At 39.7% G+C, this 128314-nt stretch overlaps 1 protein-coding gene across 1 annotated transcript; it reads right to left on the bottom strand.

Annotated features, from left to right (window-relative positions):
- Nucleotides 1-49134: 49134 nt before the first annotated feature.
- On the bottom strand, nt 49135-120003 carry NNT (nicotinamide nucleotide transhydrogenase). Its single transcript, XM_087715470.1, has 22 exons — nt 119878-120003; nt 115936-116139; nt 104507-104736; nt 100756-100973; nt 99106-99193; nt 97161-97249; nt 93497-93684; nt 92077-92210; nt 89205-89396; nt 88012-88165; nt 86218-86379; nt 80241-80351; nt 79361-79506; nt 76521-76716; nt 75943-76176; nt 73988-74148; nt 71440-71619; nt 66902-67061; nt 64034-64115; nt 53869-53987; nt 52502-52617; nt 49135-51260 (listed from the first exon to the last, which is right to left on the bottom strand). The coding sequence occupies exons 2-22, from the start codon at nt 116081-116083 to the stop codon at nt 51111-51113; spliced, it is 3258 nt and encodes a 1085-aa protein (XP_087571596.1). The 5' UTR covers nt 116084-116139; nt 119878-120003; the 3' UTR covers nt 49135-51110.
- Between the last annotated feature and the right edge of the window lie 8311 nt (nt 120004-128314).

The following is a 128314-nucleotide window of genomic DNA, read 5'->3' as shown; positions in this document are numbered from 1 at the left end:
AAGAACTATGATCAATTTGGCCCACTCAAAACATCAGGCTACCATCACGGCCAGAAGGGAAAAGGGGGGATAGGGAAATGCAGAAATAATTTCTTTAGCAAGTTTCATTGACAACTGATTTGTGCATAGAGAAACAAGCAGCTTAAAGCAAGTCTAGGATAATTTACTGTGGCCGACTCATCCCAGCCAACTCACCACTTGCTGCTGGACAATTCAACACAGGATAACTCAAGAGATGGATAAGAGAGTTGCAGGGGGCCTTGATTTGTTTTTGGTTTGAACCTTCTCAGATGAGAGGTCCTTGAGGCTGGAGCTGCAATTCTTGGGTTATCCTGTGTTGAATTGTTCCATGTTGAGTTGGTTGCAGCAAGTTGGCCAGGGCGAGTCAGTGAGATGGCAGGGGCAAGTCAGATGTTAAGAGTTGTCCATTCCAGTTAAGGCTGCAACATGGACATGCCCATAGGTGCTAGGAATTCATTTAGCAGGAGGAAAGTAACTGTACTAGGAGAGGGAGAGAGGAGACAAAATGGAGCTAAGAAGCTGAATATCTGAATAAAACAAAAATATGCATATTTGGGGAAAGAAGATACAGTAAATGGTAAGATAGTTTGGGAAGAGGATTTATACAGGAACAGGAGTTCATTTGCCAAAAGGCAAAATAGCAGCATGAGATCTAATATTTTGAGTGTTAGACTACTGACAAAACTCAGATTCAAATATAATGCTAGCTATGAAATTCACTTGAACTTACCTACTTATAGATATACAGCATTTTAGGACAGAATAGGAGGAGGAGAATCTTTTATGCTACCATGAACACTTTGAAAGAAAAATAGGATAGAAATGTGATAAATAACTTGCTCATTCTGAGGTAGGTTTCTTAATCACAATGGCGGTGTAGAAAAACTGGTGTACTCTAAATGCTTTGATCAAAAAATCCTGCAGACCATGCTCTTAATCATGTTGGCTAATTGAAATGGAATTGAAGAGAACTGAAATGCAAAGTATCTAGAAGTAGAAGTTTACCTGTCCCTGCCTGAAGTTAAATTGTTTTTATCTTATTTCCTAAGAGACAGTTAAGGACTAATTCAACAGGCCAAATGCTAGGCCAACAGAAAGCAAGACCATAGGGGATCACGGAAATGTCTCAAGAATGTGCTATTGGTTAAAAATGAAAGGTAATAGTGGATTGGAACTTCAGAAAAAGCTCATTGCTCAGGAAACTAGACAGAGCAGGACTGTCAAACACCCGGCCCATGGGCGGGATGCATCATGCACCAGCTATGCCTATGCCCGTTTTAGCAAAGGGGCGGGGGAAGTCCTGATACATCATGTGATGCCGCTGTGACAACGTGAGTTTGACACCCCTGAAACAGAGAATAATCTGAGGCATTTTACCTGAAACAAGGAGGGTGCAATACAAAGGGAGAAATAGGAACTGAAGATTAGTGGAGATAAAGAAGAAGAAAATGAAGATACAGTGAGATTTCAGACAAGGCATAAATATGGCAGCCAACAGAGACCAACTGGGAGGGAATTCATAACCAAAGAAAGCTAGACTCTCTATGCTAGAGAACTACCAAAATACCAATCCAAACAGAAGAATAGTGGATTTTTATATTTCAAATATAAAAACCGTACGTTTGATTTATCTAGCTAGAGTTTGGCTGCAGGCCTCCAATTTCATATAATAATAATAGCCGTGTGTATGCCAAAATATTTATTAAATATACTTAATGTGCACTTTTTCTGGCAGTTTTCATGGCTATGTGAGATTATATTGATTTTGGCCTTCTTTACTCAGTTATTCTCCTAACTGGACCTCTGAATATATGCAGATTCATTTTCTCTCTAAGGGATTAAAATATGTTTGTAGCATGGAGTACATTAAAGTGAACTAATCTTGGATATATCTGACAAACCATGAGGAGCAGATTGTATTTATCTCAAAGAAAAATCAGGTCAGGATGATGAATATTCTCAGTGTTCACTTTTTCAGGATTGCTTCCCTGACTTATAATGTTGGATCACGTATGCAATTTGCATAATATTCATGACTATTATTGTAATCTATGATGTCATCATTTGTTTGTTTAATTAATTGTTTAAGCACTGAAAAGAAATTCAGCACACCTGCATGTATCGGCCTTCAAAACACAGCATTCCCTGTGAGCAAACCAGTGGTGGGTTCCTACCAGTTCGGACCAGTTCGGCTGAACCAGTAATGGTTCCAGTAATGCTAGAACCAGCAGCAAACCAGGCCTGCCATGCCCCCGAATTGGTTCTCCTGGCAGTGCCATAGGCGCCGCCATCCTGGTTTTTGGTTCTGAGCATGCGCAGAACAATTTTAATCACACTGTGCATGCACACGAACCATGTGCAGCAGGCACCAGAGCGAACCAGCAGTAGTGCCTGCCGGAACCCACCCCTGGAGCAAACCAATCTCTGGGACACCTCTTGAGGTACTCAAAGAGTGCAAAGACGTCTTCTAAATCATGTCCCTGTGTTTCTTGAAACTGGAATGGTAATCTATGGTAGAAAAGGGCCCTGAATTTTTTTTTTAACATTTGGGAAGATCAAGAATACATCACCTTGCTATATCCGATCCCACGGGAGGAGAAGGTGGGGGAGAATGGGAGGCAGAAATGTAGTAGTCTTAGGGGCCCGTTTGGCCAATTCAGACTAACTTCACTGTGATCCAAAACAGAACTGGGCAAAATAACAAGCGGAGGTTGGTGGAGAGGGCTGGGGGGAGGGGGTGGCCAGGCACTACTTTCCTCCCAGACAGCAAAAGAATTTGGAGAGGGTAAGATGAAAGAGGCACTGTGCATTTTTCCTTGGGCATTGCAGCTGGTGGGAGAAGTGCTTAATGAATGCTCTGGCAGAATGCCCACGTTGGCCCGAACCAGCCTAAGCTGAGAAATGCAGCTTTGGGGGAAACGCATGTTTTCGTTTCAGCTCTCTCAGCACCGGTAAGGGATCTTTGCTTATTTCAAGCCCTGCATTCACACATAAGGAACCACTGACTTCCTCCTCCCCGCCACCCTTTTTATTACACTGGGCTGACATACCATTGAGGATTAGGCAGAAATACAAGAGGAATCTCAATCTTACTCTCAATTACTATGGTGAGATAATTCCTTTGGGTTTGTATCATATTCCATTTAATGCCCTCCATTTTCTGAAATTTCTTTTTTTTCCCCACCTCCCACCTCAACATTCCCTTCCAGGACAGAAGACCTCTCAACTGATGTGCCAACAAGGTAGCTGACACGGTATCAGGTATACATTGTAGATCAGTGACTGGGATTAACTAATGAACTTGTTAATTAAAGCTCAGTTTTCAACTTTCTTGGAAGATTAACCAAACCAGACCTTGAGAAAATTGGGGAGGTGGGGGAAATTATTTTCAATTTGTTGTACTTTATTTGATAAATAAAAGGCTTAATTGTTTCAGAGGAAACAATGGCAACAGAAGGAAAGGAAAAGAAAGGAAAGGAAAGGAAAGGAAAGGAAAGGAAAGGAAAGGAAAGGAAAGGAAAGGAAAGGAAATATTCTAAGTGTTGTGTAAATGGCAACAAATTGTCCAACCGCATGGGGAGACTGAGTTTTTGTCTGCAACTATTCAGTTATATGCAGTGGTAAAATTCTTCTCTTTTTTTGCTACCGTTTCTGTGGGCGTGGCTTGGTGGGCGTGGCAGGAGAAGGATACTGCAAAATCTCCATTCCCACCCCACTCTGGGACCAGCCAGAGGTAGTATTTGCTAGTTCTCTGAAGTATTCAAAATTTCTGCTACCAGTTCTCCAGAACCTGTCAGAAGCTGCTGAATTTCATCTCTGGTGATATGGCTACGGTGGTTCCAACAGCCGCAGAAAAGAGAAACAAGTCTTTTTTAAGAGGATGGGACAGCAGTAACAGTCCACTGCTAATTTCCATGCAGTCTTTCTTCCCTCCCTCTCAGCCCCCTAAATGTTTTCTGTCCCAGCTGAGGATCTCATTCAGAATCCCTGTAGAATATCACTAAGAAAACAAAACCAATAAGAAGAGATCTGCAAGAAATAAGCCTTAGTATTTTTAATTGAGATACTTATTATCCTTAAACACTTATGGAGGCGAACATGTTTAACAAAAATACTGTTCAGAGAAGAGGGGAAAAATCCTTTTTTCCTCTATAGTTCTCTTTCCATCTGATGCAAGAGAATGTGCTTTTAGTAATCCGTTTCCCTCTCCTGTTTCCCTCTCAGATGCTGCATCACAACCCAACTAACTAAGAAAGAGTTGGAAGCTACTAAGTTTTTGACAGACAAAATTATGCTTTTTGCAAGCTTTCGTCCAAGACATATTTCTGATTATTAGTTACAATGTCAGGCAAATTGAAAACTCCAGCAGTTTGTTGGAATTTGCTGGAGTTCTGCTTTTTGTTTTTTTTTCCTCCTAGAATGCCTCTTAGTCCTAGCATTATTTTATTTATGAGAGAAGAGGAAATATGGGTCACCCCAGAGGGCCTTTTGAGACTCTGTGAGGCTCAGTTGTATGCCCCACGATGCTTCATGGGGGCCTCAGGCCAGAATCGGACCATTTGCTTTCCCCTTGGTATTCCAGGCATTACAGCTGTTATTATAGCAGGCATGAACTCCAGATAACACACTTTGAAACTTTCCCCTGTGGCTAAGCTAAAAGAACAGACGATCCGATCCAATAGCACTTATATCCTATTGTTCCTTTTATGGGTTTAATAATGGGAGCTCCCAAATGCTTCCCCTTCAGTTCCACCAAATATGAATGAAGACATTTGAGCTAGCTGGTGGCCTCATACTGATGAGTCTTGGTGATTTAATTATTTGGGGGCCCCAGGAAATCTCTGCTTCCGATGGTTGTTCTGTACCGGACTATAAAACTGCATTAGGCTGCCCCCCACACACACACACACACAAACGCCTGCAAATTTAGTGTCGGCAAGAAATAATAGATGAACAGCTATGAAAGTGAGTTTCTCCCACTATAAATGATGTACACCCACTCCCAGACTTCTTTAGATTTCTGTCTTTGCCAACCGTCTCATCTCTAACAATAGAGACCACCTGTATGGATGAGAATTTTGGGTAATCTTCTTCTCAGCTTTTTTATGGATACATCAAACTATACTGTCAATTAATGCCAGCTGAGACTGTTGGCCCAAGGCCACCATGCACTCACTTCGCATACATGATAACCACTTTAGAACACACACAAAAATGAGGCTCTGTTTCTGCTAAGAGGCTGCCATGAGGGGATTGATGAACTGATTCTGATTACATCTTTAGCTATTGCTGCTCTTTCTGTTGATGAGGTGGATCCGTTCTAAAGCCCCTTTCGTTGGAAGATGCTCGGTATCAGGGTTTTTCAACCCTGGCAATTTTAAGCTGTCCAATTTTAAGCTGTTGAAACTGGACTTCAAATCCCAAAAGTCCCAGAAGTCCCCAGCCACTAGGGGGAATTCTGGGAGTTGAAGTCCACGCAGCTTAAAGTTGCCAAGGTTGACAAATACTGCCTTAGAGTGAGGTCCTCAATATAATTTTTCCACCTTGTTCTCTCCCAATACTTGGGGCCAGAATGCTAGCAAGCTGTCACACACTCAATTAAAGCAGCAGTGAAATATACCATGAAGTCTTTTATTACTTTCTTCTCTTGCAAAAGAACATTGACTAATCATTCTCAAGGTATCTAAAATGCATCTGTTTTCTCCAGGTGATGCAGTAAACACAGTACCCATTCCTGGCCAAATAATGACACCAAATAATAAATTTGCACTGCAATGTCCTTTTATATCTACACTTACAGACATGTATGTATGGGGTGAAGTTTGCATTGTGATATTACAATACCAGGGGTGGGATTCAGCTGGTTCGGACCGGTTTGGGTGAACCAGATGCTAATTTTGCATCTTGTTAGCTGAACGGGTAGTTGCAAGGACTGTCTGGCCCCACCCACCTCACCCAGCCCCTCCCAGGAGTCTACACACAGCCTGCTTTAGATGCCAGGTAAGTGCAGGGCAGTGGTGAGTTCCAGATCCCATTGCAACTGGTACGGTGCAACGGGGCTCAGCACCCACTACATGAATGTGCGTAGCACACAGTATGCACATGCGTCCTTACTTCTTGCAGAGCCTCCGTGAGCATCCGTGATGCTCCAGCTGCTCGGCGGAGCATCGTGCACATGCGCAGAAGCGCCGATGAGCTCAAATACAGGTAAGGAGCAGGTGGGCCCTCTGGAGCACCATACCAGAATGGTACCCGGGCTCCAGGCAGGCACAGGTATGACTGTATAAGGGCGTACCGCCTAAAACCCACCACTGGTGCAGGTGCGGAGGCTCTGGGAGGGCCTCCCGGAAGTTCCAGAAGTCCAGAAACAGGCCCATTTCCACCTCTGGCTGGCCTCTGGAGCCTGGAGAATGCCATTTTTACCTCCCAAAGGCTCAAGGTAAGCCTCCGGAACCTGTGGAGGGTTGAAACGACCCCCACCATGAAGCAGGAGCCAGGTAGGCCACTCCCACCCAGCAATCAGACAGAGAACCGGTTGCTAAAAAATGTTAATCCCACCCCTGTAATTTTGTCACTTGCCTACCCTCCCTACACATGCCTATGATATCAAAGATGACTTTGTAATTGCAAGGTAGCAGCATCTAATCCTGCTGGTTTTCATTTGTTTTTGATGTTTCATATCTCTCCATTACTCTGAAGGAACCCTGACTAATTGGACTATCCATACTTTCTGATATGAAGATGACCTATCAGGCAACTATCCGTCTCATGTCTTTGCTTGAGATTTTACTGCACATGGAAAGGTAGAAAACAGGTGACAAATAGACAGGTAGGAATTATAATAGTTGAAATCTTGCAAGGCCTCAAAATCTCTAAATATATAATAAATTTGCAAGATTTGCAAGATTTGGACTATTTTTTTATAGTGTGTTGGCATCAATCAAATGAAAGAGTCACCATTCCTTATAGAGAGATCATTGCCTTTAATCTAACAATCGTTTCTTTCCCAGAGTGCTTATAATTTATCCTAATTGCTTCGTTACATCTGCCTTTCCCTGCATTTTGGGTTGATTTCCAGCAATTGCTGGTTCTTTTTATTAAAAGATGATGTCATCGAGGGGGGGGTTAACTTCATTTAGCCCAATTGCTTGATTTATCACCCTAGCTGTGCCCTCAGAAGGCACAGACATTCACAGACATGATTAAATTATTTCAAAATAAATTGGCTTTTCATATGGTCTGGAGAAACAGCCATCAGTAGCTGGGCGTGCATGCATTCATGTATGGTGTGTGTGTGTGTGTGTGTGTGTGTGTGTGTGTGTGTGTGTGTGTGTGTGTGTGTAGAGAGATTGATATTTCACTATTCTCATTAAAATAGTCACTAAGCACATTTATTTATCACATTTTGGAACCAACCATCTATCTCACAGAGGAACTCTGGGCAGTGTTCAATAAAATATTAAAACATAAAAACAATTGATAAAAGTAAAAATATAAAGAGAAAACATTATTAAAAACAATGTTCAAAATTAATCAAAAGGTGTAGGGAGACTTTTTAGGGCACTAACGAGTCCCTCAAGTAGTTAGTGAATTGATCACATGCTGATCAATTGATACATTTGTATAAATAGAGAAATACAGATAGAGTCATTCATAGATATGACACAGATAAGTTATAAAGCTCAGTTTAAGAATGCTCACAGTCAAGTATCCTTGCAAAGATCCAGTTTCGTGGGAATTGATACTGTGCTAACTATTAGTCCAGTTAGCTGACAACTCTCTGTGGAGATGACACTCCTTAGAAGCATTGATACTTGGATAGATTCAGCTGCTTTGAAATATTCTCTCTTGTCCCACAAAATCTGGCTACCTTAAATCTTTACAGCACACCTGGAGCAGGTCTACATGCACAACATTATGTGATGGATGGTTTCCCTCAACTGAAATTTCACAGCATTCCCCATTAAACTCTTCGAAGTGGCAACCAGAATTCTCTGACTACTCAATATATTGTGATTTTTTAAAATCCTATTGTATAAGCAGCAAAAAAGAACTTTTAAGAAAAGAATTTTTAAAAGAACTTTTTAAAATTATTCATGTGATTCAACCAGTCAATCAATAGGCAACAGTAGGCAATCAATAGGCAAAATGTTTTATAAGAATACACTATAGGAAAGTCATTTCAATTACATTTCCAATTATAGGTATAAACCAAAAGCAGTCTACTCATTGTCTTTGCACTCTTTTTCATCCCCATTTTTTTAAAAAAAAAGGGATGATGGAAGCTGGGTTCCAATTTTCTCCGAAAAAAAGTTGAAGAACAGATCAGATATCAGATAGAAATGGCCAGACCCACAGGAAAATGGGAGAAACAATTGAAGTCCCAAATTTGAAAATATATCACTCTCAGTTATCCAGGTAATGGTTGTCCCAAAGGTGCTTTCTCCAGAGACAACTAGACATCCTTGTTTTTCTTTGAAAACATTTTGCTTCTCATCCAAAAAAATTCTCATCCAAGAAGCGGAGCTGAAGAGGCTTCTTGGATGAGAAGCAAAACATCTTCAAAGAAAAAAACAGGAAGTCCAGTTGCCTCTTGAAAAAGCACCTTTGGGACTCTTTCCAGAGCAATGCAACAAAAGTTATCCTTGTGTTTCCTCAGTTGTGAGGGGAAAACAGGCACCGGCATCCATACATGTCCTCTAGCAATGGGTACTGGACTTTCCTTGTGCCAGCGCAGAGGTTATATGAATTTAGCCTCTAAGTCCGTGATGGCGAACCTGTGGCATCTGTGTCAGAGGTGACACACAGAACCCTCTCTGTGGGCAGATGTGCCATCGCCAGCTGCTTTTCTGGTTTCTGGTGCTCACACACACACCAGCCAGCTGGTTTCTGGGGGGCACCAAAGCGCTGGAAAATGACCTGAAATCCACCTGAAAAACGGTCAAAACAAGCCATTTTGGGGCTGCTTTTCAAGCCATTTTTCAGGCTGAAAAATGGCCTGAAAATGCCCCCCAAACCAGCCAAAAACATGCATGTGCGTGCCAGACAGCTGGTCTTTGGGTTTCCGGCATTCCGGCATACACACACACACATGTGCATGCACATATATTCCGGTTTGGGAACTCAGTGCTGAAAAGGTTCACCATCACTGCTTTAAGTCCAAGAATTTACACTGGCATCAGCTGGAGAACCTTGGTTTGTATAGAAGTTGGGGATGGTTGACTTAGGTATGCTACAGATTGAAATAAGGCCTTTCTACGTGTACTTGCTGTTTTATTGAGTTATGGTCACTTACCATAAAAAAATGTTTACATTCAGTGTATAAGATGCAGCCAAATTTTGACACTCTTTTAGTGGGGGGGGAAGGTGCGTCTTATACTTCAAAAATATGGTACTGCAGTTTCATTCTTTGAAACTTTTCAAAAATTCCCTTCAAAGAGGGCTTGAAGACAAGAATCAGAAAAACCACTAAGAATAGATAATAGAGAACAAATATAACAATGATAATTACAATAAAACCAATAAATGAGAATATTTGTAACTCCGGTTTGAAATTAGGTGTCCTTACTATTCTCTGAGCTTGTTTGTTTTCTTGCAGACATTTCATTACCCAAATTGGTGCTGATTGTCGCATAGCTGATAATCAGAGCTACTGGTTCGGCCGAACTGGTAGCATTTTTTTACTGGTACTTACAGGACTTACACGATTTACAGGACTTACAGGACTTACACGATGAAATATTTTGCAGACATCTTAACTTCTTCAAACTTCTGCTTTTTATTAACTTGGGAATTCTCTCACTTGTTTATTGTTGATTAATACATTAATGTTGCTTTAGCGCAACATTAGTTGGGGGCACCAGTCATGCTTCTCATTCAGTGTGTTCTCTGCCTGATATAGACTCTTGACAGACATTAAAATATAAAAATAAATAGATAATTAAGAGAATCTAAACTGTTAAAGATGCTAGTGATTAATGTTTTTTTTTTTTAAAAAACTTGGAGCACAGAAGCTATGCTAAATTCCCATGCATGCTGGAGTAAATAATCTGTCATAATGTGTATATCACACGACAACACAAATTACAAAAAAAATAGAGAGAGGAGAAGAAAATATACAACCCCCTGCCTTGAATACCATAGAGTATTTAGAAGCAAAAATGGGCAAGGATGTTTATGGAGTTTATTTGTCCTGCCAGTACATTGGAACTGTGGAGAATTGTGAGACATTTCTAGACAAAGAGTTAAAAGGGAGAAATCTACTATTTTTTTCCTACTCTTAAGCTGTGCTATTATGCCTTGTAGACTTTATCTAAAGCTACTAATATTGCACACTGTAATTAATGAAAAGTGAAAAGGGAGGAATATTATGGGTTTAAGCAATTCTACATCAACTAATCGTAATAGCTGTGTTACTAAGCTCCCTGAGTTTGCTAATCCTCTTCAGTCATGCAGATTGCTGGTCATTACCACTTCTTGTTGCCGCAAATTTCACAGGTTCAGTGTATTGCTTTCGTTTCTCTTGAATCTTTTGATATTTAGCTGTATTTCCATTTTGAAACATAGAGAATGTGCCTCTTACGCAATTCCTATGTCTTGCAAATAATATTATTTACTAGTTGATAACTAGAAAATAGGCCCATTTCTGGACTTCCGGAACTTCCAGTAGGCCCATTTTTTGTGCTCCCCAAGCTCTGAAGGCTTTTTCTGAGCCTCCAAGAGGGCAAAAATGGCTGCCCCCAGGCTCTGGAGGCCCTATGGATGCCAGAAACAGGTACATTTCAAGACGTTTGGAACATTTTTCACCCTCCCGGAGCCTCTGCACTGTCCCTGTACTTACCTGGCATGATGATCAGGCCACGTGAAGACTCCTGGGACAGGGAGGGGAGGAGTGGGTGGGGCCAGCCAGTACTTGCAACAACCAGTTCGGTGAACTGGATGCAAAATTAGTATCTCGTTCATCCAAACCAGTCCGAACCAGCTGAATCCCACTCCTGATTCTACGTCCTTTTGAAAATCATCTGACCTATTGACCATTGTTGCATCGCGCATCTTCTCCTGCTAACCATTAATTTTACATTTCTTTCACCCAAATCCTATAAGAAAGTGTGAAAAATCTGTCCTGATAAAACTCCTGCAAAATAAATATCGAGCCCATTGTGTTTATGTGGCAGACGAGACTCAGAGCGGGGAAAAGATAGAAAGTCTGGGCAAGGTCCTTCCCTTTTGTCCAAAGGCAGCAAATGTTAAGGAAAATAATTAAGTGATTTGCTAGGTAAAAGAGAAATGGAACTTTGCCCATTTTTGCAATATGGCATCTCACAACCGTGAAAAACACATTGTTTTATAGATACAGTATAAAAGGCTCTATGTATTTCTGAAGTGTTGAAAAAGAATAACAGCATTTGGAGATTGCAAGTGAGAATAGACTCACTTAATAACATGTGATAAGATAGTCCACAAATAAGTAGGCTGAAGAGGTGTCAACTTTTCATTGCCTGATAATGTCCGTGAAATAGCAAAAGAAACCAGCCTGTTCCAACCACTTCCTTTTTCCCATACATACAAAAATAAGTATTCTGCCCATGCACGCACGCGCACGCACACGCACACACACACACACACACACATACACACACAGAGAGAGAGCTATAAGCCTGTATGATCATTTCCTTTGTTTCATATAGTCAAAACTTTCTATCTCATTTCTACAATTGTTTCTTTCATTTCCACCAATGATAAGTGTTTAGTGTTTCTACTTTGTTTGGAAACATAACCTGGTTTAGGGTTTTTATGGATCTCAATTTCCATGACTTTATATTAGGAATGAAAAAGCAACAATGAAAAAAAAACTAACATAGAAAAGGATTTTGGACTTGTAACCTGTCTGTACAATTATTATGGTACACAAATCAGCAACACCATTTAATTCTGCCAGAATATAAGTAGTCAAACATAATTAGTACTCCTAAGACTGCAGAGTGTAGAGATAGCCAGCTTTTAATTATATTCTGAGGATCTGAAATTCTGCAAGATCTGCAAACCATCCTTGAATAAAAATGGAGACAAACTGGAGCAGGTTCATTATGTTGATAGCAAGGATGATCAGCAATAAAAACAAAGAAAGGTGGACATTACTGAATAGATGAGCAAGAGGGGACAGTATGTCATTCTCCAAATCCTTGAAAGATCCTCACACATAAGACAGTAAAGTCATTTACCTGCTATCTGCTACCCTAGAAGTAAATCTTAAGAGCTGAATTTAACAAAGGACAGATTTTTTAAATTTCTAAGAAAGCTTAGAAGTCTCTAGCTTCAGAAGATGTAAACAGATCCTGTACCTTGAATAGATGAGCAGATTTGGAAAACGTTTCTTAAAGAGAGAAAGTTTGAAAGCTATGACCTTATTCCCTTAGGAGAAACAACAAGGTACTGTAAAGGAAAGCAAATATTGTCAGTTCACAATTCATTCACAGAAGAAATGCATTTGTAGTTTATAATTCTGTCTCTTTTTGTAGACTAGACTTTTCCAGGACTGGATAAGTCTCCTTAACATACAACCATTATTTATTTGTTGGTTTATGTACGTATGCATATACGTAAGTATGTGCATACGTATGTATGTATGTATTTATTTATTTATTTATTTAAACATGCTGACCACCTGACTCACAACAACTCTTGGTGGCTCACAACAATCAGACAAAGAAATTATAATAAGATCAATAAAAGATGGCAAGAACAACAACCCAGGTGGAATGAAGGGAAGGTTGGATTTACTTCATCCCAAATATATGCTTGATGAGTAATTTAATACTGTTCTTCCCTTCAGCATTCAGCATTGGAGCTGAATCACTTCTTACCATGCTCCAAAGCAAAGAATTAACTCAGCTTTTAGTGATGCTTCTCATTTCCATCAGTAAATCATTCGTGGCAGACATATTTTAGAGACCCAGTTCTTCCCTATTGTTATGTTGCCCCTTGGGGAAGAAATGTATTAACTTAATCTCACACAATATTTATACTGCTGTCCCAGATTGCTTCCTTAGCTGTTTTTTTTAACACATTGACAGCTGCATTGTATAACTTTGCCATTTTGTGTACACATTTCAACATTATCCTTTTCAAATATTTCACACTCACAAGAGTTTCTTATGATACTCCCTTCCCTATAAGTGTTCAGCTCAGAAGGGAAACAATCCTAAAAAGTGCTGAGGGTTCAGATTTCTTATTTTTAGCTATTAATTAAAATACCCCTCAATGGAGACAATAGAATATGGAAACAAAACTGTATTTTTATAGTACACTGCCCAGAGCCACTTTCTGAGGAAGATGGGAGGTTTAGAGAAAGAAAGAGAGAGAGAGAAAGAGAGGGAGAGAGAGAGAGAGAGAGAGAGAGAGAGAGAGAGAGAGAGAGAGAGAGAGAAAGAAAGAAAGAAAGAAAGAAAGAAAGAAAGAAAGAAAGAAAGAAAGAAAGAAGGAGGGAGGTGAGGAAGAGGGAGGGAGGAAAAAAGGAAGGGAGGGAGGAAGGAAGTTACCATGTTTCCCTGAAAATAAGACAGGGTCTTATTTTCTTTTGACACACACACAAACACCCGAGATAAGCACTTGGACTTATTTTTTGGGAGGTCTTATTATTTTTGAGGTGCAGGAAGCGGCAAGCATGGTCACCTCATAGTTGCGGCTGTGCTGCAATATTTTCAGGGAGGGCTTATTTTCAGGGGAGGGATTATTTTAGTGCATGAGCTCAAAAGCCTGATTGGGCTTATTATCCAGGGAGGTCTTATTATCCAGGGAAGGAAGGAAGGAGGGAAGGCAGGAAGGAAGGAAGGGGAACGGAAGAGGAAAGTGAAAAAGAAGGGAAGGAAGAAAAGAAAAGAAAAAAGAAAAGAAAGGAAAGGAAAAGAAAAGATATTTTTTCTGCCCTAGTGTCACTTCCAAATAGGAGACAAGTTATCACTATTAGTGATAATTTATTGATCATGGTTTCTGTCAAAAAATATCTAAATGCTAGGTTTTGGGGCACTTAAAAATTTAACCATTACAAAATAAGCATGTACAGCGTGATACAGTAAACATATGGCTCTCAAAACTTTGGATTTCTCCTGTTTATGAATCTATTTTTCCAGTCCGTCCATTTGTTTTTGTCTACTATGAAAGAAAATCCAAGAATAAGGGGGGCGAATCCACTTTGCATATGGATTGGGTTATGTTCGTGTGGGTCTATTGTGTTGTCTCAAGCATCTTTTTTCTCGTTCACCTATTTAGGTCTTTATATGGATGACCTGGTCCCAGTGATGCGGAAGTACTGCATTCTTTCTGAGTCCGAGACTGTATTAAAATGCATTCAGTCATCTGGATGTTTTGGCTAGAGATGGGTGACTGTAATGACTTGTGGTGTAATCAAAGCATATGGGACTCAGTAGAATAAACAAATAGGCTAGTTCCTGAATTAAGATCCTTACTTTTTCATGCCAAGCAAGGAAAAAGATAGAGGAGGAAGAAGTGGTGACACAACTGCACACCGTGGAATTGTTCATACAAATAGTCCTCAAGTTACAGCCACAATTGGGACCAGAATTTCTGTTGCTAAGCAAGGTGGTTATTATCAGGGATGGGATTCTACTGATTCAGGCAAACTGGTAGCTCCAACAATCAGCTGGGAGTGAACCGGTTCTCTCTGAATTTGAACTGGGCTCACCTGCCCACTCATTTGCCCCTGCACTATACTCACCTATATTCCATTTTCTGAAGGCCAGCTGATAGATGTGGCAGAATGGATTACCACGCCTCAGCTGTTTTCCTCACCTCCAGTAATGCGGAAAATGAGTTATCTGTAAACTGTGCACGCATGCTCAGCGAACCGGTTGTTAAACCGGTAGGATCCCACCCCTGGTTATTATGAATGGTGCTGGATTTTGCCACTCTTTTTTAAGTGAATCACTGCAGTTGTTGAGTGAATCCTGGGATCATTAAGCAAAACTGGCTTCCCTCATTGACTTTGCTTGTTCGAAGTCAGCTGGGAAGTTCTCAAGTTCTCACATGATCCCAGAAGTTCTCACATGATCCCAGGATGCTGCAACTATTGTTAATGCAGGCCAAGTGCCCAAATTTAGAACACGTGACCATGAGATTGCTGCAATGATAGTAAGTATATACTAAAATAACCTAAGAACATAGAAGCCATGTTGATCAAATGAAAATCCAATTACTCTATTTTGAGGTTAGCAAAGATTAGAAGATTACAAAATGAGAAGGAGCTGATAGCATTTTCCTGTTACCTTTCTCCCCAGCATCTGTCAATCAAATTACAGATGACAGGTTAACAGAGTTGGAAGGGACCTTGTAGGTCATCTAGTCCAATTCCCCACCCAAGCAGACTCTACACCATTTTTGACTGATGGCACATATGCTGCCTCTGAATCTTAGTAAAAACACATAGATCTTCCCAGCTTTACAGTTATAAAATAAGTGAGCTTGTCAATCAGAAGGTCGGCAGTTCAGCGGTTCAAATCCCTAGTGCCACATAACAGAGTTAGCTCCTCTTACTTGTCCCAACTTCTGCCAACCTAGCAGTTCTAAAATATGTTAAAATGCAAATAGAAAAATAGGGACCACCTTTGGTGGGAAGGTAACATCGTTCCATGCACCTTTGGCATTTAGTCATGCTGGCCACATGACCATGGAGACGTCTTCGGACAGCGCTGGCTCTTTGGCTTTGAAACAGAGATGAGCACCGCCCCCTAGAGTTGGGAACAACTAACACATATGTGCGAGGGGAAGCTTTAGCTTACCTTTTTACATCCTTGCCATACACCTGGGCACATCAGATGGTGCACACAATGATTAATGAACTTAACTAATTCAAATACCATACCAATAGTTGAACTGGTCAGTACTGGGTGGAATTTGACGCTCTGATTTGCAGAAATAAATTCCTATTATTTGAAGAAAGGTTGGGTTTCATTTCAGGACAAGATACTGAGCCAAATTTTAGCACTTTGTGGCAGCAGTCTCATGCTATAGGCATCTGGCACAAACCACAACACTGAAGAAAATAATGAAATGTGCATCATGACTTCGCAATGCAAAATCCCTTCCTTTCGTACTTCAATCCTGATATTAATTACATACATCATGTGGTTTGTGTCACAACATGGCAATGTTATGTTTCAGCACTTGCCTTCCCACCCCCCTTCCTTTCCACACATGGCTATGCCTATGCTTCATTGATTTCAGTGAGATTCTAGCCCTGCTTTGGGAATTACATTTTGTCTTGTGCTCTATCACCCGTCAATTTCAAAAGCCTCTTCTTATCATTCTCCCACAGGAAAAGTTCACGTTTGGTTCAAATTCTAATGCCTCCCTTTGCATGCCATTCCCAGGTTGTGCTGGTGGTCTCTTTGTATGCCACTTGGCCTGTTTCTGCTGCTCTGTCTGCTAGGCATAGCTAATTCTATACAACTGATGAATGAGGAAAATATTTATGGAATTTGCAATGTACAGTGAATGCAGTTGTCTCTCAACCCTGAAAAATAATCTTTTAAAACAGCAGGTTAAACAAAAACAGCAGAGCCTAGACCTGACCATTTTTCTGCCAATTGTAGTCTATTTATGTCAGAAACTGTCACACTGGGATTCAGATCAACATATCATCTCCATCCAAATATAAAATCACATCTAAATACTTCACTGAATTTCACAAGATGGAGGTAACGTGAGAACCAACTAGCTAAAGTCTTTAATCTGGTAAGATCTTATTAGGTTTCATAAATTGCTGCTATCAAAGTCAATAATTGAGAATTGCATGTTTTGGCAATTCTGAAAAAGATTCCCACTGCTGACCTGCCATATATTAGGAACGTACAATAATCCAGTTTTAGTGATTGCATGAATGCAATGGAATTAACAACTCCCTAGCCTGGTCTCTTTAAATGTTTTGCAGCTACAATGCTCAAAGTGCCTGAGTGGGGGGGGGGAGAAATTTTTAGAAGTACACAGTTTTCCAGGTTATGTTCCAATAGCTAAGGGGTTGCAACAAAGAAGAGGGAGGTCAATCTATTCTCTAAAGCATAAACGCAGGATAAGAAGCAATGGATGGAAATTACACAATGAAGGAGAGAACCAATCTAGAACTAAGGAGAAATTTCCTTTCAGTCATAACAATTAATAGTGGAATAACTTGCCTCCATAAGTTGAAGGTTTTTAAGAAGATATTGGACAGCCATTTATCCGAATTAGCATAGGGTTTCCTGCTTGAGCAGGGGGTTGGACTAGAAGACCGCCAAGGTTGTTTTAAACTCTATTATTCTGTTAAATGCCACAGCCACAAAATTCAACGGGTGATGCAAAATGAAAGCATCTTCTATTGCCATTTCTAGTGCCACTCAGTCTTGATCGGCCTGACATGGAGCTCACATTAGAACATATTAATTGTTCACCCTTTCCTTAAGACTAGGGAGGCCAATAAATGAGGTGGTACCAATATTATAGAACTCCCTGTGTCCCCCTCCCCCGACTGTTCAAAAGAGCCTGTGGGGAGGAGGATCTAACATCACGATGACACGACGTGCGATCTTGGAGCTCCAAGATAGCAGTCAATATTTTTGCTGCTGGACGGTCCTTTTGGACCTAAACCATCCCGAAGAGACAGTGATAGGGAAGAGTACGTCCTGCTGATCTCAGGGACCCTGCAAAGTCCCTGATTGATCCAGGAGAATCTCTTTCTGCCGGCGACAGAAGTGCAGCCATTGAAGCTGCTGAATTTGGGACAGCTCCGGAATGGGAGGAAAACAGAAAGAGAAAGTGTGTCCATCTGGCGAGGCGAGGAAATTGTATTATTATAAGAGACTACTCAAAAAAATTAAAGCTAAATTAAATTTGAAAACAGAAGAGAACAAGCGGCGAAATTTAGCTACATTAGACAGTGTGTTATCCTTTTTTAAAAATTTTCTTTTATGGATGGAACTTTTGCAAATGTTTCCTATTCTTTAAATTGAATGGATTAGTTTTTCTTCTACTATTTTTTATATTCTTTTTTTTATACCTATGGATTAAAATCTTTTTCCTTATTTTTATAATGCTGGATTGGATGGGGGGGTTGCTCCATTTAAGAGTTTTGTTTTCTTTAAACCTGGAATATAAAGAAGATATAAAAGGAATACAAAGAGGGCTGTAATAACAGAGGGAAAGGAGGCTGGAGGCTTGGAAGACTTGGAAATATTGTTTTTTTTCTCTCTCTTTGATCATTTGACTTTTCATTTCAAGGTTCTTCAGCTTGTTTACAGAGAGTGATAGTGAGAAGAGCATGGTTGTTTATACAGGTGCTCTTCAGGAGCTTTATTGGCAGCTGGAATGGAGTGAAAACAAAGCCTTGTCTTGAAAGATTATAAATGAACTTGCTTTAAATTTAATAAAAAGTTTTGAATGCCAGAGTGGCAGTGTTTACAAGTTGGAAGAATGGCGCAACATGAAAAAAATCCTTAACATTGCAAAAGATTATGTTTGAAATTCAAAAATTATAAGAAGTAACAGAAAATTGAGAAGAGATTGGATAACAGATCGTAGAACAGTAAAATTTGATGGAAAATTGAGGATGTTCATCAAATGAAAAAAGTGGAGGTCAGAGTTCTAAAAACTGAAGGAAAAAATAAACAAAGAGACAAGAAAATTGTTGATACTGACAGTGAACTGAGTGTGGTTGGAAATGGAAAGAGTGGAATATGGAAAGGGGAGATAGATGGACTGGAGTTCTACCCCAGATTTCAAAGTATAGAAGAAGAAAAGAGAAAAGAATTGATGGAACTAAGGAGAGAAATCTTGTCAGAAGCACTAGTTATAACCAAAGATAATCTGATCAAAGAAGCATATGGATTTCGAGCTTATACAAGATATGCAATAAGCAATAAGTTGCGAAGAGAAGTCCATACAAAACTTACTAAGGAAATAACCAGAATACTAATGCCACAAATGGCAAGAAACATAAGACCATGCTATTACTGGAAAGACACAGGTTGATATGATGAAAGCTTATAATAAAAAAATTAAGTCAAATTTAGTTAAATTTAGACCATTATGTATAAAATGAAGTGATAATGGATATAGTTAAATAATTGATTGATAATGATAATAATGCATATATATGTATTGGTTTGATAAGAGGAAATCTGATATAAATTACAAATGGTGACTACAAAAGGAGGTTTAGAAACTGTTATTAAATACAACCAATTTTTATTTAGAACACATTATAAAGATGTAATTTTGCTGGATGATATTGGGAAGAGCTAATGGAATGCCATTATGTGGTTTTGCTTTAAATCTGGAATATTTTATATAAAAGGACGTAAAAACAATTATAGTCAAATGAAGGTTGAGGTATGATGATAGTAATCTATATATATATTTGATTTAAAAAAATATGATTTGATATGAATTGTAGGTGATGACTGTGGAAGGGATGCACGGATAACCAATCAGCACACTTTCTACAACTTATAATGGAAGATGGTTTTGTGTTTTTTTGTGTGTATTTTGTCTGTTTGTGTTTATTCAAAAATTTTAAAAAAATTTTTATAAAAAAGAGCCTGTGATTTATAGATGTTTCCATTTGTTTTTATTGCTTTAGATGGCTTCTTTTAGAATTTTATATGTAGTTTAAATTATTTATGGTAGTGTGAATGTTATTGAGATTGTAATACACTTAGGGTCTCTTAAGGTGTGTGTGTGTGTGTGTGTGTGTGTGTGTGTGTGTGTGTGTGTGTGTTCCAGCATAACTCTGGAATTCCTAGAGCAATTTCAACCAAACTTGGTATTCAAATGGCTTACTCTCTGGAAAAAATACTGTGGGGGTAGGACACCCCTAATACCCCTTGGGGGGGGTGCTCTGTTAAGATACAGCCTGTTGTGCATTAAAATGGCTTCTACTATACAGCGCAGTGGAGTTACCATGGCAATGGCTTCACAGTACTCCACAAGGGGGCTCCCTCTGGTAAGGGGGAAAATCCAACATTAGAAATTACGTTTGGTCTGGACATTTTCCCCCTATAAATAGATACCCGGGCAACTCCAGGGTTATCTGCCAGTAAGATAAATACATTTGAGAGATGCAGTTGAAATATGAAATGATCTGTTGCAAGTCTTGTTCAGTATGTTCTGCTGCCGCATCTTGCCTATCCTTGCCAGAAAAGGAGTAGCAACAATAGGCTCTAATTAACTGCAAATGATAAGGAGGAAAATCCAACAATAGAAATTACATTTGGTCTAGACATTTTCCCCCTATAAATAAATACCCAGGCAACGCCAGGTTATCAGCCAATATAGATAGATAGATAGATAGATAGATAGATAGATAGATAGATAGATAGATAGATAGATAGATAGATAGAGATAGATAGATAGATAGATAGATAGATAGATATAGATATAGATATAGATATAGATATAGATATAGATATAGATATAGATATAGATATAGATATAGATATAGATATAGATATAGATATAGATATAGATATAGATATAGATATAGATATAGATATAGACATATAGACATATAGACATATAGACATATAGACATATAGACATATAGACATATAGACATATAGACATATAGATATATAGATATATAGATATATATACTAATGTGATCACAGAGGATATGTGTTAAATAGAAATTGAAGACCTCAGGGAAGGGAGTCAACCAGAAAATGAGAAGAAAAAGTTTATAATCATCCAGTTCAAGGATATGATTGCACAATAGTGACTACCATCTTTATTTTATTTTATTTTTTTACTCTTTTTGTATATGCCCCTAGTCCCCTTAGAAAGAAGCATGAGTAGTGATCTTTTAGGAACAATTGTCCAGTTGAAGTAGATACAGAGGTGTATTCCTACCAGATCGGACCGGTTCAGCCGAGTAAGTAGCAACTCAGCCTGCCACACCCCCAAACTGGTTCTATCCTCAGCGGCACCATCTTGATTTTGGGTTCTGCACATGCGTAGAACAATCTTCATTGCAAAAATGTAATTTTCCTCCCATTTTTGACATTGTGCACATGCACATACCTTTTTAGGTGCAAATGCGCACGCATGGAGCATTTTGGGTGAAAATGTACGCCAAACCTGTAGTAATGCTGGCAGCAACCCGCCCCTGAGTAGGGACCCTTGAAAATATGAAATTTGAAATGACCAGAAGGATCAATGCTATTCCTAAAAGACACTAAAACTGGTCAAGTAAAATATAACCCCAGTAATTATTTGAACTTTGGGATTCTCCGCAGACTTCATGGACTTCAGCAGATAAACAAGCGGAGAAATAATTAATATTGGCATAGGATGGAATGAGGAGAAAATTCAGCAATGTTCAAAAGAACTTTCTGCTTCAAGAGCTCTCAAAGTCATTTAATAGCCCTGAAGAGAAGACCCCAGAAGAGATTTATGGAGTGAAAAAAGAACCTGCAGATGGAGGGAGAAAAATGTTTAATACTTTGTGTTATAATGGAAACAAGTTTCTCCCTTGCAGCTGCTTTTTCTCCTCCTTCCCTCTCCCACCCTTACAGTTATTCAGACAGCGTTAAAATGGATTTTGAGGAATGACTTTAAATCCCTTTTTGGCTGTAAATGTTACAGGTAACCTCAGACCTGTAAAAATGGAGAATCTACTGTGGCTTGATCAGATCTGGGTTTCCTCATGCAGAATACTACTTTCTGTTGTTTTTACTGCTTTTTTCTTTTTTTTAAAGTCACAGCACATCCTTTTAGCCATCAAAAAGCTGTGAAAGTCTGGATTCGAATTCATCATTTTGCTATGAGACTTGAAAGGAATTTCAAAAACAATGTTTACTGGAAGTTAGCAGCTACTTGAAATTGAACTTTTCCTGTGTGTATACATTACCATGCTCTGATCCCACAGGAATTATACACAGATATCCAGCTTGACTGATGGAAAACATGATCAGGCACAGTTGGCAAACATCATCCAACTAGAATGACTTCAGTGCCAAAAAGTGTGAGGTTCTTTCCAAATAAATTAGATGTTCTGCAGATGACATTCACTGGTGCTCATTCTGGACTCTCTGTGGAAGAACTCCACCCATCAGTTCCAAGTAGATCATTTCATCCTATACTGAGTAGCCGCAGTAGTGAAATCTAATTTTTTTGCCCACCAATTCTGTGGGCGTGCCTTAGTGGGGAGGGGTCATGTGACCAGGTGGGCATGGCCAACTTTTTTTCACTTTCTAAATCATTTTTTTTCCTGCTGGTTTGGGCAAATAGGAAGGAAAAATGCTTTATAAGTGGCGGGGGAAGCTTTTGGCTATCGTGTCGCTCATAGCTGAGCCATGCGATCCTTGGAAGCTTTTTTTTACTACCGGTTTGCAAAACCAGGGACAATCGTCCCTACCAGTTCAGCTGAACCTGGACGAACCGGGAGGATTTCACCCCTGAGTAGCCGGTATAGATTGGAGTGGAAAATATTGTCATTTACAGATTAGATCTTGAGATCATCCATCAAAGATCTCAATCTCAAACTCTGAAAACTTTTCTGTTTTGGTGTTTGTAAAAATTCTTGCAATTTTCAGCATTGCTTTGGATTGTAGTCCCCAACCTTTTTAGCCAGTGGGCACATTTAGGATTGTCACTGTCAGGAAATTTCTCCTTAGTTCTAAGGTGCTTCTCTCCTTGATTAGTTTCCATCGATTGCTTCTTGTCCTGCCCTCAGGTGCTTTGGAGAAGAGGTTCACTTTGTGTTGGAACACTCTTATCATGTCTCCCCTACTCCTTCTTTTCATTAAACTAGACATACCTAGTTCCTGCAACCGTTCTTCATATGTTTTAGTGTCCAATCCCCTAATCATCTTTGTTGCTCTTCTCTGCACTCTTTCTAGAGTCTCCACATCTTTTTTACATTGTGGCAACCATTGAGAGCATGGTTATGGGTACTCTCACAAAATGACTTCTACAGTGGGTATGGCCAAAAGAATGGTGTGTTGGCCTAGTGGTGAAGTTGCTCACCTCCCACTCAGAAGGTTGAGAGCTCAACCCTTGATAGTGGCAGATGCTTAGGGCATCCGGTTAGTAAATGCTCAGCTTCATCCAGCTATCTCCGACTTTACCTTTAATTAAGAAACTACAGGATTGTAAAAGAAAAAAGTGAGTGTGGCCAAATTTTCCCTTATAATAGAAGCAGGCAAAACTGGACTTCCTATCCCCACCCCCTCTTAGTTTCTCATAATGCCTCTAGAAACTGTGAATGCCTTCTAGAAACCTAGAAGCATGGCTTGAAATGTACACCCTATGGTTGATGCTGATGTTGTAGCACACTATCTGCATTTTTAATTTTAAAAAAGTTTTTTATGGTTTGTTTGATTGTTGTTGTTGTTGTTCCTGTCATATTGGGTAAAGGAAAGGCACACTCAGGCTTAGGCAACCACAGCTCTTCATTGTAACAGAACAACTATGTACAATCCAGTGAAGGTTCAGTCTGACAGCTGCCCTTTTATAGAGAGCTGTCAGACCCTTCGACCAATGAGATTGAATCTCTGTTCCTGCCAGAACAGAGGACCTTGGTGGAAACCATTATAACAGTTGCTAATATCTAACAGTTTCTTTTTAGCAAATAGCTTGGCAGATACCAAAAGAAATATGCCAATGGACACAGTGGCGCCCTCAATCCCATACAGGAGATTTAGGTCTAAGAAGGCAGATGTGTTAGCATGATAATAATTTGTTCAATTTAAGACATCATTGAGGCATCCATGTAGAATAGAAAATGGATAATTTTATGGAAGGATTTTGTACTCAGGAAAATTATTAAGGAAGCATAATTTAAAATAAAACATGAGGTGAGGAAGCAAAAATATTGCTTAAGCCTGCTTAAACTCCATGCCCAAATTTCCAGAAACTCTGAGACCTAAAAAAAATGCCAAGAGTGAAACATTGCCAAATATTTGTGCATAAGAATTTGGAATCAAAGTATTGCAATGGTCAGAATCCAAAAAAGAAAAGAACAATGCTTATAGAAACACCAGTAAATAATAAAAATTTCTCTTAATGCAGCGTTGCTTTATTACTTGTAGCATCTAAGTTCACAAATCATATAAAGTCAGATTTATGGTTTCAAATTCTGGGCTAAACCAAAATTAAATAAAATATACAGTATTCTGACTTAATATGGGATGTGGATCTGCTCAATTTCTTGTCTATCCAAATCTCTTGGAGCAAATCATTCTGTCTCTTGGCCCCTGCTTGATAACATCTTTCTACATGGTGACTACTATCATCTAGATTTTCATATCCCCATATGTATATTTCTCCCAAGACAGTAGATAGACCCTTACAATGAGGCAGTCTTTCGACTTCATTTTTTAAAATCAACAATTTTTTAAAAGATGTTTTTTAAAAAGCCAACTTTTACACTCTCATTTAATCTAAAGCAATGTTTAGTCAATAGCAACATTTCTCAGCCTTGGCAGCTTTAGAATGTGTGGACTTCAACTCCCAGAATTCCCCAATCACTATGTTGGCTGGGGAATTCTGGGAATTAAAGTCCACACATTTTAAAGCCGCCACGGCTGCGAATTGTTGCTATAGATTAAGCAAGAGTATAAAGACCATTTATTTCAAGGGTGGCTTTTTTTTGTTGTTAAAATCATAAAAAGAAGCTTGGATTTTTAAAAATCATGTAGAAGGATCTACTTATCTATAGCACATTAAATACTGGACATTCAGACCATTCACTGTTTCTCAGACATATCCCACTTAGCAAATGTCAACAGAAATATAGCAAATATATCAACTTATGTTATTGTTTTGCATTATTGTTTTGCATCAAGAGTGCAAATGGGTATTTGTAAGAAATCTCCCACTCATAGTGATCAGCTTGGAAATCTTCCTTGAGGGATGAAATGAGACTTGGACACAACTGTAGGAAATGATGAAGCTGAGCAGGAGGGAAGGATCAAATGCATCATAAGTCACGAGTCCCTGCGCATCTGCAAGAGGTCTAAATCCAACCCAGTTTGAATGCCTCTCTTATCTCCCACTCATTTCCCTTGCCTGTTAGTTGGTCAGATTCTGGTGGAGCGCTTACGCTTGCAATAAATCTTTACACTCATTTAACCTACCTGAATCTCCTAATTTCCCTGGCGCTGACAGTACTATAGCAATTTAAATTACATATGATCCAGCCAGAAATATCCTATATATATCTCACAAGGTAGACATGAAAATCCAAGGCAAAAGCATTATGCTACATCCAGATTTATGCATCAATTCCTTAAACAGGAAGTAGAAAGAAAATTGCTGGGAACAGAAATCCATACAATATTAATTTGATGTAGATGCTTATATTTCAATAGACGCTCTAGAAAAGGGGAAAAATGAACATTCATTTTCATATCTACTTTTGAAGAACTCACGACATTTACCTACATTTTTATTTTATTCATACTATTTTATTTATTCATTAATATTTTATCATGCCATGTTTTATTTATACATATGAATCAGAAGTGGTATTCAGCAGGTTCTGACCAATTCTGGAAAACTGGTAGTGGAAATTTTGAGTAGTTCAGAGAACCAGAGAATACCACCTCTGACGGGCTCCGCCCACATCTATTCTCTGCCTTCCGAGTCCCAACTAATCGGGAGGGAATGGAGATTTTGCAATAACCTTCACCTGGAATGGGGAGAGAATGGGGATTTTACAGTATCCTTCCCCTGCCATGCCCACCAAGCTATGCCATGCCCACCAAGCCACGCCCACAGAACCAGTAGTAAAAACTTTTGAATCCCACCACTGATATGAATGGAGATCATACCATAATGAGACTGAAGATTTCTTCAGGGTTCCAGTTCATCGGAAATGGTCTCATACACCCCTGTAATCTCCTTGCCTCAGAAAATTGTGCAGTTAGCATGAGTCTGTGTCTTCCTTTATTTATTTTTATTTATTTATTTATTTAGAAAATTTAATATTGCCACCTACTCACACATGGCAACTCAAGGCAGATTACAAAGACATAAAAACAATATAAAAGAAATTAAAAGAAAAATAATAAAATAATAACCCTTCACTTCAGTGACAACATACATTCATACTAGCCATTTAATGGGCTCCATTCCACTCTGGTTTCCCCAGGCCACTAGCAGAACCATGTCTTCAGGGCCTTCCAAAAGAGAGTTACACTGGAGGCCACTCTAATCTCTGGGGGGATGATGTTCCAGAGAGAGAGAGCCACCATGAAGAAGGCTCTTCTTCTGGGTCCCACCAGATCAGAGATGGGTTCCTACCAGTTCAGCCCAGTTTGGCTGAACTGGTAGTAACTTGGCGGCCTGGGTCACTGGAACCGGCAGCGACCCAGGCCTGCCACACACCCTTAAAACAAGCCATCTTGTTTTTGGCTTCTGCACCAGAGGTGGGTTCCTACCAGTTCACACCTATTCGGTAGAACCAGTTCATCAAATCTACCGAACCGGTTAGAAGAGGTTCGACCAGTGGACCTGGAAAGCAGGCCACACCTACAGAAGAGGTTCCAAAAAAATTTGAAACCCACCACTGTTCTGCACATGTGCAGAAGCATTTTTTTTTAGTACTGTGCATGCGTGTGCATGTGAAGCAAGCAAGTGCGGCATGTCCCTGAGCGAACTGGCAGTAGCAGCAGCCGGAACCCACTCCTGCACCAAATGTATCTCCTTAGGGGATGGGACCTGCATCATTCTTTGCCTCCCCACTTTAGTGGGTCAGGTAGATGTGACCGGAAAGAGACAGTCCCTCAAAGAAGAAAAAGAACTGGATTGTATATTTTATAAGTTGGACTGAACAGCAAAGTAAATCCTGAACAATGCTAGTATTTTGAATTTATAGAACCTGCAGTTTCTTCATTAGAGGACCATTGTGAGCATTGATTACACATAAACACTGATAATATTACAGTTTCACAAATTGAAATTGGGTGTGGTCTTTTTTTATACTTTCTGGCGATGTTTTACAACTTCTCATTTCTCTCTATAGTATACAAAACCTAGTGGTCAAAGAGAAAAGATTTTCAGGCCCTTATTGTCTAAGCTGCAGGTATTCACAACTATTTGTATTTCTATTTTCCCACACTCCTTCTGGTGCCTAGGGAGTCATTTGCAGAGCCTAATAATAGTATACATTATTACAGTGCCCTTAATGATTCCCTCTGGCACCAGAAGAGCCTGGGAAAATGTAAACAGAAACTAAATTATACTAATACAAGTGCTCCATTTTGGCCTAACAAATTAGGGGCATATTAATTATGGAAGGGGATATACAGTTCTTAACAGGAGGACAATATATTGAAATTCAGACTGATTGGGTGGGGGCAAGGAAACTCAGTAGAATAAATCAGAGTACATGCTCACATTTATGGAAATTTTCACTTCAGGATCCCCAAAATGAAGAAAGAAAAGAAAACCAATGGATTTGTCTGAGAGGTAGATAAAATTAAATTTTCCTGCCCTTTCTTGTTTCTCCATGGTATCATCAAGTATCTTAAGCTGCTTTACAGGGCTGCTATTTTTACTCTAGCCTTGGAGAGGAGTTATTGTTCTTACCGTAGTGTTAGTCCTGCATGGTTGCAGAATTTCTTGTTTTTCCACTGCACTTACCTAGTTCTTACAGAAATGCTCTCAGTACATGTCATAAGGGAGTTTGTTTAGCCACCAGCTTGTTGCAGATCTGACAAAGAGTAGAGGGTCTAATTAGAGACTTCCTTACCTTAAAAAGGCTAGATCCACTCCTTAGCAATCACTTTAATCAATTTGTTTATTATTTTATTTTATTAAACTTAGATGCTGCCTCGCTCACTATCAAGCATCTCTGGGCAGATTCATTCATTCATTTATATATTCCTTCATTCATCATATTTATGAGCCACAGAGCCACAGTGGTTAGAGTGCAGTACTGTAGGCTACTTCTCCTGACTGCCAGCTAACTGCAATTTGGCAATTCAAATCTCACCAGGCTCAAGGTTGGCTCAGCCTTCCATCCATCCAAGGTGGGTAAAATGAGGACCCAGATTGTTGGGGGCAATATACTGATTATGTATATAAACTGCTTAGAGAGGGCTGTAAAGCACTATGAAGCGGTATATAAGTCTAAGTGCTACTGCTATTATACAGCCACCCATTTCACAAAATGTGTCTCTGAGGGGCGTATTATACAATAAAAAAGCAAGCCATAAAATGAACATTAGAAACATTCTACAATTTAAAAAAGCAATATTATTAAAAGACTAAGAGAGAACATATCCAGTTCTGCAAGCAATATAGCCACCTCATCAATTCACTATTTTCTTGAGTTCCCCAAGCCTGCTGTCACAATCATATTTTGACAGATTTCTGGAAGTAGACGAAAGAAAGGATCAGTTTTACCACAAGGGAAATTATGTTCCACAGGATAGGTGGCCTGGCTCCCCACACACACTCTTGTTTCAAAGTAAAGTCCATTTAATTCACTGCTAAATTAATACATCCATTTTTATTACCAGATTGGGCAATCCACTACTTGAGATCATATTGTCAGCCTTCAAATTGCATCCAAAAGTAAATCAGAGTCTAAGGCAAAATATTGCTCAAAGTTCCAATTTATTAACAGAGCCATGTTGGCACATCTGGGAAAACCCCAATCTGAAAGCTTCCCGGTTTTCTCCACCTAATTGAAAGTTCAAGATCTTGCCCCCACAACCACAAGTCCATCACATGGCCTAATCACCCACTGCCAAGGTGGCAGTTCCACCCATCCAATTCCGGTCAGGTGCAGTGGCGCAGAGACAAAGAATGACCTTGGCTTTCTAAGAAGAATTTTGTTATGGCTACATACAGTAGTATGGAATTCCTTACAAACCCCACTCCCATTTTCCCACAATAGAAAATGCATAGCAGAATGATAGAAAGTGTGGCAGGTCAAAGACCAAAAGAAAAGATGGCTGCAGGCCCGACACATATACAATCGCAACCTCACATTTGCAGCTCCCAAAGTCTGCTGATTGAACAACTGAAATTTGGTTGTAAATGCCAAGGGGATTCGAGGGTTTTGTGAACAGTTTGCTAAAACAGGTGCATTAGTCTTCTGAAAGGCTTAATTCACTGTTGTGCCTTTAGGGGCAGAGTTGCTTTCCGTACATTGAAGCTCCCTGATAATTCTGGTATTATTTCTTGAAAGATGACACTAACCCTGAAGGAGCAGGGCTACAATTTGGGGTGTCTTCCTGGATTTACGACTGCTGCTTTATGAGCAGGTGGAAGCCTCGAGGCCCAGCTGATATACCAGCTGCAACCCTTCCTCAGTTGGGAGATCTTGTAACAGTGATTCATCCTGAGTCTCTGATTCAATCTCTCTCTTCTCACCAACACCAGTTGGACCCAACCATACAGAAAAGAGAACCATACCTCTGAGCATGCCACTCCTAACCCCCCCCCCCCGCCCAGAAAGACACTAGTCAATGATATTGAAAACTGCTCAAAGGCAGCCAAAGTGGGCAGATGGTGGCAGGCAATGATCAAGCAGCATCACATTGCATTAATATAGGCATACTAAAAGCCAGCATATACCCGGACATCCTCTTTTCTTATATTTAAAATAACAAAGCTATTGTTTTATATAGAACCAGGCTGCAGTCACCATCAATGGGATATATTTGGAGGCTAGAAGCATTTTAAAAAAATAAAGATGCTGCTTAAAGGCTTTCCTGTATGCCAACTTCTTTTAATGGTTATAAAAATCCAGCTGGGTTGGGAAATCTGGTGGTTTCCCACCAGGGGTGGTTGCTCCTGGCATTACTGCCAGTTCAGTGCACGCAGAACTGAAAATCAAGATGGCGGCCCCGTGGGAGAACCGGTTCAAGGGCGTGGCAGGCCTGGGTTGCTTCCGGTTCCAGCGGCCCAGGCCACCAAACCACTACCGGTTTGGCTGAACCAGTCCAAACTGGTAGGAACCCACCTCTGGTTCCCACAGAGGTAATGCTTGCATTAACATTTCTTACTTCCATGCTATTGATCCAGGATCTGAAATACACCAAGTTTTTATCTAACTTAGGTTACAAACTTTGGATTTAAATCTACATTTTTGAGTTCGAGATTAGCCAATGCAACAGTTTGTTCCAATCTGGCATCTCCATATGGGCAGCTTTCTAAAGTCGGGTATTGCCATGCCAATATATTTAAAGAAAGCTAGACTGGGAAAGGATATTTTATGGCAATAATAATATATTTGATACTTTTAGCAGATACTTCTGTTTTTTACCATTTGGAGTTTCTGCTCTCCATCTACCTGACATTTCATATTGGCATGCACTCAATTTAATACTCAACTGAAATATACAGTAAGACAAGAGTTTGCTTTGTAGTAGATACCTATGTCTCAATTCAAAACAGCCAACTTAAATCCAGTTGGAATGAGTCTATAGCAGAAATGGGGTGGAGGGAGATGGGGAAGACTTGCACCACAGAGTCAGGTAGCATGAGAATGCAATTAAGATAATGTACAGGTTAAATCAGTAGGTTATCACCTATACAGATTTTGGTATGACTTAAGGCAATGTTTCTCAGCCTGGTTTATATTTTGTAACCTGGTTATAAATGCAATAGGGAGAGGAAGCTGTTTCTCAGAATGATGCTCTCCTAATGTGTTGGTCTTTTGTTCCCATAACTCTCAGGCAACATAGCCTTTGAATTAGGGAGTAGGAAGTCTAATATATATTCATTGTGAATACCTGTTCCAACCCTTTAGAAATCGGGTGCCTTTTTAGGGAAGTTAATAACTAAATTAATTCTGCAGCATTGATAAGATTGGTTCTACCAACAATTATGGTAAAACACCCACACACACACTTTTGGTGGCTTGGGATTTATCTTAAACACATTAAACTCATTTTAAGACTTACATTGTAATTTTCATGAGTTTACCCTTAACAGCAAACTATTTCTCTATTGTTGTTTATTTTTTTGCAAACTTCTCTTTCAAATTAACAAATTAACAGAGTTGGAAGTGACCTTATAGATCCGTGATGGCCAACCTATGGCACACTTGCCAGAGGTGGCATGCAGAGTCCTCTCTTTGGGCACGCATGCTGTTGCCAGTTGCTTTTCTGGTTTCTGGTGGAGCACTGAAAATGTCCTGAATGCCCCCAAAACAGCCAAAAACAGCCAAAAAATGGGCTGAAAACAGCCAGAAAAATGGCCAAAAAACTAGTTGTTTTCTGAGCCGTTTTCTGGCTGTTTGTTGGCCATTTTGGAACTGTTTTTCATGCCAAAAACAACCTGGAAATGGCCCGGAAACCACCCCCAAGATGGCCAAAAAAACAGGTATCCATGTGGTGGCCTTTGGGTTTCTGGAGCTCCGGCGCACGTACATGCACGTATGTTCCAGTTTGGGCACTTGGTGCTGAAAAGGTTCACCATCACTGTTATAGGTCATTTAGTCCAACCCCCTGCTCAAGCAGGAGACCCTACACCATTTCTGACAAATGGCTGTCCAATGTCTTCTTGAAAGTCTCAAGAGATGAAGCTCCTGCAACTTCTTTTTTTTTTCCCAAGTTGAAGGCAACTTTTCCTTCAAAAGTTTTATTTCTTTTAAAACACAAATATTTCAATATTCCTCAGCTCCTGCAACTTCTGAAGGCAACTTCTGTTCCATTGATTGCTTGTTCTCACTGACAAAAAAATTCCTCATTTCCAAGTTGAATCTCTCCTTGGTCAGTTTCCATCCATTATTCCTTGTCTGGCCTTCAGGTGCTCTAGAAATAGCTTCATGACAGATCCTCAAGTATTGGAACACTGCTATCATGTCTCCCCGGTCCTTCTCTTCACTAGACTAGCTATGCCCAGTTCCTGTAACCGTTCTTCGTATGTTTTAGTCTCCAGTCCCCTAATCATCTTGGTTGCTCTCCTCTACACTTTTTCTAGAGTCTCCACATCTTTTTTATAGTGTGGTGACCAAAACTGGATGCAGTACTCTAGGTATGGTCTTACTAGGGCTTTATAGAGTGGTATTAGTACTTCACTTGATCTTGATTGTATCCCTCTTTTAATGCAATTTAGGATTGCATTGCATTGGCTTTTTTGGCTGCTGCACACTGCTGGTTTACGTTTAGCTGGTTGTCCACTAAGACTCCAAGATATCTCTCACAGTCACTGCTATTAAGCCTGATCTCACCCAGTTTGTATTTGTACTTTTGGTTTTTCTTACCTAAGGGTAGGACTTTACTTTTCTCTACATTGAATTTCATTTTGTGCCCAGTGATCAAGTTTGTCAATTCCGGGATTAGTCACGATGGTTGTATGAACTGGGAGGAAGGGAGAAGTGGTCATTTGCTCATGGTGAAAAAATAATACATTATTAATTCTACCAGTAAAATTGCTTTTAATTTTACAAATGCTAAATCCAATGAATTCCAGATGTTATCACACTGTCACTGACAGTTCTGTTTTTCTTCTCCTGACCTGCAGTATTATATTCTGACTACACTGTGTGCTTCCAACAGCAATATTATTTTTCTGTCCATAATATAATTATATTAGGTTGAACTGTTTAATGCATTATTTATTTGCAGTACCGGGACCTAAGGTTCCCTGTGATGTCCGAAGTATCTGTTCTACATTATCACATTGTTTCTGAATATTAGAGCTCAAGTTTACCAATTCCAGGAGCAGTTGTTGGGAAATTACAGATTACAGATTATATAGAGTTGGAAGGGACATTGTAGGTCATCTAGTCCAACCCTCACCCAAGCAGGAGACCCTACACCATTTCTGACAGATGGCAGTCCAGTCTCTTCTTGAAAGCCTCCACCGATGCAGGTCCCACAGCTTCTGAAGGCAAATTCTATTCCATTGGTTGATTGTTCTCACTGTCAGAAAAGTTCTTATTTCTGAAATTCTTCATTTCAAGCCAAAGATAGAAGTTTGTCTTAAGAATTGAATATTACACTAACATTTTTAGAACTTATTTTTCGCTGTGAATTTTTCAACTTCCCCTCCCCAAAATTTACAACAACAAATAATAAAATGCCCCCAATGACTTGTTAACCTTTATTTAGGCACGTATGACAAATATAGGTGGTTGATTTTTGCCGTAACAGAATCCTGGTTGAATTTATATAGTTTACTTCGATACACAGTAACTTTCCAAAATTTCAAGTAGGTCTTTTTTCTACCTTTAGCTAGCAATTCCAGGGATTAAACCTCAGGCATAATCAAACTATGGCCCTGTATATTTGTTCTATACATTTATAGCAAATGACATTTTATTCTATGTTTACATTTTAAGAATATGAACATATAAAATTTCTGCAAAATTCAGCTAACTCTAAAATTCATTTAAGATGCATTAATTTCAGCAAGGTACAAATTATATCTCTTCAACTGAAATTAAAAATATTACATTTAGAGTAGATTGTGCTATATAAAATGTCAAACTCCTTGACGTTAAAAAGCATCTTATGTTGTACAGATTTGATCATCATAAAATATATACAATTACATTATGGTGACTCATGGATACTTTGCTAATTAAAACTGATCAAATTTACCAAGATGGGATTTAACAGATTTACAGCCACTGTACTATAAGAGTTAAAGTAGGAGGTTTGGACTAGATAACCAGGATCTGTATCCCTAAATGATCATGGATCTCATTGGCTGACTCAGCTTTCAGCCCAATCTTTTTTGTCAAGGAAACATTAGGGGTGATATTCATGTATGCTCCAATCTCTGCAGAATACAAGTTATAAACGCAATTGTGATGGAATGTGCCCCTGGTGGAGTAGAGGGACTTTGGCAATATATAACTTTCCCAGAGAGGAACTACACACTCTCAAAATGGATGGGGGAGGAAGGAAAAGGTTCAGGATAATTATACCCTAGAACCTCTCAGGATATATCTAATAAGAGTATAGAATTATAGGTTTAATTTGGCAAGATTCTGTCTGTCAGCTGTAAGCAAATAAACATGACTGGATTTCATTGTGTGGTCTCTGGGCAATCAATCAGAATTAATTAATTAATTAATTAATTAATTTCCTGATCAGCTTTCCCCTGTTTTCTGGTACTCTCTATGAATGTTTGAACACTGTAATAGCAGATCCGGAAGGCACCAGGTTGGGTAAGGTTTCTATAACAAAGCAAAATGCAGCTCTAAACCTAAGACGCGGGATAACCTGTCCCATATTTTCAAAGACAGAGACACTGCCACCACTCATGTATTGTGCAGCAATGAACATACTTCATCCTCAACACACAAAACTCCAGGCCTGAAGGTTGCACCTTTAAAGCAGGAACAATCTTTCTCCGGTAATAATTAAAAGATTGTATTACTTAACACCTCTCCAAATCATAAAATCTTACTGTATTTGGGGGGGGGGATCCTAACCATATGCCCAGCAACATGGTATCTGGATCATTTTATTTATTTATTTTTATTTATTTATTAGATTTATATACCGCTTCATAGAGCTTTCAGCCCTCTCTAAGCGGTTTACAATTTTTTTAGCAAATTGATTCAGCAAATTGCCCCCACAGTCTGGATCTTCATTTCACCCACCTCGGAAGGATGGAAGGCTGAGTCGACCTTGAGCCGGTGAGATTTGAACCCCTGAACTGCAGATAACAGTCAGCTGAAGTGGCCTGCAGTACTGCACCCTAACCACTGCGCCACCTCGGCTCCTAACTTCCAAGCCTAGAACACACATACTACCAAGCTAAGAATCCACACCTCATATCCAATTTCTAATTCAGCATATTTATTAAAAGATTGCTACAGCAGTGTCAGAAAGAGAGATATTGGACTTGGATATATTGGATATAATTACTCAAACTGATTGCAAATCTTAAAGTCTGAGGATACTTAAATATCAATTTCCTGGGGTTACTCAATCAAGTCTGACCTTTACTTCCTTGCCAGCCATTCTCAGAACTGGGCTGTATGTCTGAATAACATTAGACACTCAGAATATATATATATATATTGTGTCACAATATCTATATAATATTAGTTATATATAGTTATATATATATAAATCTTAACTATTTTCATCTATTGAGCTGTTACATGGGGTTTCCAGCATAAATTTGGTAGTTGAAGCAAAGTTACCTACTAGGTGTTTTTGTGTGTGTGTGTGTGTGTGTGTGTGTGTGTGTGTCTGTCTGTCTGTCTGTGTGTTTGTTTGTTTGTTTGTTTGTTTCAGGTGGTGGGAGTAGCTTTCAAGGAGATTGACTTGGCTGAACTGACTGATGGTTTCAAGATACTACTTAAGAGATCCTGTTTAGCATCAGGCTGAATCACATGAAGATCAGCCTGTGATGTGCACTCATATATAGCAATAGCACTCAAGCCTGGGACTTTGTGTAGAACAGTGTTTCTCAACCTAAATCCACACATCTTACATTTGCCAAGGAAGGTTGAGAAACACGAACAGTTTGGCAAGTGGGGGAAAGGAAGCCAGGATCCATCACAGCTGTTCTTCATTGCAGTTTAAGAAAATGATGAGAGAGAGAGAGAGAGAGAGAGAGAGAGAGAGAGAGAGAGAGAGAGAGAGAGAGAGAGAGAGAGAGAGAGAGAGAGAGAGAGAGAGAGAGAGAGAGAGAGAGAGAGAGAGAGAGAGAGAGAGAGAGAGAGAGAGAGAGAGAGAGAGAGAGAGAGAGAGAGAGAGAGAGAGAGAGAGAGAGAGAGAGAGAGAGAGAGAGAGAGAGAGAGAGAGAGATGGGATTCTGAAATCCATGGCAGCAGAAGTATATAAGCTCCTAGACCACATATGGTCCCCATAAGTTTTGGATGCAGACCCCTAGAAACCTCAAAACGTTGCTATCAATTTGTTAAGTTAATGGGACAGAAGAGTAAAAGTATTAAATGCTTGACTGGAGATAAACATATACTATATAATATATACATACACTATAATTTTAATTCAATTTAAATGGAAATGAAATCAAATTAAATTTTGTCCTGATCCCACCCACTACTTTTTGGAGCGCAGCCCCCTGTCTGGAAGAAGTTGTACAAACCCAAACTACAGTTCTTTAGACTCATTACTAAGTCAATTGAAGTCTATGCTCCAGTTGCTGTTAAGCAATCCTCTTTTTTTATTTTTTTATTCCTATTTTGGAAAGGGTTTTTTTTTTTTGCTTTAGTTTTTCTGATGTTGTTGTTGTTCTGGAACCACCTGTGTATTATTGTCACATTTTGGGCTTTCGACAGAAATTGGAACATTGAGGCAGAAACTTGATAGGAAAGCTCAGAATTTGCTTACAAGAAGGGGGTGGGGTGGGCAGGAAAGATACAAATGTTTCCGAGCTTTTTCATGGGGTGGGAGGGTCATTTAAACTTTGCATATTTGTACTGTGAAAAAGCCCTTTGTTTCTTTAGCTGGAAGAACTATGGTGCAAGACATCCCCTTGGCAGATCAACAGCTCGAACATGCTGGGAAAATGTGTAAACAATGTTTTTTCATCTGTAAAATTAGAAGTAAAACAAGCAGGCTTCTCTAAAGGTTAGGACACTCTCACCCACTTTCTCCAGCACGCATATCCACCTCTTCCCCGGAAATCCACACTTGACACTTTCAACCTCAGCTGCCCCTGCTTTCATTGTGTAACTGATGGAGTGTGTTGAATGTCAGCGGCAAGAAGGCGGATTGGACAAAAATAGCTGCCTGTTCAGGCCCCCCAACTCTGCTTCAGAGGGCAACATCGCAGCTCGTCTCCTTCGCTTTCTCGAGAAATGGCTTAATCAGCATAGAATTATTATTTTGTTAATGTCACATCAAATGAAAATGTTCTAAGCAACCATTTTCTGAGTTGGAAAAAAAATTCTCAATTTGGTGGAATGTTGCTTTTTGTTACCTTCTGCATCTGAAGTCTGCACTACTAATAAGACACAGTGGTGAGCAATGGCACCATTCCATTGCTTGCCTAGAATCACACACAGTTGCAAAGTAGGAAACCTGGGGATTAATCGTCCCTTCTTGTTCCCCATCACTCACATTCAAATGGTTGTGCTAAAGTTACAGACTGAGCAATATCAAGCATTGAATCCCCAAGTGTCCTGGCACAACACCGCAAGACTGAAGCCAAGCAATTGTGTTTGAAAGTTAGTGGTTTAAATTACCTATAATGATGCCACAAAACCTTTTGATAAGTGAACTATGGAAATTGAAGTGATGGTTCAAACCCATCAGACTGCCTTATAGTATTTCCAGGAAAGCCTATGACAAAGTTTAAGGACTATTCAGGTAAGTATATGACCAGAGGTGGGTTTCACAGAAGTCTACAACTGGTTTGCCCCATGTGTGCACCTTCAGCACATGTGTGTGGCCTTCCACAACTGCATTTTGTTCACACGCATGGCTTGCACACATGCACACAGCTTTTAAAACGTGGCTAAATAGGCCACACCTGGAATACTGCATTCAGTTTTGGTCACCACGACGTATAAACGATGTGGAGACTCTAGAAAGAATGCAGAGAAGAGCAACAAAGATGATTAGGGGACTGGAGACTAAAACATATGAAGAACGGTTTCAAATTCATCTGGCTGCCTATCTCACAAGCGTGACTCTGAGCAGCGTACTATAAAACCAATAATAAAAACATTATTCAAAATATATTAATAACAATTAGACATAAACGAGATCAAGAGAGAATGACCAGAGTCTCACACATGATACAATCAACATATGATCTTCCTCATATATTGGGAGAAATCAAATAAAATTATTTTCAAAGATACTTGCATCTGCCCTGCAATTTGGTTACTTAGATTTACAGCTGATCAATGGAGCTAATGTTTATTTTAATATTTCTAATGATGCGCTTTACAAAAATCATTTAATCTCATTGATGCATGCAATTATTATAAAAATTAAGAATAGGGTTAGCTCCTTATGCATTAATGCTGAATGTTAATGTTGATAGATAGGACCATGGAGCTATAGTTGACGGTTAATGAAACTTTCTCCAGTTTCTGATTTTTATTTCGTAGCATAAATTTACTTTTTCCCCTAAATGTGTCAGCTTGCACTTCTTTTCTTAAAAGCCATCCAATATGCCTATTTTGCATCCATTATTTCCATACCCTTTTTTAAATCAATGGATTTTGCTCTTCTAATATATATGTATGTTTTCCCATAAAATGCACTTTAGTTTATTACATTATATGCATTTTACATGTCTTTGGGGATACATTGAAATGTGTAAAACTATTAATCTGAACTAAAATTATTTTTCATATTAACATTAAATTATCTGCTGAATAAATGGTTACCTTTTCCTAACTAGGTTTATTCTCACATCTGATCTATTCTTCTCTACTAAAATGAAGATTCAGTCTAGCTTCTGAGGCTGTTCTCATGGGATCAAATTACATAAGAGGCCAAGCTGTGCTTTTCTTTTTCCTTAAAATCTATCTTGTGGTGTTCCAGTTTAATTGCACTAGCAGTGGAAGACATGCGAGTATGTGTATGTCTACATATTTGTCTGGTAGAGTTTTTTTTTCCCATACCATTTTTCAGAACTAAAAGCTCCTCAAATTAGCATTTGTTCTGATAGCAAATATGAATTCATGCATCTGCAAACTATATGAATTATACTGTGTGTTCAAAGTATATCATTTACCCAGACCATAGGATTCATCATCACTTTTTACAGAGGCATAGTTGTAAGATACCATCAATGAAAACCACAATCGTATAGTGATTAAGGTAGAGGATTTGAAGTGAAGAGACACACACTCATCCCATTAAGTATCCCATCATCCATGGAAATTTGTGGTGGCTTTGACCCAATTCACTTTTTTCAACATAGTCATTGTTGCAGTAAATTTGGAGGGAGATGAACTTAGCAAGCCCTCACTTGGCTCCAACACTTAGATTGGGAAAACCCAGTGTTTTGGTTTTTGCACGAAGCTCATTTTGAAACCTCTGGAAAAATGAACATCCATTAATGCAAAAAAATGAATAAAAGTTTAATCTTAATCAGAATAAAGCTGAAAGGGATCTTGGAGGCCTTCTAGTCCAACCCACTACTCAAGCAGGAGACCATATACCATTTCAGACAGATGGCTGTCCAGTCTTTTCTTAAAAACCTCCAGTGATGAATCACCTACAACTTGTGAAGGCAAGCTATTCCACTGGATAATTGTTCTCATGGTTAGGAAGTTTCTCCTTAATTCCAAGTTGCTTCTCTCTTTGATTAATTTCCACCCATTGTTTCTTGTCTTGCCTTCTGGTGCTTTGGAAAATAAGTTGACCCCCATCCCTCTTCTTTGTGATAGCCCCCTCAAATACTGGAATACAGCTATCAGGTCACCCTTTTTTTCTCTAGACTTGCCATACCTAATGCCTGCAACTGTTAATATGTTTTTGTCTCCAGGCCTTTAATCATCTTAGTTGCTCTTCTTTACATTTTTTTCCCAAACTCTTAACATTTCAACATGTAATGTGGTGGCCAAAACTGGATGCAGTTTTTCAGATGTGGTCTTACTAAGGATTTATAAAGTGGTACTAATACTTCACGTGATTTTGATTGTATGCCTCTGTTTAGACAACCAAGAATTGTATTTGCTTCTTTGGCTGTTTTAACTCTAAGAATTGCAAAGCTTTTGGTGTTTTGCTAAATTCTTTGCAAGCATATTTATCTTAGCCCGTTTAGATTCTCAGATACATTTGTGCTCCAACACTGTGATTCATTGGTTCATTCCTGTGATTCATTGGTTCATTCATTCATTCATTCCTTCCTTTCAATCTCTTGAAAGTTATTATTGAACATCTTTCAATCCCAAACCAGCTTCCCACTTCACTGCCATTTCTAATTAAATATAAAATTGGGGAGGAAGGTAAATAAGGTAAACTTCAATAAAAACTTCATTTATAACATCCAGCCATTTCACTCAGAATCCAACTTTTAGCAAACATTTCCCCATTTACGTCAGTGCTGGCATATGTCAAACAGAATTCCTTGTTTTTCTTTTTCCTTCATTATATTCACTGTACCCCTGTTTTGAGCCGTTCTCTTTTATTCACATTTAAGATGTTATTAAAAATACCTTTTGGGGTTCTTGCATATCCTGGATAGTGTTTTATTTGCCCTCTTTGACTGTTCTATATTGCTGTAACTTTGTTTTGTTTACCGCACACCTTAATTTGGAAGAAAGTGGCAGGATATCTAATACAGCTGTGCAGCATTCTAGTTTCAAAGGGGAAAAGGTTATTCAGAATGCTTGAGGGCATTCGCATAACACCTGTTGGCAATTCCTTAAGGCAGCTGCATCTTATCCTGGGACTGGGTAGCTGTCCTCCACACCTGTTTGGTTCATGGCAGGTGCTCCATACCTTGCAGACCATCCCTGAAGCATTGCACAGTTCTAGTGTTAGACAAGGTTACCTTTTAACCTTGTTTTTGGATGACGCTAAGCTGGCAGGAATAGCCAACACCCTAGATCAGTGGGTCTCAACCTTCCTAATGCCGCGACCCTTTAATACAGTTCCTCATGTTGTGGTGACCCCCCAACCATAAAATTATTTTATATTTCCATATTTTTTTGAAAATATGTGTTTTCCGATGGTCTTAGGCAACCCCTCTGAAAGGGTCGTTCGACCCCCCCAAAGGGGTCGCGGCCCACAGGTTGAGGATCGCTGCCCTAGATGATAGGCTCAAGATCCACATGGATCTTGAACGCTGGGCCCTATCTAAGGTAACAAAATGAAATTCAATGTAGAGAAAAGTAGTCTTACACTTAGGCAAGAAAAATCAAAAGCACACATTTGGGTGAAATCAGATTTAATAGCAGTAACCGTGAAAGGGATCTTGGAGTCTTAGTGGACAACCAATTAAATATGAGCCAACAATGTGTGGCAGCAGCGAAAAAAGCCAATGGAATCCTAAATTGAATTAGCAGAGGAATACAATCAAGTTCAAGTGAAGAACTAATACTACTCTATAAAGCCTTAGTAAGACCAAACCTAGAATACTGCATCCAGTTTTGGTCGCCACACTATAAAAAAGATGTTCAGACTCTAGAAAGAGTGCAGAGAAGAGCAACCAAGATGATGTGGGGACTGGAGGCTAAAACATATGATGTCCAGTTGCAGGAACTGGGTATGGCTAGTCTAGTAAAAAGGAGGAGTAGGGGAGACATGGTAGCAGTGTCCCAATATTTGAGGGTCTGCCATGGATAGGAAGGGGGGGGGGGGTCAAGCTATTTTCCAAAGCACCTGAAGGCCAGACAAGGAATAATGGATAGAAAATGACCAAGGAGAGATTCAACCTGGAAATAAGGATAAATTTTCTGAGAGTGAGAGCAATCGACCAATGGAACAGCTTGCCTATGGAAGTTGTGGGAGCTTCTTCACTTGAAGCTTTCAAGAAGAGACTGGACTCCCCTCTGTCTGATATTGTGTAGGGTCTCCTGTTTAGGTGGGAGGTTGGATTGGATGACCTACAAGGTCCCTTCCAACTCTGTTAATCTGTTAACCATGCATCTACCATACGATGAGAGGGGCTAGTTTTTCAGCCTGCTCATTGCAGAGCCTGACACTGATTAGGGCTGAGAGGAAGTAATTGGCCCAAGATCACCCCAAACAAAAATAGATCATCTTTACATCTGTAGAGATTCTCAGTCATTCAAGTCATGGATGTCCCAAAGGTGCTTTTTCAGGAGGCAATTGGACTTTTTTTTTCTTTTGAAGATGTTTCTTCAGCTTCTTGTTTTTTTCTTTTGAATATATTAAAGCTAATCTTTATTTTAAGGACAGCCTTGTCTTTCAGGTGCTATAGTATTGCTTTAATACATGTGGTCTACTCTTAACAGTCTATTTTCAGGATCCCTCCCTTCATCTAACCTAAACACCTTGTTATTTATTCCTTCTCCTTCCCCAGGCAGTTTTCCTTGGAGACAGACTCAAGAATGGTGGCCTATAGAATTGAAGACAAACATTCCAGACAACCCTTAAGGAAGTTAAAGTATATCCAGGACCCAAAATAATTGTAGGTAGATAAAACTAACATGGAATAATGAAGGGGAAAAGAGACAAGTTAATAGAAATGGCAAGCTAAATGTTTTAAAGAGTTTCTCTTCCTTGTTCTTCATCATATACATGCCTGGATTTTAGACCTGTGATTATTAGCATGAAAATAGCCCATTCTCTAAATTTGCAACAGTATTTTTGGTATAAACATATATTTTTTTTGCAATTTAGCTAATTGTGGGTATACGGGTGGTAAAATAACCTAAATGGCTGATTAACCTCATTACCCAGCTGTTGTGGTACATTCTACCTTCTCATTTAACAAGGATCACATGTTTGTGGACTGAAGCTCAAAGTAACAGAATTATTTGTTTCTCTTAAGAGACTTCAGACCAGCTGGATTATACAAGTCACTGCTAAAGAAGCAGATTGTTGGTCACTAGTCTACAATTGCTGGAACAGCAGCCAGTGAAAAAACAAGCAGTAAGAAGGGATCGGCACATTTAAACAAGGGGTACCCTGACACTCACATCATTCAAATTCTACAATGCAGAAGTTTTCCTGGCAGCAGAAACAACACAAAGGATGTAATTAACTCTGCATTTGGCAGAACCTGTAGGACTGAAAGAGTTTAGACTTCTATTGATATGAGAGTTTCCACTTAGAAAGCCAATTTGTACCTTGGCATTTGAGCTGGTTTGACCAATTCAATAACCCAAACCTAAGGAACCATAGTATATAATGCAGTGTGTTGTATAAATTCAACCATTGATTTGTAAATAATGGTTTGTTTATTTCGGACAAACTGGGTAACTGGGTAAATTATTAAATAAACCCTAGTTTGGTGTAAAAGCTTGACAAGAGCCGAGGTGGTGCAGTGGTTAGGGTGCAGTACTGCAGGCCACTTCAGCTGACTGTTATCTGCAGTTCAGCGGTTCAAATCTCACCGGCTCAAGGTTGACTCAGCCTTCCATCCTTCCGAGGTGGGTGAAATGAGGACCCAGATTGTGGGGGCGATATGCTGACTCTGTAAACTGCTTAGAGAGGGCTGAAAGCCCTATGAAGCGGTATATAAGTCTAACTGCTATTGCTATTGCTATTGCTATTTTGTATTAAGATGCTTTTCTGAAAATACCATAAGGCAGTAGTGAAGTAAGCAGAATGAGAGTATATGCTAGAGTAGGAATACATATCTTGCTATGCTTCAGATTATGTGCTACCAAGTTGATGTCATACCTGACCATATAGACCTTCTCCATGATGACTTAGTAGATTAGAACCTCGTGTTTATATTTGTTTAGCCTCTGGATGGACACACAGAGGCCATTTCTAATTATCCACAATGCCCTAAATTCATAATACCTTTTTGAGGATTTGTGGGAATTTGTGAATGATGGCAGATCGGTGATATAGAAAAAGGCACACAGAAAGCACTTCATTAATGTTCCTCAAATCAAAAATCAACCAAGTCTTAGAATGGAAATTTTGCCATTTTAAAAAATGGGCTTGGTTGAGTTTGCACTAAATGGCCATGTTTCCATAATTCTTGTTTACTCCTGAGTCCCCATGACAAAAGGTCCTATTATCTCAGGTTAATCAACTCATTTTAGTGCCTGAGGCAGAAAAATCTTATTTATGCATCTTGTGGACTAAAGTATTAGTAATAAAATTTTCTCCCTTTCATCCAGAATCTGTTACCCATGGAAGCCTTTTTAACTCTTTCCAAAGATGGCAGTGATCCCAAGACATGTATCCACTTGATGTCTTCCAGATGTTCTGAATTTATCATGCTGACCATGCACTTCATTCCAGATAACATTTAGAGAATATATCTGAACGTAATGGACAAATATTGGATAAAAGGAACCTACACTGATTGCAAGTTCCAGAACTCCTCTTTCACAGGCAGCTTATTGCTTAAATTGCTAAACACGTAAATACATTTTAGGAATATAGCATGCTAATATTAGGAAACTGTCAAAAGGAAGGAAGTGAGAAATCTGGAAAATGCTGAAGGATGCTGAAATAACAATTTCCACTGTTAAGGATAATCCAACTGGAATTTGCTTCAAATGCTCAACAATGTAAACAAGGCACTATATAAACCATTATCTTTATGTTGAGGCTGGGCAGAATTTTGTATTCTCCCAAAATTACATAGAATTTTGTATTCTATGTAAGGTAAATAAAGTTTAACTTGTCATTAAGGTTCTCCACTCACTAAAGGGTTTGAGGACTTTTCCCCAATAGTGGAGAGGTCAATCTACATATATCTTCTATAACTGTCAAGGACTGGGCCAAGTCATTGTGAAGCCTGAAATAAAGGTTGGTGGGTTTTTTGTTTTTTGTTTTGCATCTGATGTTTAAAAGCCAATTGAACTCAGTTGATAAATTTTAGTTTTTAATTTAGTAAAGGAGTGAACAGTATTTGAAGGAAGCAATATAAATGAAAAAATGGCACATAAAGTATTCAAATGCGAGAGGTAATTATTTCCATAATAAAGACATTTGTTTTGGTATACAGTACTGATCGTTTGAGGGCTACAGAATGTTCAAAAAGCTCTTAGTTTTGTTTTATTTTATTTTAATTTTTATTTTAAACACCTAAACACATCAAAACAAACACATGACTTAAAACAACATAGGAACAAGAAGTTCCATCATATATCATACAGCAGTTCCGTATCGGTTTCTTTACAGTTAGTGTTTTCCCTTCTATATATTTCTATCTTGCATTCAGGTCCCCTTATTCATTATCCATTTTTATGTACTCTTCTATATTTATTTATACTTAGCTATTTATATCAAAATATTGTTTACCTATATTATGCTTTATATTCTTACTATCATTTATTCTCTTACATACAATTATAGGTATACATTCACATAGTTATTCTTTTTCTTTGCCATTCTTATACTTTTGTTATTCCATTTAAAAGATTATAATATACAGTTTGGGTTGCTTTGTTTACCATCCCTAGCGCCTGTTGTAACACCACCTTATTTTCCCTTTCTTTTCTCCCTCCCTTTCTTCTCTACTTCCTTCCTTCCTCCTCTTCTTCCCCTTCCTTCCTCCCTTACCTCTCCCCTACTCCTACTCTCTCTTCCCCTTCCTGCCCTCTCTCCTTCTCTTTCTCTCCCTTCCACCCTCCTCTCCTTCTCTTTCTTTCCCTTCCACCCACCTCTCCTTACCTCTTTCTTCTTCCCTTGCCTCTCCTCCACTCTTACTCTTCCCTTCCTACTATCTCTCCTTCTCCTTCTCTCCCTTCCACCCTCCTCTCCTTTCCCTTCCTTCTTCCCTCCCTTCTCTACTTCCTTCCTCCTCTCCTTCTCCTTCCTTCTTCCCTTACCTCTCCCCTGCTCTTCTTCTTCCCCTTCCTACCCTCTTCCTCTCCCTTCCACCCTCCTCTCTCCTTCCCTCTTTCTTCCTTCCTTCCTTCCTCTTCCTCTCCTCCTCTTTCCCTTTCTTTTTCTGTTGTTATAGGTATCTCTTTCAAATCTCAGTTTATGTTTTCTTGTGGATGGTATTTCCACAAACCCAGTTATAGTTTCATATCATTTCCTTTTTTCTCTTTCGTTCTACAGTCTATATGCCAGCCGTCGTCCTGGTTTGTTGGCTTGTTCAAAGTAATTCTGTCTGCCTACTTTAATTTTCTGTGCTAATTCCTTTTGAGTTATTAAATTGATCTGCCCACTCATTTGGTTCTATTTCAATTTCGTCTACTTGTTTACATAGCCCAGATGGAATCCAAGCCCTGTCGATTCTTACTTCCTGTATACAGGCTATATCTACTTTCAATTTCTTAAGTTTATTAAACATCTGGGCTCTTTTTTTGGTGTGTTCAGTCCATTCAATTTTATTGAAATAATTGTTATTTCTTGGTCCATCTTTAGCTGGGGTTGTTTTTTGTTTTTTTTTACTTCTAGTTTGTATCTGACTTTTCCCTCTCATGCCTTCATTCTCTGCTCTCTCTCTTTCTTGTCTCTGTTCTTCTCTCCTGTTTCTTTCCTTGTCTCCTAATGTTTCTTCCTCTCGACCCCTACTTTCTAGTTCCTCTTTACTTCTTTGTTCTCCTTCCCCTTTACAGTATTCTTCATAGAATTTCTGTGCTGCTTCTATATTCTCTATCTTATATCTTTTTTCTTGCCAAGATACCAAAACCCCTTCTGATACCAACCATCTGTACATTGTTCTGTTTTTATTTAATTGATTTGTAAAAAATTGGTACTGCCTACGTTGTTGCCGAATTCTCCGTGGAATCTGTTTTTCCTATAATGTAATCGTCTTTTCTCTGGTTTTTTTGTACACTTCATCTCTTGTTGTTGTTGTTTTTAGCAAATCTTACATGCACTTCTCTCAGGAGTCTATGTCTTCTGGCATAGTTAGTATGCACCCGGTAAGTTTCATCAACATCTCCTCTCAACTCTTGTTCTTTTCTTTGGAGAATTTCGGTGAAGATTTCAATCATTTTTCCTTTCAGGTCTTCCTCCTTCTCTTCCGGTATGTTTTGGAATCTTAGGTAGAGTGCAGCTCTTTCATTTTCAAGTTGGGTTATTGATATTTCTAATTCTTTATTAAGTTGTTTATATTCCAATTCCATCTTTTATCATCTTCTGATCTGCTTGTTCTATTTTTTCTTCCACACACTGGATTTTCTGTTCATTGATTGCTAAGGCATTTTGTAACCTTTCAATTTTGTCATCTACATTTTTGATAGTTCCTTTCAATTCTCCCATTTCATTTTTCATTTCTTCATGATTCCTCCTTGTCTCTTCATGATTAGTAGTTGTCACTTCTTGGCTTTTCGCCAATGTCTCTTGTATCATCTGGAGCATCAATTGCATACTCTGCATCGTTGGAGCTGGCCCCATTGTTCCTGCCATCTTTTCACCTTTCTCCAACCCCAACGCACTCTCAATTGATCTTTGATTTGAGGAGTGGGGTGTTCCTAAAATCACATTGGGTGTAGTTTTTTTCACTAATTTTACTGCAGTTGCCATTTTTATCCCCCTATTTATCCTTGCCCACAATTGCATATAAATTTTACTTTACTTCTACTTTATCAGTACTATCAATGATATAAATAATTGTATATTTAACTATTTAACTATTAACCTTCCTTAATATCACGTTTCAATACCTAAACATTCCTATGTAGTATTCAATTCTATTTTTGGTCCTTAATTCATAGATTTATAAACCACACTATTATCTTATACCAATAGATGTCTCTGAATTTTATCATTTATACAGGTATTCAATTCTAGTAATTAGTTTCTCTCTGTATGTATGTATGTATGTATGTATGTATGTATGTATGTATGTATGTGTATGCGTGTGTGTATGTGTGTGTGTGTTGTATTTCTGCTGATAAATAAAGGGAGACTAGTATAGATCTATTTCAAGCTATTTAGCTCTCATCAGCTAGCCATACCCTTACTGGGATTAGAACCTGTGCTGTATTGCATCTTAGGCAGATGTGTTAACCACTAAGCCACAAGGTTCTTATCCTTATCAGCTGAGCCAGGGAAATAGGTATGTATTTAGAGTCACAACCCCTGGTGTGCCCAAATATGGGAGGAAGTTAACTGCTTCCATTCTCTGTCTATCGGCTCGTCAGAAGAGACCATCCAGACAGAAACCCAATATTTTTTTACTGTTGCCTTTGTTACATTTGTGTTGTATTTGTGCTGGAAAAAAAATATTATCAGCACAAATACAATATATGTTGTATTTGTGCTGATAACAAAGACAACAGGGGTTGTGACTTTAAATATATATTATATATATTTATATATATATAAAATCAGCTTATGTCACCGTTGGTTTTCTTGCATCAGATTTCACGGTCCAAATTTACAGTCCACTAGGTGTCACCCTCTCCTCACTGACATTGTTAATATCCACGATTCCAGCAAAAAGGTGGAGAAAAGGTCTATTGTTTTTGACACTGTTCCAGGTTCTGAGGCAAATAAATATCAAGTACTTATAAGTTCAACTATTCTTTGGGAAAAACAAAACAGCAGAAGGAAGAGCGAGAAGAAAAAACAACTCAACTACCAAGCCGACTGTTAGAAAATCTGAGCTTTCCAAATCTTCTCGGCAGATATTATTTTCTACTCCTGTTGTCCATGCCGGGTTTTCATTCTGACTGTGGCCAATTCCTTCAGCTTATTTGGGCTGTCCCTTCCAACTCAGCATCTCTGCTTCACTTCTTTTTGGCAAAATTGAACTGCAAAAACAGTCTCCTTCCCAGCGCCTCCTTCTTTCCAGCTCACCCGCTCTGCCAATTTCGCGTTGTCCTCCTCTTTGGATTGTCAGCAATAGTAACAAATATCCCGATTTCAACTGCTTTCTCTCTCTGCTTCCTTCTTATGCGGTCGCCACTGCTCCGGTCCTAACCAAATGGCAGGATATTTCCTTGTCCATTTAGAGGGTTTCTCCTATCCGCTGGGGGATTTGCCTTATCACCCCAGTGTCTACAGATTATTCCCCTTAATCTGCTGGCCCCTTCAGGATCAGCAGCGCTCAAAAATGAGCCCAAATGAAGAAGTTAGAGTTAGAGGTTAGGAGAGCTCCCTTTCCTCCACTCTAAGCACGATGACGTCACCACAGGAAAAAGCTTTTAGTTTTAAATCAGTAAACTGTATACAATAAATGTACACTGTATGAAAGGGGTGTAGTATCCTCCCTCAGTGTGACTACAGGGTCCCACATCAAAACTGTAGATCACATCATGACTGGCTATAAAGTGACGGCATATACTGGTCCTGTTTGATTTCTTTCAAATAAATAATGCTGTACTTCAGTGATTAAATGGCCTAGACCAGGGGTGTCAAACTCACATTATTACGGCATTGTCACATATTACTTTTTTCCTTCGCCAAACTGGACCAATGAAACTCTGGCCTGCGGGCCACAAATTTGACAGGCCTGGCCTAGACATTGGTATCTGAATATAGATCTTTTTAACATTCATTTTTACTATGTTTTTAATTTAGGTGAAATGTTAATATATACTATAAGTTCATGTATATTATGCCGTACGATAAATAAATGTGTAGAAATTAACCCTTGGTGTCCACTAAAATCTACACCTCTATTTGAGAAAATAATCAGGCAGTCAGAACATTTTGCAGAATAGATATTTTGTTCACTTTATTATTTTATTTAAATAATTCTCTCCTGTTACATAATATAAACACAATTCTAACATTGGCAATTGTCATTTGCATTTTCTTAGAAATGGTTTGCGTATCTTCAAATTAAAATAATATATTAAAACAAGACAAAGGCTACAGCTTTAAGGCAGATTAAACAATTCAACGCTATCTTCACCGTTGCTCTTCTTGGTCACATTTGCATGCAGGCTGTACACAGAAATGTATAGCACCAACGCAAGGAAATTTAAGGTCCCAAAAACAAATCTTGCTAAAACAGAGCTGCCCTGTTGTGGCTCAAGTTTCCTTATACAGCAGAATAATCTACTGGTGTTTCACTATTACGTTTTTGCTAAACAGCTAAAAAAGGACAGAATTAAAAAAGAGAAACACTGAACATCATCTAGCTGAGTGCTTTTTTCTGTAAAGTCCTACTAAAAAGTCCTACTAAATGGAATTTCATTAAAAACATTTATTTTCTCTTGATCCATGGATCTGGAAGCTCAAACTGGATTTAGTTAACTGTTCTAAGTTGATATTCCAGATAGAGGAAGCTCAACACACGGAGACAGGAGGTAGCTAAATGGGTATAATTTTCATCTGCTATTAAATTAAGAGGTCATAAGCCCAACGATAAAAATCAGGATTTATAAACAGTCAAGTTGGGCTAAATTTCACTCACTTCATAGTAAGCTGTTTTGCCCAGATGTTAAGGCTTTCTAACACAGTTACAGCTATTTATTTTGCCTCTGTCACTACAGATGCTTGCTACATCATTATGCAAACATGACAAATTCATTTCATTTAATTAAACATCTGAGTTTCACTCAAGTGCACTAAACATATTCAAGACTGCTCTGGAAGCCACTAAAAACAGTCTATTTACCACTATACTGAAGCTTCAACAGTTGTCTTGTTTAAAATAAAAGGAAGACCAGTCATCTGAATTTTGTGTGAGAGATTGTGTACCTGGGTGTGTTTCTCAAAGCTGACTGGTTTAACGTATCTGTCCAAATAAATTATGAATTTAACAGGTATTTCCAAGAGTCTGAAATTTCATTTTATACACTCAGAAAATGTTGGACAGTTTCTGTAAATGCATTAAAATGCACTATGAATGTATCAAAATGAATTTCAAAAATGGCCATCATCATCTTCATAACTACCATCATCATCATCATCATCATCATCATCATCATTTCTGTTTAGAATAATGTAAATAAAGGCTCATAAAATACTGTAGAAAATAAGGAAGATGGCTTTGATGGAGAAACCATTACTTAAGAAAAGGGATTGATGCAATTTTTTTAAGTCCAGAACAAGAAGATAACATTCAAAAGTGGCTCAGGCAGATGCCTCCCTAATTCACTGAAGTAAAGAAGGAAGAGGAGGTACAGCATAATCAGATACACAAGATTCTGTTATTACAGCCAATCTCAATAAAAGTAGTCTTCCTGGGGAGCTGATTTCCAAGTCTGGTTTATGTAGTGGGGTTGACCAATATCCAGTTCAGTTTGATTAGCAAATTGTTCACTGGGAATCATTAACAAATTCTGGAGCCACAGAACTTTTAATGGTTGTTTCCCTTATATCTTATGTCACATAAAAGAGAGAGATTCTCCAAATTCCTGAGTCTCATTGTGTTAAATTGTGGTTGCCAAAAGAAAATTCCTCTAAAATAGACTGCATTCAGCTGTATGTATTCCGGGTTCTGATTGCTCAAGAATGTCCACTTCAGTGTTTCAATGCTTTTCTTTTCTTTGATTTTCCTGCTCTTTTGTAAAAAAAATCACTGCATTTCTGGACCTTAATGTTCCTCTTTTTTTAAAAGATCTTCATTTCAAAAACACTTGCTAACCTTTATCTTTTAAAGTTGATACATAACACTTTTTAGTTTTTGTTTTTGTTTTGTTTTGTTCATACTGGCCGAAGAGTACATTTTAATATTTAATTTGGGCAGAACTCCCTCATTTTGGCCTGCAGACCATCGCAAGTCTTCTTAGCATCTCCTAGAAGCATGGCAGTGTTGGGCTTGTAAAAGATGGGGTTGTCCACTGCTGCATATCCAACACCCAGAGATCGCTTCATAACAATCACCTGAAACAAGAACTTGTCTGTTATATTTACAGCATCTTTACAGGCACTGTAAAGTTTACACTCATATAATCTACATTAGGAAAGAGATAAATGAATATGTCAGGTTTGTAGAAGTCTGTTATTTGTTTATTAAATTTGTATGCCGTCCATTTCACTAACTAATCTGACTCTGGGGTGTCTTACAATGCCATAAAAACATAAATATTAAAAATATTAAAATTAACAACAATTAAGCAAAGGCTAAAAAACCAAGAGGACAAAATGTTGCAGGGGTGGGCTTTTATCCTTCTATCACTTCACCAACCATCTCCAGTGTAGTATGCACCAATGGTGTGTTCAGGATTCCGTTGCAACCAGTACGGTTGGAATGGCCCCGGCGTCACCCACTTGCACACCCGTGCATACGTTGTAGCTGGAAACTACGCTTCCGCAAGGCTCTGCTATGCTCCAGCTGCTCGGCGGAGTGTCGTGCAGGCACTGTACACGCCATACACGTACACAGATGAGCCAACAGCTTCAAAAGACAGTAAGGAACTAGGGCGGGTGGGTGGGCCCTCCGGAGCACCGTAACGGAACGGTACCCGTATACCGGGTACCGGTACACCCATACCAGTACTGTACTGCCTGCAACCCACCACTGGTATGTACCCATGAGAGCCCCAGGCCAACTGGCAAAGTCAGGTTTTAAGGCCTTTCCAAAAGGCAGAAGGGTTTAGAAAATAGGTGGGGGGAGGGGTGCTAATGGCACTGCCTCCAGCAGATAATTTTCAAATAATTGTGTTCTTTTCCTTATCATCTTAGGTACTCATCTACACTTATTAGCATTTTTTAGTTAAGCTGTTCAAAGAAAAGAAGAAGAGCTGTGGGATATTAGCAGATTTCTAAATATGTAAATGACTTTAAAGAAATCAATAAGGCACGGGATTTCTGTTAAGTCCTTGGGACTACGGCACTGCCCAAAGACATTGCCGGCTGCCGGCTGCTCCTCGGTGGCTAAGACACAAGCAGCCAGACATCGGGAGAATGCAGCCTTTCTATTGGCCCAGCCGTCTGACAACTCCTATATAAAGAGCTGTCAGATGGCAAATGTTGTTGTTGCCATTTCAAGAGTTGACTTGCACTTGCCTTGTTAACTTGTTAGAATAAAAATTGTTTGTTACTGTTCAACCTGCCTCGTCTCAGTACCTGCCTGCCTATGTCTGCATACAGAACAATTTCTATTACAATATTTTGTCACTCACCTGCTTTGCCTTCCAAACTTCAAGAACAGGCATTCCAGCAATGATAGAATTTGGATCTTCTTGGGCAGCAGAATTAACTGTGTCATTAGCTCCAATGACAAGGACCAGATCCGTTTCTACAATAAAAATACAAGGAAAAAACACATATTAATTAATGACTAGAACTCCAGTTATTATTAGTAACAAATTTTGGGTTAGATCTCTCTTAAACTGAAATCTTCACCCCACTAAGAACTATAAGTTGGCAAGTTTTATTGGCACACCCTAAAACTTGTTGTTTCTTCAAGTTGCAAAACTTTGATATAAAGAATAGCTGTTTTAGTAGTGAGTACTACCTTCAAACTACTATTATTTAGGTTAGTTGTTGGGGTGTACAAGAGCAAACTTTCTTGATCATTGCTCCCAATGCAATTTTCTGCTAAGGGAGCTACACTAGTTTCAACACCACTATTTGTCAAAGGTTGGAGAACTAAGTTAGGCAGAATTTAAGTTCTTAAGAGGTCTTGCTTGTTTAAAAATGTTCTGATTAATGAGTGTTGCTTATTTGTCTTTTATGTTTGTATTGTTATTAGGTTGTAATCTTAATTGACTTTGGCATATTCCCCAAAACTAAGCAGTTTAGATATGGCTTGTATTTGGATGGGAAGTTGTCAGGAAATCTCAACATCATGTTAGATTTAAACACACAAAAATCCAGAAAAAGGCAAAGGAAAATTTGTTTGCAGTGTTCCTAAGAAGACATCATAGACGTATTTATTGATTAAGTCAACAGAATTCAAATTTGACTGTAGCAGGTTTACACTCCTAACATCAGTTCCAAGTAAAACTGCCTCTTGCAATTGACTCATGGTGATTTTCAAGCAGCACTCCAGAAGTTTTGAGATTGGATTCAAGGTCCCTATTAGTATACATACATCCTTCCCAAGACCTGGGATAGGCAGATAGCAATAGCACTTAGACTTATATACTGCTCCACAGTGCTTTACAGACCTCTCTATGTGGTTTATAGCATCAGCATATTGCCCCCAACAATCTGGGTCCTCATTTTACCAACCTCGGAAGGATGGAAGGCTTAGTCAACCATGAGCTGGTGAAAATCAAACTGCTGGCAGTCGGCAGAGTTAGCCTGCAATACTGCATTCTAACCACTACACACCATCACGGTTCTTAAAGATGTTGTTTAATGGTGCTAAAAGTAGCATCTCAGGATGTAAGCTGTTGCAAGTAAAGTGTCTTTTGGAATTATTATTATTACTTCTTATAATAATGCACTTACTAGTTAGTGTATACTAACTAGTATAATATTCGACTACTTTTTAGAAAAAATCAAATCATTTAGAGCAACAAAGTTATCATCTTTCTCTCACCTGGAAAATCTTCATTAATTTCATCCATTTCTAGAACAATGTCATATGGTACACCAGCTTCTGCAAGCAGTACATTCAGTTGTCCAGGCATACGACCTGCCACAGGATGAATGCCAAACCTAAGATGGTGAAAGAATTGGTGTACTCATTTACTGGATATGTAAAAGACATCATACGTGTGTTAACCATTTTGTTAATCATTAGCACAGCAAATTTTCCCAGTATAAATTCACAGTTTATAGAGATGAGAAAATTATTTATTCAATGTCACATCCAAGTAGAGTTCAATAGTTCAATATAGTTACCAAAGATGTAATTGATCATACTCCCTCTCCCTCCCTCTCTCTCATTTGGCCTTTGAATGGTATACAGAAGGGCATAATCCAAAAACTGTGCAAGATTACAGCAAGTATTAAATCTGATGAAGCTTAAATTCGATTAATAGAAACAAGTAATATTATTCTTAATGAAATTAGTATACCTTTTCCTGTTGTGTAAAGAATTATATTTTAAAGAAAGCTTTTGAAGGAGTTCAGAGAAACATATGCCTAAAGCTTTGGATTTTTGTGTAGCCTTTGGGGCTATAGATTATATCTCTTTTGGTTAGCGGAATATCATATTAGAATAAATAAACATTGGCATCGAGAATGAGTCACTTGAGAAAAGGGGATTTGCTTTTTAGTGCGAGTATGAAGCTTCCAGGTTGTTTCAAATATAGGCAGTTTTTGTCTTACAAGTGTTCATTCAGCGACTGTTTGAAATTATAATGAGGCAGAACAAAGGGACTTATGACATGTACCTTAAGTTATGGCAGCTGGTCACATGGTCACATTAACAAAATTTGAGCATTTGGCAATCAGCCTGGCCTTACAAGGATGCTGCAGCCAGCTTCTCCCACTTATCTTCCCAAATACCCCATCCCTTTGGGTCTCTTGGGCCTACCACCTCACCCAACCGAGTCCCTATAGGCCTTGGGGTTGCTTCCTATTCCACAGGATGTCATTCCCTCCTCCATGCCCCCATTACATCTCGCTTCATTTACCTTTTCTGAAAATCGTATTTGGGAAAAAGAAGCTGCCGATCTGCCAAGCTTTCCTATATACAGAGGCTGCATGCTGCCCTTCTGGAAGCGGTTGCCATTTTGAAAGTAGCTTTGATTCTCGCAATCTGTGAATTGCAGCTGCTCCCAAAAATGATGCTCACTTCCAGGACGGCACCCTATGGCCTCCGTATAAGAAGACCACATGTTAAATTGGTCATTTCTTGTTCCAGAAGGCGATCTTTGGAAAAGATTAGTGGATCAAGGAAGGAGTTGTGCGATCCAGTGAGTCAGGAAGGAAATCCAAGGTCTGCAGGGACACAGCCAGGTGAGAGGTAGACCCAAGGGTGTGGGCTTCAGTGGGACAGGAAGTGAAGCATGGGGTGCCTCACAGGTTGGGGGAGCGGGGAGAGGTGCTGCAGTATGGCCAGGTCCTTTGCCAGGCCTCCCAAGGCCTACCCCCATCTTCTGAGGCCCCCATGCTCTGCTTAATGACCACAAGGGAGAAAGCAGAGATTATGGTCCTTAAGCAAGTTGATCATATGGATGTCTCACTTAATGACCACCAGAATTTACAACCATAATGGGCAGACTGCATTATAGTCACAGACTGAGCCCTACCTCTGTGAGTATTTTCTGTTTTCTAATTGTTCATGACCTTGTTAAACGAATGCCTTATTTATTATGTTATGTTTCCAATTGAGATCCTTTTTCAGTTGCCTTACGGATCAAAATGTACGGATGCCACAACTATCTTCATAAGCACTTAAAACTTTGAATGAAGTAAAATAGCCACTAAGGATGATGGACATTTTGCTTACCCAAAATACCCAAAATCCATTTGAAAACTGCACAGAGACCATGAGAGAGAGAAAGGCCGAGGTGGGGGGGAGAGGAAATATCTGCTATCATTCTACCGAAGACCAGATGTAGAATCAGATATACAACAGCGGAACAAATAGGGCAAAATATTAAGGAGCTTAAAGTTTCAGCCAGCCACTAAGTAACTCAAGCCATGTGAAACAATTCTGATTCTTTCCAGAAAACAGTGAAGTGCAAGAGTTTTCAGAATTTCTGCACTGAACTATATTAGAATTCAGGCAACTAATAACATTATATATTTAAACAGTTTTTAATTATGGCGCATATTTGGATTTTATACACTATTAGCGATTCTGAAAGCAACATACTCTTTCTTGAAATCCTGCCAAATATTTTGAAAGAATATACACATCTGCAAATTGAGAGCTATCAAGCTTTCAAAAGCAACTGCATTTTTTTTTCCAGGGCACAGGAGTTTTTGTTTACTTGAACTGTTGAAGTTCAGCCAAGAGAAACCCAGTGAGTCCAATAAAGATGTTCCTGAACAATAGGTCAATGGCAAGCTTCTAAATCGGGCTTCCACACTAGTCTTGAGAAACAAGGAGATTGTCAGTATCTTCTGTAACAGTGTCATCTATAATAGATTATATTTCATTCAGATTTGCCTCTATTATCAAGGACCGGATCAAGTCTTTAAAAGTTTCAGCTTTTAATTGTGCCATCAAGGTGGTGTCAACTCTTAGTAGCCATAAACATAGATCTCCAAATTGATTTGTCCCCAATCCCACTCTTCAGGTCTTTCAACATTGCACCAATGACCACTGTAATCAAGTCTATCCACCTTGCCGCTATCATTCTTTTATCTTTCTTAGCATGAAAGATTTCTCAAGAGAGCTAGACTTTTCAACTCTTTACATAATGTGCCCAAAGTAGGATTATTTCAGCTCAATTATTTGTGCCTCAAGTGTTAACAATGATTTGTTCAATGATCCATTTGTTTCTTTTCTTAGCTATATTATTATTGTTCTCAGGAGTCTTCCCAAAATCAAAAAGGGTCAATATTGTTTCTTCAAAGTTCTACTTCTACTTATGAAGACTACCGCTACTGCCTTCACAATTCTGTTCTCTGCACTGTAGATTACAAATACGCAACTCTTATATTTCCCTTTAAAGCAAGGGTGGAAAAACTGAAGTTACATCATCATATGTGACCCCTTGAACATCCTTTTTTTTTGCCAGTCCTTTCTAACCACGTATGCCAAACTTTGGCAGCAAGATTTCCCAACAAACTAAGGCCTGAAACAGGTGTTACAACATTTGATCAATCATTTCCAACAAAAGCTCAAATAATTTTAAACAAGCCTTTTAAAATTGTCCTCCAGGAGACTGCCCATCCATTCTTTACAATGCCTTGACTTCGAAGTCATGTTTTCCAGAGAAGCCTTGCATGGATAGTATGTTCTTAGGGTTTTTTTTTAATAGACATTGTATTCCTGATAAAGCATAAAAAGAGTGTTTCCAGGAAAGCTGGCAAGAGAGTTCAAACACAGAATGGAAAGAGAAAGTGCATTCTGGGATGATCAGGAGTGTGACAGTATATGATGCAACGAACATATAAAACTCTTCATAAAGCTCAAAAATGTTATGGGGAAAAAAACCTAGACATCAAGCAGATGTAGCTTACTAGCATCACTTGTGTCTCCAGAAATTTGGCAAAAGCTACAACAGTTATTTGCACATGGATTATTAATGAAATTATAGCAAACAAGTTCTGGGATAAGTTAGACACATGAGCTTGCATTGTGCCAATAATCACTGCGTATTTTTTCCAGCTTTATGTAATAATGAATCTGGCTGCATGCCAACAGGATAAACTTGTGCACACAAACTGGGCTTTCCTTCTATTCAGTATAGAGGAAAGTCCACTATGCCAGCTAGATGTTATCAAGAACAATAGCCACTTCCAGTGATAAGGAAGCCACAGCAAAACTCATTCTGATCAGCAATATGGTCAGGTTTCGGGGGGGGGGGGGGATTGGCTGTAACTAAACAGTCACAAGGAGTCAAGTAAGCTTGGTTGAAATAAATATTTCCCAACCATCCCCAAGCATGGCTGGCTGGGGAATTCTGGGAGTTGAAGTCCACACATCTTCAAGTGACAAAGATTCTTAAACAATAGTTAAACTAATGTCCAAAATAGAGGTTCTGCTTATTTTAAACTATGGTTTAGTGAAACTAGCAAAGATTAATCACAGTTACTAAAACTGCTATTATTTTAAGTAAGTGAATCCTCTGAATTTTACAGTAATGCTAAGGTTGGAAAGGATGATAAATCCACAGACTCAAAATCTTATTCCCTTAATGCTAAACTATGGTTTATCATTACATCCAAAACAGGCCAGTGTTACTTCTCCAATTTCATGGAATTGGGAAATACAAGTTAGCCTATTATTATTATTATACAATTGTATCACAGCGGCCAGTTGTTTCGCCGGATTTGGCATTGGTTACTAGTCGGGCCCCACCCAGGGGCCTAGGACGTCGTAATGTATTTTCGTAATATACGTGCAGATCCAAGCAGTGCGGCTTTTTGCATTTGACTGATGGTGATTTTGTCAATTTTTAACTGTTTTAAATGTAATTCCAATGCTTTTGGAATAGCACCTAGTGTGCCAATTACCACTGGAATTACCACTGCTGGTTTGTGCCATAGTCGTTGAATTTCAATTTTTAAGTCCTGGTATTTTGTGATTTTTTCATGTTCCTTCTCAGCGACCCTGCTATCACCTGGTATTGCGATGTCTATGATTGTGACCTTATTTTTCTCAACCAGTGTGATGTCTGGTGTATTATGCGCCAGTATTTTGCCTGTTTGTATGCGAAAATCCCACAAGATCTTGACCATCTGATTTTCGGTGACTTTTTCAGGCTGATGTTCCCACCAGTTTGTTGCTGTTTTAATATTATAATTTTTGCACAAATTCCAATGGATCATTTGTGCTACTGAATTGTGCCGCAACTTATAATCAGTCTGTGCGATTTTCTTACAGCAGCTGAGTATGTGATCAACAGTTTCATCAGCTTCTTTGCAAAGTCTGCATTTGGCATCATCAGAGGATTTTTCGACTTTGGCCTTAATGGCATTTGTGCGGATAGCTTGTTCTTGCGCAGCCAGGATTAGTGACTCTGTTTCTTTCTTTAATGTACCTGTTGTTGTTGTTGTTGTTGTTATTATTGTTGTTGTTATTGTTGTTGTTATTATTATTATTATTATTATTATTATTATTATTATTATCAGCAGCAGCAGCAGCAGCAGCAACTATAAGTTAGCCACAAATAACTTTCTTAGACCGATAGAAAACTACAGAAAAAGCACCGTCAGTATAAGAGCATTGAAGCTTGCCAGTAATTTTGTGCTGAGACAACATTTGTAGTACACACGCTGACCTCCTGATGTACTGATATTGAAAAGATACTGAGCAAGCAGTATGAATTAAAAAAGGCTTGCAGTTCATACACAATGTCACAATGTATTGAATCTAAAAAAATACAGTGAAAGAAGCGAACAGCATAATTACATGATCGGCATTTTAAAATAATTCCAAAGTGCTATTGTGTAAGAGCGTATGTCTGCATGGTTTTTTTTCCTATTTTCAAATTAAAATATATAGATCATTACTATCAGATTTTAGAACATCTCAATTTAAATAGCAGTCAGAGCATAGACAAAAAGGAAATTACGCAGCCATATATTGAAATTTAGCAAACTTGAGTATGTCCTATGCTCAAGGGGGATTACAATATAATTCTGAAAAAAACAAGCATACAGTTGTGGTCATAGCCTCCAGGTCACTCTTGGCTGATAAAGAAGAGAGGAGGGACAGAGCATTACCCCAATAAATGTAGTTTTACAAGTCCTTGAATGAACATATAGCAATAGAAATTTACAGTGCCTTGCTTGCAGATGTTTGTGAAAGCATAAAAACATAAGTCCTGCAATGAATTATAAAACACAAAAGTATATGTAAGGATGCAAAAATCCTTTCTCAACCTATGAGAAAGACAGAAATGGTATTAAGCTTTACTTTAGCTCTCAAACACAATAAAAACATTATTTACAGTTGCCTGTGTTTATCTTTTATTAAGTGGGGATATATTTATAGTTAATAACTCAGGGGGGAAATTCATTTTCTGTATTACTGGTTTATGTATTCTCAAACTGTTACATGAAATCTAACATTTTAGATTTTATTTAATATGGTGTATTACTGAAATAGCTCAAAATAACATTTTATAAAGAACATCCTATTGTTTTTAACAAATCAAAAGAGCATTAGTGCAGTTGAAGTAACGGCAGGGAAACCTGATTTCATGACCAATTTCTATACACTTATTAGGGTGGTAGGGGAAGGAGGAAGCAAAAACATTCTTTTACCAGGAATCAACACCTAGATAATCAGAGATTAACATGAAGAATAAAGCTAGACCAACAATAGAGTAGAGTAGAGTAGGGTAGGGTAGGGTAGGGTAGAATAGAATAGAATAGAATAAAAGAGTTGGAAGGGACCTTGGAGGTCTTCTAGTCCAACCCCCTGCTCAGGCAGGAAACCCTTCACCACTTCAGACAAATGTAAACACTTCAGACAAAAGTAGTAAGTTCCAATCAAGGTTTTAACTCAGACAATGTTCATTACATTACATTAACAATGAACAACAGCCTAATCAAGAAACCACCAAGAACATCCCCTCAACACTGACAAAGGCTAAGCCACTAAAGGTAGTCCTTGATTTACAACCACAATGGAACCCAGAATTTCTGTGGCTAGCTGTGGCTAGAGATAGTTGTTATGTGAGTTTTGCCCCATTTTACAGCCTGTCTTGCCAGTTGTTAAGTGAATCACTGCAGTTGTTAAACAGAAGTTGTAAAGGGATTCTGGCTTTGCCATTGACTTTGCTTGTCAGAATGCTACATCATTCCAAGACATTGCAATCATCGTAAATATGAACCAGTTGCTAGATTTTAATCACATGTCCATGGGGATGCTGCAATAGTCATAAAGGTGAAAATGGTTATAAATCACTTTTTCAGTGCCATTGTAACATCAAATGGCCACTAAATGGCTGTAAACTAAAGGCTGCCTGTATATAAACCGAGCAAACCCCTCTCCCTCCTAGCACTGATGTTACTTAATCGTGTAATGAAACAAAGAAAACAAGCTCAGAGGACCCACTACCCACCCAAGTTTATGCTCCACTTATGGTCTCCTTGATTTGAAAGCCCAGACTGAAATGATTCATCCAGCAGATTGTTAGCTTTTGGAGTTTATAAGCAACTAGTTGATAACCCAACGTTGCCCAGGTATTTATTTATAGGGGGACCAAACATAATTTCCTACATTCACCTGAAAGTTACTCATCTGAGACTTAAGGAAAAATCATATTTTTAGAGGAACATATTGCATCTGCTTACAAAGCACCTATTATTTGAAGTAAGACAGTAGGAACTGAGAGAAAGTGAGAGAAGTAGAAGGAAAAATGTGTGTGTGTGTGTGTGTGTATGAGAGAGAGAGAGAGAGAGAGAGAGAGAGAGAGAGAGAGAGAGAGAGAGAGAGAGAGAGAGAGAGAGAGAGAGAAAGAAATAGAAGGAAAAGCGTGTGTGTGTGAGTGAGTGAGTGAGTGAGATTTTTGACTGAGTTTATTAACACATCAAAAGATTGAATCTGCTATGAAGGAGAACTTTGTGGTAAATGGTGAGGTTAGGAAATATTTTAATAAATTCAGACAGCCTATACCTCTATACCTCTACCCTGGGTCCTTCTGAATCAGAAAAATCTGGCACAAGTACTAATACAACACAACTGTAACCCATTCAGAACATGTTATGGCTGTGGAGAAGATTTGCCAAAAAAGCAGTGCCTTGCCATCAGGAGACCTCCTCAGATGGTGTGAAAGAAACCTCTTTCTTACCAGTACACAGATATTATGTTCGGATGACAACTGTGTGTCCAGGATGACATTTTATCTGTCACAAATATGTAAATATGTCATTACATCTGGATGCAAAGTGGGCCAGAGACCTGGGGCTCCATGGGCCTACAGGAAGGAGAGGGTGAACAGCTGCACTCAATAAACACCATGATGAAAGACCCAACTTACCACAAACAGAAAATACAGATTTCTTTCATTAAAGCCCTCTAGGTAATGGCTGTGGCAAACGCTTGCCAAAACGGGCTTTAAGATCTAATGCAGTTACATCAAAAAGTTCCAGTCTCTCCTGCACACAAAGCGGTGATATACAAAAGCTGAGGCTTTTATGCTTTCTGTCACTGAGTAAAAATAAAATCAAAGAGAAAAACTAGCCCACACAGGAGCCAAGAAGAAAAAAAAGTTAAAAAAAAGAAAAGATTAAGGGAGGGACAAGGAAAAGGGCAGTCAAACTCTGTTTAGCTGGTGGGTTAATTCCTGCTATAAGAAGCAAAGTGATGGTTTCTTAGATCCAACCACAAGTATATTCACACTAGAATTTAACTGATAGAATTATCTTCGAGTAGCTCACACAATAGCAGCATTCATATTTTCAGTAGCAGAAAACTCAATTCGCGTGTTGAAAGACCTAAGACCAGTTCAAAGACTCAGCGTGTTAAATAGGAAATATGAACAGATCTGGCATTTCAAGCCAGTAGGCCTGTTCACATGAAAGGAAGAAATATGTCCTTAGATGCTCCCATTCGAATGGGGTACATAACAAACTTTCCCCCAACCTGGTGTTCTCCAGATGTGCTGAGTGGGAGGTAAGAAGAACGTTGGAGAAAAGTAGTTCAAAAGATCCAATATTGGCTTTAAAGTGGGTAAAAGGAAGGTGGAGTACAACAGGCAAAGAAACTCTGTTCTGAATGAAGTGTAAAACTGATCACAAAACAACCGTTTGCAGTTAATTAGAGCCTATTGCTGCTACTCCTTTTCAGGCAAGGATAGGCAAGGTGTGGCAGCAGAACATACTGAACAAGACACGCAACAGATCATTTCATACTTCAACTGCATCTCCCACTGGTATTACCTTACTAGCAGATAACCCCGGAGTTGCCCGGGTATTTATTTATAGGGGGGAAATGTCCGGACCACAAGTAATTTCTAATGTTGAATTTTCCCCCTTACCAGAGGGAGCTCCCTTGTGGAGTATTCAGTTACCATGGCAACTCCACTGCGCTGCATAGTAGAAGCCATTTTAGGGCAGTACAGTAGAAACTATTTTAATGCACAACAGGCTGTATCTTAACAGAATACAAACCCCGAGTGGTTTTAGGAGTGTCTTACCCCCACAATATTTTTTTACAGAGAGTAAGTCATCTGTGTACCAAGTTTGGTTGAAATTGTTCGAGGTGTTTCAGAGTTATGCTGAAACACACACACACACACAGCCATTTTTAATATATAGAGTAATTTACTGAGCATTATCTGTGCATTATAAAAAAAATCTGCTTCTTGCTCCATGCCTTTTCAAACCTTAACACAAGGAAATCAAAGAGAATGGAAGGGGATAATGTAAAAATGGTATGTTCTTAATTCAGTTTTGTATTCTTAGAACAGAGTGTGAAGGAGTCTACAGATAGTCGTTGACTTACAATCATTTGTTTAATGACCATTAAAAGATGTTACAATGGCACTGAAAAAAGTTACTCATGACTGTTTTTTACATCTATGAGTGTTACAGCATTCTTGGCTGTGTGATCAAAATTCAGATGGTTGGAAATTGGTTCATATTTATGATGGTTGCAGTGTCCTGGAGTCATGTGATCATCTTTTGTGACCTTCTGACAAGCTAAGTCAATGAGGAAGCCCGATCCATTTAACAACTGTGTTACTAATTTAACATCTGCAGCAATTCACTTAACAAGAAAGATCATAAAATGGGGCAAAACTCACTTAACAACTGTGTCACTTGGAAACAGATTTTTTTTCTGGCTTAAATGCCGAGGACTATCTGTATTAGAATTTTTGGTCACATTGGTTACCTTGGACAATTTATGGTAAAAGATGAGGTTAATAAACAAAATACATGAATTAATTAAAGAAAGTGGCTTTTACCAGCTTTTAGGAAACTTTTTTTCTGATTTTTTACTGGAAGTAAGCAAGCCACCTTGAAAGATATCAGCATTTAAAAGATGCCAGCATTAGAACAGCTCTCAAATAGATTATATACATTTTACATTTATCAGGAATCAAAAATAAGAAAGAGAGACATTCTGCCAAAACAGTGAACCCTTAAAACACACAAATGCATTATAAAAACCATCCTCCACTGACCTGACTTTCTTGCCTCCTTCCCTCAGCATCTTCACTAAATCAGCGATTGGATACTGAGCCTTTGCTGCACACAGGCCATATCCTGCAGAAATGAGGAAAAGGTCCAAGATAAATGATGTATTTGAATAAAGCTCTGATTCTTCCAGATTTTCAATCCTTTATGTTCTGACTATAAAGATTCAATATGCAAGAAATGATTAGTGCATATTCTTAGTTAAGCACCTCCAGGTGAGTACCCTTATACAATGGTTCGCAATACTTCCAGCTCCACGTAGCAGCAGTGGCAGCAGTTAGGGGGAAGGGGGTGGTTATGTGTGTGTGCGCGCGCACACACACACACACACACACACACAGAGCTTACACAAATGGAGCTTCACATGCTCATCTGCCATTTGCATGGTCCAGTGGGCCACAGCCTGGTACCAGACAATGGACGGGAGATTGGAAACCTCTGTCCTAATGTGGTTTTGTTTTCTATGCAATTTCCTGCAATTTGACAGATCGAATCTCACCAGGCTCAAGGCTGCCATCCTTCCGAGATGGGTAAAATGAGGATCCAGATTGTTGGGGGCAGTATGCTGACTCTGTAAATCGCTTAGAGGGGGCTGTAAAAGCACTGTGAAGCGGTATATAAGTCTTATTGCTATTGCAATACAGCATGGTCCAGATCTAGTATTGTCTTGTGAAACCCAGGAAATATGTTTTCTCTATACGTGCCTGCTGAAATTATATCTCCCTAAGAACCCACATCATTCCCATCCTGATAGCTTTCAAGAATCTATTAAAATCATGGTGATTCTCCCAGGTTTGGGGGCAAAGTGAAGGTTGAACCCTGCTTGATAGATTGGGGGGGGGTATATATTGCTTTAGGAGATTTCATGATCTCTTTTTCTCTTTCATCAATTCATATTTCTCAGAGTCAGTGGGAGTCAAGTGGCCTAAAATTTCTAAATGAAATAAATCTCATGGCCAATTTTCCCATGGCATAATGGTTTAAATCTACTCTCACTCATAAGAGATCAGTGGATGATTTTGGGGGCCACAATCAATCAATCAATACCCCATGAAGTTATTTTCGGCAAATAATTTTTACTTTTATATTGTTTACTCTTAGGATATAACCTGGCTATAACTTGAAGTATTATATTCAGTCAACTTACCACAAAGTACTTTTTTAGGAAATAGTTCTATGAACACACAATTGTTGCTACATAGAATGCAATTATCAGAAGCAATGCCAAAACTAAGGTAGGAGAAAATCAAGATAAGGACTTTGGGTTATATAATTCCAAACATATAATTTATATTGCACACTAGGAGTCAAGCAGCATACAGGTTTAAGTTATTATTATGGTTCGTTATTATTGTGGTTTGTTGCAGTGTCAGCTAGATATTTGAATTGTATTTGGTATTTTTACTCACCCTCTGAGTCTTTCCTGAGAATGTGGGATAGGCTGTTATTCTTTAGAATAGAATATCAGAGTTGGAAGGGACCTTGGAGGTCTTCTAGTCCAACCCCCTGCTTAAGCAGGAAACCCTACACCACTTCAGACAAATGATTATCCAATCTCTTTTTAAAAACCTCCAGGGTTGGAGCATTCCCAACCTCTGGAGGCAAATTATTCCACTGATTAATTAATCCTAAATTGCATCTCTCCTTGATTAGTTTCCACCCATTGCTTCTTGTCATATCCTCAAGTGCTTTGGAGAAATCATTTACAATCATCATTCTTTGATGATCATTGTAGGATAAGTTGTTCTAGGTAAAGCTGCTCTCTACATTGTTGACAAATGCATGGATCTCAATTAGTCCTTTTTGAATCAGGCAGTAGAACTGGGCATCCATTTCATTTACAATCTGGGCTACATCATTAACAAAGCCACACAAAGATGTGGCTGCATAGGTGAACCATTCCCTTTTTCATTCCTTAGACTAACTCATTTAAACTTTGCTGTGCTGTGATTCTCTAATATTGTGTTTTATTTATTAGATTAGCATGCTATAGAAGTTTCAGGTGGTATATCTGAACCCTACCATCCACATTTTCATCACAATAGCACTGGAAATAAGTTTGGGTTAGAGACAACGTATGGTGAACTTCCACTGCTGAGTGCAGCGTTAGCAATAGCAATAGCAGTTAGACTTATATACTGCTTCATAGGGCTTTCAGCCCTCTCTAAGCGGTTTACAGAGTCAGCACATTGCCCCCACAGTCTGGGTCCTCATTTCACCCACCTCGGAAGAATGGAAGGCTGAGTCAACCTTGAGCCGGTGAGATTAGAACCGCTGAACTGCAGATAACAGTCAGCTGAAGTGGCCTGCAGTACTGCACCCTAACCACTGTGCCACCTCAGCTCAACCTAAGTTCTACAGCATGCCAGAGGAGCAGGTAGAATTCAACAGTGTTGCTCAACACATAAGCCAAGGCGAAGCAATGATGAATAACCCAGTCCTCAAACATCACACACTGATGTAGTTCTCCTTTTGAGACCTGTACATTCTACATTAAAATTGGAAGGAAGGAGTCTTTTGGACTATCTTCATATACTCTTTAAAAAGAAGAAATTTGGGTTTAAGCAACTTGGGTTTAAGGGATTTTTTCCCCCTATCTCTTGGACTAATTGCCTCTTGTGTAATCCCTATGATCTTATTTTTACATGCTCTTGTATGAGATGTATGCTCCTGATAATTCTGAAGGGAGAGCAGCAACTGCTTAAAACTCACACGAATGTAGCCTATTTTTAACAAACTGAGGGCATAAAATTAATTTAATGAAAAATCCTCTTGCTGGCTTTCAAACAATTTGTACACTTGGAAATTCTCAGTTTACATTCAACAGTTACAGAATACAGGCAGCCCAATTTCACCTGGAGTGATTATGATGTTATTGGCTTCCTTTATCATATCAACTGCACCGTCCATATTCACTTCTGTATGAGTGCCAGTAATTTCCATTGGCTTCCCACCAGCTGTTGAAGTAGTACCATATCCTCCAAGAATCACATTAGCAAGAGAGCGATTCATAGCCTAAGGGAGCAAAAAGAAAGGGGGGAAAAAGCATAACTGGGTGTTTTGAATAAATTGACATTTAAAACCAAGCACAATGGACACAATTCCACAAAGCAATTATTTCAGCAAAGTGTGTTTTTTTTGGTATTGTCCTTCCCTTCATCCCACTCCAAGTTTTGATTTCCCATAATATTCCAACCTCAAGATGATGCAATTATGCAAATACCAAACACAATTCTACCTAAAGGCATTGGAAGATATCAAAGGTCTTTCTTTGGAGAAATATGAAAAAAGAAAAGAAGGCAGAACAGAGTAGAACAGATGAAAAAATTAAGAGGATTACTGAAAAAAGCATTAAGGTCAATGCAGTTACTGTTTTCATGATATAAAAATAATAAAATACAACTTTAAAAATATTTGTTTAAAAAGGAGGAGAAGAGGAAGCAGTACCATCATCAGGTAGAGATTAAATCTCCACAGTTTTAGTAGGTATTTTGTTTCTAGGAGCTCATTTATGTAGATTTATCGACATCTAGTGGCCGTGGATTGAAAGAAAAGGAAGAAAACTAAGTTAAAAGGTGAAACGTTTTAGCAACTTGTCTACCTACAAGAAATGGCCTGTGTGTGTAATTCAGAGATACCATGTTTCCAACACTGTTGGAAACAATGTGTGTCTTATCAAATATGTAATCAGAAAATGTTAGCAGGAACATAGAAAAGTGATTCTTTGGATACTCGCATGAAGGCATTAGTATTAGACAGTTAAGAAAAAAAAAGTACAGCAGCTGAGGAATAGCAATATTATAGTAACAATTTGCCAAATTTCTGATGTTATGGTTATTTAATCAAGCTGCTGCCCAGTTTAATTTTATACTCAGGAAACGGAATTTTATTAGGTAGTGACATGGAGATAAAATAAAGGTAAAGGTTCCCTTCGCACATACGTGCTAGACTCTAGGGGGCAGTGCTCAGCTCCGTTTCAAAGCCGAAGATCCAGCACTGTCAGAAGACGTCTCTGTGGTCATGTGGCCGGCATGACTAAACGCCGAAGGTGCACAGAATGCTGTTACCTTCCCATCAAAGTCCCTAATTTTCTACTTGCATTTTTACATGCTTTTGAACTGCTAGATTGGCAGAAGTGGGACAAGTAACGGGAGCTCACTCCATTATGTGGCACTAGGATTCGAACCACCAAACTGCCGTCATGGACATATATGCTATCTAATAACATTTCAATCAGATGTTTTCTAAGCAAATATAGAAATACTAGAGTGCTATGGTATTGCTTGGAGCCGTGTGATCTGATCCACTGCACAAATAGTTTACATGAGGTAAAGTCAAACTAGTCAGGGGTACTAAACTGTTGGCAATCTGCCAAATGGCCCAACAGTTCAGTCGTTTTCTGGAGGAAAAAAAATTCTTTTAGTGATCCCGTAATCCCTTGCATCTGGGTGGAGTCAGGGCAACTGAATGGAGCTGAGTGTTTACTGGCCGGATGCCCTTCCTATCGCCAATGCAGAATTCGCAGCTGATATTTGTGCCCAGAGAGAGAAATATCTGCCGCTACTGAGGATCGAACAGCCTCCTGATTGTGAGGCGAGAGCTCCACCTTTAGGCCACTGCACCACTACAAGTAGTTTTCTGGAAATGCCATCAAGAATAGACCTAATACAGCTTCTTTCTGGTTGCTACTTCTGCTTTAACACTCATTCATATTCACTCAAGATCTTGCACCACCGTCGCTTAAGCTCCTGCTCTTGTGCTTTATCGCTTGCAATCATTTCTTAAACTACTGTGTGCTTTTGGTGTCAATACGGGGCAGGGAGAACTTCTATCTCAAGCACTTAGGAGACTTCAGTATTCCATATATTTAGTCTGGATGCCCCTTTCTTCTGATGGAATGTCCACAATATGCCTGAAATATCTTCTTCTCATCTGCAGAAACATGGCCCAAACAAAGAAAGGAAACACATACAAACCCCGCCATGCAAAAAATGAAAAGCAGCAAAATAACAAGAAACAAGGTATCCTAAATCTCACTTATAATACTAAAAACACAGCCAATCACACTATTAAAGCAAACTATTTTTCCCATACTAGTCAATTGCATTTGGCTGGCTTCTCATCCCAGTCCTATTAATCCATCCTACCAGTGGTGGGTTCCAGGCAGTATAGCCTGGTATGGGCGTACCGGTGGTAGCTGGGACCAGCGGCCACACCATACCGGAACGGTGGGCCTACCTGCCCGCGTTCCTTACCGTTTTTTGAGGCAAATGGGCCAATTGTGCATGCGCGCACAGCATGTGGTGCCTGTGCGACCTCTGCTGAGCAGCTGAGTGTCACTGGGTGGTGGCGTGCGCATGCGTGCGCAGCGCACATTCCCGAGGACGCCCGGCCCCATCTCAGTGACACTCAGCTGCTCAGCAGAGGTCGCACAGGCACCACACGCTGGATCCGGAACCCACTACTGCATCCTACCATTCCCATTTTGAGCATGAATTCCTACCACCTATGCGAGGCTTTTACCCAGGGATTGCACCACTATCCTCACTATCACCTAAATCTCAAAGGAGTAAACCAGAAAGGCAAAAGCTCCTGGATTGGGGCTGAAAGGTGAAAGCAGAAACAGTATGCCCTGTCCCATACTTGGGTAGACCAGGTTGCCCTAATACACTGGTCTCACCGGAAAAACACAAAAAGGCAAAATTATTTGGTGCCCCGCTTCAAGATCAACACATCCTGGAGTTGGCCTGGAACCTACTTTTGGGTCTGGACTAAATTTCCACCCAAACTTTCAAAGGCCTGGGCAATGGGTTTTCTTTACCAAATGCAAATGATTGAATGATTTGTTGGATAATGGCAATACAATTTTTCAACTAGCAGATAGAATTTGGTGGTGAACATATATTTGTGTTTAATGCAAAACCATATAAACATTTTATGAATAAATTACAATAACAGTCTGTTAACAGAGGGCTTTGAAATTTAACTTTTGTTTAACCTGTTAACTATTTTTTCTTTCATATACGTAATGTTTGACAAAAAATGGGTTGTAAATAGATGTTCAAGCTCATACTTTTTGGGCCTACTTTGCAAAGAGAGAAGCTATTATTGTTGCAATAGTTTTGTAAGTATTCAACTAGGAGAGATAATATGTATTTTTGTCCTTTGTTTTTTTTAATTCACTTTTTTAATTTTTAGTAGCTTATTGCCGCTTATTGATGTGAGGGTTCTCTCTTCTGTAGAGATTTCCCTCTATGTAAAAAACACAAAATACTAATACTATACCAACAAACAAATACTTTTCTGCATAAGTTGCATTACAGGTGCTTTCAAGAGACTGCTTAATATTATCTTGGTTTTCTGATATGAAAGAAGCTTCCAAGGGAGATAAATAGACCTCAGTGATCAAGTGGAATTCCTAAGAACAATGGAACATTCTGGAGTTCTCTAAATGTTCTGTTTTGAAAATAGATTTTTTTTCACGTACCTAAACCATTGCTTGGTTTATGTTCATTTATATTTTGGCAAGATTTGCCTTAAAGTATTCTGTATGCTGAAGTTGAATGATAACTTTAACTGTGATCGGGATTGGAAAGTTCATTTGAAAACTTGAAATCTTGTGGAGGAGAAGCTGAAGGCAGCAAGCAAACAAATTAATCAGCTCTTCTGATTAATTGTGGCATAAATGATCTTAAAAAGCAAATAAAATATCTTTATAAGTACTTGCTCCCCATTTTCCATAGCTGAGTAAACTAGCACCCAAAGCAACATATGATAGTAACAATAAAAATGAAATATGGTGCATTAAAACAAATTAACTGGGTTCCAAAAGTTAAAACTTTTTGATACTTTCATCTGTTGAGTTGAGCTGAATTGAAGCAAGGCCCTGCCCAATTACAGCTGAGGAACAATGCAATCTTTCTCTCACAAAAGAATCTTCTTCCTCCAGATACCTGTCTTTCTCAACTTTTAAAAGCTTTAAAAACTGCCTAGAGTATTTTCATTCTATTGAATATTTTTAAAGTATCTACCAGTACTTAAGTTTCTGTACTGCACCAGTTTTCCTATTTTCCTCCTCTCCTTTTTCAAATCTTATTAAATTACCTCCTGTGAAGTTTTATTTATATGATATTGTTAGCATTGAACATTAGTCACATGGCAAGAAAAATAATTTTGTCCTCCATCTAAATTGGTTTGCGACATTCATGAACGTACCAATTTTACTCAAAAGATATGTACATGCAAAAATGAGGAGAGGGAAGAAAGGAGAAAAGGAACTGGCGGAAAATGCCCAGAAAGAGAACAAAATATACAATAAAAAGCTTTTCCCACAGGCAGAGAAAATGTAATGAAACAGATAGTGTTGGAATGGACATCTCCAAAATCTCCTTACCACACACATGATGTGAGACAGGATGGCCCCAGAAGAACCAATCAGGGCACCCACAATGGTCAGTAAATTGTTGTTAAGCAGGAATCCTTCAGCACAGAGTGCCCAGCCGGAATAGCTGTTCAAGACAGTAATAACAACAGGCATGTCGGCACCACCAATGGCGGCTGTCAAAGTAACTCCCTGTGGAAAGCGGGGTGGGAGCCAAAATTGAAATATTAATGCGGGCAGTTATCACTAATTCAAAACATTTGTAACTAGAATCCAGAGGTTACAGACATTCTTACTTTAAAACAAAACCCGTAGAATCTTTTAGATATACCAAATATAGCATCAAAATAAAACAAAATTTAGATGATTACACAGACAATGCTCTGCTTATGAACAAGTGGCATTCCAAGAGACTGTAAGTCCATGAAGTATAAAAAAAAACTTGCACAGTAAAATTATTACTTTACAGTATGCAAGGGGATCTGAAGACAGTGAAATCTGGAGAAGACAGGAAAAGATTAGGTCCCAGCACACTGCTTACATAAGTGGGGTGCCAGAAACCCTTTCCACTTCCTACTGACTTCTGGGGACTTCTAGGTTAGACATATGGACAGATTTGTTCAAAACGGAAAAAGTTTGCAACTTGGAAGTTTTAAAGTAATGTAGTATATCTCTGAGTGTATTTTTCAGAGATTTCTTGACTTATGAACTCAGTAAGACGAGAAAAACCATCATAAAGCAGTGCAGTCATTAAGCAAAACTTCGTATGACTGCAACTTGTGACCTTCCCTGTCGGTTTTCCCATTGTCTTTGCTTGTTGGAAGCCAGTTGAGAAAGTTGCAAAGTGTGGGATACTGCAACCATCCTAAATGCACAATGATTGTCAAGTGCCTGAATTACAATCACATGACCACAGGGATGCTGCAACGGTCATTAAGTGTGAGGATTGCTTGTAAGTCACTGTTTTCAGTGCTCCTGTAAATTTGTCACTAAACAAATGGTCATAAATCAAGAACTACTTGAATTCATAATTGAGTTTTTAATATGTCCATGAGGACAGCCTAAAAGAATCCCACAAAGCATTACTCAGATACCTTCTTTCTTTATAAAGAACTTACTTACCATATTTTTGGAGTATAAGACGCACCTTTTTCCCTCAAAAACGAGGCTGAAAATCTAGGTGCGTCTTATAAACTGAATACAGGATTTTTTGCCTCCCAAAACCCCGCCCCTTCACCAAAATGTTCATGCATTGTCTTTAGGAGATTTCCAGAGTGCTCCTGGGGGCTGGGGAGGGCATAAATGAGTGAAAAACGGGCCCCCAGCCCCCAGGAGCACTCTATAAGCCTCCTAAAGGCTATGCATGCCCTTTTTTGGACAAAAAATGGGCCCATTTTTGTGAAAAATAGACCATTTTTAACTCGTTTTTGCCCCCCCCCTCCAGTCCCCAGGAGCACTCTACAAGCCTCTTAAATTCATGACTTTGGGGAGAGGGGAAACAGGCCAGTTTTCACAAAAAAACGGGCCGTTTTGGGAGGTCTGCAGAGCCCAAAAACTTTTTTTTTAATTTGCCTCTTCAAAATCTTGGTGTGTCTTATACTCCGGTGCATCTTAGACTCCAAAAAATACAGTAATTTCAAAAACTCTGCATATCCTTGAAACCAGACTTAACCTCAAAAAGAAATCTCCAGATATGTTGGATTGTAATTCCTGGAATTCCTAGATTTCTAGCCAGGATTCCTGGGAATTCTGATCAAACAAGGCTAGAGAAAGCCGCTTAAGTCATAAGTTGAAATTAAAGACAATTTTTGTATGTAAATTTGCAGGTGCATCTGGAACTGGAACATTCCCAATAAATCCCCAGCTTTAATATAAAGTTTTGGATTGTCGTGTTTTTAAATTGTTTAAATCATTGTTTCCACTGTTGTTTTGCTCTTATCAGGAACAAGTTTTTCTTAATCAGTGACTGAAAATATATCCATCCCATGAATTCTAGTCTGGCCTTTTTAAAAAACAAACAATTCTTTAAAGACAACTCTCATATTCTTTCTCTATCTCTATTTAGTCCTTGTAATGCAAGCTTTCTTTTCCATAGGTTTGCTTCCCATACTATTGAGCATTTTTGCTATCTTTCTCCGAAACGATTTCTGAATTTATATCCTCATTAAAAATATGTGTTAACCCAAAAGACTTCAAAAATGCCTCCACTACATATATTATCTTGGTTGGTATTTATTTGTCCACCCAAAGCGTTTTGAAAGCCACACTGCAGCCCTCATGGCTACGATCAGCCACTCCTGCTCTTAAAGTCTCTATTTTTCCCCCCCACTTAAATTGCATCAACAGTTCGGAGACGTGAAGAGGTTCTTAACACCACTTGCAATCATCAGACCAGTTCTATGTTTCTTGATGCTCACAATGATAGGCTTAAGAATTCATACCAAATTAAAAAACTCTTTAGAATCCTCTGTATTCAGAAGGAAGGACTGATCAGGTTATTTACCACATCTGGTGAAAATTTGGAATATCTATTCATAATTTATTATAGATTCACACTTACCATTACGGCAGACAGGGCAGATACAGATCCTAAGCAAGTCAACCCTGTTGTGTAACTTGGATCCATCATGTACGGAACCATTCCACCTATGCTTAATGTTAACAAACTAGCATTCAGTAAGTGTCGTCCTGGTAAGAGGAGTGGGGCAGAATTCAGGATACCTATAAATGTGAAAACAATTTAATTTAAGTTCTGGAACTAATCAGACACAACAAAAAAGGTGAGGTTGAATCCCACAACCCAATATCGGCTCTCTCTTTTTTCCTCTGTCATATTAACAAAACTACATCCTATACTTTAACAATTACTATAGGTTGTCCACATGGACCAGATACTTAGCTAAACATTGTTTTTCTACTATTTATCATACCGTTATTTCAGTGATATCGGCCATATGAAACAGAATGCAAAGCGGTCAAGAGAGTCAACCAAATGTTTTTCTCATGAGACCAGTCTATCAGGGCATCCTGGTTTACCCAATTGTGCGACAGAAACATACTGCTTCCGTTTTTGCCTTTCACCCCCAATCCAGGAGCCTTCTCAGGCAGTCGCTTTTGCAATAAATTATTTTTGTGTTGCATTTACGTTTACCGACTTTATTTCTTTGTCGGTAAACGCAAACTCAACACAAAAGTACCTGAACGTATGACAAACCTTTATTTAATAGATTTATATCCTTACAGGAGCTCAAGTATGCTCCTGGGCCAGCTTCCGGCTGAGCGTACAACCATAGAGCATACGCCCAGAGCGGCCACTGCTGGAAGACTCGGTTTGGAAGCCGCCAAAAAAGGCATGCTGGGATGGCGGTGGCGGTGGCAGCGAAGGTGCCCTGGCTCTGCAGGGAGAGTTGGGCCAGGGCATCATGAGGCTGGGAGGCGCGTAAGCAGGAGCGGAATAACCGCTCACGCAACCCCCCCTTTCCAGCCGTGCAGAGCGCCATTCACTGGCATTTCGATGGCGCCAAGCCGCGGGAACCGGGCAGCGGCGAACAGATGCTCACACGGCTTGGCGATACCCCTAGGTCAGTGAATGGCGCTGTGCCCGGCTGGAAAGGGGGTTTGCCGGGTGGTTGCTCATGACCGTGGTTGCTTCATGGCTGTTGTGTTGTACTGCTGCGACAGCACAAAAACAGCCATTCAGGAGAACCTCTAGCTAAGATTCCCAAATCCCACTCCTGGCTGGCCCTGCCCACCCCACCCCTCCCAGGAGTCCCCATTGTGAATGCAGGTAAGTGCAGGGCACGTGTGGAGGCTTGGGGAAGGCGATAAATAGGCCTATCAGAAGTTCGTTTGCTGCTTCCAGATGGTATCCGGAGTTTGGGGAGGCTGTTCCCCCCCCCCCGAGGCTTGAGGAAAGCCTCCAGAGCCTGGGGAGTAGTGGTGAGTTCCGGATCCCGTTGCAACCAGTCTGCTACAATGGGGCTGGGCGCCCACCATGCACACATGCGCAGCATGCACAAGAATACCCACTGCCTGTGACGCTCCAGCTACTCAACGGAGCGTCACGCAGGCGCCGTATGCTCCGTGCGCGTCGCGAATGCCCCAGTGGCTCAAATAGAGGTAAGGAGAGAAGGCAGGCAGGTGGGCCCTGCAGAGTACCGGAGCGGAGCGGGTACCTGGTGCTCCCAGCAGGCACTGGTACGCCTGTACAGGGGTGTACGGTCATATCCCACCACTGCTGGGGAGGATAAAAATGCCCCACCACCCCCATCATAGTGTAGGAGGCTCACCCCTGGATCAATTACAGATTTTCAATGTAACGATCTTCATACACACTCTAATGATAATTATGGTATCTGAAATATGTCTCTAAAGTCACCAATCTGTGAAATATTGTTTAGCATCTTAGCGTAATTTAAGCCAAAGAAAATAGATAGTGAATATATGTCACACATACACACGCACACACACTCTTCTAAAAAGAGAGCACACTATGGAAGAGAGAGGGGAATTTACCCTGTAGTTTTCCATAAGCAACAAGAGAGCCACTGAAGGTTACACCTCCTATGTATGTGCCAAGATAGGCCACAATCATTGTGAGGCCTGCAGCTGGATCAGTTGCAAAATGGGGAAACTCAATCATGTATTCTGCGACACAAGTGAGAACAGCAGCCAAGCCAACCAAGCTATGGAAAGCAGCCACTAGCTGAGGTAAATCTGAAATCTGGATACGTTTAGCAATTGTCAGACCTGCAGAAACAAAAAAACAGCTGCATGTTAACTGTGAAAGGGGATAACACCGCTCAATAATTAAGATCAATAATTCAGATCACAGGAGCAAATACTGGTTCAACCTCAGCATGACTTTTAATCTCTGTGATTGGTGTTTTGTCCTTTAATTATATTTAATCAGAAATATATTCTGAGGAATCTGAGGGTCTAAACACAAAAAGCTAAGTAGCAGGTTTCTATCACATTCTAACAGTCCTATAACTTTTTCAAGGGGACCTTCTTTCCCATCACCTAACTGCAAATGCCACGACTGAATTAGGTAACTCTTCCAAATAATGCAAATCCTTTTGCTTTGCACTTACCTATGGTGCCACCAAGGGCCATCGCACCCGACATCTGGGCCAGAAGCTCAACTGATGGTTTTAGACTTCCCAGGGTAGCTGCCAAACCTCCAGCAACACCTATCATACCCAAAGCATTGCCAAGTCGAGCTGTTCCTTGGGTAGAAAGGCCAGCCAGGGCACCAACACAGCACAATCCTGAACCCAGGTACATCATCTTTAAAAGATGAAAATAATATAGACATGTTTTTTTAGAAAGGACTTTAAAATTGTAGATTTGACTGGGGTACAAAAGCACTGCTTAGTTGGGTTTCAAAATCCTCACAGCAGATACTGCGCTCGTGCTGCTTTCTCTTCAAATATATTTCTGCCCAACTGAGATTTTAAGCAAATCTGCCAGTTTGCAATGGAGTGGACTAATGCCCGAAGGAAGTTCGTTCTGCTTGTTCAAAATTGTTCCAATATTATCAATGCCAAGAAAAGGCAGAGCTGATTATAAAATTTATACAGAAGACCTCTGGACAATCAAATTAATTCTCAACATAATACATTTTACATAACGATTGGCTGCAAAGGAAAAGAAACATGCTCATTAGTGATCACAGCTTTTTTTTAAAATATCAATACAGTTTCTTTGCCTTTGCTAGATCAAGCTTTGTCATCCAATGCAACTGAAAAAGAATGTGTTCTACTCAATGGAAGTTGTCATTAGGATAATGCTGGTGCTAATTTGATTTGGGGACAAAGAAATATTCTAAGAAATGTGTACTTTCTTCTGTACAACTTCACCTTGAAGCCAAATCCCTATCTGAAAAAACACAAACCACGGTTAAAGGTAACCAAGACTTCCTTGTAACCTGAAAGCCTTTTCTGAAGATGGCTTCTTATATTCAAGCATAGTAACAACAGACTTCTGAAATTGCTACAAAGAGTATACCATATTTTTCGGAGTATAAGATGCACCAGAGTATAAGACACACCAAGGTTTTGAAGAAGCAAATTAAAAAAAAAACTTTTTGCACTCTGCAAACCTCCCCAAAACAGCCCATTTTTCACAAAAATGGGCCCTTTAAAAAAAAGGTACAAATAGCCTTTAGGAATCCGTGACCCGTCAAAAGCGCGGACGACAAAAGCGCGATCGACAAAATCGCGCCTTTGACGTCATCACAGCGCGACGAAAAAGATCGAAAAATTCAAATAAAAATTAATAAAAATTAAATTAAAGCAAGCCGATTCACATAAAGGTAAGGGTTAGGTTTAGGTTTAGGGTTAGGGTTAGGTTAAGGGTTAGGGTTAGCTTTAGAGCGTTAGCGTTAGGGTTAGGTTAAGGGTTAGCGTTAGGTTTTTCGTTACTTTAACGGTTAGGTTAAGGGTTAGGTTAAGGGTTAGGTTAAGGGTTAGGTTTAGGGTTAGGTTTAGGGTTAGGTTTGGGGGGCTTAGGGTAAGGTTTTCGCTTTATTTTTACATTTTTTGAACTTTTTCGTCGCGCTGTGATGACGTCACAGCGCGCTTTTGTCGAGCGCGATTTTGTCCTACGCGCTTTTGTGGTGGAACCTAGGAATCTTGTAGAGTGCTCCTGGGGGGGTGACACCCCCCCCCCCAAATGAGCAAAAAATGGGCCTGTCTTTTGTCAAAAAATTTGCATGCATAGCCTTTCGGAGACTTATAGAGTGCTCCTGGGGCTTGGGGGGGGGGAATTGAGCAAAAAACAGCCCGTTTTTCACTCATTTCTGCCCTCCCCAGCCACAGGGGCTCTCTGAAAGCCTTCTACAGGCTCTGCACAGGCATTTTGGCGAAGGGGGAGGGTTTTCAGGAGGAAAAAAATGCTGTATTCAGTGTATAAGACACATCCAGATTTTCAGCCTCTTTTTTGAGGGAAAAAGGTGCGTCTTATGTTCCAAAAAAATATGGTAAGAACTTTTGAGGCTACCAACTTCCAATTCTGTCAACTGAGGTCACTATCATTCCAGTCTAAAGGATTGTATTAACATAGAAAATTAAGTTTTGAAAGTAAAGATATTCTTAAATAGCTTTCTTCTTTCTTCCTACCAAGATAATACCAAGGAGTTATATTTCGCTAGCTGTATCACTGTGGCACAGCTGCTAATTGTGTAAGTATTATATTGGGCACTGCCAATTCCAATTTCATCTCAGTAAAGGAAACTATAGCTGGTCTATTTAGTGTTTTACTTAAACAATTAACTTAAAACACACATCAAAGCAAAAAAGACAAATTATCATCAGCCTCCGATCCATTTGCAAGGGTACAGTTCTTGCAAGTCCTCAACTTACAACCACAATTGGAACCAGGACTTCTGTCTCTAAGCAAGGTGATCATTAAATTGATTGTGTGATTTTTGCAAGCTTTTTGTTATAGACATGAAGTAAATCACATGATCATTAAGCTATTCTGGATTTTCCCCACTGATTGCTAGTAAAACTGTCTGGGAAGTTTGCAAATAGCAAACATGCGACTGCACAGAACTTTGCAACCATCATAAATACATGCCAGTTGCCAAATGGCTGAATTTTTATAATGTGATTTTGGAGGTGCTGCAGTGGTCAGAAGTGTGAGGACAGGTTGCAAGTCGCTTGTTTCAGCACCATTGTAACTTTGAATGTTTACTAAACAAATGGTTGTAAGTCAAGGACGATCAGCACTTATATATGAGGCATTATAAACCTTATCCTACATGTGCTGGGCTCCCTTTTCATCTTAGCAAGCATAGAAAGACATCAGACAAGGATAAGATTGACTACATCTTAGCAAATCAACATCAGATGGTCTTTTAAAAACCTGTTCACAAGACTGTAGCCGTGTATAAAAAATGGATCTATGGATGCCTGAGCAACTTTCGTACCTGTTCAATGTTATAACCGCTTTGCAGTGCTGTTCCATAACCTCCTATAAACAAAGCAGCAGGCAACAAATACAAATAGTTGAATTCAGGAGGGTCAGTAGGCCGCTTGAACATATCCAGCATTCTCTGAGTAACCAGGAAACCACCTATTTCACACACAAAAAATAAATAAATAATAATAATAATTAGGTTCTGAAAAGTAAGAAGTGCTTTAAAACATGGGCTAATTTAAATTCAATTAAATAGCACTTAGACTTATATACCACTTCATAGTGCTTTTACAGCCCTCTTTAAGCGGTTTACAGAGTAGGCATATTGCCCCAAACAATTTGGGTCCTCATTTTACCCACCTCAGAAGGATGGACGGCTGAGTCAACCTTGAAACTGTCCAATTTCCAAATAGGAAATTGTCAAGTCTTCCCTATGAAGGACTATTATCTGGCTATGCAACATTTTGATGCAGGCAAGAAAAGCAAGGAATAATTCAGAGCAATTATTATTATTGGAACATTTGACATATACCATCAATTACATGAAAACAATGGAGTAGCTCAAGAAACCTTTAAGCTGAAGATTGTTGGAAAATCTTGAAGCACTAACTATAAATTATACCAAAAAACATGCAAAGAAGCCAGGTCAGATCTAGAATGGAAGACAGTCCATTTACAACATGTGATGTACTTTGTGGCTATTGCCCAAAAGCTTTAAACACACTTTTTTGGCTAGAATCTCTCAAGCTCTCTTACCGCTCAAGAAAATTGCACCTTTTGAGCTATTCTATTCTATTCTATTCTATTCTATTCTATTCTATTCAGCACCACTTTTGAAGGCACAGGTTTCCTGAAGATAGGAAGTAGGAAAGCTAGGAACTGTTTGGTACCTGCAATGTTGACAGAGGAAATAAAAGCAGCAAGGACAGCAAGGCCCTGAGGCAGAGTTCCAGGTAAGTATTCCCCTCCCATCAGCGCTAATCCGCCAACAGCAGTCAGTCCTGTTCAAAAAGAAAACATCAACAGCACTGAAATCCTTGTAGCAAAAGAGAAGTGCTTCTGTTTGCAGGACATAATTCTGATTATCATGACTAATTAGTACCAACATATCCTTCACAAAATGCATTTTAAGTCTTTAATTACATAGGTGGACTCCTCACGGTACTGATGCCAAAGTATGTTCTTTCATTTCCTCAGTCCTTCTGTCTGTTGAACTCTCCTTTGCTTTCCATTCCGTATGTATGTATGTATGTATGTATGTATGTATGTATGTATGTATGTAAAGTTTGTTTTCTCTTTACATACAATCAGTGCTTAGTGAATAGCATACTGTCTGGTTCAATTCATTTATTAATTAATAATTAATTAATAAACAATAAATTAATAATACTTATTAATTTCCTAATTTCTATCCCTTTTATCCAACCATTAATAAAACAAGTTCTGAGTTCAAAAATATTCTGGGTCTTCTTTTTCTTTCATCTTCAGTGTTAATCTGTCCATTTCTGCATAGTTCAATATTTTTTTAAATTATAATCATCTTCCCTAGGTGTTTCCTTGCTTTTCCAGTGTTGTGCAAATACAATTCTTGCTACTGTTAAAACATGCAACATCAAATATACATTCCCTTTATCATATTTTTCTGGTACTATAGCTAACAAAATTAGTTCTGACTTAAATCTAGATGCTGTCTTCTTTGTAACAAAATATGCATTTTTGTCCAGAATTTTTTGTTTTCCTTCACTTTCTATTCCTGTTATAAAAGTAGGTCTTGTACTTTTCAAGGGAGCTTTGTGGGTGTACGGCAGTGGTGGGTTGCAGCTGGTACGCCCCGGTACAGGCATACCGGAGTCTGCCCGGAGCACCAGGTACCATTCCGATACAGTGCTCCAGAGGGCCCGCCCACCCGCCTGCGCTCCTTACTGTGTTTTAAAGCTGTTGGCGTTTCCGCGCACGGGCATGGCACGTACAGCATCTGCACGACGCTCCGCTGAGCAGCTGGAACATCACGGAGGCTTGCGGAAGCGTCGTTTCCAGCTACAATGCATGCGCACACTGTGCGCATGCATGTGAGTGACGCCGGGGCCGTTCCAACTGTACCAGTTGGAACGGAATCCATAATTCACCACTGGTGCTGACTGATCAAAAGAACCTTCCCCAAAGCATTACTAACTTTAGCCTTAACCTCCCTTTAACCCTATCCCTTATAAAGACTATATAAAATGCAATGCAATTGAACAAAGAATGCCTAGATCAAAATTATTTCACTATGTGCAATTATTTGGTACTCAGGTAGTCCTCAAATTATGACTACAATTGAGCTCAAAATTTATGTTGTTAAGTGAGAAATTTGTTGGGTGAGCTTTGTCCCATTTTACAACTCTTCTTGCCAGATTTGTTTAAGTGAAATCGCTGCAGTTCTTAAATTAGTACCACGGTTGTTAAGTGAGTCCGGTTTCCCCATTGACTTTGTCAGGTCAACAAAAGGGGATCACATGACTCCAGGACGCTGCAACCATCATAAATGTGAGTCAGTTGTCAAGCATCCAAATGTACACGACCACGGAGATATTGCAACGCTCATCAATATGAAAAAATGGTCATAAGTCATTTTTTTTCAGGGCTGTTGTAACTTCAAATGGTCACTAAATGAATTGTTGTAAGTCGAGGATTATCTGTATTCAGGTGGCCATTAACTTACAATCATTCATTGACAGACTGTTCAAAATTACAGTGACAATGAAAAAAGTGACTGACAGGCCATCCTTCATCCGTCACAGCATCTCCCTCAGTCCCATGATCAAAATTTGGTTGCTTGACAACCAGTATTTTTTTTTTATTTAGGAAATTTATAGTGCCGCCTATTTGCACATGGCGACCCAAGGCGGCTTACAAGAATATAAAAACCTGATATAAAAACCAATAAAACTAATAAGAGAATCGTATAACAAATTAATAAAATCATTGAATAAAATAACCCCCTGCCCCGGAGACGACACATCACATGAGCTATTTAATGGACGCCATCCCGCTCTGCGTTCCCCAGGCCCACTGGCAGAACCAGGTCTTAGGATGTTGGCAGCATCCTGGGGTCATCGGATCATCATCTGCAATGTTCCCAAATGGCAAGCAAAGCCAATGGGGGAAGCCGTATTTGCTTAACAACTGCACAATTCACTTAACAACTGCAGTGATTCACTAAATAAACCTTCCTCTAGCAAAAAGGTTGTAAAATCAGACATGACTCACTTAACAACCTTATTGGTTGGCAACAGAAATACTGATGCCAATTCTGGTCATAGATCAAGGATCACCTGTAGTTATTTGCTATTGTTGTTGTTAGCTGTGAAGTTGTCTGACTCATCACGACCCCATAGACAAGGTTCCTCCAGGCCTTCCCGTCCTCTACCATCCTCCAGAGTCCATTTAACCTCACGCCAGTGTTGGGATTCAAATAATTTAACAACCGGTTCTCTGCCCTAATGATCAGCTGGGTAGATGTGCCTCGGTGGTCATGTGACCGTGTGGGCGTGGCCAACTCAACATCACTCAGGTCAATGGGCGCTTCCCCTTAGCTGTTACAATGTAATAAGGGTTAACGGGAGAGGCAGTTTTTGTAAGCAGGGTAATAAAGATTAGGCTAGAAACAACACCAGAATGTTCCCTTCCTGCCTTCCTTACAGAATTAGCCCTGTAAAGTGGAAAAAAATAAAAGGAGATTTCTTCCAACAACCAGTTCTCCGAACTATTCAGTTGGATTCAAACTTAACACAACTGGTTCTCCCGAATAGGTGCAAACTGGCTGAATCTCACACTGCCTCACGCCTACTGCTTCGGTGACTCCAGCCAGCCACCTCATTCTCTGTCATCCCCTTCTTCTTTTGCCCTCAATCTTTCCCAGCATTAGGCTCTTCTCCAGTGAGTCCTTCCTTCTCATTTGGTGGCCAAAGTATTTGAGTTTCATCTTCAGGATCTGGCCTTCTAAAGAGCAGCCAGGGTTGATCTTCTCTAGGACTGACCTGTTTGATCACCTTGTAGTCCAAGGGACTCAGAGGAGTCTTCTCCAGCACCACAGTTCAAAGGCCTTTGCTATACATAGTCTTAAAGGCTTGATTTTGTACTTTCAGATCTTTTCATGGATTAGCAAGATGCAGCAGACGTTTCTCTACCACACCTTTGTTTTAAGAACATCATATGCCTGCAGCTAGTCAACAAAAGGTTATCATATTAAGAAATGTGTTGCCTATAAACATCTACCCAAAGCATTCCTTCGTATTCCTTCTTATAGAACTGAGGAGAAATTTCCTGACAGTTAGAACAATTAATCAGTGGAACAGAAGTTGCCTCCAGAAGTTGTGAATGCCCCAACACTGGAAGTCTTTAAGAAGATGTTGGATAGCCATTTGTCTGAAATGGTATAGGGTTTCCTGCCTAGGCAGGGGGTTGGACTAGAAGACCACCAAGGTCCCTTCCAACTCTGCTATTGTATTGTACTGTATTATTGTATTATGGAAAGCTATGCTGTATTGCTAGAGAGCAAAGCAAAGAGAATATGCAGAGGCTATTAGCAAAAGATGAACTCGGTCCAGGAAAGTCAAACAAAATGAGAAAGAACTTAAAACTGTTTGGATTTTAGGAGGGAGAGAAGGGGAAATATTGTCAGTTTTTCAAGATTCTGTTACACTATTAGCCATTTCTTATTCTGTCTTTTTTTATATATGTACCGTATTTTTCAGAGTATAAGACATACCTTTTTCCCTCAGAAAAGAGGCTGAAAATCTGGGTGAGTCTTATACACTGAAAACAGCATTTTCTGCAACCCGAAACCCCACCCCCTTCACCAAAATGCCCGTCCATAGCTTTTAGGAGGCTTGCAGAGTGCTCCTGGGGGCTGGGGAGGGCAGAAATGAGCGAAAAATGGGTTGTTTTTTGCTCAATTTTGCCCCCCCTCTGCAAGCCTCCTAAAAGCTATTCAGGCCCTTTTTTGACAAAAATGGGCCATTTTTGGGAGGTCTGCAGAGTGCAAAAACTTTTTTTCATTTACCTCTTCAAAATCTTGGTGCATCTTATACTCCGGCGCGTCTTATACTCCAAAAATACAATCTATAAATAATTCAGCAAACATATCTACAATTCCTTCCTTTGCCTATTTTCCACACATCAATGAGTTGAGCTGAGAGTGACTAGCCCCAAGTCACCCAGCCAGCTTTCATATCTAAGTCAAGAACTAGAACTTGCAGTCCATTTCCATGCCTGACCTACTCAAAGAGTTGATGATTCAAAGATCGCCATGATGTTTTGGCAACATCTTGGCCAATCAGTAGTTGGAACGTGGCATAGTCCTATAACATTAAATATACCTGAAGAGCAACCATGTGTGGAATGCAGAGTTAGAAACTTATTAGTAAATATGGCAATCCATCCTTTGGACCAAATTAAGGATTGGTACAAAGATTTTAGCCTACTTAGTCTGCTTCTCAAGTGATAACCCTTGCCACAAACAGTGCAAAAATTAACTCTGGGAGAATTAGGCTTCTAGGGGATAAGAATTGAAAGTTCTGCAGTACTGTGTTTCCCCGAAAATAAGACAGGGTCTTATTTTCTTTTAACCCACAAAATATGGTCTTGGGCTTATTATAGGGGGAAGGCTTATTGTTTTGGGGTTGCCGGGCAGCTGCTCCCTTGTGAGAAGGCTCCCGAAGAGCCGGGCACAGCCTCAGGGGCGAAGCAGCCATGAGATGACCACGCTCACAAGCAACCACCCAGCAAACCCCCTCTCCAGCCGGGCAGAGCGCCATTCACTGACCTAGGGGTAGCCCTAAGGTGCCAAGGAACGTGGCACTCTGCCCACTTCCCAGTTTCCGCGGCTTGGCACATTAGGGATACCCCCTAGGTCAGTGCATGGTGCTCTGTCCGGCTGGAGAAGGGGGTTGTGCGAGCGCCTGTTCCGCCCCCAGCAAGCATGCCTTTCAGCCTCACCATGCCCTGGCCAGCTCTCCCTGAAGGGCTAGGGCGGCAGCGCCGCTGCTACCGCGCTCCGAGCATAACTTCTTCTCCAGCTTCCAAACTCCAAAACTCGGCTGCCAAGTCTTCCAGCAGCAGCCGCTCTAGGAGTGCGCTCTGTGGTTGTGGGCCGGCTGCCAGACAGAGAGTCTTCCAGACACAGAGTCTTCCAGCAGAGTCTCCCTAAATGGCATAGGGCTTCTTATTTGAGGGACTGCCTATCTGCTATAGGGACGCAGTGGCTCAGTGTCGATCAGAAAGTCGACAATTCAGCAGTTCGAATCCCTAGCACCATGTAACGGAAAGAGCTCCCGTTACTTGTCCCAGCTTCTGCCACCCTGACAGTTCGAAAGCACATAAAAAATGCAAGTAAAAAAATAGGGACCACCTTGGTGGAAAGGTAACAGCACTCCATGCTGTTACCTTCGCCTTTTAGTTATGCTGCCCACATGACCACAGGAAAGTCTTCAGACAGCGCTGTCTCTTCAGTTTAGAAATGGAGATGAGCACTGGCTCTAGAGCTGGAAATGAGTAGCACACCTGTGCAGGGGAACCTTTACCTTTACTATCTGCTACAGAGTGTGTTCAATTGATTTCAGCTGACAAGAGTTGGGGTATTCCAGGTTCTTTCAATCAAAGAAGACTCAGGAAGCACACCTCCTCTGTGGCAGTGCCTGCCCTCTGGAAGAAGGTTCTCTCTGGTATCCATGTGGCTCCCACCCTGCTGCCATTCTGCAGGGCCATAATGACCTGATTGATATCCCAGACCTTGGCCTGTGGGCTGCTGGAAGTTGTTTTTTATTCTAGCCACCCAAAATCACCTCAGTACCAAATCAAATCAAATCAATAAATTAATCGTCGTACCTGAGATGGCATTCGTCACTGACATGAGTGGTGAATGAAGGGCAGGAGTCACACCCCACACAGTATGATATCCAACAATCCCAGCCAAGCCAAAGGTTGTCACCATCTGAGTGAAAGCTGAATTTGGAGAGGCAATACCCAGCCCAAGCAAGCTAGCAATTCCTGTAAAACAAAAGAAAACATATTCAGCCTTTTGGAATACTGCAATCGCCTTCCTGTGAATGGAGGAGGCTAAGATGACCATTGCTTGTCTCAGGTAGGGGTGCTAGAGGCAGAAAGTATATATTAACTAACTGGCTGGCTATCTATGGAAAACAGCTCCCTTAAACCGTTGATTGTTGAGTTCTCATTAGAAACAGTCCACTCAGTTTTGCATCAGTTTCCATGGCCTTGTCTAAAACGCCCTGAATAAATGAGGTCACCACCCCAAGCAAAAGTGCCAAAGGCATGACTCTAAAGGGATATATCACTTAATATACACTTAGGAAAGCATGGGTGTCAAACTCAATTTCATTGAGGGCCGCATCAGGGTTGTGTTTGACCTCGAGGGGCCGCAGTGGGTGTGGCTGGGGTGGGCCTCAAAGTCACTCGTATTGGGGGGCACTTGTGGCCGCCTGAATGCTCTGCCAGCAAAAGCAGCCTCCTACAAACCTCTGCCAGAGAAAACGGAGCTCGGGAGGGCCAAGTGTGCCCCATGCAAGCTCCGTTTTTGGCTGCGACAGCCTCCTGCAACTCTCTTCCAGCAAAAACAGGGCTCTGGCAGAGGTCCCACAGGCCAGCCCTTCACTGTCTCCAGGGCGGCCCGACAGGCCAGATCTAAGCACCCTGCAGGCAGGATCCGGCTCCCCAGGCCTTGAGTTTGACACCCCTGGTCCAGGTAAAGGGCACCCCATTTTAATTTTTACTGATGCTAGAAGAAGTCTGGAGACAGGGATCTGAACTATAATGGCATGATGTTAATTGTCCCAGGAAAATGTAGTTAAGGGGTATCAAACTTGCATCATCATTGTGTCGTCACATGACATATTGCACATTTTTCCCCCTTTGCTGAACCAGAAATTGCCGTGGCCAGCGGGTGACACATCCAGCCGTGGACCGCGAGTTTGACACCCCTGATGTAGGTGAACGGAAAATTTAAAAAATGCCCAAGGGGCAAATATTGATGCAATGAAGAGCAGAGGAAGATATGGATACAACCAATTTTGTTCTATTTATTTTGTACAATGGCAATAAATACTACACTATGGTGCAAACTAGCAATTGCAAGGGGGGAAAATACAGTTTGCAGTATAGTCAGAAAATGGTAGCGGTGACAATCCCTTGTACCTAAAATTCCTGTTGTCCACGCCCATGTAAATTGTTGGAAAACACCTATGATCTAGGAGTTAATCCTGGATGAAAATGTTGACATGCTGTAAATCACTAAGTCTTGGCTGAACTAACAGAGAGGAGAAGAGTCACTCTCTCTGCCTGCTTCTGTTTGACAAGATTAGATGTAAAGAATGTGGTCTACGGAAATTCTATCTTGCTCAACAGATGCCCCACTTGACAGTCTGCCAGCTTTAAGGTCATGCTACTGGATTTGAATGACTGGGTCTATCATCTCGGATTGTCTAACTCCAAGAATTCTCCAGCCAACATGATCTCTGAAGAAAATTCCAGGAATTGATATCCACACATATGAACGATGCCAAGAATGGAGAAGGTTGCATTTTCTTGGATTGGGCAAAGCCAACCCTTAACTGTGTCAGCAAATTCCAGAGAAGAAGCTGAAGAGTGGTACTCATTTCTCACCTGCTGAATAGGCAGACGCAGAGGTCATTGTTTTTCTGAAAGGCGTAATAGTAGCAGCTTTCTCTGCTTCTAGCTCTGCCACTGTCTTCTGCTTCACAGGCGCTGCCTGAGGAATGTTCTTGGGAGGCGGTGCTGGGAAAATCACTTTCCCATCCTAAGAAAAAAGAACTAAGGGCTTAATTAAAAGATCAAGTGGTTTACATTAATGAATCTAAAACCACAGTCTCTGAATCAACGAAACCTTCCAGAGGCCCTGTTATCTTCAAAATTGCAATAGACAAACAAAAAGGAAAATATAAAGGGAGCGGTGACTTTAATATCTACAGCAGGTTGTTTTTTTTTACTTTTTGATTAAGTTAGAGCAGCCTTTAGTAACAGAGCACCCTGAAAAGGCTTCAACTCTCATACTTCTTCAAAACTACTGACTAGGATAATCTGATTTGCAATCCTAACACATCAGGAAGCACATGGCTGGATAAATTAAGATAACAGACAAAGCAATAGCACAAGGAATGGATTCCAGAGTAATTAATACACATACAATTTTTTCTTATTGCAGAAGACAATACACTGACTCCTGTTCTGCTGAATTTGGTTGGCAGAAAGTAAATCAACTCCAAGGTTGAAGCAATTTCAGGCTGATGCTATGAGGATGTCAGAGGAACCAATGTTTTGATCCAGGGCCTTCAATGTACATTTTTCCCACCACTACTAGTGGCAGCTACTCATGAGTATTTCAGTAGACTGTCAATATTATCGGTCTCATACTTGGGCATCCTAGAGATCTTCCTCTCCATGGGCAGCGTGGCATTTATAATTCCCAATTAAACTTTAACCACTTTCATCATAGCCGTATATTTTTCTCATTAATTTTGTTTGATACCCAGATGCACACAGATTTTCTTTTCCTTCCATGTCCTAACTCTTTATGCCTATCATATCCTTGGGCTTTCTTTTTCTTATCCAAATGGATTAAAAGGAAAGGAGAAATATGTAACCAAAAATGTTGAATGGGAAATACTATTGATTTTAAATAATAAATGAGAAATAAGTTACTTTCCTTGCAAAATACATTTCAAAATGGCTATGAGTATATTTCACTCACAGGAAATTCAAATATAGGGCTATAAATATGATTACTTAAATGAAATATACATATTCAAGCTTTAGGATGGGGGAAAGAGCCCCTTTACCTTCATTACCACTGTTCCTCTAACAACATGGTCAAGGGTGCCATAATCAAATTCATCCTTTATGTGAAAGTAAAAGTTTTCTTTGTCTGGGCTGATGGCTTTCAGGAGCTTTGTGATGTTATTTGAATACAAGGTACTAGCTTGGGTCGCCATTCTGCTGGGCAGATCTGAGTAACCTATATGTGTGATCCCCTGTAGACAACAAAAATATAGATGAAAGAACAAAAGAAACTGCTTTATGCCAAGTCAGATTATTTATCTAGCTTGTCAAACATTGTTGCGGCTGCCTAGAGCCAATTTTCAGGGTTCCAGGCCTAACATATCTAACTTTTCCAAAAGATACTAATGTTCTATATGTCCTTTGTTATACATTTGTACATATGACTAAATAAACTTAATAAATAAATAAATAATTTGTGGGCGGAAAGGGGAAAAAAATCCAATTTTTCAAAATCTAAATCTTGTCATGGCAGTAAATAAAGCAAGTGTTTTCCTACATACTAACTTTTTTGAAAGCAATTTCTGTGTTTATATGGGGCATCTTCCATGTCGATAGGCCTGCCTTGATTAACAAATGTAAGGGTTAAAGTGCGAACCTGTGATTCTTAGGATGAAGGTGACTGCTAAGTAAACACAGAGCAACTTGGTTTCAAGGCCTCCAAGAACAACAAGTATCTATTATTTTAAAAAACCCAGGAGGAAGCAGCTATTAAGTTGAAATACTGAAGCTATAAAAGGAATTTATATCTTCAGGCAATTAACTGTCGTGAATGGCTTTTTTCTTGCTTACAATCAAGATTGTAATCTAGCCATGTCTGAAAGTCTTCTATCAAACCTAGTTTAGGAGCTCAGTTAGGATACCTTGAGTTTATTTTTTGTTTTTAAAGTGTTATTCATTAAATTAGAAAAGGCTAAATTTATCTATTTTCATGGGCCTATTTTTTTTATAGCACAATTTATCGGGGTGGGAGGAGAATTACAAGGAAATAAAGGTAGTCCTCAACTCGTAATGACAATTGGGACCAGAAGTTCCATAGCTAAGGATGACTATATCGCTTAGTGAAGGCAACTGCTGCAGTCCAAATTGTTGTTAACTGAATCCCACAGTCCATTAGGTGAGCCAATTTCCTGATGGGTTCCCACAGTCAGTGAGAAGGAAAACCAGCAGGAAACCGCAAGACCCAGACTGATAAGTGATGCAGGTCAAGTAGAGGACCAGAATGGTGCACGGAGATGGGGAGTGATGCTGTCAGATCCTCTCCATTAGATATATAGGAAAGAAGACCATGAGACTCCATGAGTAGAAATCAAGTGTACTTTTACTAATTATAAATGATTAAAGGCATAGCGAAGCGAAGTCTGATTATTTAGGCTCGAAAGTGATTGATATATAGAATAACCCATTCCCCACCCCTTGGCATCACAGTTACAGTCCAATCATAATTCTCTCAAGTGTCAGGTGTGAGATAACTTCAAAAGGCATCACGAAGATGGAATGTCGGTGCCGTTAGTCCTGGCGGGAATCTCCCACGCATGCGTAGTCCGACAGGCAGCTGAGCTCCAGAACCTTCCTCCAGCACAATTAGTAACCCCTCCCAAATACCATGCCCTCCCTTCCCGTTTCATGACAGCCGAAGCAACAGCAAAGCAGAGGCTGACAGATGCAGGGTGGGTCAGAGTGTGAGGTGAGAATCAGGGAGAGTGTGGTGTGGGGGTTGGGGAGGGGAGGGTGACGAAGAGTGCACTACAGTTGTGCCTCATAGAAGGCATACAAGGGTGCAGCAAGGGTCAGGGACAATGTGCAAAGCTATGAGAGAGGCGGATTGAAGAGAGTGCACAGAGATATGCAAGTGGCCAGCATGGTGCAAATGCAGAGGGCTGGGGGAGGATGCACAGGTTGGGGAGACTTAGCCCAGTGACTTGCAACCTTCCCCACTGTCTTTCCCATTGATGTTCTGGGGAAGCCAGCAGAGAAGTTTGCAAATGGTGATCATAGGGCACTGCAACCAATCATAAGAGTGAACTGGTGACCATAGTGTGCTGGGACAACGGGAACTTCAAGGGATCATAACAAACATTTATTGTCATAACTTTGAAAGGTTGCTGAATGTAATGTAATGGTCATAGAATAAGGATGACCTGTTAGCAGACCCAAGTGGTTATATCACATATATCTGCCCACAAAACACTAAATATATCAATGATCAGCATTTTGCCAATATTGAGAGTTTGAGAGTTTGAGAAGTTTATTTATATGCCGCCCTTTTCCCTGGGGGGACTCAGGGCGGCTTACAACTCGAAAAGGGGGGGGGGGAAACAAACATTTAACACATAGGACAATACATCATTAAAAAAACACAACATTCGTACCATTCGGGTGGGTTACAGTCTTTAGCCCCAGGCCTGACGGGATAGCCAGATTTTGAGGGCTGTGCGGAAGGTCTGGAGGGTGGTGAGGGTACGAATCTCCATGGGGAGATCGTTCCATAGGGTCGGAGCTGCCACCGAGAAGGCTCTCCTCCGCGTGGTTGCCAGTCGACATTGACCGGCAGATGGAACTCGGAGGAGGCCTAGTCTATGGGATCTAATAGGTCGAGTGGAGGTGATTGGCAGTAGGCGGTCTCTCAAGTACTGACTAAAACAAGTCTGTCTGCACATTTGTTCCACTTAACTGTGAGTAAACAAAGTAAGGAAACTTACTGTGTAAATTGTTTAAGTATGAGATACCTACCATATTCAAAATCCTAAATATCTGGAGACAAGAAATATTAGGAAATAACCACTTTATAGAGCACTAGGTAGGAGCAGTTAGGCTAGAAACGTCTTACTTTATACTTAAAAAGTACAGCTATAAAGAACCTGATGAAGCTACCTTGTGAACATAGAGTTCCCCTGGCTTTGTAGTTTCAATATTCCCCCCTGCTTCAGCAGCTAGATCTACGACCACTGATCCTTCCTTCATCAATTCAATCATATCTTTTCGAAAGAGGATCGGTGCTTTTTTACCTAAGGGGGGAAAAAAAAGCCATCACAATATTCTACAGTTGTAATCTGTACTTAACACAAATAACCCACTCTTTCATTTTTCTCTAGATAAAAAAGAACAATTAAGCTTTTTCAGTTCTGTAAATTTCCAGAGAATCAGTCTTACATAAACTTATAGATAGTCCTAGACTTAGAACTGGTCATTTAGTAACTATTTCAAGCTTTGACAAACCTACCTGAGATGTACTTAGGGATTCAAAGTGTCAACAGTCAGTTACGTGACCTTATTTTGGACATGGGGCAGGCAGGCTGCATGTAAATCACTGCATTTTACCACAGTTTTCTGAAAAAAAATCAGTATTTACCGTATTTTTCAGAGTATAAGACGCACCAGAGTATAAGACACACCAAGGTTTTGAAGGGGCAAATTTTTTTAAAAAAAGTTTTTGCACACTGCAAACCTCCCAAAAATGGCCCATTTTTTGCAAAAATGGGCCTGGGTTTTTTTCCAAAAGGGGGGGGGCATAAATAGCCCTTAGGAGGCTTGTAGAGTGTTCCTGGGAGGGGGCAAAAACGAGCCAAAAACGGGGCCATTTTTTGTCAATAAAGCACATTAGGAAGCTTATAGAGTACTCCTGGGGGCTGGGGGGAGGGCAAAATTGAGCAAAAAAACAGCCCATTTTTGGCTCATTTCTGCCCTCCCCAACCCCCAGGAGCTCTCTGAAAGCCTCCTACAAGCTATGCACAGCCATTTTGGTGAAGGGACGGAGTTTCAAGAGGCAAAAAATGCTGTATTCAGTATATAAGACACACCCAGATTATCAGCCTTTTTTTTTTTTGAGGGAAAAAGATGCGTCTTATACTCCAAAAAAGATGCGTCTTATACTCCAAAAATACGATAGTTCTGCTTTTCAGTAATAAAGTGCCCATAGTGAACCATTGGTTTGCTTAACAACCACAGTGTTTGGTTAATGCTAGCGGAATCACTTAAGGACTGTGTGGATTAACAACTGTAAAAAAACAAACTCATTCTGCAACTGACATGAATTCAACTGTGATGGGCAGGCTCCATTATGTCATAACTCATGGACTACTTGTATAAACTTGGAAGGGGCCATTTAGACCACAAACCTGCTACACAGTGCAAAAATCACCACGTTGTTGAATATCAAATTCACGTCACCACTCCAGAGCTACAATAAATTCTTGGCCTTTAACTTACTTTCTCAATATGAGTTGGAGCAAAGATTATTACTCCAATCAAACATTCTAGTGAAAAACTCATGTATATTCTACAGAATACTTACCGGGAATAAGTGCTGTTGTAATAATGATATCAACTTCTTGACACTGTTTAGCAAAGAGTTTCATTTCAGCTTCAATAAACTCTTTCGACATCTCCTTTGCATACCCTCCTTGGCCTTCTCCAGATTCCTTTAGGTCAACTTCCAAAGGCTCAGCACCTAATGATTTAAATTGTTCTAATGCAGCAGCTCTACCAAGTAGAAAATAAAGCAAACTCTTAATAACAAGGAAAAGAGCAAATAATATACAGAACATAATACCAGAAAATAAGTCTGTGCAGGAGTCTTCAAACCAGAAAATCATATTCTCCCCTTAAAAATGACCTCCAATAGAAGCGTAGAATAAATTCAGATGTGTTACTAAAGTGATGATGAGTTTGTCAAATAAGAATTATTTCAGTATAGAAATAATGTCTGTAACTACTTGCATTCTTAATCTCGCAGGGATGTACTAAAAATTGAAATTTTCAGGAAGCCTGGAGGTTGAACAAAAGTGGTAGTCACCATGTGAAAACAGTAAGATAAAAGGACGTTCACATAAATATCCTTCCCTTTTCTATGAGATGAACAAATGAATGAATGAATGAATATCCCTACCTGTTTACTAAAGAAACTTTATTTTATTTTGTGTTATTTTATTGTTTTTACTGACTTGATATTATGATAAAAGGTTTTAATTTTTTTTTTAAATTTAACAGAGTTGGAAGGGACCTTGGAGGTCTTCTAGTCCAACTCCCTACACCACTTCAGGCAAATAGTTATCTAATCTCTTCTTTAAAACATCCAGCATTGGAGCATTCACAACTTCTGGAAGCAAGTTGTTCCACTAATTAATTGTTTGTTCTAATTGTAAGGAAATTTCTCCATAGTTCTAAGTTGCTTCTCTCCTTGATTAATTTCCACTCATTGCTTCTTGTTCTACCCTCTTGTTTTATTGTTGATAACTCTCATCGCAATTTATGTTGTATCACTGTGGCCTTGTTTATGAGAGGAGAAGCAGCATAAGAACAAAATAATAATATAAACATGCAAGGTAGTGATGGGGATAGGGTTATCACACTGAATGGACAGAATATAAGACGGGAATCAATCAAATTTGAAACTACAATTTACAATAGTTACAATACAATACAAAAAATTACAATAGTCCTCATTCACCGACTACCTGTTCAGCAATCATTCAAAGTTGCGAAAGCACCAAACAAGGAGAGTTACAAACAGTCATCATAGTTGCAGCCATTTCAGTAGTCCCACAGTCATGTGATAGTGATTTGGGTGCCTGGCATTTGGCCCATTACATTGGAATGTGTCACAATCATGACTGCTGTTTGTGACCTTCATTGGCTTCCAACAAGCAAAGTCAATAGGGAAGCCAGCAAGAGGCTACAAATGGCGATCTTTGCCTAATGACTAGAAGGGGCCATTGTAAGCCAGCATGGTTGCATGGTGGCATGCTTTATGACCACAATCAGTTAGAGATGGAGTTGCCGGACCCAATTACCACACTTAATTGAGAACAACTGTCAGGTTTCCAAGTAACACTCCCAATGAAAGAAGACTCCGAGGCCTGAAGTTCTTCAAAGTTCCATTTTATTAGAGATGTCCTATTGGCACCTCTAGGAAAATCCGAATCTGAAAGCTTCCATGTTTTCCCCACCCAAATGAAAGTCCAAGCCCCTGCCCAGCACCCACATGTCCATCACATGGTCCAATCAGTTAGCGTCCGAACTGGAGATGCCTCCCAGTCCTACCTCTCCAGGTACAAAGCAGGATGTCCTTGACCCTCTAAGAAAGGAATGTTATTTTGACTATATATCTCCTTTACTCCCTATAATTCCCTCTCCCGAAGGCCCAATGTAAAAGACGGCTTCCTGGCCTGACAACTACTATTATGTTCAAGCTTTACAGATCCCTGTTCATTTCTTCATCTTTCCGATGAATGAATGGCTAAAATGCATTCTGCTCATCCTTCTGCCTATTCCTGAATACATAAAGGGAAATGGCTCAAAAGAGCCATTGGGAGAAACTTGTGACTTTGATCACGGGATGCCATCAGGGAAGGCTGGCAAATGGCAATTACATGGCTATGGAGCACTGCAACCATCATAATTGCAAACTGGTTGCTAACAGCCCAAATCAGGATGATGTGACCATGGAGCTCTGAGACAACTGAAACATCAAGGATTGGTTGTAAATACCACATTGCTCAGTGCCATTGCACCTTCAGGAGTTGTTGAACAAGTAGCTGGTAAGGACTACCTCTATAATAACAATGCAATACCTTACGTTTATAAACAAATATTAAAATGGCTTTAATTCTTTGAGAGAAATACTATAATAAAAAAAAATCAAAGAAGGTTTCAAGGTTTAATAAATTTATATGCCGCCCAATCCCGAAGGACTCCGGGCGGTTTACATAAAACAATTCTAAAAGAGTACTAAAACATTTAAAATAGAGAGAAAGCAAATTAAAAAAACACATCATGCACTCAACCTTAGTGTGGCTGGACCTCGTTACGAGGTCAACAGCCCCAGGCCTGCCGGAACAGCCAGGTCTTAGTAGACTTTCAGAAGGCCGAGAGAGTGGGGAGGATCCGGATCTCTGGGGGTAGATCGTTCCATAGGCCCGGGGCAGCTACAGAGAAGGCCCTCCCCCGAGGAGCCACCAGACGACATTGTCTAGTCGACGGCAAGAAGTCCAAGTCTGTCTTGTCTAAGCAGGTAGCACCGCTTAGCCAATCTTCACTCTTCTCAAAAGGAGTTAAAAAGGGTTAGAGCTAATTAATACCTTAAGGAGAAGCCCTCAGGAATCCCCAGAATTATAGGCAACTTTGTGAAGTGGAAAAATAATAATAATAATGAAAGAAAATAGTAGCAACCAACTACATGAATGTGTTTGTATTTCAAAAGTAAGTCAAGGTGCTTTCCTTTACTCCAAAATCTTATGTGAATTACTAAGGTGAATTAGCAATAGCAATAGCAGTTAGACTTATATACCGCTTCATAGGGCTTTCAGCCCTCTCTAAGCGGTTTACAGAGTCAGCATATTGCCCCCAACAATCCGGGTCTTCATTTTACCCACCTCGGAAGGATGGAAGGCTGGGTCAACCCTGAGCCGGTGAGATTTGAACAGCCGAACTGCTGAACTGCAGTCAGCTGAAGTAGCCTGCAGTGCTGCATTTAACCACTGCGCCACCTTGGCTCTTGTAGTAATCCATCTTACAGAAAAATGTAAAAATCTGAATTATTCCTTACACTATGTAGTATAATAGTGGTGTTCTGTCATACAGCCTACTTGGGCTATTCAATAATTCTGGTTATTTTTAAGAAGAAATAGAAATAAACTCTTTGCAAGCTGTTCTGTTTATTCTTAAGGAACAATAGAATACAAATGAATTATTAAGTAATAAATTTTGAGAACCACTTTGATGTAGTGATTAATAAACCAGGTTAGATACTGGGGGAGTGTGAGTTCTACTTCTGCCGTTGGTCCCAAAAGCAGCTGGGTAATCTTTGGCCAGTGACAGACCCAGGAAGTTATCAACTACAAACACTTCTGAAAAACTTTGTCAAGAACATTGCAGGGATTAGTCCTGACCATTGCCAGGAGCCAACAATGACAGGAAGAAACAAAATAAATAAATTTTAAAGATCCATATATGTCTACCTGGTATCAAATCCACGAACTACAGCTCCCATTGATTTAGCTGCTCCTGCAGATGCTAATCCAGCAACTCCACCTCCAATGATCAGAACCTACATCCAAGCAAAGAATTATAACTTTTACCAATCTAAACTGTAAACACTAAATGACCGACATGAATCAAGATAAATTGAAGATACAGGACGGTTTTAAGTAGCACCCAACAGTAGCTGTTTGTCTAAGAACATAAAGCTTCTTGAAAAGGAAAATATTAACCAATCAATGGAATTAGCAATCACTGCAAGTACTGTTGAATTCTCCCATAGTGGAATGTCTGATTTCCAGATTCCATACAAGAGCAGTAAATAGCAGTGGTTTAAAAATCTAATTTTGTTCAGTCACATGCAGAAACAGCCAAAACAATTTCCAGACTGCACTTGCCAAGTGCAAGGAATCAGGATCACATGTTAACTTCCAGTTAAGTAGATTTTATTGCTCACACCTCTATACCAGAATCTAGTCAACTAATTCTCAGCGCTAAATTGGCAGTAGGCAAGTGTCAATGGAATTGGAGCATTTGTGGACACGTAACAATTCTACACTGAGTTGTCTCTTAACTCCATCTCCAGGTTCTGTTTCTTCCCCTACACAACTTTGCTTGAAAGACAAACAGCATGACTATGTCAGTGCCATTATAAACACAGCATTCCTGGGTTATACAATAAGAAATGCAAGTATACTCATAGGAACCACGATGTTTTCAAAACTACAAACATGTATTTAGAAAAGAATTTCATGAAGGAAAACCTTTTTAAAAGCCCAGTGCAGTTTGATTGCACTTAGCAATTGTGGAACACTAAGCAATAATTAGGAGAAAAAAAGAAAACAGAAGGAAAATTGCTTTAATTCTATAGAACATCACATCATGCTATGTTTCATTGTAGCTCTGTTTGCATAATTTATCCTCCTGCTTGACACAGAGAGAAAACATCACTTTGATTGGGCTTAGCTTTAGACTAATGAGATTTTGTCAGACTTTGCTCACAAATCTCAAGTTTATTTATCAACACTATAAAGAATGAAAGCTTGCCTTCAAAAGATTCTTTCAGATACTGAGTCATGCTTTCAATACATGTTTTGCAAGGAACTGTTTGTATAACCTGGAGAAGAATTTTCAGCATTCTTGGCAAGAATTCTGTTATCATTAACAGACATCAGTTAATTTCTAAGTGCCAGGGTACTAGTTGCTCTGTTAGCTGGGAAGAACGGAATTTACTCTTCCTCCTTCAGAAGAATTTGGTGCTACTATCTGAACTTTTATAGTAATACTGAAAACGCTGCAACATATGAGAAAATCATTTAATATTTTTAAAAAGTGTGGTGTGGAATGGATGTAATAGTTTTCCACTTTGTAAGAGGTAATGTAAGAAATCCACCAAACTGTATTAGCAGATTATATTTTGTATTGTAGTAATAGAACACAAATGTTGCAAAAGTTTGCATGACTCTATACAGGACTGTAATGAAACATATCATTTTATAAAGTTATTTCAGTTATGATGCTAATGACTGGAATAATCATGTTATTTAGCCTGAAGTCAAGATTAAAATTACAGGATTACCCTCTCCGTAATAGCAGTTCATCAGAATAAAGTTGTTAACACGTAGAAGTGACAGATATTTTACTGTTTGCCAGCAACAGTAAGCCAGATTTTATATTAATTTTATAATCTGCGTATCTTAAGCTTTAGTTTGAGAGACATTAATTTGTAAATTACTCAGTATTCGTTACAATTTAACAAATACTGCCAACATCAAAATAAATTACATTTGATTTACTAGGGAAAGGCTAGAAAGAGTCTCTGGAGAAGAAATGTCACTAGAAGAGATTGTAATCAACACATGAAGGCACAAAGAGCATTGCTAACCTGCTTATGATTGATTCATCCCACCTTTTTCCCACACATACCTTAGCTGGAGGAACTTTGCCAGCTGCCGTGATCTGACCAGTGAAAAAACGACCAAAATTATTAGCTGCAAGTATAACTGCCTTGTAACTGTTAAAAGAAAGAAAACCAGTCATCAGTATAATTGCATTTACATTTTTCCATAGATACAGTATGGTTTCTGTGTGTGGCTTCAGAGAGTAGCGTTTGCTGATCCACCCATCTATCTTCTGTTCCCATTCACGTAACCAACATAGCATAAAGCATAGTTCAAATGAATGTGATAACTGAAAGTAACAATGAGTCACAACTGGTCATCAGAAAGCTGGACACAATACAAATCATGGAATGAGAGAATCATGCTAAAGCACAGCTACTAACTGTGAACAATAAGTTGTCATCGGCACTATTGTATCAATCTGTTTGCCATCAATTTTGTATGCTTCAGTTGCTCCCAGTATCAAAACACGAGTACTGCTTCGGCCAGCCTGACAAAGCAATTCCCATACAAGTCCATGGAAACACACCATCAGCTACAGAAGTTCACAGCAAAACTTCAAGATAACTACTATTTTGAGCTCAGCCTCAGATGGTGGCTTTGAGGAAATGCTGAGAAGCCACCTTGAACTCCTGGAGGACAAGATGGATGTTAATCTAACATAAACCGATTTGTTTATAGTTACTATACGGTTTTTATTTTTCTGCTTCTCTTGTAGCATGTCTCCTTCTTCTGTTTCAGATTTCCTGATCACAGAGAATTCCTTCTTCAATTAATTAATATGAGCATCTTCTGAGATGGGACATTATATAAATTTGATTAATGAATAATAAATGTTAGGTTCAAATTTTTGTTCTTTCCTTTAACTAAAATAGCAATAGCACTTAAACTTATATACCGCTTTACAGCCCTCTCTAAGTAGTTTACAGAGTCAGCATATTGCCCCCAACAATTTGTGTCCTCATTTTACCCACCTCAGAAGGATGGAAGGCTGAGTCAACCTTGAGCCGGGTGAGATTTGAACTGCCAAACTGCAGGCAGCCAGCAGTCAGCAGAAGTAGCCTGCAGTACTGCATTCTAACCACTGCGCCACCATAACTCATACAGGTAGTCCTTCACTTACAACCATTATATGATAACTATTCAACTTTTCAGCACTGAAAAGCACTGATTTATGACCATTTATCACATTTATCACTGTTATAGCATTCCCAGGGTCAGGTGATCAAAATTCAGATGCTTGGCAACTGGATGTAATCATGACAATTTCAATGTCCTGGGATCATAGGATCACTTTTTTGTGATCTTCCGACAAGCAGAGTCAATGGAGGACCCGGACTCACTTAACAACTGCAATGATTCACTTAATCACTTAACTGTGGCAAGAAGGGTCATAAAATGGGGCCAAACTTTCTTAACTGTCTTGCTTAGCAACATAAATTTTGGGCTCAACCATGGTCATACATTGAGGATTATCTGTAGGCACTGCATTCTGAGAACTTGTTAGAAACTGGAATTTTTTTTGTTCTCTGTCTGGACCAGCTTAAGGGCAATGAATTTGTTCTGCTCACTAAAGAGGAAAGCAAAGATTGGTCTGAAATATGACTTCTACTCCATATCAAATTCATTTTTTTAGAATTCTGCAAATGAGTAAAAACAGTATGTGGTATCATACCCAGCAATGTTGGCCATAGAGCTGAGAGCATCATATCCCTGAGCAATGGTCACACGAGGAACCTGATCCATAGCCAAGACAGTGGTGTTTTTTTCTGCTAGTTTGTTCAGCAGATCTGGGTTTTGAGCTGGATAGATAAAACTGATCAGAGTACCATGTGGTTTAAAAAGCTCAATCTCATGGATGCCAAGTACAGAATTAAACATTGGAGCCCTCACCTAGAGAGGAGTAGAAAAAGAGTAAATCACAAAAATTCATAAGGCAAGAGTGGAAATGAAGCAAAACAAAACAATATTCTAATCATATTAATTTTTAAAAGCATGTCATGCTTTTGCTTTATTTGGTGTGTTTATTTTGTGAACTTTAAGTAGAATAGCTTCACAAACAAGGAAAATTAGTAAATGAAATGCCATTTAATAATTTTGTACTTAAAAGTTACATTATTAGAGTTTATTAATATTTGCAATGTATAAATTATTCAAAATAGCAATTGGCAAATGCCTCAATTTCTTGTCTAAAAAAGAAGCAACACAAGAAGTGGCATTCGATAATTGTACTGAGAGGGAGGAGGAGCCTAATTTGGTTACCTAGAAATATTTTTCCAATGCAAAAAGGTATTGAAAAAGAAGAATCCAGAATCTATACCCTTGCTAATGGTGTGGAAGATTTAATTTATTGTCTTTACAATAGGAAATTCCTTTAGTTAATGGTACATAACATTTTAGTGAATAATTCATGATTCGTACTGAACTCTCCCCTTAGAGCTATAACTCTCACACAAAATATTTCAGAAATGACCTTGTATTGTTTTGGAGGACATGAATGACTTACATACATTTTAAGTTGGGGCATCCTAGCTGCATAATTCGTACACTTCTCCCAATCTTGAATAACATCATAAACCTCACACACACACAGCCAAAAAAATCACACTAACACACACTGTTTTTTTTATAAAAACAACTTGCAAACTGGATCCTCAACTCACCAACAAGCAAATTACAAATTGCTCCATTACTACTAGGATAGGCTCAAATTATCCTTTGGGTAATTACCCCTACTTTAAGAAGAATACTGTTCAGTATTTCTCAAGCAGGGTTAAACTGTTTTGAGTGAAAATAGAGTATTCAAAACAGGGAAGAATCAAGTTTACGAAAGCTACCTAGTTGGATAATTTATTATTGTATTTGATATTATTTAGTGTTTCTCAACTTAAGCAAATTTAAGATGGGTACACTTCAAGTCCCAGAATTTTCCAGCCACCCATGCTGGCTAGGGAATTCTATGAGTTTATATCCATCTATCTTACAAGTTGCTTGAGAAACATAGACTAGATATATCAAATAAAATAATTTTATTAGATAAAATAGCTTTCACCAACTTGACTCCTCGTTCTGAAGCATTTATTTTCACTCAAAACCAGCATTTCTGCTGTCAATGTAGACAGAAGGGTGGGAAAGGACAAACAATTATCATTAAAGATTCAGTTTGTGGAAGTAAAATGTTGGTACAATGTTGCCCTTGAAAAGTAACAGCAAAATGGACTTTGCTCAGTCAACAGTTTGCCTGATAAACTGCATCTGCTCTACAGCAACTGAAGTTTGCTCTCTGCAAGACAAAATTTTATCAGATGTGCTTTGTCCTAGTTCCAAAGAAACCTGTGTTAAAATTTATAATGCTGTGTGTTTTTAAAATGCATTCCCTATGAAAGATTCCAAATAATGAAGATAGCTAGTAAAAGTGATTGAATTTGCTAACACTATGATTCATATTCAAAGTACCACCATAGATCAAATATATACTGTGTACTATGCAAATAGTATTTTAAGCTGATGTTTGAAGAATTAGGATAGGCCCACAATTCCTGATAGCTAGCAGCATAGTAAGTCCTACATGAAGATCCACAGCAATTATGTACTGGTAGAAATTCTCTTATACAGAAAGCCAATAAGGTGTTGTGGTTAAGGTGCTGACCTAGAAACCAGGAGATTCTGAGTTCTAGTCCTACCTTAAGTGTGAAAGCTGACTGTGGCCCAATCCCTCTTTCTCCACCCAATCTACCTCACTGGGTTATTATGAGGAAAATAAGAAGCAGGAGCATTAGGTATGTTTGCCACCTTGAATGGTATATGGTATGTGAAAATTTCTCAAAATAAAACTTTTGAATTCAACATGAGTTGAATTCAAAACTTCCTGAGTTCAAAATGGCTTTGGACGCCTGAAACAGTTGCTTCACATTTGAAATGACTGTTTCCACCACTTGGGAGGTGCTTTGAGCTTGAAATGCTTCCAAAATGATCAGAACGATTCATTTCAAATGCAAACCATTTGCTTTAACCTTAATTTTGTTTAAACAATTTGAATTCAAAATGTTTTCCATAATGCATATACAGGTAGTCCTCACTTAACAACCACAACTAGATCACATCGTTAAGTGAAACATCATGTGATCTTGATCTGTGATTTTACTGTTTGCTTCTGCACTAACTTTGCACATTGGAAGCCAACCGTGAAGCACACAAATGGCAATGCCTTGACTATGGGAACATTACAATGGTTGTAAGTGTGAGGACCAATTATACCGTTACCTTTTCAGTGCCATTATAACTCTGAATGTTCAATAAAGTGAGGGTCACCTAAACTGATGACAAAGTGGCTGTGGCTTCCTTTAATACCCTGTTTCCCCAAAAATAAGACCTCCCCAAATAATAAGCCCAATCGGCTTTTGACCACATGCGCTAAAATAAGCCCTCCCCTAAAAAATTTGAACGCATGTGGCAGCCGGTCCCCACCATTTCCTGGGGGAAGGGGGAAACATGTCCCATGCGCCCCACATGCACCTGCCATCCATGCAAAATGGCCTCACAGAGGCTGTTCCTGCAAACCCTAACCACCACGCCCCTTCTCTTCTTGGCGGCCACAAAGAGCTGTAGGCCCCACGATGCTAGGGATGGCAAGAGTGTGCCAGAAATAGAGACAGAGGTTCAGCTCTCTCTGGGTCAGCTGATCTGCGGGCCGCGAGCTGAGGTTAAGGGGCCTCCTGCACCTTAAAAATAATAAGACCTCCCCAAAAATAAGGCCAAGAGCTTATTTCAGGGGTCAAATTTCAGGGAAACACAGTATTCTTTATCCCAGGTCTACTACATACGTAGGGTCTCTGAGTTCAACTGAATTTTCTTGAAATTCCTCTTTCACATGTCTGGTTTTTACATTAAACATCTGTAGACTTCTATCTTCTTACCTTTAGGAAGCTGATGCTGCTTTGTCTCCTACCAGTGCCTGTGCGTTCCTACCAATTCCAAAAATGCAGTCGAAATATCTACGAAACAAATCTGTCCCACCTAATCCTTCATTAATAGAGATTTATCCCATTTCCTTAAACGAGTCTCTTATAGATAAGCAATACCTGACCATCATGATTTTAAATTATGCTAAGAATGTGTTTCTGGGATCCCTGCAACTCTTTTACATTAAGACAGACTTCCTCCATACATTTTATCTGTTTGAATTTGAAACACTTTGTGCATCCTTATTATTTAGTCTTCAAATTTTATTTATTTATTTCAGAAAACTTATATCACTGCCTAAGTCATTTTCAAGTGACTTCAGGCTGCTTACAAGGATTAAAAAAAAAAAATAATAATAAAAGAGAAATAACCCCCAACACATCAGGAACAACAAAGTGGAAAAACACTTTATTTTTTAAGAAAAACTGATCTCAGAGGAGTAATAGTAAACAGATAATTATTACCTTGAGGACTATGTCAGAGGCCAATACTTCCTTGGTGCCCTGGATCTGTGCTCCGGCCTCTCTATAATGGTCATCAGAGAACTTAGCAGCTTCTCCTGCACTTGACTCCACAATAACATTAAAACCCTGCTTAATCAGTACTTGAACTCCAGCTGGTGACAAGGCAATCCTTTTCTCATTTTGAAAGATCTCTTTTGGAACACCTATAGTCAATTCCTTATATGGAATACCTATAAAGGCAGAAATACAAACAATGTCAGAACTAACAGTTAAAAGCCTGAACATATATCATAATATCCTATGCAAAGTATTATTTGCACATACCGTAAATCAATTTTTAAAAAGCATTTAAAGCATTCTTATTTCAAACATGGTAAATTTTAGGAACACAGCCCACAAGTCATGCACAAAGCTAAAAATAACATGGTACAATTTTATTATTCCAGCCTTCCCCTACCTGGTAAATTCAAATGTATTGGGTCTCTAACTCCCATAATTGTGAGAGACCACAGCCAAGTGGAAATTGTGTAAGAGTGAATTTGCATTATTTTGCGTCCACCAGCATAGCAATTTAAGTTGGATGGCATTTATAATCTCCATTTCTTGGGCTATTCTCTTATTCCACGAACACAAATATCAGTTCATCTTCTAAGGCCAAATTAGTGCATCACTGTATAAAATACATCTGAAGCCATAATTCACTACCGGTATTTGTTTGTTTGTTTGTTTGTTTGTTTGTTTGTTTATTATTTATTTATTTGCAGGATTTGTATGACTACCCAGTGATCCTAGATAGCTGACAACAATCTATAAAAACAGAACATCCTTTCCCACCAAGGGGAACTGATCCAACTACTTCCAATTACTTCCTGGCTCAACCCCCATCCTAGCCCAATGCTTGAGGGAAGAACCAGATCTTCCCAGCCCTCTAGAAGACTAAAAGGCCTAGTTCATCTGAGATTCCATCAATATCAATGTAGCCCCAAATATATGAAAGCTATTCCGGATTCACATAGGTGATATAATATCCCAGGCAAGCATAGACAATTATTTAGTAGCTGAGAGGTTCATTCATTTGAGGGAGGGAGGGAGGGAGGGAGGGAGGGAGGAGATGCATAATGCGTGCTTTGAGCAAAAGCCAGAATATTGGTTTATAACTGGCATTGACAGTTTGGGGTTTTTTAGTTTACGCTTAAATATTCCATGTTTCCATCTCAAGAGGTCAGTTTTCAGCATAAAGTCAAGAGGTTCTGGAAACCACAAAAAATGGGGCTTGAGAGGAATTAGTTCCCTGCTGGCGATAAAGATTCTGTTTTATGTACAACTCTGTGAAGGTTCAAGTTAACTTCTAGCAATACGAATGACACATATTAAAATTCTTCTGTATACACACTGTGGAAATAACCTTCTATGAGTATGAGAAAGGTTAAGCATGCCTTGAAGACAACAGAGGCATCAGACAATCCAACTACATAAACATGATTAGAGGTGAGGGAGGAATGGTTGTGAACCAACATCTACTTAATCAGCACTGCTGACCGAACACTAATTTCTACTCTGCCACCTTTCAAAAGGCGGATGCTTAACAATAGCCGTTTCTATTGAAGAAGCCAATTGCATAGTTCCCCTCATTCCTTTATCTTTCCTCAAAAGGAAAGTTCCAGCACAAATTCTGTGTTGGATAAGCATAAGCAGAATAGAAAACAATAGTGGGAACTGCGGCTATCACATATGTAGGGATCCAGCCTATAATAATGGTGCCATCGCAGAGTACCATTTGCTACCATTGGCAACTGGTTTGTATTTATGATGGATGCACTGTCCTGGGGTTATCTGATCACGTTTATAATCTTCCCAACTGGCTTCCCACAAGCAAAGTCAATGGGGGAAACCAGATTTACTTAACAACCATGTAACTCACTTAAATACCACATGAATCACTTAACCACTGCATGATTCACTTAGCAAATTGCAGTGATTTGCTTTTAACAGCTGTGGCAAAAAATGACATATCATGGGACAGAACTTACTTAATACCTATACTAACTATTGAGCATTCACTTTGCTGAAACAACCATCAGTCTATATCCATAAGGTAAAGATACATATGTGCTAGTCATTCCCGATTCTAGGGAGCGGTACTCCTCTCTAAGGTGAAGAGCCAGCACTGTCTGAAGACGTCTCCATGGTCATGTGGCCAGCATGACTAAATGCACGGAACACTGTTACCTTCCCACCAAAGGTGGTCCCTAATTATCTACTTGCATTTTTTAGGTGCTTTCAAACTGCTAGGTTGGCAGAAACTGGAACAAGTAACGGGAGTTGAGTCCATTACGTGGCGCTAGGAATTCAAACGACTGAATTGCTAACCTTCTGATCAACAAGTTCAGCGTCTTAGCCACTGAGCCACCATGTCCCTTTCTGTATCCATAGAAGCACCCAAACCCTACTAATACTGCTATTATACTTTTTTTAAATCACTTGTTGATACATTAAGCATTACTAGCCATAGGCAGTCCTCCACTTACAACTGTAATGGAATCTGCAGTTACAGTTGTAAAGGGGGTCATCTGACTGTGGGGGCATATGGGTGGGCAGCAACCATCGGAAATACAGAACTGGGTCATAAGTACCTCTGCGGAAGTCTATCATAATTTTGAAGGGTCACTAACTAACCAGTTGTAAGTCAAGGAGGACCTGTAATTAAACAAGAAGAATTGACTACCTCTTAGGAAGAAGTTCAACCATGCATTTATTAGTTGAAAAAGCACACACAAGTTCACTTTCCCACACAATTTAAATTCATTCCAAAATTCAAGCAGCAATATTATACATACTAAAGATGTTACTATGCAGATTCTTAATGCTACATCTTCCCTATGGATATTTTTCTTGGTATGGCAAAATTTCTGGAAGACACCTGTTGGAGAAGACAACTACTGTAATACAAGTGTTCTGTGTATATAATGAACTTTTAAGTATGTCATCTTCATTAATATTTTCTCAAAATATGGCTGATGCATACTTTTATTAGTCTTTTCTATTGTAATCCATTCCCGTTTGTGCATAACAAAGAATTAGTTACAGTCCTGAAAACAAAAAAAAATGGAACTCATGCAATATTTTATAATCACTCAAACTTTCTATTCAACCACATAGTTCACTTCTTCTGTCCTATCAGGAAAAGAAAAAAAAAACAACCTGAAATTTATTTCTCTGAAGGCAAAACAAGCAACAAAGGCAATAATTCTGGTATATAACAAGTTAAAAAAAAGATATGGGAAGTTATTCCCATTTGTTTCATCAGCAACACCCTTTAACTGTATTGCATTATTTATAAAGCTAACTATTATTGAAGTGATATAAAAACCACAGCTATTAAAAATAAAGATGAAAACATTTTTTCTGGGAATCAGTCCAATTAATAAGCTTCAGGTACTCTTAAAAAATCCCACAATTAAGCAGAAATACAGAACTGAAAGTAGGCAGGCAAATACAGGTAGTTCTCAACTTACAACGGTTCATTTAGCAACCATTCAAAGTTACAATGGCACTGAAAAAAAGTGATGTATAATCATTTTTCAGTTACGACCTTTGTCGCATCCCCATGATCATGTTATCAAAATTCAGGTGTTTAGCAGGGTTGCTTGGCTCCTATTTTATGACCATGGCTCTGTTGTAAGCTCATGCGATCCCCTTTTGCAACCTTTGGACAAGCAAAATCAATGGGGAAGCCTGATTCACTTAACAACCGGGTTACCAACTTATCAAGTACAGTTAACAACCGTGGCAAGAAAGATCGTAAAATGGGGCAAAGCTCACTTAACAACAGAATTTCTGGGCTCAATTGTGGTCGTAAGTTGAGGACTACCTGTAGGTGGCTTTGTTGGCCCTTCATTGTGAGACCCTTAGTGGTCTCCCACAAGAGATAAGCAGACAGACTAACCAAATCACATAATCACTTATATCAGTGATGGAAATTCTAAACTAAGAGCTCTACAAAAGAAATTGTTGCAGAGATTACTCGCTAAAGCTAAGGTGGGGTATAAAACTGCAAAATGGGTACCTCGTGACTGGTTTACTCTATCAACAGCTCTAGAAGCTGCTCACCTTTATTCAGAGTTCTGCAGGAAGAGGAGCAAAGAGCCTAATAGGGCAAAATGAAATGAAGACAAAAGAATGCAATGAATAACACGGAGAAAACAGAAATCCTTGCAATCAAATTTACCTGTATTTCAAAGGAAACAGACTTATAAAAAATGCACAAGCACACAACTTTCAATACAGTACATATTACATTAGAGAGATGAAGCAACAGAAAAGAAATACAAAAATGAAACAAAAGAGAGAAGAAAATTTAAGATGTGAAAGCCGGTAATCAACCATTAGATGAGTGGGAGGCTTAGAGAAATTCCAAAAGTAATCGTAGATCCTGAAGGCTAAATTTCAACCAAACTTGGTACACAGATGACTTAACCTCTGGAAACAAATACTCTGGGGGTAATACACCCCTAACACGCTGGGGGGAGGGAGTTCTGTTAAGAGCCTTGTTGTGGCTTAAAACGGATTCTACTGTATTGCCTTAAAATGGCTTCTACTGTACAGCGCTGTGAAGTTGCCACACGGCTTCACAGTACTCCACTAGGAAGTTCCCTCTGGTAAGGGGGGGGGGGGGAATCTAATATTAGAAATTGCAGCAATGTTCATGGAAGGAAGATTGGGATAAATAAATACACATGCAGCACCCAGTTATCAGCTAATAACAAATAAAAATATGGATTTCATGCATTGGTTTATTAGAACACTAATTTTAACCACAGTTCCTCCAACACAATAACTTTAAGATGAGCCAGAATGTAACTCTCATTATGCCAGGCAATAGAACCATTGATTGTTCTGATTCAACTTACAATTGAACCCAAAATTTATGTTGCTAAGTGGCACAATTAAGTGAATTTTACCCCATTTGATGAGCTTTCTTGCCACAGTTGTTAAGTGAATCACAGCAATTGTTAAGTGAATCTGGCTTCCCCATTGACTGCTTGTCAGAACGTCGCCAAAGGTTATCGCATGATCCCAGAACACTGCAGCTGTCATTAATATGAATTTTGATCACGTGACCACCAGGATAATCCTAACGGTCATGTGAAAATGGTGATAAGTCACTTTTTTCAGTGACATTATAACTTCGGTCACTAAATGAACTGTTGAAAGTTGAGGACTATCTGTAATCTCATAATTGAATGTGTATGTATGTATGTATGTATGTATGTACGTAAAAGCTAGCATTCTAAAAAAAAAAACACTAATTACTAACAACATATTTATTTGTAAAATACCCTTGAGGAAAAGGAGAAAAAATTCAAGAGATTTAGTTTAAGATCTAAGTCTTCCAAGAAGTCATTTTGTGACTGTACAGGTAGTCCTAGATCAGGGGTATCAATCAAGATTTCATTGAGGGCCACATCAGGGTTGTGTTTGACCTTGGGGGACTGGGCTGGGTGTGGTCAGGATGGACGTGGTCAGCTTGACATCACTCGTGTTGGCCCAAGCGCTCTGCCAGTGAAAATAGGCTCCTGAGCTCCGTTTTCGGCTGCGCCAGCCTCCTACAACCCGCTGCCAATAAAAACGCAGCTCCGTTTTCACCGGCAGAGGCTCTGCGGGCCAATCCATTGTTTTCAGGGCAGCCCCAGAGGCCAGATCTAAGCACCCCAAGGGCTGTATTCAGCTGCTGTGCTTTGAGTTTGACACCCTATTCTAGATTTACAAACATTCATTAAATGTTCAAAATTATTCATTAAATGTTCAAAGTTTTGAAAACAGTGTTATCTAAAGTGACTTATGACCAGTCCTCACATTTACAACCATTGCAGCATTCCCCAGAGTCATGTTATCAAAATTCAGGCACTTGGCAACCAGCATATATTCACAACACTTGCAGCACCTTGGGTTCAGGTGATTGCCATTATAATCTTCCTGGAGGGCTTCCAACAAGCAAAGTCAATATGATTTGCTTAGCAATAGCAATAGCAATAGCAGTAGACTTATATACCGCTTCATAGGCCTTTCAGGCCTCTCTAAGCGGTTTACAGAGAGTCAGAATATTGCCCCCAACAATCCGGGTCCTCATTTTACCCACCTCGGAAGGATGGAAGGCTGAGTCAACCCTGAGCCGGTGGGATTTGAACCGCTGAACTGCTGATCTAGCAGTCAGCCTGCAGTGCTGCATTTAACCACTGCGCCACCTTGGCTCTTAGCAACTATGTGATTCGCTTAAAGACCATGGTAAAAAAAAAGTAATAAAATTAGGTGCGACTCACTTAACCACACTGCTTACTGACAGAAGTCACAATCCCAATTGTGGTCATCAGTCACTGTGACCACTAAATGGTCTCAAAATTCCAAATTAAACTTTTTAGTGTAAAAGGTAATTAATTCTAAATTAAACTTTTAGTGTACAAGCGTTGTTTTTTTTAGCGTGTGAATAATTCACTTTCTTGATCTTAAGTTTTTCATATTAGCCACTGGCAAAAATGAAGGATCCATATTTCCTGCACCATTAAGGTAAAGGTAAAGGTTTTCCTTGCATATATGTGCTAGTCGTTCCCAACTCTAGAGGGAGGTGCTCATATCCGTTTCAAAGCCAAAGAGCCAGCGCTGTCCAAAGACGTCTCCGTGGTCATATGGCCGGCATGACTAAATCCTGAAGGCGCACGGAACGCTGTTACCTTCCCACCAAAGGTGGTCCCTATTTTTCTACTTGCAATTTTACATGCTTTCGAACTGCTAGGTTGGCAGAAGCAGGGACAAGTAACAGGAGTTCACTCCATTACCCGGCGCTAGGGATTCGAGCCACCAAACTCCCGAGCTTTCTGATCGACAAGCTCAATATCTTTCACCATTAAATTAAATTCTCACCATTAAATTAATGAAAATCCTGAGTTTCTCCTCTTTTTTTTACTAAAAAAAGAAGCAGCAGCAGAGGATCCATTTCAAAATACTAGTATTCCAGTAATTTTCATGTTCATTTTATTCTCCAAGTCTTTTATTAGAGCTAGCCTTAGTCAATGAGAACCACCATCCCGCCTCCTCCTGCCATGTGTCAAACTTCAAGAGATCTCCAGACAGGCATGCTTCCAGGCGTTCTAAGCATGTGTATAAACATGTCTTTCAGTGATTTAATCAGAAGAAAATACCACTCTTTTTTTTCTGGCTACTGAGTCTAAATGTTCTTCAAAGAAAACAATTTCCTTTAACAAAGCTCCAGCGACTGAAGTTGCTATTATAGTTATAAAATTATGTACTGAGTAATTAAAAGTGGGTTTTGCTGAGTTGTTTTCTGGAATTCTGTATTTACCTGCTGGTAGTCAATACCAAATTATTCCCCAGCAATTTCACCAGCTCAGCTTTTTTTAGGACTACAAGTTGCGTTCCTCAATGCACTATAACTAGGAAAACATGCTGACTCTTCAGTAATAGGGTTTCTTCAGAATTCTTTCTTTTCTCATTAAAACATCATTTTTAGGCACACTCTTTATCCATCTGCCAACATTTCTCACCATTATTTTCTGCAGAAAACATCACCAACGTCTCGGCTTGGGGGAGGGGAGTCTCTCTTTTTTTGCAGTTTGCATAAGAAATACTACAATTTATTGTTCCTTCTATTTATAGGTTATGTTGCCAACTTATGGCAAACCAACTGATTTTCACTCATGCTATTATTTCTTATGGATTTTATAGTAAGAGACAAAATACAGAGGTAAAGTTCTTTAAGATACAAATACTTATCACTATCCTTTAACCCCCCATGGATGAAACAAACACACAGGTCCTACGCAGATTCACATTAACAGAGGCTTCAAAATTTCAGTGGGATAAGTTTGGGTTTGGTCTCCATGGCCAAAGCAAAATGATTCTTATAGACTGAAAAAAGATTTTGAAACCAAAACAATGACTTTTGGCCACATAAAAGTTACCCAGTCCAACGCTACACAAAGTCAAAATTCCTTAGTTAACTCTGATCCCTGAAACCTCTGGCTTCCTTAAAAAATGAATAACTATATTAAATCAAAAGTCTTCCCAGAGTCTCCTCAGTGTAAGGGGCAATATATAAATTTAATAAACACTTAAATACATAAAATATGATGATACTCATCATCAATTTCTGCCACCAAACCCAACACCAATATTGGACTATCAAAAATAATCAAATATATATCTGATTGGAAGAAAACTGGTAGTAAGATGCAACTTTATGGTACTTAGAAGTCCATTCTAAGTAATAAGTTATATAGTCACATTAAGAACATTCATTTCCATACAGTTCTCTTTCATGCAATATCTTCAAGAGAATCACATTACTCAGATAAGATCTAAAATATTCACTAATACAGTGTTTTTCAACCACTGTGCCGCGGCACACTAGTGTGCCGTGACATAGTGTAAGATGTGCCGTGGGAAAAACACTTTATATATAGTCAATATAGGCACAGAGTTAAAATTTTTTAACATTTTCTAATGGTGGTGTGCCTTGTGATTTTTTTCATGAAAATTGTGCCTTTGCACAAAAAAGATTGAAAAACACTGCACTAATATGCTTTAACTTTGTAGATTCAAGTTTGCAAAGCTCCTATAAATTCTACAAAAATGTTGATAGGACTGTAATTTTTTTTGTCCCACTTATGTAACTTAATTTAATGAATTTTTAAAAGCAGGCTGGTATAGTCATATTAATCAAGGCTCTTGTTATATTTCAGATGGAGCTACTATTATTTTAAAAATACCAAGGAAAGAGTTCTTAGTACCTAACTGAATATATTCTGTATTGGGGAAAAAATGTAATCTCTTAAGGCATCACTGATTTAATAAACATGTTGACAACTTGCAATTTAGTTAGCATGGAGTTTTCATAGCCAAGAGGCAATCCTTCTCATTCAAGACAGTTTTCAGATTCCTTCCAATTTACTTTCTCAAAAAATAACACAATAAAAGAAATAGCATATAATTTTTCTTATGTGCATTCAGACTGGATGTATTAGTATATCCCTATACCAGGGGTGTCAAACTTGATTTCTTCGAGAGCCAAATCAGCATTGTTGTTCTCCTCCACAGGCCAGCCAGGGGAGGGGAAATGGGATGGATGCAGCACCCTGCTGGCCAAAATGGGACATCGGGGTGCCCCGTTTTCAGCCTGGACAGCCTCCTGCAGCACCCTGCTGGCCAAACCGGAATGTGAGGGGTGTCACACATCGCCAACGTGCCCCATTTTGGCTGGCAGAGTGCTGCAGGATCCAGGACAAAAATGGGGTGTGGGGAGGGTGCGCATGGCCCCCCCAAACCCTGTTTTGCCTGCCAGAGGCTAGTCCTTTGCTTTTTCCAGGCCGGATCTGGCCTACAGGCCTTGAGTTTGACACCCCTGCCCTGTACTGTTTCATTAACAACACTGTAAGAGCACTTGCAGAATATACTAGTACAAGTTTCATACCTCCTATTGCAAAATAAGGATGGGAGAAAGGTCAAAGCGACACGTGTTGATTGTATAGGTAGTTCTCGACATATGACCACAATTTAGACCAGAGTTTTTGTTGCTAATCAACATGGTTACATGAATTGTGCCCGATTTTATGACTTTCGACATGGTTATGTGAATCATAACCAAATCTGGCTTCCCCCATTTATTTTGCTTGTAAGCTGGGAAAGCAATTGCCGACCTTGGGAGGCTGCAACCATCATAAATGCTAAGGCCAGCTTCTCTTTTCCAGTGCTGTTGTAATATCAAATGGTTGCTAAATGAATGCTTTTAAATCGAGGAATATCTATGGTGCCATTTCCCTTTGAATCCAAACCAAACAGTGAGAGATACAGTTGCAATACATCTAGTATAATAAATTGCAGAAGCAACAAAACGAGAGTAGAAAAATGAATGAATGCTTTTCTAGGTCCCATGCCAAACTGCGTAAATCATTTCAAAACACACGTGTGGAAAAATGTGCTCTGGAAATTCCACCACTGCAGACTAAATTATAAAACATGCACCGACATATACCCATTACATTAATTCAGGAGATAGTCTTATCAGTCTATCATTTCTCCAGTTTGTAATAAAACTGCATTGTGTAATGTATCTAACAACCCATTCATCTAGGAACTGTTCTAGATAATTGGATAACTAACAGATTAGTTAATTCACAAAGACATTTCTAAAGCACAATTCCATACTTTCAAGAAGAACCATTGTCTTTGTTAACAAAGTATTAGTTGTTACAATCAAAGAACAAGGGCTAATGTAATACAAAGAACATCTGAAGGACATAATGTGGACTGGAGCTCTTGAATAAGTTCAACATGCTAATTCGGAAATGCAGTCTTTTGTTTTCCTTTGAAAGTACATCACTACCAAGCCAGACTTAGGCATTTGACAGCCCTGGGATCACATCTGGCCCTTTGTTCCTATCCAGCCTGTGAGAGGTCAATCACAAATTAGAAATTGGTGTGCAACTGCATTGCTTTTATTTTGAAGGAGACTGTTTTCAATTCATATATGCCGTGTTTCTCCAAAAATAAGACAGGGTCTTGTTTTCTTTTGATCCTTGAAATAAGCACTTGGCCTTATTTTGGGGGAAATCTTATTGATTTTGAGGTGCAGGTGGTGGCGAGCGTGGTCACCTCATGGCTGCTGCTGTGTTGCAATACTTTTGGGGAGGGCTTATTTTTTGGCGCATGCACTCAAAAGCCTGATTGGGCTTATTATCCGGGAGGTCTTATTTTCAGGGAAACAGGGTGTACGTTCATGCATATCTATGGACCTTCACAGCCCTCCACAACAGGCCCAATTTCTCAGGGCCCCTTGGGAAAATTAATTCCTCCCCCCTTGCTACAAGATAACTTTCTGAGATATGGTGCACTGCAGATTACTAATGCCTATTATTCAATTATTTGAGTTCAGGTCCCGAAAGCCAGCTGGATGATCTTGGGCCAGTCGTTTACTCTTTGTCCAATCCACTTCACAGGGTTGTTCTTGTGAAGAAAATAGAAGGAGGAAGGTGTGTTGGATATGTTCACTGCCTTGAGTTATTTGTAAAAATAATAAAGGTGTGATACTAAATAAATTTCTATAGTTGGCTTACGCAAATGGAACACAGAAATGTTCTCTTTAAGGCGTAAATGTCTAGGCCTTTCACATCCTACTACTCTACTGTAATGAGTGAACCAAGTTTCAAAAACTCTATTAGAACATAGTCAAAGTCTGCTGCTTATCTTTAGATAAAGAACTATGATTCTTGCAGAATACAGCAGTATCCTCGATTCTTTTTCTTATATTATTAGCATGATAAATGCTGGGAAACCAGAAAAAACAAATTGGGACTGTCCTTTATACATTTTAGCCCCAGATAGAATTGAACTGAAATCATGCAAACCAGTTTACATACCTGATTTGGTAGCTGCTTTACACCAGAGAACCTGGTGGGTAAGGAATGTCCTCACCCTTGGCGTCTTCACAGTCTTCACCTTGTGGCATATCACATTGTTGAAAAGGGGAACGGAGAAATTACTAACTGTACGCAGGATGCCTGCCATATTGCCCAAATCCAGCAAGGAGATCACACGTTAGGAAGCCACACAGCTGCTCTGCTCTATACAAAAAAAAACCATTTTCAATTTAGCAAATAATAACACATGAAACTTGAAAAGTATGTGTCATTGCTATAAAGAAGCCCAGGTTAAGGTTACAAAATAGACTTAGACTTTAAAATGTGTTTGGCAAATTTTACAAGACAAATAAATGATCTTTTCTCCATGAATACGTAGTTTAGCAATTGTTTTAAATACACACCTTGAGAAAGTGTGCAGAACATGACCGCCAAAGCACAACGAAGACTGCATTTCATCATTACTTTGATGCAATGTTAAAATGTAAGCTAACATACAAAATTATGTAACTATAATTCCATCTAATTCCAATAGGAGAGTTGATAGAGGACATATTCAAAGTACAAAGTACAAAGTACCATTGTCAAATAAAAGTAGAAAAGAGTATCTGAGCCCTTTGGGATTTACTCCTAATTTTCATTAGATAAACCAAGAGTGGTTCATGATAATTTAAATATAAGTATGTGCATGAAATAGTACTATTTCAGAGATTAGGACTGAATTTTCATATTTAAATCACTTAAACAGATGCTCCTCAAAAGCAAGTGCAATAATTTAAAGTATCAAAAGACTACAGTATTTGTTGGTTTAGTTGAAATAAACAAATACAGTATGGATAAAATGGAATAGTACATTATCAATACATGACATATGTATTTCAAACTGTATTTTATTTGTGTTAGGAAAGGGATAAAATTTCATCCCCTTATTAACCTTCAGCTGTATATTTCTGGTTATCTACTTGGACTGTATATAACCCAAAACAAGTTAGCTAGATTAAACAAATTACAACAGTGAAAACAAACAGCAAGGAAGATTTTTTTAAAAAAAAAAAACCACAAACCATACATAGCTGGTAGCCAATGGCACAGATCTGTTGAGCTATTCTAAAGTATGATTACACAACTGCCAATGCAAGCATTTTATAATAGATAAACTAATTATAATCTTCACTGTTGGAATGGTTAATACATAAATCTAACCATATGAACATTCAAAAGATTTAAAGGGGAATCTAGCATTCCAGTGTATTCATACCCACAAGAAATTCAAGCAATAAAAAGCCAGCACAATAGTGAATAGAATAACTTGATAACTTATATATCAACAATACTGCATATTTAGCAATATACAACATGCACTTACCACATCTATTTTCAAATTTATTAAAAATCCTAATAAAAATGCTTGTGCATTGAAAATGCATGATTATTCTAAACTTTCAAAACAAATCAAATCATGGACAACATTTCTATTTAAGAAATAAATTCATTGTAAGCTGGCTATTATATAGCTACCCAACAATGAGAGACAGTAATAGTATTTCAACTAGAAATACATGTGTAACCATTTCCAACACCAACACGAACAGTTTCTAAGGAAACTGCTATAAATAGAAAACACTAACACTGTGAAACAGACTTCTGCCACGTACTCACACATTCAGAACAGATATTCTTGCCAGCAAAGAGAAAACTAAGATCATTTGTGGTCCTCTATGTCCTCAAGAGTGACATGCTGGCAGATAAAAGAATTCTCTTAAATCAATAACCTACATTAGTGTCCTGACTAATGAGGCATTACCAAATCTTCAGCAAATGCAGGAAGCTGAATTCTTCATTCAAAGGAAACTCCACGGGGGCTGGTTGCTAAAGACAAGGATGTGCATAATCTGCCTAGGCACAGATGATTGGATACAGCTCCTGTCAATCCCCAACTGGTGTCAAGTTCATTCATTGACTTGTAAAAACTGCCTTAGCTTGCGAACTTTTAACTTACACCATTTGCAGTCATTCATTGTCTAATCTCATTCAATTTTCCCCAATTTTTTAAACAGAAGCTTGAAACAGAAGTTTCAGCCTGCTTTAATCTTTAAACCATCCAATGATTTTTTTTTATTTTTAAAAAACAATGATTCTATCACTATTTTGGGGGATTATTTGGAATGCACTTGCAAATTTAAAATTAGTCTTCCATTTATGGGGCCTAAATATGTAAAGCATTGTGTTTACTTCAAAAGCCTAGTTAAGAGTACCATCTAAAGCTCATCTTCATGAATTTGTGAACAGTATTTTTAAAAAGTTGACAAGTAGATTTCACAACGACTATCTAAAGGCTTTAGGGCAACATTTTTATATGTTGTATTTTTAAAGTCAGTTCTGAACATTGCAATTAAGAGATAGGAATGGAGACAGCAATTGGTGTAAATTTTTATATTACAAATTCCCGGTCATCCACAAAGAATTACTGGCAGAAATATACCCTATTACACTTTCCTGGTTTGCATTTCTGATAGCATGAAGGCACATATTTCCTTTTCCTGTTTTATTGGGGTACACAGGGCTGTCTGCACTAGCTCGGAGTACCAGAAGTATCTACATTCAATCCAAGATACACACACACACCTCTACAAAAGCATCCACCCAAGTATTATGCATGGAGGTACAAGCCCAACTAAAACCTTTCAACATCTTCCAAGACACTTTGAAAGTTGTCCCACTTTTGAAGTCAGGACAGATTCACAGACAGCATTCATTAAAGCAAGATTTCAAAAGAGGTCCTCCTAATATATGTAATGGCCACCCTCCAGCATTCATCTCAAAACATTAAAGGGTGTGAACTCCCTAAACTCAAAAGTTGTTGAAGAAACCCCAAGTTGTCCTTTCAAAGCCTCTTCCTACATGGCCTCTTCTACTCACTAAATAGGTAAAGGTAAATATTGGTTTGGCAAAGAGTCTGGAAACTCAACCAAGGTCATTACCACCATTCCCACTGCATGTTTGACCTCCACCGAAACACAACCGCGTTTGACTTTAGTTGCCCTCTGTCAGGGAGAAAAACTCGTGACTTTCTCACGACTTTCTTGAGGGTGGGTGGTGGTGGTTGTTTTGCCACCTGCAGCATTCTTCTGCTACCTTTGGTTTTCTTCTCCCGCTTCCCATAAAAAATAACTTTTCTCTCTTTAGAAGGCACGCTGTTTTTATAGATATATTCCTATAGTGGCTACCCGCGCACGTTCCTAGTTTCTTGCAGGCGTCGTTGGGATGCCAGACCTTTCCACCCTGCAGCCCAGCTCCGAAGCCAGACGCGCCCCAGAGATCCCCACCGAGATTGTTTTTTTCCACAGGGCTTCTTAGCAGACAGGACAAGTTCCGCTTCTTGCACCTCCTCGAGAGAAGACCGATCCCCTACTCGGAGCCCGCAGCATCCAACAAGCGTTGGGGGGAAAAGCCGTTTTACCTCCGTCTGCAACTTGGGGGGGGGGGAGGGAAGGCAGAGTCACCGCAGGTTGCGACCCCTCCTTTCCCCAAACCCGCGTTGCTATGCGCATGAACGACAACTGGCCCGCAACGGGACAACTAACCTCTTTGTCCTGCGCTTCGTCACAGCCAGGAGATGGATGGGATTTTTTTTTCCTGCGCGATCCCCCAATTCCTCCCCACTCACCCGGCCCGTTACCTCTCTCGTGGGCGCTGGGCTGCACGGGTGAGAGATGCAAGTAGAGAAAGCCTCTGGAAAGCCTCGCGGCTGCTTTGCTAACAGAGATGGCCCTCGCGCGAAAGGGAACGAAAGGGCGGAATCGTCCCGCTTTCGCCTCCCCCCCCCACTCCTGCAGCCGTGGGGCAGCGAGCCCCGGTTTGCCCCAGGCCACCTTCCCCTCCCCTTCCCTCCTCTCCCCTCCATTCCCGTAGGCATAAAAGCAGACAAGAGACCAGACCTACCGCCTCCGCGCCCAGCCTTGCAAAACGCGGCGGCGGCAGCTGCGCCGACGATCTCCTAGTCGGCTCGAGACGGGAAAGCCGGAGAGCCGCGCGCCAGCGCGAGGTCCAGGGCCAAGAGGGCGGGGCGGCCGGGCGAGCGCGAGCCTCCCGGGCTTCGGCAACTCAAAGGCTGTGAAAGGAGGGGGGGGGGGAGCCCAACCTCTGCCGCCCGAGCGGGCGAGCTAGCAAGGAAGGGCGGGAGGCGACGTCACGCTTTTTTTCAAAGCGAGGGGGGGCGAAGGGTCTCTGAGGGCACGTGATGGCGCGGCTTGCTCTCTCTCTCTCTCTCTTTTTGCGCCCGCCCGAGTGCGCATATGCTTTCCCCTCTGCAAAACGGGAAGAAGGGGAGCCTTTTAGGTTCTGTCACCGTCTCTTTGCGGGAGGGGAGGAGGAGGAGGTGGCTTCTCCGGGGGAGACTTTAAAGAAGGAAGACTTCTCCGGGTAAGGCAGGGAGTGGAGGGGGCGGGAAAACAATCACTCCCCTTCCTGCAAACCCGGCTGGATTTGAAATCCTTGAGGTTTGTGTTTTTTCGCTCCAGCGCTTTTCAATGGGGCTTGTTTTCTAGTTTAGCAGGAAGGGCTGTGTGGGAACCGGGAACACCCCTCCTTGGGAACGGGGGGGATCGTTCCGTTCGTTTACCCGGCTACTGAGGGATGCAGGTTGAAAAAGAGTTGATTTAGGACAGAACCGCCCCCCCCCCCGCGTAAAAAATAACGCTTCGGAAAAGAGTATCAAAAATTCATGGATGTCTATGGAGATTCTCAGTCGGCCGGCCAGCCAGCCAGTCAGGGTTGTCCCAAAGGTGCTTTTTTCCCCCCCAAGAGGCAACTGGACTTTCAGGTTTTTAACAGAATAACAAGAGTTGGAAGGGACCTTGTAGGTCATCTAGTCCAACCCCGCCCAAGCAGGAGACCCCTACATCGTTTCTGACAGAGGGCAGTCCAGTCTCTTGAAAGCTTCCAGATCTCATGTTACAGGAGACATCTTTGTTTTGAAGAAGTTTCGTTTCTCACCCAAGAAGCTTCCCTCACCTGAAAGTGAAACCCGAGTTGAAAGTCTCTTTTTTTAAAAAAAAAATCATTTTGCTATGATGGGTGCGATCCCATCCGATGAGTCCCTCCCCTTCCTATGTTAATGTGTTCAGGAATTGACATTATGAAGTCCTAGCTTTAGTTAAGAACTAAAAATAAAAAGCCTCTAAAACTGTCAGCCATGGAACTGATAAAATGAACCCAAAATGAAAAACAAAAACAGTTCATATAAACCACATTATTTTGCTTTTTACACGTGCCATCAACCGTGAATTACAAATTCCAATCGCTGTAACAAGTAATATGCTAAGTGAAACTACATTGTTTCTCTCTTTTTTTGCCCATTTCCTCACTAGTGGTTTACAGGATCAGCTGGTAGGACCTGACCCAATCCTCATGTTGGAACTAGAACACCTGATACCTCTGTTCAGTGATAGCTGAATATTCCTTCCACTAGGAAGAAAATAGCCTTAATTTGTAAGCCCTTAACCAAAGGCTACTGCAGGAGTTCTTCCTTATACTAGACATAAAGCTGAGAGGGGTGACTAATACAAGTAGTCCTCGACTTACAACAGTTCATTTAGTGACCGTTTACAGTTACATTAGCACTGAGAAAAGTGACTTATGCCTGGTTTTTCACACTTATGACCGTTGCAACATCTCCAGGGTCACATGATCAAAATTCAGACGCTTGGCAACTGGCTCATATTTATGACACTTGCAATATCCCGGGATCGCCTAATCCCCTTCTGCGACTTTCTGACAAGCAAAATCAATGGAAAAGTGAGATTTAGCAATAGCAATAGCAGTTAGACTTATATACCTCTTCATAGGGCTTTCAGCCCTCTCTAAGCAGTTTACAGAGTCAGCATATCGCCCCCACACTCTGGGTCCTCATTTCACCCACCTCGGAAGGATGGAAGGCTGAGTCAACCTTGAGCCGGTGAGATTTGAACCGCCGAACTGCAGATAGCAGTCAGCTGAAGTCGCCTGCAGTACTGCACCCTAACCACTGCGCCACCTCGGCTCAAGAGATTCACTTAACAACCATGTTGCTAGCAATAGCACTTAGATTTATATACCGCTTTACAGTGCTTTACAGTTTAGAGAGCCAGCCTATTGCCCCCAACCATCTGAGTCCTCATTTTACCTACCTCGGAAGAATAGAAGGCTGAGTCAACCCTTGAGCCTAGTGGGATTTGAACTGCCAAATTGCAGGCAGCCAGCAGGCAGCAGAAGTAGCCTGCAGTACTGCACTCTGACCACTGTGCTGCCAAAGCTCTTAACAACTTAACGACTGTGGGAAGAAAGGTAAAATGGGGCAAAACTCACCCAATGTCTCACTCAGCAACATAACTGTTGGGGACAATTCTGGTTGTAACTGAAGAACTACCTGTACTTCAGAAGAGGGGGGGGTAGCTCTTTTTAAACTCAACAAAGTGGTAGACCTTGACTTACAACCACAACTGGGACCAATATTTCCATGGCTATGCAAGGCAGCTGTTCAATGATTCACACCCAATTTTATGATCCTTTTTTTTAACCATGGTTATTAAGCAGCCACTCGGTTGTTAAATGAAACATGCAGTCATTAAGCAAATCTGATTTTCCCGTTTGAGTTGGCTTATCAGAAGGGTGCGGGGAATGTCACAAATAACAATCGGGTAGCCCTAGGAAGCTGCAACTATTATAAATGCACCCTGGTTGCCAATGAATTTTGATCACAGGATTGTGGGGAATGCTATGAAGGTTAAGGACCAGCCATTAAGTCATTTTTTTTCAGTGCCATTGTAATTTCAAATGGATGCTAAATGAATAGTTGTAAGTCAAGGACTACTACTAGTCAGGCTTCAGCAATTGAAATTGACAGGATAGAATTTAGGGTAATAAAGAGATTTGTAAAGTTCTGCATCTGGGTAGGAAAAATGTGAACTGTGGGCCAGCAGTATGATGCAGCTACTATCTTGAGGTGCATAAGCGACATAGAATTTGGCTCATTGAAAGTAATTGTGCAATTCTACTTTGCTCTAGTCAGACCTTACTTGCAATACTGGTTTTTGGCAGTAAAGTTCAGAAAAGGGAGTGATATATTAGAGTGAGTTCAAAAGCGGGTTACCAAGAGGCCTAGAAAACTGAATGGCCTAGAAACAAATCCTATCAGGAACAGTTAAAGCTCTTCAATACAAGAGATTAGAATATGATAACCATCTTTAAATATCTGTCATATAAAAGGGGAAGTTGATTTATTCTTTATTTGCCCCAGGAAACAAGACCAAAACCAGTAGCCATCAGGAAGAACTTCCTGATATTACAATCTGTCAGCCAATGAAACAGGGTAGAATATGAAGAGATAAAATCTTCCCTGGAGACTTTCAGAGGTTAGATGCTCATCTGCTAGAAATGCTTAAATGAAACTTGCTCTCAGTGAAGAACTGGCATCTAGAGTACCTTCCAATGTTATAATTCTATGAATAGATTATAATCACAAAATCAAGAAAAATGCAGTACTGAGCATTCTGAGCTATTATTGGATTAGAAATGCAAAAAATGGATACAATTCTAAATAAGAATAAAAATGGCTCCTATCCCTGAACTGAGCTTGTTGTAAGAAATTGGCAGTTTTTTTAAATGATATCTATATCTGTTTCCACCTGTCTCCCCATTCATGTCCCTGTTTTAGAGATTATAAAACTGAGGCAAGAATTATATTATTCTAAAATAATGTCTTTCAAATATCTATTAGGGTAAACTTATTTCAAAAGTTCTTCATAAAATAATACCATAATAATCTGCCTAAAAGATAGGATATAAAATGGCAAATAATAGTGCCTGGATAAATTTTTTCTAATTTACCGTATATACTCAAGTATAAGCCGAGTTTTTCAGCCCACTTTTTGGGCTGAAAAAAGCCGCCTCGGCTTATTCTCGAGTCAGTGAAAAATTTGCCCAAAATGGAGGAGAAAAAGGGGCGGGGCCATGCCGCTGGGTGACGCTCGTGAATGGCCCGGCGCCCCTGTGAGTTTCCCCTCCCTCTGTGTCAGTTTGCCGCGCAGCGCGCACCGCACCATCCCCTCTCCTCACGTTCTAATGTAATGCAGGGCTGTCTTACGATTCCCCTTCCTCCCCCTCCTGCTGCTCTGCAACGAGGTCCCACCTCCTCCTTGTTATGGCAAGCAGCCACATAACGATGTCCCAGAGCTAGTTTACTGGTTTTTTTTTAAAATAAATATTCAAAAACATTATTGGTATCTATTTTTATTTTTGAAATTTACCGGTAGCTGCTGCATTTCCCACCCTAGGCTTATACTCGAGTCAATAACTTTCCAGTTTTTTTGTGGTAAAATTAGGTGCCTCGGCTTATATTTGGGCCAGCCTATACTCGAGTATATACGGTATATGAAAAGCAGTATATAAATGATCCTTTTGCTTACATATTGTCAGTAATGAAATCATTCTCAGATGCATCATCGTCCTGGAATCTGAATTCTAGTACACAGAATACATGTAGCAAAGTATATGTGGGCCCAGTTGTAACACACACACACAGTGTGTGTGTGTGTGTGTGTGTGCGCGCGCGCTCACATTGTAAACCTAGTTGCAGATGTGAGTCAGGCATAAGGGAACAAAACACACACTAGCCCTATGAAAAATTTAAAACAAAATTGAAACTCCTTGCCATTGAAATGACAGAGGTAGAAAGCAAAAGAATGGGATCATCAGGTATCTGAAATAAAAGCCAGATTTTTATGGGCCACTGGAAGCTGGTTTGTTTGTTTGCTTGCTTGCTTGCTTTAGGATAATACAGAGCTTAATCCACGAGTCAGCTTTGGTTGTTGCAGTCGAATACAACCAGATTCATACAAGAGATTGCATCAAAAACACAACCCGTTGTGATATATAGGGCAATCCGTAAACCCATCCTGTGTGTTGAAACTACAAAGGATACATACTTGCAAAGGATACTCCTCTGAACGCTTTTGTGGAATAGTCTTAATGGGGCATAGTAGGGTTTGTTTTTCCTTAAAGATGATAGGATTGCTTCCTAGTTGCATATTTGCTAGGAGTATCTCTGAACATGATGAGACAAAGACTTGTTTTAGTAAAGATAGAACATGCTTAGGCTTATTAACACTGTCACTTGAAGAAATTATTGCTTGTCACAATTGACTTTAGCTTTAAACAAGCACAGATAGAAACACAATTGTTTCTTGCTTTTTAAATATCTGTTGAAAGAAATACCTTTCTCGGTTCAGCTCCAAGTGGGGAAAAGGACACTGGAGACATGGAGGCTGCTTGGAAAGATGGTTTAATGGTGGACAGGACCACATGGCTTGAGTCCTGAACAGAAAAAGGTGATCACATGCTTCAATGTTGGTGGAGAAGAGAAGGGGTCGAAGCAGGGGCTTGCTAGCCTTTTTATAACCTGTTCAGTCCCACCTCTGCTTCCTGTTCCTGTGTAAGAAATATATTCTGATTGGTTGTCAGACTCCCATGGAGCCATGCAGGGGCAACTCTCTAGGCTGCGTTTTGAATCCAGGTTTGGTTGAGTTTTCATTTGCCAAGTGGTGAGTTGGGTAAAGGGCCAATATTATCATGCCTTAATCCCATCCCCTGGAGCTGAAGGGGAGAACTCTTTATTATGTAAAGGGACTGGCTTGGACATCTTAATGGCCCATTGACAAAGTGGGTGGGGGCAGGAAGCTTCAGGGAGCTATTCTCTGTTTAAAACATGTTTCTTCCTTTTCACATCCAGGGAAATATTCTACCTTTTCAATATTTCCTAGGATATTTCATTTTCTGGGAGAGGGATGATACATATCAAAATATAGATTTAAGATAAATGTTAAAATATCCAAATTACTCTCTCTGCATGTGTGTGTGTGTGTGTGTGTATACATACATACATACATATATACATACATACATACATACATACATACATACATGCATGCCAGATTTTATGGCCTTTTGGCCACCGTAGTTCAACAAATCATGCAGTTACGTGAATCATGCAGTTGTTAGGGAATCTGTCCCCTCCCCCGCCATTGACTTTGCTTGTAAGCCGGCTGGGAAAGTGATCCGTGACCCGTCAAAACCGCGGAGGACAAAATCGCGCTCGACGAAAGCGCGCATGTGACATCATCACAACGCGACGAAAAAAATTAAAAATGGAAATAAAATTAAAATTAAAGCAAGCCGATTCACATAAAGGTAAGGGTTAGGTTTAGGGTTAGGGTTAGGGTTAGGTTAAGGGTTAGGGTTAGGTTTGGGGGGGTTAGGGTAAGGTTTTCGCTTTTTTTTTACATTTTTCGATCACAGAGCAATGTTTTCGTCGCGCTGTGATGACGTCAAATGCGCGCTTTCGTCGAGCGTGATTTTGTCCTCCACGCTTTTGTGGTGGAACCAAGTGATCACATGACCCAGGATGCTCCCATTATTATAAATGCATGCTAGTGGCCAAGCATCCAAATTTTGATTACATTGGGGTGCTATGATGGTTGTAAGTCACTTTTTTTTTAGTACTGTTAGAACTTCAAACTGTTGAAAGAAATATCCTTCTGGGTTCGGCTCCAAGTGGGGAAAAAGACACTGGAGACATGGAGGCTGCTTGGAAAGATGGTTTATTGGTGGACAGGACCACATGGCTTGAGTCCTGAACAGAAAAGGTGATCACATGCTTCAACGTTGGTGGAGGAAAAGAGAAAGAAGGGCTGAGATGCTGAGTCCCTGGTTTTATGTCCTCTCTGGCCTTTGATCTTGAGCTTGTATTCTGTTTGGTTGTCAGACTCCCATGGGGCTATGCAGGGGCAACTCTCTAGGCTGCGTTTTGAATCCAGGTTTGGTTGAGTTCTCAGATGCCATGTGGTGAGTTGGGTAAAGGGCCAATATTATCATGCCTTAATCCCATCCCCTGGATCTGAAGGGGAGAATTCTTTATTATATAAAGGGGCTGGCTTGGCCTTCTTAATGGCCCATTGACAAAGTGGGTGGAGGCAGGAAGCTACAGGGAGCTATTGTCAATTTAAAACATGTTTCTTCTTTTGGGTTCGAGATCAAAATGAAGTGAGAGAAAGAATTAGCAATAGCAATAGCAATAGCAGTTAGACTTATATACCGCTTCATAGGGCTTTCAGCCCTCTCTAAGCGGTTTACAGAGTCAGCATATTGCCCCCACAGTCTGGGTCCTCAATATTTCAATATTTCCTAGGATATTTCATTTTTCTGGGAGAGGGCTAACTTCCTACAAAACAATCTCTAAACAAATGTGGTAAAACAAGGACTAGTTTAGTTGGCAAGAATGTGAAAAAGTAGTTTGCATCATGAGCTTTTTGCCTATTTCATACTCTAGTTTTCCTGGTGGTCTCTCTTCTGAGCATAACCAGACCAATCCCTTTTAAGTTTTTGAGAAGGATAGCAGCCCAAGTCTTTTAAGAAGGGGTGCTGTGAGAACATTGGAAGACCATTGGAATAGTTCAGTAATAGTTCCATGTACTGTAATACCTTTGTAGGAAGTTATCACCCAGCCCTCTCCCAGAAAAATGAAATATCCTAGGAAATATTGAAAGGGCAGAATATTTCTCTGGATGTGAAAAGAAAGAAACATGTTTTAAAAGACAGAATAGCTGCCTGCAGCTTTCTGCCCATCCCCACTTTGTCAATGAGCCATTAAAGCCTGAGCTAGTCCACTTTACATAATAGAGTTCTCCCCTTCAACTCCAAAGTGATGGGATTAAGGAATGATAATATTGGCCCTTTACCCAACTCGCCACATGGCATCTGAGAACTCAACCAAACCTGGATTCAAAACGCAGCCTAGATAGTTGCCCCTGCATGGGCCCATGGGAGTATGACAACCAATCAGAATACAAGCTCAAGATCAAAGGCCAGAAAGGGCATAAAACCAGGGACTCAGCATTTCAGTTGGCCCTTCTCTTCTCCAACAACATTGAAGCATGTGATCACCTTTTCTGTTCAGGACTCAAGCCATGTGGTCCTGTCCACCAATAAACCATCTTTCCAAGCAGCCTCCATGTCTCCAGTGTCTTTTTCCCCACTTGGAGCCGAACCCAGAAGGACATTTCTTCCAACACCTTAAAAGTTAGGTTTGTAGCACATGGGTTGCAAAGAGCAGGAGATAATTGATTCTGCTCTCTGCTGCTCTGACTAATCAGCATTAATCTATTAACCCACTGGATTCAGATATTACATTTTCTGGTTTTTGTTTCTTTGACAAAAATATGTGAATATAAAGACCAATGTACATGTTGTTTAATGCTGTGTGAACATATACCTATATTATGACATTGAAAAGATGATGAAAACAAAAGAAATGGCTTGGGGGGGGGAGGTTGCATGAAAAGAAAGC

The sequence above is a fragment of the Thamnophis sirtalis genome, unplaced genomic scaffold (assembly GCF_051295495.1).
Source record: "Thamnophis sirtalis isolate CommonGarterSnake01/CBP01778 unplaced genomic scaffold, rThaSir2_p1.2 scaffold_5, whole genome shotgun sequence".
Taxonomy (NCBI): Eukaryota; Metazoa; Chordata; class Lepidosauria; order Squamata; family Natricidae; genus Thamnophis; species Thamnophis sirtalis.
The sequence above is the reverse complement of the archived record's forward strand: the minus strand, read 5'-3'. Positions and strand labels throughout refer to the sequence as shown.

Excerpts from the sequence above, each read along its gene's own strand:
- NNT (XM_087715470.1), bottom strand. The coding sequence starts at position 116,083 with ATGGCAGGCATCCTGCGTACAGTTAGTAATTTCTCCGTTCCCCTTTTC. Across the intron at positions 89,397-92,076 it reads GGGAACTCTATGTTCACAAG|GGGATCACACATATAGGTTA; the intron begins GTAGCTTCATCA and ends TGTTGTCTACAG. Across the intron at positions 80,352-86,217 it reads AGTGACGAATGCCATCTCAG|GACTGACTGCTGTTGGCGGA; the intron begins GTACGACGATTA and ends CTTTTTGAACAG.